At 53.5% G+C, this 121526-nt stretch overlaps 2 protein-coding genes across 4 annotated transcripts; both read left to right on the top strand.

Annotated features, from left to right (window-relative positions):
* Positions 1 to 49226: 49226 nt before the first annotated feature.
* Positions 49227 to 56182, top strand: ARSI (arylsulfatase family member I). The gene is made up of 2 exons (XM_079772661.1): positions 49227 to 49970; positions 53956 to 56182. Exons 1-2 carry the CDS (start codon positions 49660 to 49662, stop codon positions 55358 to 55360), a joined length of 1716 nt encoding a protein of 571 aa, XP_079628787.1. The 5' UTR covers positions 49227 to 49659; the 3' UTR covers positions 55361 to 56182.
* A 6606-nt stretch (positions 56183 to 62788) lies between these two features.
* Positions 62789 to 120881, top strand: CAMK2A (calcium/calmodulin dependent protein kinase II alpha; the record flags this gene model as incomplete). Of its 3 annotated transcripts, XM_079773093.1 has the most annotated exons (19): positions 62789 to 62850; positions 77101 to 77195; positions 84254 to 84313; positions 89521 to 89575; positions 90326 to 90391; positions 90487 to 90559; positions 93447 to 93549; positions 94814 to 94897; positions 95032 to 95126; positions 96164 to 96286; positions 96869 to 96952; positions 98441 to 98483; positions 100936 to 100976; positions 105734 to 105766; positions 106744 to 106792; positions 113803 to 113878; positions 116401 to 116495; positions 120299 to 120527; positions 120761 to 120881. In XM_079773093.1, 19 exons carry the CDS (start codon positions 62789 to 62791, stop codon positions 120762 to 120764), a joined length of 1470 nt encoding a protein of 489 aa, XP_079629219.1. The 3 variants fall into 3 exon arrangements, with proteins under 3 accessions (XP_079629219.1, XP_079629218.1, XP_079629220.1); XM_079773092.1 differs by lacking the exons at positions 105734 to 105766; positions 120761 to 120881 and having other exon boundaries at positions 120299 to 120531; XM_079773094.1 differs by lacking the exons at positions 62789 to 62850; positions 77101 to 77195; positions 84254 to 84313; ... (8 more) ...; positions 98441 to 98483; positions 105734 to 105766 and having other exon boundaries at positions 100625 to 100976.
* Positions 120882 to 121526: the final 645 nt, after the last annotated feature.

Below are 121526 nucleotides of genomic sequence, written 5' to 3'. Positions count from 1 at the left end.
AATAAGGCATGGCGGCTGCCCACAAAACTCACAGGGACGAGAGACACGGTAACCAAGCAACTATGATTCAATTCCTTATGTGCATTGTCGGGGACAGGCAGAGCCAGTGGGAGCAGGGATGCGGGGCACCCAAGGAGACATCTGAACTGAAGCTTAAAGATGGAGTAGGAAATTTTAGATGCAGAGGAAAGGCCTGGCATCCCAGGCAGAGGCACCACCTGAGTAAAGACAGGAAAAGCCATAGGCTGGTATAGGTTGGTAAACCCAAACATAGAACCCAGCCCGTGCTGCTGGGCTGTAGGGTCGGGGGTGGGGGTAGGAAGAGGGAACGCGAGAATGAAGAAGTAGACAGTGCCTACAGCACCCCCTCACCTACCAGCAGAGTTTGCCCTTCAAAAACAATAGGCAGTCTCTCACTGGTGTTATTCAGGAGGGTGGCCTGCGTTTGTGTTTTTAAAAGATTGCTATGACCCAAGTGTGGAGGATGGATTCGCAGAGAAAAAAGAACTAGAGGCTGTGGGGTTGTTGAGAGGAAGTTGAGAGGAAGTTGGCGGGGACAGGATGAGCTAGGCTGGGGACTATTTTAATGAGCTGTTTTATAACTTCACGGACCTGTTAAGAATCTGAAGACAGCACGAACCACCTCGTCTTCGCTCTAGAAAACGTTGAATGTGTACAGACACTTAACATTTCCCATCAAATATCAGGACATACAGTAGAGAAGCACATACTGAACCTCCTAGGAATGCACCAGGAAGAAACGGGGAGGGGAGGGACAGGACCATGTGACTGACTGAGTGCAGTGAAGGAAGAAGAGGGAAGAGACAAATCTGCATATAGCTAGTTAGCCAATGTTTACCCACTATTGAGGATGAAATGGTCTCTATCCCAATAGAGCTTACAGCCTAATGGGGGAGACACGCGCTAAACAAACAGTCATGCCAATTCGTTGTTAGAGAAAGTGCAGAAAGGAAAAGTCAGTGTTTTCTACCCTGGAGTCACACTGCGCCGGCTCAAATTCTGGCTTTGCCTCTTATTAAGGATGTGACCTTGGTAAGTTACATAACTTCTCTGTGCCTCAATTTCTTCACCCATAAAATAATTATACTAGTAATTTCTACCTCATAAGGTCATCATGAGGCGTACATGAGTTCTAAGTGGAAATGCTCAGAAGAGCTGCTAACGTAGTGCCGTGTGTATATCTATGTTAGCCATTACCGTGAAAACATTCAACAGGAAGGAGGGCTCTATCTTTCCTTGGGCATTAGGGACGGATTCTCCGAGGCAGTGGTGTTTGTGAGGAAAGCTTAACTATGTGCAGGGGAGGATGGGGGGAGAGTCCTGGGGGAAGAAGCTGTGCAAAGGGCCTGAGGCAGAAGATACAGCGGAGAGCAGAGGTAGTCAAGTCCTTTGTTAGCAGGGCCCCGAGGGAAAGCAGAGGGACTGGTGAGTAAAGAAGGTGGGTGGAGGATAGATTCCACATTAAGGATCTAATTTCCATCCTGCGAGTGATTGGAAGCCACTGACAGAATAGCCTGAGAGTGACAGGATGACATTGGAATGTTAACGTGACCTGTGTGGATGCCCAGTGGAGAATGGAGTAGGGCAGGAAGACAAGTTAGGGTTAGGAGTGCAGGCAGGCATCCAGAGAGAATGGAGGTGGTGCTGGCGTCAGTGGAGTTGGGGAGCTGTGGAAGCTTCCAGAGTTATTGGGTAGTAAAATCATCACAGAGATGTGTTGGAAAGGAAGGTAAGAATGGACTCGGAGGTCTCTGTGCAAACAGGCAGACAGTGACTTTCACCGAGACAGGGGAAACCAGAGAGCACTGGCATGGGGAAGGAGCGAGGAGGGTGGAGGGTGGGGAGAGGACATGAAAGTGAAAGCTCCACGTTAGACATGTTGAGATCGAGATGCAGATGTTGGGTAAGCACTTGAAAGCCCGGGTTTGACTCACATGGAGACGGGAAGTGGTCTGTGGAGAGATGATCATGGAGACTGTGGATGAGGGCAGGACTGCCCAGGGAGAGAGAGCAGGAAGAGAGAAGAGGAGTGGCCCAGGATGGAACTCCAAGGCACAGCCACAGCGTAGGGCCGCATAAAGACAGACGTGTCTGCACAGGATGAAGAGGGAGGAGAAAACCCAGGGGAGTGGCTGTAGGGAAGGAAGGCAAGGGAGAGTTTCAGGAAGGTGGGGAGAGTCCAAGGGGAATGCTCTGAGAGGTGGGACAGGACGAGAGTGGAACTACTGGTTTTGGTTTAATGACAGGCGGGGGGATTTGGGTGGCTTTAGGAAGAGTGCTACTTCTGTGGAATGATAGAGAAGGTCAGATGGCAGTGGTCACTGAGTGAAGGAGGGCTGAGGGAGGCTGTGGGTCCTTTGAGAGGTTTTTGTGTGAAGGGGAGGAGAGAGCTTCTGTGAGTCAGGGTCCATGTGTGTTGTGAGGTGAAAGAAACTTGAATGTGTTTAAAGGCTGATAGGAGATCAAAGGGAGAGAGATCAATGAGGGGTGCAGGAAACAGGGGAGACAATCAGCAAGGATGTTCACAAGCACATGTGAGGGGTGGGATCAGGCAAGTAGGTGGGGGTTGGTCTGGGAGAGGAGGAGGGATGGCTTCTCCAGAACCCAAAGAAGGAACAAAGAGAGGACGGGTGCAGATGTAGATGTAGGTTTGCAGTGGGATGTTAAGGGAGATTTCATCTCGAACTTCTATTTTTTCTGCCAAGTGGGAGGCAAGGTCTGCTGTGAGCGAGGAAGAGGTGGGGAGGAGTTGGAAGGAAGGAGGACAATGAGCATTCAGAGAGTTGAAGAGCAAATTTGCCTACAGAATCCCTAATTGCTGGATACTGTTGCCAACCTAGTTGAGGGCGGTGGTCATTCATTTACGTGTGTCCTGTCCTGTTCTGCTGGGTGATTTGCCTTCATAGTTCACCTACCTGGATATAGGCAGGGGGAAAGCGCTTGGTGGGATTTATCCAGGCCTAGGGCTTTGCCAGATTGGGGGGAGGGGAAGGGCACAGGGGTTTAAGTGTTGGCCAAAGAGATGCCCAGGCTCTGGGCCCTGGGATCTGGGCAGGGAGGACAGTGGAGACAGACAGGGACAGACAGGGTTAATTTTCAGGGAGACAGGAAGCCTTCGTGGGCTCGTCTGCTGTGAGGCTGGTAATCAGGAGCCTGAGCTGGGAGAGGGTTGGCAACTTGAATTGATGGTGATGCCCGGGTTACTGACTGGATGGCTAGATGGGCTACTCACTGAGATAGTGAACAGGTGATGAGCATACAAAACAGTGCATTAAATGAGAAGGTCAAAGATATTTTCACCCTTCCAAGAACCAATTTCACCTCCTTGGGGGCATTATCGCCCCAGGAGAATGCACACCTTAATAGAACGTAAATTCTCTAGAGGCTGCATCCCAATCAATAAGGATTGGCAAATGCAAGGGTGGCTACAGTCCGTCTCCCGCAGAGGAGAGGAAGGCAATGGAGAAGGGGCTGAGTCCTTGGCTGACCTTGGAAGAAATGGAGGACTGGTATTAAATTAAAAAAAAAAACCCAAACACAAAACAAAACCAACCAGGACTGTCTAATTCCTTCTGTCTGGCAACAGGTTGTTTGTTTTTGTTTTGTTCCTAATAAAATTCATTTGAGGCACTTAGGCCTTGTCCTCGGCTCCTGGGAGGCTGGCTCTTTTGTGGACAATTTCTTTATTTCCTTGATTTTCCAAATCATACCCTTCACTGAATTGCCTCAGGGCCCAAGCACAAAATTAAAACATTAAACTGGTAGAATATAACATGGCAACAATTAAGACAGCAGCAAACAAAACAGTGCATTAAAAAAAAAAAATTAGCTTCAGAGCATTTGCCTACCCGTTAGAAAAAGATGTCTTTGTTAGTCGTGGAAGCCAGAAGCTTCCAAACCACTCGACTGGGAGCGCCTCTCCGGCAAGCAGCGTGCCCTAGTCATCTTGAATTCTCCAGCAGGGCACAGTGAGGGCACTCAGAAATGAGTGAAGAAAGGACTGTCAGCAGAAAGGGAAGCTAAGCAGGTGGGGCATTATCCCCTTCCTTTCCCAGCAGGAGTGCCTCCTGCACCGAGGTGGGAGGTAGGAACCGTGATACGGGGAGGGTGCTGGGCCAGGAGTGAGGAAATTACCCTTTGGGGCCTGGCTCTGCTGCGTGACCTTGGCCATTCTCTTGGCCTCTCTGATCCTCAACATTTCTTTCGGTTGGAGAGGCTGGAAAAGGATCCTTCCAATATTGGAACTGTCAAGTGAGGGGCTCATCTGGGGAGGTTGCCCTCGACCCCAGGACCCAGAGATAGTCTCTTCATCCACTGTAACAACGGGTTCTCTCTAGACCAAGTCACTTGGGCCAGTAAGATTCCCATGGCCTCCTTTTCTCTCATGGGATGACAATTTCTCTCTTTCTCTTCCTTTAATCTCACTGGAGATTTTGAAGGCTTATAAAAGGTTGCCAAGTTATTACCGAAGTAACAAGTCAAACAATTCACCGGTGTACAGAGACAAAGTTAATCTTTCCTCTCATCCATTCCCAGCCCACCACCCATATTCCAGGCCTTCCCTCCACAACCAAGCTGGGGGAAAGGGAGGCCTGGAGCTGGTGTCAGATTCCTCCACATCCTGCCTCTGCAGGGACACACACACACCTCCTTCATAAGGCTTTAATCCTCCTTTTCTTTTTTTTTTTGACAAAAGGGGATCATACTAAACGCACAACTCTGCAACTAGCTTTTTCCACTTAATAACATATCAGAGCCATTTCTCCAGGCATTTGGATCCGAAATAGCCTTTTGAGTAACAGTGAGTGACAGCTCACATCTGTAGAGCGGGTACTCTGAGCCAGCGCTGTGCTGTGAGGTGTACGAGCACTAACCAGTTTAACCCTCAGAGCATCCTAGGAGGCTTGTAACTGGGTCCCAGCCCGGTTTATAGATGAGGAAACCGAAGCGCAGAGAGGCCAAGGCGCGGGCCATGCATCCCGTAAGTGGCAGGCAGGGTTTGGACATGCTCCAGCTGCCGAGTGCTCGGTCCCTGGGCAAGATGAATGACAGACAGAGGTGGGAGACAGCATGGCATAGATTACTCACTTCTAGTTTTCTGGCTGATACAATGGTGCTGCTCTAAATAAATCCTTAGAGCCCCGAGCTTTCATCATGGCAGGATAGAATCAAATGTAGGCCAAAGGGGATGCCGGTCTTACTTTAATAGCTAAAAGCCAGATCAACTATCAAAAGGATTGTAACAATTCACAGTCCCTGCAGCATAATTTCTTATTTATGTGGTTTTATCTCCCAGAGCTGGAAGGATCCTTGGAGAGCATCAAGCCCGGCTCTCTCCGCTTACTGATAAGAAGCAGGCCCAGAGGTAGGAATGGACGCGGCGAGGTCCCCAGTAGGGTGGGGGCAGAGACGGGCCCTGTCCCTCTTCACCTGGACCTTCTCCTTCATGCTGCCTCTGCCACTGCTCTCTTCTCTCCTGTCTGTTCTCCACGCCAACATTTCGGACCTCACGGGCCACCGGTGGTCCGCAGACCACCGGTTGGCGACCGCTGCTCCACACTGTACTTGGCATTGCATCACTGCCCTGCTTATCAAACCTCCCAGGGGTGAACCACTGGCCACGGGATCAAGTCACAGCTTCTTTTTTAAAATATATTTTATTGATTTTTTACAGAGAGGAAGGGAGAGGGATAGAGAGCCAGAAACATCGATGAGAGAGAAACATCGATCAGCTGCCTCCTGCACACCCCCTACTGGGGATGTGCCCGCAACCAAGGTACATGCCCTTGACCGGAATCGAACCTGGGACCTTTCAGTCCGCAGGCCGACGCTCTATCCACTGAGCCAAACTGGTTTTGGCAAGTCACAGCTTCTTAACAGGCATTCCAGCCCATCCAAGCCTGTTCCTCCTTCAAAGCCAAGTCCAAATGCCATCTCCTCAACGATGTCTTCTTCCCTGACTGTCCCGACTTCTCTCCTCAGGCAGGGTCATCACTGTTCCATAACGAGGCCCCTCTTCTGGCTGCTCTTTCTAGGAAGAGCCATATTGCAGAAGGACCTGCCAGGAGGGGGCAGTACACAACCAAAGAAAGGTCTCCCAAAGGTCAAGGTCACCAGGGTGCCTGCAGCCCCTCACAGGCCCGTAGGTGTGCACCCCTCCAGTGTGGCTGTCTGTGGGAATACGGGGTTCCACCTTGGCAAGCCCCCCTCCCTGTGCCTCCTTTGCATCACTGTAAAATCAGAGGGTTGGACCCGTTCAGTGTTTCTGGAAGTGTGGTGACGCACAAAGTAACATCAGGAGATAAATAGATGGACCCTAAAAATGGAAATCATTATGTGTTTATCTTAATGTGTATTAACAAAAAAAATAACTAGCACATGAAACCTGTTATTTCACAAATATTATTGCTTAGAATGAGGCGAAAGTAGGCATTCAAGTAAAAAAAGACAGTGAGTCAATATAAAAGAAAGTGCCAATTAAGGAACAGTACAAGTGGTAAGACGGTGGTGAATGGCTGTGATGGAGAAAACCTTGTCTGCCTTTGATTTCCCAGGATTCTGTGATTTGTGGTGACTCCTGCCCTTGCCAGGGGAGGAGCAGAGAGGAAGGGAGCCCTGGGCCTTGGGGCAAAGGGGCAGGCATTCAGCAGGCGGGCCTGTCCCTACCACCTGGCCCTCCTCCACCTGTGGAAGGGGGAGTGCTTGCCCCCTCCCCTCTTCCCCGGCTTCCCTGCAGTTACTAAGGAGTGGGAGGCTGAGAGGGGCTGCATTCTGGAAGCTCATCTGCTCCCTCTTTCTCACCCAGCACCCCGCTTGGCATAGACTATTCAGGGTGATGATTAACAAGGACTCAGGAAGGCACTGGGGGTGGGGGGAGAAAATAAGGCCGTGCGGACCGAGTTTTCTCACACACATGGATGTCCAACTTGGAATGACCGTCACATGGTGCCCAAACGTGGTCATGCATTGGAATCGCCTAGCGAGTCAATAGAAACACAATTCCAGGGCCCACCCCAGGCAATTCTAATTAAGGGGCCCCTGTGATTTATGTTTTTAACCCCCCCCCCCCCCCCACACACACACACCCTTGACTCTGATGCTTCTGGGCTTGGAATCACCACATGAGACCGTATATCCTCTCGGTGTACCTGTGGCGACACCGAGGCTCAGAGAGGTTGTGTCACTGACCCAGAGTCAGTCAGCCAATGACCCGATGTCTTGACTCCCAGCTCACTTCTCCCCACTGAGCATCCCTTGTTGAGCCTAGTCTGTGGTTAGCAGAGAACTCCACTGACAAATGGGTGGGGTTTCTTTGAACCTCCTTTGTCTCTGGGCTTGTCAAGGATTTCCCACAGGAGGGAACCTGCTGAGTGAGCAGCCAGCCATCTGCTGAGCAGCCAGAAAAGGTGGCCAGGGGGGGAGTAGATGGCCAGGGCGGGCGTGGCTGGGAGACGCAGCCTCCTCCCAGCCGTTGCCGGCCTGCACGTTAGCTTGCTGAGGGCAGGGGCCGATTCAGAATGTAGGCCACCAGTAGCTGTGTTTCCAAGCGGGATCCTTAGGCAAGAGAATTAGGAGGAAGGACTAGGAGGAAACTTCCAGATGGCATTTTCTAACAGTGATCAGTGACCTGGGACACAATTGACTTTGGAGCAGTTGCCTGGCTCCCTGCTGTTTTTAAATTGTAAAATACTTAACACATGAGAACTATGGGGACAGCCCTAGTCGGTTTGGCTCAGTGGATAGAGCGTCGGCCTGCAGACTGAAGGGTTCCTGGTTCGATTCCGGCCAAGGGCACATGCCTGGGTTGTGGGCTCGATCCCCAGTAGGGGGCGTGCAGGAGGCAGCGGATCAATGATTCCCTCTCATCATTGATGTTTCTATCTCTCTCTCCCTCTCCCTTCCTCTCTGAAATCAATGAAGAAATATATATATATATTTTTTTTTAAAAAAAAGAAAAATATGGGGACAAATACATACAGCTCCCATGCTCCCAGAACCTGGACTGTGAAACAAATAAATAGATGCTTGTTGGCCCACGCCCCTCCCTCCAGCCCAGAGCGTCAAATACCCCAATTCCTGAGGTTGGTGTGATTCATTCCTGTACATGTTTTCATATTTATGCTCCACATGTAAAACACATACTAAAGCAATGCTTTGCAGATTTTTAAAGCTTTTGTAAATGATCTAATATTGTACATAGCCTCCTATACAAGCAATTTGCTTGTTTTTGTTCAACAACTTTTTTGAAATTTATCTGTGTTGCTGGGCAGAGCTCTGCATATACAGTATGTTGCCACTATCCTAATTATTTCATTAAGTACTAGATGTACCACAATTTGTGAATCCACTTCCTGCGGATGGGCATTTGAGTTACTTCCAGTTTTCCACCATACAAATGACCCTGCCGTGAACATCCTGGCACGTGTCACCGTGTGTGCCTAGGGAGGGGGTCCCTGTGGCGGGGAATGGTTCACCTTGCCCACCATTGCCACCATCGCCCGACCGCACCTGAGGGGCTGGCCAGTTTCTGTAGTTTCCAATCGAGAGTCTCGCAGGCAATTGTCAGACTTTGGGATTCATGCCACTCTGATGGGGGCCACCAAGTGTCTCTCGTCTGAGTTTTTAATTTGTGTGTCCCTGATCAGTGGGGCTGAAACGTTTCTTCACTTGATTGGTCGTTTGGATTTCTTCTCCTGCTGCATTTCCTTGTTTTTGTTTTGTTTTTGGCGTGGTTCTTATCGATTCGTGGGAATTCTGATCCCGGGTCTGTCGCTACTGTCTTCTGCCAGTTGATGGCCTGTCTTTTCACCTTACTCACGGAGTCTTTTGAGGCACAAGGGTTTGACATTTTAGTGTGACCAACAGCGGCCTTCTTGTCCTCTATAGTCAGGTCTGCAGGAAGCTGAGGCCACTGTGCCGGCGTAGGACCCTTCGCAGGAGGCCCGTGGCAGGCAGAGTGAGAGGGGAGTGGGCTCTGAGCCCAGCCAGGATTGACAGGCGAGGTGAACTTGAGAGTAAGTTATTTCACTCTGGGCTCCAGCTTCCTCACTTACAAAATAGAGTCAAGCTCAGTCTCTAGCTCTCAGGGATGCTGGAAGGAGGGCGGCAATGGCAGAAGTCCCGCGACCCCAAGCGGGGGCGGGGGGGGGGGGGGGGCGGGGCGGGCAGGCAGACTCACTGAGAAAAGTCTCGGGAGAAGCTGTCACCTGAGATGTCCCCATCTTGCCGGGCCCAAAGGGATCAGCACGGTCTCTCAGATCTAACCATGTCTCAGAGTGGGTTGGGTCTCTGGAGGAACTGGGATGCGTGAAACCCAGCTCTATGACCCCCTCCCTTCCACCATGGCCCAGGGTCCTGAGCCAGTGTCTGGGGACTCCAGAGGCAGGGACACATGTGGAATGGCACTCCTGGTCTTGCAGGGAAGGGAGGGCATACAGCCTGGCCGTTGAAAGCTGCACCGTTCACCCGTGGCAGCAGGCTGGGGAGAGCATTTGACGGCTCCAAGGAAAATATTTGGGGAAAGAAAAGGACGCACGTGCCTGGTCACTTTCACTCATCTGTGGCCACATGCCCGCCCCCACACACAGGTCTCCTAAGGCCACAGCAGGGGGGCTACCCCTATTGCCCTCAAGCAATTCGTCCCAGGCACAGCACCCTGTTGGGGCATGGTGGGGTGGGGTGGGCAGCCTTTTGGACAAGGTCACAGAACCCATGATCAGCATGGCCAAAAGCTGCCTCCTTATTCACACCATTTACTGACCCCCAAACCCCTCTACCATCACGACCACAGAAGGGTCAGGCTGCTCAAGTGGCCCAAGCACTGGATGGCAGTCAGGGATACTGTTTACAATGGAAACTTATTTCTGGAGTAGGCGATTATATATTCAAGATGCAAATCATAGAGGTACAAAGAGGATACAGAGAAAAGTGAGCCCCCCATCTTCCCAGGAGGAGGCCATGTTATCGGAGAGTATGTACTTATATGTATGTATGGAACAGTGATCGTAGCATATTAGGCCAACTACGGTAAACCTTGCTTATTATTTTTGTAACCCCATCCTCTCTCTCCCAAATTTAGGACCTCGAATATAACAGGCAGAAGCAAATGTTGATGGATGGACAGATTAGCAAGTGGGGCGGTGGGTGAATGAATGATGTTCATCCAGGCTTAGGCTTTTCCCACTCTGTATTTCGAGACTCATCCCTGACCTCAGGAGGGTCCCTCTTCCGTTGGCATGTCGCTGCAGGTGGGCACATTCGGGCCTTCCTGACCCTGGCACAGAGCCATATGGGGGAACTAAGTGAACCAGGCAGCTGAACAACTTAATTGTCATTTCCACCAGCAGATGGTTACCAGGGAAACCCAAAGAATGTTAGAACTGGGAGGGGTTTTCAGGCAATGTGGAGGCAGCCTGACAGAATCTCAGATGGTGGGGGGGGGGGGGGTGGTGGTGGTGGTGTTGTTCTACAAGTTCTTTAAGACTTTAATTTTTTAAAAAAATATATTTTATTAATGTGTTTGTTTTTTACAGAGAGGAAGGGAGAGGGATAGAGAGTTAGAAACATCGATGAGAGAGAAACATCGATCAGCTGCCTCCTGCACACCCCCTCCTGGGGATGTGCCCACAACCAAGGTACACGCCGTTGACTGGAATCGAACCTGGGATCCTTCAGTCTGCAGGCTGACGCTCTATCCACTGAGCCAAACCGGTCAGGGCAAGACTTTAATTTTTTAACGTTCATTTCAATGATAATGTAAAGCTGTGTTTTGGGATCATCTGGATGTCTGCCTGATAGCACGGAGTAGCCATGTGACCACACCCGTGTTGGAGTGTGTATTTGTGATCCCATTGGCCCTGGGATAATCAATTCTCCACAGCCCCCTGAAATCACCAAGATTTTCATGTAGACCAAACTGGGAAGCTTCTTATATTTTGTGTCTGCAGGCCCCTAAGATCCCTGGATGCATTCTTAGGATCGGTGAGAATATTTTAAAGGCATCCGTATGTTATTCAAGTATGAGAAACCCCAGCGAGGACAAAAGGGTACCAGGTCAGGATTGGGAACCTGGATTTAGGTCTCATCCCTGCCTCTTACTGGCTTGGTCACCTGGACTCTTCTGTCTCTTTGGCTTTAATTTCCTCATCAATAAAATAAGGATCAAAGTGCCTTCCTCGCAGGATATTGTGAAGGCAACATGAGATAGTGACTGTGGAAGCGCTGTCCATAAGCGTGTTCCACCCTCTCATTTTGCAAGGTAGGGCAACGAGGCCTTGGAGAGGTGATACGGCTTTTCCACGTTGGTTATTGGCAGAGCTGGGCTGGAAGTCAAGCTCCGAACCCCACCTGGCACTTCCTCCACTGGCGGGGTCACCTAGGCCACGAGCAGGGGTGGTGTGATTCTAATTCCGGAAAGTGTAATAATAACATCTCAGGTGGGGCCTGTCACTGTTTGGGCAAACATACTACCTTTATTTTTATTTGTTAAAGAGATTAAATTAAGGAAACCAACCAAACAAACGAACACACTGAACTGCCCACAGCTATACCTCTCTTCCTGGAGCAAAAATAAATTCTTCCTCAGGCAAAAGGTCAGAGAGGAGGCATGTGGGGACAGGACACCCAACCAAGGGCTGCAGTGCTCGGCACTTTGACTTACCACTTTGCCTGGCCCCTGGGCTTCATTTCAGCAGCTGCTGCTCTGGGGGGACATGGTTTCAGGGTTGGGGTCACCGGCCCAGCTGTGAGCTCCAGAGAGCAGGGACCAAATGTGGTCCCTGCTGCTTGTCCTAAGCTCAGCTCAGGGTCTTGCACATAGCAGGTGCTCAATCAGCATTTAGAGAGAATGAAGAAATGAGTGACGAGAGTCATGTTGTTGTGTGTTTAAAGATTTGGAGGGGCCTCTCAGAGAAGATGTCTCACAAATCTGGGTTCAAAATCAGGAGACCAGAAAGCAAGGGACCTCAGGGCAGAAATGGCTTTCTGGCCAGGACTTCAGGGACCAGGCAGCAGATAAGCAGGGAGTGATGCCTGGTCCAGAGGCTGAGGTCAGACACAACCGCTGGATCGATGGCTTGTATCCAGTCTCTGGGCCAAGCATCTTTCATATGTCAGGCTCTGGGCTGGATGCTGGGGATCCTGAGTGGAGAAAGTCCCGTACCCCAGGAGCCTCCCGTCTGTGGTAATGAGCTCACAGTGGTGAAGAAGAGTTTGGTCTTTGGAGTCAGACAGACAGTGAGCTCAAACCCCAGCGGCACAATATGTGACCTTGGGTGAGCCGTTGACTTCTCTACCTCTCTGTTTCCTTTCCTGGAAAATGGGATGAAGAGTAATGACTGCCTCTCTGGCTGGCAAATCAGATGCAATACTAAGGCCTCCAGCGCCCGGCCCAGCGTGAGTGCTTAGGACCTGCCATCCAGCATGACCCTGCCTGGGCCTGGGCCCTGCTAGAAGACAGGCCCGCCTCCTCCATCTGCCCTGAGCCCTGAGTAGCTTCTCTGACCCAAGAGGATGGGCATCGCCCTTTCACACACATCCAGTTATTTATAGTTTATTTGTTATTGTGGTTGTTGGTGTGGTTGTTGTTTTCACGGAGAACATCGATGCTATGAATAAACTTGTACACTTCCCCCCAGTGCACGAGAGCAAGAGTTTCTCTAGGGTATACATAATAATGACAAACTGGAAAGGTAAGGACACTGAGCAATCAGAATGAATGCTACGGAGCTGGAGCTGGGTGCTCAAGGTATTCTGAAAGGCCCTGGATTTGGGGGAATGTTGGGAGGGTCCCCAGGGGAGCAGCGGGGGCAGCCAGAGCACAGGAGGTCACGTGACAAAGGGATAGTGGGGAGAAACCCAGAGTAGTAGCTATTTGCCAACTGTCGTGGAATTATTTCAAAATTTTAACCGTCAGTGTGGTCAAAATGGTAAGCACAGGTGTACATGTGCCCGGGAGTATATATTTCCAGGAGTGGAATAGCTAGGTGGTAGGGAAAGTGAATGATCAACTTTATAAAACAATGCCAGCTTGTTCTCCAAATCTCTTATCCCCATAGACATTCCCTCTAGCAGTAAGCATCCAATTGGTCCACATCCTTGTCAACACTTGGTAGGGCAGGTTCCTTATTTTTTGCCAGTCTAGTAGATAAAAAATGATATCTCATAATGGTCTTAATTTGCATTTCTCTGAATCCTAATGAGGATGAACATCTTTTCATGCTTATGGGCAGAGAGCTATTTGCTTAAGGGATGAGGCCCGACACTATAGAGAACATTGTACTACCCGCCTCAAACAACAGCCAGGTTGAGTGGTAAGGGAGCTAGGAGACCTGGGATCCAGCATCAGCTGGTCACACCCCCACTCTGTCACCTTAGGCAAGTCATCTGCCTTTTCTGCACCTCAGTTTGACCAGCAGTCAAGTTGGGGAGAGCCTTACTTGGCTTACAGGAGAGAAGCTAAGAGATCAAATGAGATCATGAAAGTAAATGTGCTCTGTGGACTGAAAAGACCTGTACCGGCAGGGATGAGTAGTCCCTCCTTGGAGACAATTGTTTTTTGTTTTTGTTTTTTCATACTACTTTATTTAGGGGGAGGTTCCATTTTTCACTCCTCAATAGATTTTATGTATTTCTCATATGCTTCTTTACGCATTAGTTCATCTAGTTCTGAAGAGTTACTCAGTGTCATCTTGATCAGCCAACCATCTTCATAAGATTTGTTCACAAGTCCTGGATTTTCTATGAGAGCTGTATTAATTTCAGGTACTTCTCCTGACGGAGGAGAATAGAGTTCACTATCAGCTTTCACACTTTCCAAAGCACCAAACTCATCTAGCTTGTTCATTTTTGTCCCAATTTCAGGCAGACTACAGTAAACAACATCTCCCAAAGCTTCCTGTGCAAAATTGCTGATTCCCACGGTTCCAATACCATTTTCTGTTGTTCTCCATTCATGTTTCTCAGTGAATTTACCCACCAACACCAGATTGGGGCCGGTGTGCAGGGTCCGGATGGCGCCTGTCCTCAGGGCCGAGGCCAGGAGGGCGGAGCGGGCGGCCCTTGCGGGGCTCAGGCTGCCTCGGAGAGCCATGTTCGCTGGAGTGGTTATGGTACAGCTCCAAGACCGCCCTGGCGAGTTGAGCAGAGTAGGGGCAGCCTTGGAGCTCTAAAATTTTTTTAAAAACATTGATTTTAGAGAGAGAGGAAGGGAGAAGGAGAGAATGATAGAAACATGGATGGGAGAGAAACATCAACATTGATTGGCTGCCTCCTGTACAACCCCTGCTGGGGATCAAGCCTGAAATCTGGGCGTTGGCCCTGACTGGGAATCAAACGGGTGACCTCTTAGTGCATGGGTCAACGCTCAACCACTGAGCAACACCAGCCAGGCTTGAAGACAATTTTAAAAGGTTTGAAGCCAGAGGGAACAAGAGCAGCCAGCCAACCTCCTGCATGCAGAGAGCACCAGCTCTAAGGCTTGAATGGAAGTCTCCTTCCTTCCTCCTACCCTTACCTCCTACCCTAACCTTAACTCCTGGCCTTAGGTACCCTGAGGGCTTTGGGAACCAAAACTCATGTCCAGGCTGTTCTAATGTGAAGCTGGCTGGCCCCCTCGGGCCTGGTCCTTCCCTGGGAAACCTGCCCTTTGGGGCTGCTGGGCCAGCAGGTGGCTATGGACTTAGCTGCTCAGGCCAAGACACAGAGATGTGGCCACGTGACAGTGCCTAACCCTTAGGCTCATGGCTCTTTCCTCTCTTCCTTCTGGGCTCACATTCCTCACCTGTTCGATAGGAAGGTTAGCCTAGATCAGTGGTCGGCAAACTGCGGCTCGCGAGCCGCGGTTTGCCGCTCTGTTGACTAATGAGTTTGCCAACCACTGGGATAAGGGCTTAATCACAAGGAACAACAACAGCCTGTAATTATTGGAATCGAGAGTCTAGGTCAGTGGTCGGCAAACTCATTAGTCAACAGAGCGGCAAACTGCGGCTCGAGCCGCAGTTTGCCGACCACTGGCCTAGATGAGCCTTTCTCAAAGCATGTGCTGTGGAGCATTAACCATCATGGATGGTGCTTATTGAGGGGAGGAAAGGTGCTGTGGTGAATGAAACGTTGAGTTCAATTATTTTTGCAGCTAACATTTGCTCCATGTGTCAGGCACTGGGCTAGGCTAGGCATTTTACAAGCATTATCTCACTGGCTTCTTACCACATGGGAAGAGGGCAGGCAAAGGGAGCCCCAGGCAGAGGGAATAAGATGTGCAAAGTCCAGGAGCAAAGGGAGCACATATAGAGTCACATACACATGGACTGAAGCGGGAGGGGCTAAGAAATGAGGCCAGGACATCACCAGAGGGCAGTCACCCAGGACCTTGACTTTGAGGCTTCTGCACTGGGACTGGGACAAAGGAGGGGTGAGAATGTTGAGGAAGTACAGGGGAACAGTGGGCTGTTGGCTAAAGCTGGGAACGTGGGAGGAGGAGTGAGGGACAGGGCAGAGGGGATGGTGACAATGAGCTTGGCTTTGGCCTCCCCAGTGTCTTGTCTAGCGCTGACCTTCTCAACTTCCCTGGAAGGAAGGAACATCTCCCTCCACCCCCAAATGTTTCAGGCAGGAAGGAGCAGGATCTGTTTTGTCAATGCAGCTTGCAATAAAGAGTCTCATTCAGGGAGGCAAACAGCTGCTTGACTATTAATAGGCAGGGCCTCAGCCACAGCCTGCTGGGAGGGCCTCGGCGTGCCGCTCTGGAAAGGTGACTCGGTTCCTCTGCCTGTCTGCATTTTGTACCCCGTGGTGGGACAATTGGCTGGGTGCTTATTTCTCAGAAGGTCAGTAGCCCCGAGCCTTCGTTGGGGCAGTTAGGAAAGTGTGTGGCATGGCCCTGGTGGATGCTGGCCCTCCCACTTCATGGGGACCCGGCCAGAGGGAGAGGGAGCCCAGAGCACCCCGAGCTGGCCAGAGGAGCACACCTCCGTGTGGATGGGAGATGTCTCTGGAGACAACAGTCTCCACAGCTGTTCTCATGGCAGAGAGGCACCCGCCCTTAAAGGGCTCACAGCGAGATCAGAAGCTGGTGCCTGGAAGGGAATGGGGGTTAGTCTAGAAACAGGACCGATGAAGAGAACTGGGGGACGGAGAGGGTGGAGGTTGAGCCTGGGGTAAGGGAGACCCCATGCATGGGGCATTTCCGGTCATGAGCCAGGCCAAGGCTGAGGGGAGCCTGGAAGTCCGGGCCACAGGCTCCTCCTGGCCACCACCGTCACGATGGATGATCTCATTTGCGGCCAGCCAGCTCGCCCATCTGAACCGGCCCGCGGAGAAGACGGCTGGGAGCGAGCTAATGGAAACCCGACGGGCGCCCTGGGCCACAGCGAGGCCAAGCCCTGCGTGCTGGAAGGCCCGTGGCGCCTGCCCAAGCGGGCGCGGGGCTCAAGGCTGGCTTTGTTCTCCGCCCTCTCAGGTGGCTGCTTCAGGTGGTGGCCACTTCAAAGAAGCCCCATTTACAGCAGGGCCTCGCCTCAAGTTTCCTAAGGGCCCTGTCCGGGCTAATGAGATCATTAAGAGGCTCCTTGTTAAATGGGTTTAAATAGAGTTTGCCTGTGCAGCCTCTGGCTGAGCCCTGCACCCTGGTACAGTTTCCTTTTTATAAAATGTTAACGTACGTGTGTTTGTATCTGTGTATGTACATGCGTGAGAGTGTAGGCTCTGGCCTCAGCCTGCCCAGACTGAATCCTGCCACCCCCGCCCCCGACTTTCTGGTAGTGTGACCTCGGGACAGTCACCTGCCACTCCTCAGCGGTCTGTGCAGTTGTCCTGCTGGATTATACTGCAGAACTCTCCCCAGGGACTGCCCGTCACCCTCAGGAGAGTGTCTACGCTCCTCAGGATGGTCAGCCTTCCGGGCCTGCCCTTGGCCTGCCCTTGGCCTCGTTCCTCACCAGGCCCATTTCCCACACTTGTCACTTTGACAATACAGACCAGCCCTCTCCATTCAGCCTTTACGCGTGCTGTTTATTCACCTTGGAGCGCTCTTTCCCCGCCTGCCCTTCCTTTCTTCAGGTCTCCACGGAAGTTCCTCTTCCTGGGAAGGCTCTGCCCGTCGCTCACGCCAGTTCCGTGTGTTCCCTCCTGACAGCACCCACCACATTGTACTGAAATGCTCTGCCCACTTGTTGGCTCCCTGAGCTAGACTGTGAGCTCCGTGAGGGCAGGGACTCACCCCGCTCCTCTGTGTCTCCAGGGCCCAGCACTGCACAGCACAGTTTGTTAATAAGCCTCGGTCCTTTACCTGCATTTGAAGGTTAAGGCTGCCTCCGGGTCTCTAGTCATTGGCTGTTCCTTGAAGCCGCCCTGCGTCTCCTCACTGGCCTTGACACAGAAGCCCGCTGCAGCGAAGTCTGGACCAGGAAGGAAGCACAGGGAGGCCCAGACCCAGGCACTGAAGCTGAGCCCACCTGGAAGCAAGCTGTCATTACACCCGGAGCTCCAGCCTCTTGGTTAGGCCTATCCTGGCTCACCGGGCCTTTGCCTGGGGATGGTATGCAGATTTGCCGTCTGTTCCAGCCAAGTCTTTGTGATTTCCCCCAGAACCCCATCATATTGGTGTCTACACTGATGGATGGGTGGGGGCCTGGTGGGCAGGAAGGTAGGGAGGCCGGGGGCGGCGCCCAGCTCCGAGTGGGAGGTCTAAGGCCATGTGGCTGGCAGCAGTGAGATGAGAATCACTGCAGAGGGGGAGCAGCACCTTTCAAGTCACAGTGGGGAGGAAAGGGCAGACCAATGGGCGGCGAGTCAGAGAACTGAAGTTGGGGGTGAGACAATCCAGAGAAGACCCAGGTCAGCTTCGAGGAGGGAGCGGAGGCCAGTCGCCAAGTGTGTGAACAGAGTGAACCCCTGTCTAACTTGTGCTGTTGGGGGGAGCTGGGTGGCTCCCAGGGGCCACTCAGACTAAATATGCATCTCCCCACTGAACCCGGAGCCCCTCAAGGAGAGGGACTGTACGCTTTTCACATCTGTGTCCCTGGATTACAGAATGAATCCCACATCCGTTTGTGCAGTCAGTGTTTAAGGGAAGCGTTCTCTCCCCTGGGCACTTGAAAGTGATGATACTCCTCCTCCTAATAAAAATAGGTATCATTTGTGGAGCTTTTACCATGTACCAGGCACTGTGCTAACACTCCCCTTCCATCATCCCTAGGATGTAGGCCCACGAGAGCAGAAGCAGGGCCTGCTCTGACTCAGCATTGCATCCCCAGGGCCTAGCAACAGCCTGACACAGAGAGGATGCAAATACGTATTTGTTGAATGGACCCATTACCCTGCTGAGATAAGAAGCGGTCTCAAAATAACCAAGTTATTTAACTAGTGGGATAGGGAAGCTAGGATTCGAACCCAGGTCTGTCTGACTCCCAAGGTCACAGGCTTGGCCATGCTCTGCTGTCATGGCCATCATCTCTGAGCTCCCTGTCCAAGTGTGGCCTGAGAACCAGTGTTGTCAGTGTCACCTGGGAGCTTGTTGGAAATCCAGAATCTCAGCTGCACCCCAAAACTATTGAATCGGCATCTGAGTTGTAACAAGATGCCCCAGTGGTTCAGATACAGTGCATTAAAATGTGAGAAGCTGCCCTGACCGGTTTGGCTCAGTGGATAGAGCGTCGGCCTGCGGACTGAAGGGTCCCAGGTATGATTCCGGTTAAGGGCAAGTACCTTGGTTGCGGGCACATCCCCAGTAGGAGGTGGGCAGGAGGCAGCTGATCGATGTTTGAGGTGTTTCTAACTCTCTATCCCTCTCCCTTCCTCTCTGTAAAAAAAAAAAAAAAAAAAAAAAAAAATCAATAAAATATATTTAAAAAATAAAAATTTATAATAAACTTAAAAAAATGTGAGAAGCTGGTTTTCCATGGCACACACTTCCTCCCCCACAGTCCACCCCCACAGCCACTCAGGGGGTCTATGCCCTTGGCTGACAATCAGCCTCAATCAAAATGCACTTGGCCTTTGGGTCCTTTGTCCTTTGCCATGAGACTGCTGGGTGTAATTGTAGTGCTGGCAGCTTTGGCTGTGACTTAAAATTATTGCCACCCTGAGACCAGAAGCATATTTTCACCTTTTAAATCTTGCATGTCCAGCAGGGTTCTAGCGCCGCAAGGAACATGGTCATGAGAACGGAGACCGTTATCTAACCGGTGGTCTTGCCGTTGAACAGGAGCATCTGGATGGGGCCTCATCCCAGCCGGGGCTCTTCTGTATCCAATCACGGAGGTTGTGGACTCTCGGCTCAGTCTGTTTATTATGTACAGACAATTTAATCCAATAATTATATTCATAAACAATTCCCTAATGATGGAAAAGGCTCTGCTTGTTTATGTCTTGAAGCTTATGAGTTTGGTCTTTCGAAATAGCTTAAAGAATTGCTTTGTCTAGCAGAAGGAACACAGAAGATGGCTCATGGTTTATTTCACCGAAGTTTCCCCATCCCCCTTCTCTCTCTGATAGAGGCTCCCCAGGTCCCTAGGCCATCGACCCCATGTGTCCCTGGCCTCTCCTAAGAACTGGTGCTCAAGAAGTCAAGTGAGGGGTTTGCTCCAGACCCACCTGACTTGTTTATGGGTTTATCTAAATCAACAGTTCTTTTTAAAAATAAATGTTTTTATTTTATTTTATTGATTTCAGAGAGGAAGGGAGAGGGAGAGAGAGATAGAAACATCATTGCTGAGAGAGAATCATTGATTGGCTGCCTCCTGCATGCTCCCAGTGGGATCGAGCCTGCAACCCTGGCATGTGCCCTGACTGGGAATCGAACCATGACCTCCTGGTTCATAGGTCGATGCTCAACCACTGGGCCATTCTGGCCAGGCTGAATCAACAGTTCTTAACCTGAGCTGTGTGCGATGAACTAGGAGGCCTGTGGTCACCAAGAAATTGTATGTGAAGTTTGGTTCATGTGTGCATTTTTACGGGGGAGAGTCAGTCATTTTCTCAGATTCTCAGTGGGGTCTGTGACCCCGAAAAGGTCACTGGTTTCTCCTGCCTCTGAACTTTCAAGACCCACATTTGTCTCTTATGTTTCAGTTACTAGGATTCTATCTTCTTTGCAAATCTGGACGCTCCATGCCAGTGCCATTCACGTCAGAGGTTCTGCATTCTGAAATACAAGACCCCTTTGCAAAGTGCAATAGCCTCCTCACTCCAACACACAGGAGAGGAGTTGTAATTTCATGTGTTAGTTTACAGTTAATGCTTGATGCACCCACAGCTTCCCAGACCCCTTAAAAACCCCGCCCCTCTCCAGGAATCTATAGCTCACAGGGTGAGACTGATCATGGATAATAAGAAATGAAAAGTCCTCAGATATTATCAAGTCCAACGCCCCCATTTTACAGACGAGGACACTACAGCCACTAAGAAGAGGAGGGGCTTGCCCGAGGTCATACACACAGTGTCTGTCCCAGCTGGGGCTAGGAACCAAGTGTGCTGACTGCGCGGATTCCATTGCCGACACCCACACCCTCTCTAGTTTTAGCCACACAGATGTTTTCAAGAAATATTTGTGAAATAAATGAATGAGTATTGGGCAGGGTAAGGATGCCTGTAGAGTTGAAGTTTTCTCTAGTTAGCTAAAATAAGTGGATAGTCTTGTTTCTCTCTCTCTCTGTCTCCCTCCCTTCCTTCCTCCCTTCTTTCCTCCCTCTCTCCCTCTCTCTCCCTCCCTCTCTTCCTCTCTCTCTCTCTCTCTCTCTCTCTCTCTCTCTCTCTCTCTCACACACACACACACACACACACACACACACACCTAGAATGGGCTGATGTAGCAGTTTGAGCCTGGAGGGAAAGATAGAGGGGGTTGAGGGGGATGAGGGGGTGAGGGGGGTGCGGGGGGTGAGGGGACTTCTTTCTCTGGAACTTAATGTTAAGAAGCCCTAACTTGCCTTTATTTAACTCCAACCTCAGTTTACATGGGTTAATTTAATCATTATTTATTGAGCAACTTTTATGTGTTGAGCACTGCGCTGAGGATGTGAGGGTCAGTAAGTCCGAGCATGGCCCTGTCTTCTGGTTGCCCACAGTCTATGAGGCGATGGCGACAAACCTTCGCAGGCCATACAGCCGATGGCTCCATCCTCCTGACTGCAGATCTGTCAGGTCTTCCCTGAGCCCAGGGAATCCAAGTGGCAGGATCACTTCCTTCCTGTGGTGGGCACCACTCTCTCTGCCATTCCCGGTGCCAGGACTGCAAGGAACTGGGGTCCTGCAGTTCAAGGCTTTGTTTCACGTGGAGAAACTGAGCTCCAGAGCAGCCATGCTGGGACTTACCCCAAGCAATCAGAGGATCGGGGGGCCCAACCAGGACCATCACGTGGATCTCAGAGGTTGGTCTTAAGGGCTGGGTCCAACAAGGGGAGGAGCAGAGGGCCCCTGGGGAGGAGGGAGCAGGGAGTAAGGCTGCCCTAGCTTTCCACAGATTGCTCTGGAGTCAGAGGAGCTGCCTTGGATGTGGGGCCAAGGTCAGTCCCTATCACGGAGAAGCTGTCACCTGGCCCAGGCCAGGGATCAACGCTGCCTTCAGGCACCAGAGGCCTGGCAGAAGGAAAAAAAGAAAAAAAGAATTGTTATCAAATTTACGAAGTCCTTCTATGTACCAAAACATGTATATGTGTTGACCCTGTCAACGAGAAAATTGCTGCTGGCCTTTCTCAAAGAATCGTGAGGATCAAATAATAATAATTATTGTTATAACAATAATAGCAGCAGCTATTTATTTGCATTTATTTGCGTGTGAACGTGTGCTGAAGACAGAGTTGTGAGCCAGCAAGCAGCCAGACGCGAGAGCCTGAGCCAGTGTATCCATCCCGGCTCTCCGGTGAGGAAGTGGCTCCATGGAGAAGGGACATGCCCAAGGTCCCTCCGCGGGCTGGCAGTGCGTGGATTAGGACTTGGTTCCTCCTGCCCACAGTCCAGGGCCTTTTCTGATGCCCCTTGGCTCTGTAGCCAGCCCCAAAGCGGGCGAGCACAGCCTCGAGCCTCCAGGGGTGTGCTGGGCCATGCAAGGCTCTTCCCACAGCCTCCACCCTCTCTGACTCTAGGGGTGCAGCACCCCCAGGCTGTGCATGCGCTCTCTGCCCCACAGGCCAAGGTAGCACCCTCAGGCCTGGATGTCACCGGACCTGCACTGATGCCAGTGCATCTCTGCCTGGCTGAGTCCCGCTGACAGCCCCGGGACCAGCGATGTCCCCAACGCTCCTGAGATGAACGTGGGCGATATCCAGGGACGGCACTGAATACGGAATCACTTAATGAGAAAGAGATGAAAAGTCCAGTTATATTTTCAGTCCTTCACATCATATCATTTTAATTTGCTGCTAGCGTGTCTTTAATACCATGCTAATCCTTGCTTGTGTGTGTGTATTAAAAAAAGATGTGTGTTTTGTTGTGTGTGTTTTTTTTAAAGCAGGCCTTGGGCTTGGAGCCTTTGGCAGGCAACAGTATCTAGTTAGAATTTAATAACATTGTTTTTATTGTATTTATTTTTACTTTTAGCTCCTATTTATGGCAGGTGAGACTGGTTTTCCATTTGCAGGAGTGATATAAAGTTTCCATTCTAAAGACATTTATTTAGGTTAAAAAGAGTCTATTTAAAGAAAAATACTAAATGAATAATAATAATACAGGTGGCAGGCAGACATAGCCTCGGTGGTTCAGCGACTCCTGAAATTTGGGAAACACTGATATATGCAGCCGTGGAACAAAAAAAGTCACGTATTCTCAGAATCAGACACCATTGCATTTTGGAAGCCCAGGATTCTAGAATCCCAGAACAGAATCTTAGCACCATCAATCCTAAAATGAATAATGTGACATGTGAGATGCTATGAAACATTGTCTCTCGGAAAATATTAGCATGTGGGGGGAAAGCCTGGGAGCCATCTGCGTGTTCAATCCCCTCATTTTGACGTGGGGAAACTGAGGCTCCAAGAGACTAAGGATAGAATGAAATAACATGTGAAAGAGCCTTGTGAAATGTAATGTGTTCTTCAAATATGAAGGGTATTTGTAAAAGGCCCCCCCCCCCACCCCCCAAAGTTACTGGGTTTTCTAGGAGAGAACTGGGACCAAAATCAGCTTTCTTGACCCCTGTCCCTGCAGCTGTTGCTTTCTTGGCGCCCCACCCCCACCCCACCCTCAGCTATGACGAGGCCCTTGAGGCTCCGCTGGCCCAGGCCCAGCCTCTGCCAGGAGTTGTGGGGACATCTGCGGAGGGAGGGGAGGCTGGAGGGTCCCACCTGCAAAACCAGCATGTTGCCAGAAGGCCTCCAAGGGAAACTCCATTTTAAGATTCTAACTCTCCGTTTTTCTCTGGGGCCTCAGCTTCTTGTTCCGTTCAATAGTCGGGGACCTAACCAATGCTCTTCCTGACCCCCAGGGCTGTCAGCATAGTTCCTGGGTCTTAGGGGTAAAGAGAGTCAGGCTCCATCCCTGGGGCATCTTGGAGACTCTCCGTGGGGACAAGACATTAGGCAAGACGAGGTCTCGAGAGCTGTTGAGGTGACGAAGGGAAAGGGACCCATCACCCTGTCGGGAAAGACCCCGACGCCCCAGCTTCACGTCTCCACGTACCTGGAATTGACGGGGTTGCCCCGGCCAGGGGCCCACTGCCCTGAAAGTTGGGGCTACAAGGTATGGCGCAGGCTGGACCATCTGGGAAGGTCAGTGATGCTGCTCTGACCTGGTACCTCTGGGTACCGTACCCAACTTTTAGAATGGCTACCTAGCCACTGGCACCAAGTGTGGCCCATCCAGGGCCCGGTCCTTCTTCACACAGCAGGGAGAAGGGGTCTCTGGCAGGGGCGGGGTGGGCCGCAGTCTCCTCCAACCACACAGCCAATGGCCCCTTTCTCCGGACGCCCAGACCTGAGGGAACTCCGTGGATGACCAGAGTTGCCCCTTCTCGTGGAAGGCACCTCATTCATCTGCCAGGCCCAAATTTTCACACCCACTTCTGAAGTGCGCTCTCTCTCCCGCTGCCCCAAGCACCGTTTCATGTGGCTCATGGGAGGGGAAATACCGTGGGCAGTTGCTCCTCTGTAGTTGGCCGGCTGGGGGGGCGGGGGGAGTAGCCCCCTCTTCCTGAGGTGGCCCGCAGTCCACCTCCCGGGTGCCCGGGGCCCTGGGTGTGCAGTCATGTGGGTTCCTGAGTACGTTCCCGGCGGCCCGGCGGCAGCCCCCACCAACACGGCTGACCCTTCCCGGCCCACCATGCTCCAGGCAGGCGCCGCAGGAGGAGGAAAAAAGGACCACTTCTCTCGCAGCCGGCCCTCCGAAGCATCTAAGCCATTCCCTCCACATTAATCATGGAAAAGACAGCATGCTCCGGCCTGGGAGGGAGAAAGCGGCTTATTGCATCCGTCTGGCTACGCGGGTCTCCACACAAAAGTTCAGTCCTGGCTAAGCTCTCGCTCTTGACAGCTGTCCCGCCGCCTCCCACCCATCTCAGCCTCTTCCACCCACACCCGCCACGGATAACAGGATTAAGTCAATTTCGCTTTTCTGAGAAAACGCTCGACAGCCTGTCCCGTCCGCCGTGCCGTGGAGGCCAGCTCACGGCTCCTTGGCACCCGCCCGCGGCCTCCCGTCCTCCCTGGCCATTACCCTGGGCTGGGACTGTTAAGTATTTCCTCATTAAAGCCCTGGCAGCTCGGCTCAGGTCTGCGAGCCAACAGCAATAGTTACAACGGCCCTGGAATGTTTGGACAGATTTCTGCAGTTACGAGTTTATGATGTTGAAAGGTTTTATAGACAGGGGACTGTGTTGGTGTTAAGGGAGTCCATGTCTCTGGGGGCCCCAAGTCTGCTGTCTTAAGATCCTAGCGGCAGGAAGAGGAGGGGAGGGGGCCAGAGGAACCAGGGCGGCCAACCCCGGAGCAAGAAGAAAGAGCCAGGCCGCCGAGGGATCTGCCGAGGGAGGGACGTGACAGGGGCACCCAGAGTCACTTTTGCCTCCAAAGGAGGCAACGCAAACTCCGCAGAAGGAGAGCATCGAAGCCTGAGCACCGTTGGCAGCCAAAGGAACCGCCGTCAGATCTTCGCTGTCTTCTGTTCCCAAATCCGCAAACCTCAGAGAGGCGTCCAGCGTGGGCTTCGAAGGGGAAGGGAGGACCTCCTCTCCAAACTGCATGCAGATTGCTGTGGGTCTGTGCTTTTTTGGGGGAGAGGATCCCTAAATTGCATCGTATTGAAAAGGCATCTGTGACCAGGACTACTGAGTTATACCTACCCTCTCATTGGGTTGTGAGACAAATTGAGGCCCATTCTAGTCATTCATTCGCTCACTCACCAAGTATTTTTCCAACTTAGAATTCCTAAGGGCAGGCCCCGCACACTTCTCACTATGCCACACTGCCTCTCCCCAGGCTGTCCGGCGTCACTCCCTCTCTGCTCTCTCGTGTGGAAAAGGAGGAAATGCAAGAAAGATCTTGGTGGGAGGGGTTGTCTCCTTGACCATTGCAGCAATTGAGATGTAGGTCATTCTACAGGAAAAGACCCTGCTGTAACCAGCACAGAGAGGGAAAGGAGTTTGCTCAAGGCCACACAGCATGGCAGTGAAGGAAGTAGACTTAGTATCCCTCCAGGGTCTCGCCACTGATTCACATGCTATGCTTTATCACACACACTCTGGCCCTGACAGTTAGCTATAGGCCAGGGCCAGGCCGGTGCCCCAAAGGGGGGTGGGTAGGGGTCTAGAGTCAGAGAGCATGACAGACAAAGAGGAACCAAGTGGAAGGGAAGAGAACCTCGGAGAATGGCCAGGAAACTCCACGATCCTTCCCTGTGGTACAGGTAAAACCACCAGAACACCACACAGCAAAGCATCGACTTCTCCTCTATTTTAAAGAAATGCATGCTCATGTTAAAATTAGTTATACATAACAGTAGAAAAAGTTCATCTATGATCTCACCCCCCAAACATAGCCATGGATGAGGAATCCGGTATGTTGTAGACTGTGGCTGTGCTTTTTCTGTTTAACTGAACTGCACCGTCTAAAAGGAAAGCGGCCGCACAGAAAGGTGAGGCGGCAGGGCAGGGTCGTGGGTGTGTGACCTGGGCAGGGGCACAGGGCCCTGAGCTTCGAGGGGCCCATGCTTGGTTGAATGCTCGGTGGTCACCGCTTTGAAATGCTTAATGATGCTTGAACCAGGGGTTCCAACATTGTCACTGTGCACGGGGCCTGCCAATCATGCGGCCAGTCATGGCCGGTGGTCCGGGTGAGCACTCAGCCCTGTGTCGGCTCCTGTGTGACCTTGCGCATGACTTCGACCTTGCGTGCCTCTGTCTCCTGGGGTGTCAGAGGGGATAACTGGAGTACCTTCCTTGCAGGGTTGTCCTGAGCAGTAACTGAGGTCGGCTTCTGGGGGAGCCTGTGGGCAAGCGGTGTCCTCAGGGCTGTGCGACTCTGCTCGGGTCCTGCCTTCTCCGTGGAGCGGTCCCTTGGCCCCGGGGTGTAGTGGTCCCTGCCCTTCCCAGTCTAGGCCGGTGCCCCCTCCTCCGAGAAGCTTTCCCCAGGATCTGCATCTGCAGAGACCTCCCCTGAACCTCCAGGGCACTGGGCGGTGTTTCTACTTCGGGTTGTGATAACAGTGTTCTGTCCGGCTCTTTCTTCCTCCTCAACTGTACGCTCAGACCTGGGGTTCCATAGGCCAGACATTCCCCAAAATTAAAACCTGGAAGACTGAGCGAGGATTGCCAACTCTTTTCTTTTGCCGAAGACATGTTTAAAAGATTCTTGTTTAATATAGCCACGGCCTCCTCAAAGAAAGGGCTTTGGACATCCAACAAAGCAGGAAGGACCTAGCCACCGAGCAAGAGGCAATCTTTTAAAGGGAATGAAGGGAACTTAGGACAAACTCCATTGTTCGTCCTCTCCCGTCGCTATTGATCTACGCAATCTTCCCCTTGGACCAGCATCTGGGCCCGTTCCTCATCAGACTCTGCCTCTTTCTGCCAAAGAGAACCTTGGCGCTGCTCCCTGCCCCAGCTATGATATTCAAGGGGTTATTTTTTTTTTCACCTTGAAAGAGCAGCAGGGTCCGTGGATTCCAAAAACTGTTATTAATCCTTAAAAAAAAATCCCATGTTCCAACCAAAATGTGGACATGCTTTGAAATGTTTGTAGTGCCTCCCTCTCCCTCTCAGCTTTCAAGAAGTGAGGACTTCAAAGGCCCTTCCCTTGCCGAAATAAACACTGGGGCTGGAGGTAGGAGAGAGAAACATGGGCGCATTGAGTGGAAAAGAAAATGGTATTTTTCTTCTAAAAGGCATCCGGACCCATCACCATGAACGTGGCCTCAGGTCTGGAGGACAAACGTTCAGGGGTTGAGGACAAGGGCTGGGGTGCTTGTGGGCTGTGACGACCAGTCCCTTTGTCCGTGTGTGTTCCAAGCGGGGCGACAGTTCTGTGCACAAGGGCTGTTCTCGACTGAGGATCGCTGTGTCAGTCAAGCTTAGGCGCTCCACTCCGGAGCCCACTGGCTCCAGACCCAGCACCGTCGCTGTGTAGCCGTGTGGATGGAACTGCTCCTTGCCTCCGCTGTGAGGTGTAGATTATGGTTTCACACAAGCCAGTTAATGCTTGCGTGCTGTGCACAGTGCCTGGGACGTGTCAGCACTGGATACGGGGCAGCCATGGGAATCATTATTGTTCACAAACGTGTCTAGAGGGCAGGGTGGCTGTCTCATTCCCTTCTCCGAGGTCTTGCCCAAGCTTGGAAAGTTCTATGGTCCTGGTTCCTAGCGTCCCTATCCCACTCTCTCAGGACAGGAAATGGCTGCACTTCCGGAAAAGGAGCTGGTGCTTGGCTCAGCCACCTGCTAGGGCCTGTGAAACAGACCTAGCGGGAGAGTCCTCGCTGAGGATGCAGGAAGAAGTACTTGTACGGGGCGTGGCCTCCTCCTCCTCATTATTATTACTATTATTATTACTAAGTGGAGCCTGCCTGAAAATGGCCTCCTGGGTGTCCTCCAATATCGCCTGTGGGCAGCAAGGTGCTGACTCCGGGAGAGACATAGGGTTGCACCCAAGCCACCGGGGAAGGCAAAGGATAAGTAAGGAGAGAAAAGCGTGGAGGGAGTCAGGCAGATGATGCCCCGGAGGTGAGCCTGGAGGTAAAGAGCCTGGTCTGGAATCTGCAGCAGGACCGAGGCCAGGGAGGGCGTCCAGAGCCGGGCCCAGTGTGAGTGCTCGGTGGGGTGGGGGAGTGTCAGGCAGCTGGAAGGCCAGGCAAGGCAGGGGCAGCTCAGAGAGCCAGGAGCTGGCCACCTCTGTGTGCAGAGACTAAAGAGAGGAGCCTGGGTTGGCTGGAGGGGGCAGCTCGGGAGAAAGGGTTCTCAGGGAAACAGGCAGAGGAGGCGCAGGTGGGCACAGCGGAGCCCTGCCCCTGGACTGCCCTGCTCCATGCCGGGGAGCCAGCCCAGGTCCACCAGCCTCCCTCCCCAGCCCCTGACGGACCACTGCCTCTGAGAAGCCTTCCTCTAACTCCTCCCCATCCCCAGCCTGGCCCCAGTCCCATTGTCACACGGGGCCTGTTCTCCGTCGTGGCATGGACGGCAAGCCTGGTTTATTGTACGAGTTAAGTGTTAACTTGTCTCTTCTTCAGAAGATATAAGAGCCAGGAGGTCAGGGCATCAGGTTCACCTCCATCTCCCTCGGGCTCAGCTCTGTGCTGTTGAGCAGAGCCAGCGGACAATAAATATTGATCAAATAGACAAATACAAGCTAAAAAGACATAGCTTAGCAACAGCAATGGTGAGAAGGAAAAGGATTTTAGGCTAAATTCATGAATGTAGGTAACATTTCCTCCCTCCCTTCCTTCCTTCCTTCCTTCCTTCCTTCCTTCCTTCCTTCCTTCCTTCCTCCTCCCTCCCTTCCTTCCCTCTCTCACTTCCTTCCATAATATATCAAGCACCTACTATGTGCCCAGTGCTATGTTAGACCCTGGGGTACCATGTTGAACAAGAGAGACAAGGTCCCTGATATTACGGGGCTTATAATTTGGTGGGGGAGCAGGGAGGAAGTAGGCTGACATCAGGTAATGATGATTGTTTTAGGGAAGAACAGTGTCCGGGCTGCATCTGCATGTGGTTCTAGGTGGGGCGGGAGGGGAAGGCCCTGCTGAATGCTGAAGGCCTGAGTGGAGTGGGGAGTGCACCACATGGACACGGGGGAGCGGTGCTCCTGGTGGAGGGCACAGCAGATGTTAAGGCCAGGTGGTGAGGGGGCATGTTCCAGACGGGGGCTGTTGGTTGAACTAGAGAAACGCAGCCTGGGAGGGCTTTGCTTCGCACCAGCTTCTTCTGCGATGAAGGAGGAAAGAGACCCAAGGAGGGGAAGGAATTGCCCAAGCATGTTGGTGGCAGAGCAGGAAGCAGAACCAGGAGTCCTGGCCTTTGTCTGAACTCCTGCCCACTGTGCCTGCCCTCTGCCCATCCTGTCTGAAGCCCGAGTGCCCTAAAGGACACGGCAGGCTGGAACCACACAGCAGGAAGGCTGGTGGGCCTCTCAGATGTTGCCTAGCCTAACGCCCCCTTGTGCAGATGAGAAGTGTAGGGACCAGAGACAGAGGGGCCATTCCGCCAGCCACACAGCCATCCTAACCAGCAGGGTTTTACAGGAAACCAGGTCCTTCCTCCTTGAAGCCTGGCAGGGCACGGAGTAGGGAACGGAATCAAAGGCTGCTGGGTGAATGCATGCATGCAGGCCACCGGCTGAGGGGATACGGTGGCCACAATGCACTGCCTGTCCACATGCTGTGTGTGCGACTTCCCGATGGTGTTGATCAAATCAAGATCAACAAATACCTATTCATGTCCACCATGTGTCAGGCTCCGTGCTTACTGAACTGCCTTGCCATGACCATACAGAATGGCCACCACTCTTCCCACTTTACAGAGAAGAAAACTAATCCTTGGAGAGCCAAGTAAATGAACTAAAGACACAGAGAGAAAGGATGGACTCACAGAGAGGACCCTGGGGGTGGTCAGGGTGGGGCACCGAGGGCCCAGCCTCCAGTGTATCTAATTAGGGGTGCGTAGAAAACCTAGCCCTGCAGTAATGCCCAGCTCCTGTGTCAGAGGCACGAGAGAACGAGGCCCGAGAGCAAGCCTCCTCGTCTGTGTTTGGGATTTCGGGCTGCGAAGCGCCTTCACATCCCGTGCCTTGTGTGGGTCTCACAAGAACCTGGCTGCGGGTGGGAGTGCTTTACCTCATCTTACCATGAAGAAGAATAAGGCATAGAAAAAGGGGAGTGCCCAAGATCGCGCTGGGAGCTGAAGGCAGAGCCCAGATGTCCCGGTGCCCAGGCCAGGCCTTCCTGATTCCCTTCTCCTGCCCTGTGCCCCTGGCCCTGTGGGGAAAGCCAGAGGTCAAGGGCCATGTCTCCTGACTCCTGGTGTTTTGGGTTGACTCCTGTCCCCCCAAAAGGTATGTTGAAGTCCTAAGCCCGGTACCTGGAACTGTGACCTTATTTGGAAATAGAGTCTTGCAGATGGAATCAAGTTAAAATGAGGTCAGCCCGGAGAGAGGTGGGGAGCTAATCCAATAAGACTGCCAGCCTTATAAGAAGAGAAGACACACACGGAGAATGCCATGTGAAGACACGGACACACACACAGAGAACACCTTGGAGGCAGGTAGTGGAGTGATGCGCCTGCAAGCCAAGGACCTACGGCCACCACCAGAAGCCAGGAAGAGTCAAGGAAGGATTCTCCCAGGGCCTGAGACGGAGCAGGGCCCTAGGGACACCTTGATTGTGGATATCAAGTCTCCAGAACTGTGACAGAATGAACTTCTATTGCTTTAACCCGCACAGTTATGGTACTTTGTTATGGAAGTCCCGGCAAACTAATATACGTGGTATCCAATCTTTCCGCTTATACCCAAAGTAAGCCTCAGGAATAAGGGGGAGGGTCCCAGACCTTCCATGCACAGGCCAGAGGCAAGGCCAAGGCAGAATTCCAAGGAGCAGGGATAATACCGATAGTTGAATGCTTATAAAGCACACGGTTCTATGTGCTTCCCAGACATTGACACACTGAATCCTCACAACAGCTCTGTGAGTCGTAGAGTCTGATTGCTACATCGATTTCAGTGCTGCACTTCATAGTCCGGCTGCTCTCCCAGTTATAGAAGAGGAAACTGATTCTCGGAGGGGTGAAGTGACCAGCCGAGGACCACACGGCTGGGAAGAGCAGAGCCCGGGTCCAAACACAGGCCGCTGCCTCTCCACCACGGCACTGGTCTTTCCTGCCTGAGATAAATGCTTAAGCAAAGCCCCAGGACGGGGCACCGTGGGGAAATAGGTTTCTAAGGTCATGAACTCAGGGAAGGCGACACGGTAAAGCATTCTACAGGAACATGAAGGCCTGGGCTTGGCCAGTGTCTGCGCAGCCCAGGAATTAAGGCTGTGGGCTCTGAAAAGGGGGCTGCGTCTCCAGCACGATTCTGGACGACACGCTGTACCAGTCAGAATAGCCAGGTTATGCTACGGTAAATAAGCAAACTGGAAGTCGTGATGGCGTTGACATCAAGGCTTATTTCTTGCTCGCGTTACATATTCGCTGTGGCTCTGCCGCAGCCTCTCTCTCTTCTGCACTGTCATCGCTCTAGAACCCAGGCTACGAGGAAGCCACTCTCTGGAAAAGAGTGTGGAGGGCCTCACACCAGCCACGAAAGGCCCCAGGCCGTGACAGTGGACAGTTCAGACCCAGAACCGGTGCTGTGGCCCCACCCAACCACAGAGGGGCCAGGTGGTGTCATGCTTCCTCCGGCCGGGAGGCAGACAACCACAGACGCGTGGTGGACAGCACTAATGAGGACCGCCGAGCTAAGCCGCACTGCAGGACAGGGAAGCCCACAGTGCAAAACTGAGCTCCCTTTCAATCTCATCTTAGCGCCCATATTCTTTCGAGGAGAAAGCCTCAGTTCAGTAGCACGGACACCTCTCCACACACGGTAATCTCTCTTGCGGATCCGTTGAGAACACCTCGCAGGCTCAGGTCTTTGAACAGCAACAGCATTTAGTGAGACTTTAGTTCGAATTTACTAACATTATTTGTTTTTTGTTGCATTATGATTTTACCTTTGTTCAACATGGGCTTTTTATTAATAGTAGCAATAAGACGTTACCTTTCAGAAGAGAATTAATTTAAGTAAATAAAACACATTAATAATAAAAACAATAACAACAATAACTCAGAGTGAACTTTAGAGTCCAAAGTCCTGGGTTCAGATACAAATTCCTCCATTTAGTCGTTAGTTCCTTGACCATGGGCATGGCCTCAGTTTCCCCATCTGTAAAATGGTGGTAATATGAGTAACCACATCACAGGGTTGTTGGGGAGTGTTGGTCGAGCTCCTACCACGCTGCCATAACATGTTCTCAATGCTGGCAATGATCCCTGTCTAGCTGGGGGTCCCTTCCCCTAAATGACCTCAGTTTCCCTGTCTCTGAAGTGGGTTCAGGGATGATCTATGGCAGGCTGTCATCTCTACTTAGGACAGTCAAGCTGCAGGTCCTTGAATGCCAGTGTGACTGAATGTGGTAGGCAGGGAGAGGACCCCAGTGAGTCTGGCAGCCCCCTGCCCCCCCTGCTTGGTCCCTCCCTGCAGATGTTGAGCTGGGCCTCTGGCTGCCCTTTCCCCTGTGTTTTCTCTGCTTGGTAAAGGCCTTCACCATTGCCCTGGCTGGTTTGGCTCAGTGGATAGAGCATCGGCCTGCGGACTGAAGGGTCCCAGGTTCGATTCGGGCCAAGGGCACATGCCTAGGTTGCGGGCACATCCCCAGTGGAGGTGTGCAGGAGGCAGCTGGTCGATGTTTCTCTCTCATCGATGTTTCTAACTCTCTATCCCTCTCCCTTCCTCTCTGTAAAAAAAATCAATAAAATATATTTAAAAAAAAAAAAAAAAAAGGCCTTCACCATCCACAGCAGAAATCGGGTGACCTCCAGCCCCCCGAAAGCCTCACCCTTGGGGCCTGGGTGAGAAAAGGCTCCTTGTGTCTGGGATAGGGGTGGGCTCTGCATTCCTCAGGTCCAACCATTTGGGCAGGTTTGCTCCCGGAATGCCGCTGGAGGGCCCGGGCCCCTGCCAGAAATAGCGGTGGGGTGGCTTTGCTGTGGTCTCCCCGCTCCAGGGAGGTGCTCACCTCCAGGGGCCCGGCTGGTGTTGGGAGAGCTGAGGGTCACAGCAGTCTGGACAGGACACAGGCTGCCCCCTTGGGAAAATGGTTAAGCTCTTCCCAGCTTAGTTCTGATTCAGGCATTCGGGGTGTGTGTGGTGGGGGTGGTGTTGCCCTGGAACCCCAGCCTACAGGGGCATGGGATTGCATTTAGAGAGAAATGAACATGTTTTAACAGGGCATTCCCAGTCTTCATCCTGCATCGCTTCCCTTCTCCCTGTAGTCACCGTGTTCATGGCAGCCCCACCTATCCCCTTGCCGTTCCCTCCGCAGCAGACCTTCTCCTGGCTCTGTACCTGACCGTGCTCTGGCCCTGGGGGAGGATGCCTCCTGCCTCTTAGAAGGCTGGCTTCTTCTCATGCTTCAGCCCTCACCTCTCAGTAGAAAACATCAGCCCCTTAGAGAGGCCACCCCTGGCCACTCCATCTAAGTCGCCTCCTCCATCACCCTGAACATATCTGTAATTTTCTTGCTTGTTATCCATTTGCCTTTTCCTGGTCTCACTTTTCTCCACTAGAATCTAAGTCCCATGACGCAGAAACCATGACTGTCAACATCTGTGTTTTCTCTGCTCAGCTGAGGTCTTAACCATGGACATCAGCAATTGGGTGACCTCCAGTCCCTGGAGAGCCCCGCCCCAGCTCTGAGCCCACCTGGTAGACACTCAATAAATACTGGTTCCATGAATGCATGAGTGAATGGTGAATGAGTAAAAGGAGGATGCCCGAAGAGACCTGGATAATACCTACTATTATCGTAGGAATAGCTACCAATTCCTAAGAGTTTTCTCTTCACCGGGCAAGTGCATTACATTATCTCATTTACACAGACACAGGTTTTCCCATTTATAGAAGCCCAGAGAGGTCAAGTCATTTGCCAAGGTCACATGCGAGTAACAGACAAAGCTGGGACTCCAACCCCAACCCGGGTTTGTCTTGTGGCAAAGCCTGTGCTCTTCACATCCCCCTGCACCCAAAGGTGGGGAGTGACTTGCCCAAAGAGGGGTGGCGGGAGTGTCACAGAACTTTCTCACTGCCTCCCCCACTCTCTCCCAGCCCAGACAGTTGCTAATGCCTTCTGCCTCGGGCTCCTTCCCAGAAAGCACGCAGGGCCAGCGTGCAACTTCCCCGCAGCACAGACGCAGCTGGGGTTTCTCTGAGTCATCTGAATCCCGAGGCCCCCCCAGGTCAGCTCCCAGGCTCACTGAGGTACCGGAGGGCCTTGTGGCCACGCTGTGGTGCTCTCAGCCCCAAAGAACGCTGCTGACTCACAGCAGGCAGGCGGGTGAGCTGTGACTCAGGGGTGGTGGAGGCACGGCCCGTGGGAGAGGCAGAGAGGGTCTCGAGGTGGAATGCAGGCCAGCCCCGGCTCGTGGCCTGACACCTGTGAGGACCCTCTCCACACATGCTATTGTTAACCTCTAGCTCAGTGAACTGAGACAGCCCTTCCCTCCAGGGGCCCCATTTCCCTGCCTGTGCACTAAGCAGAGGCAGAGAGTGGAAGTGGATGAGAACCAGCTGATGCAGGTCCTCGAGGGCCAATGTGAAGACTCTGGACAGGACTTCGTGGAGGCCAAAGCCCTGGACTGGGAGGTGTGTGTCCTGGGTTCAAGTCTCACCCTTAACACCAACTCACTGTGTGACCTCGGTAAAATTACCTCCCCTCTCTGGTCCCCAGTTCTCTCCTCTATCAAAGGCCAGCTACTAGTGGGCAGAGTGGACTATCGCTGACTTGACTTTTGTCCACACTGTTCCCTCTGCTGAGAACCCCCTGGCCACCATCTCTGCCTCCTAATCTGTGAAAGGCCTGTTCAAATGCCACTTCATTAAAGGAGCCTCTTGGAACCTTCCATTCAAAGTTCATCTCACACTGCCCTAGTCGGTTTGGCTCAGCGGACAGAGCGTTGGCCTGTGGACTGAAGGGTCCCGGGCTCAATTCCGGTCAAGGGCACATGCCTGGATTTCGGGTTCGATTCCCAGTAGGGGGCATGCAGGAGGCAGCCCATCAATAATTCTCATCATTGATGTTTCTATTTCTCTCTCCCTCTCCCTTTTTCTCTGAAATCAATAAAAATATATTAAAAAACAAACAAAAAAACAAAACCAAGTTCATCTCACACAGATATTAAAATGACAGCATGAATCTACATTTGATGACATAAAAAATGTCCGAAATATATTAAGCAGGAAAAAAAAATCGAGAGAGGATAAGATGCATTTTTATCCATAGATGTGTGTCTATAATTGGAAATGCATAGAAGAAAAAAAAAAGGCCTAGTAGGATATATATAAAAATGTTAACTACAGTCTCTAAGTCATGAAAATTATGGTGATACTGATTTTTTCTTAATATTTTTTGAGGTTTTTTAAACTGCATGCAATAAGCATGTTGCCTTTATAAAGAGAAAAATTAGAGCTTCTTTCCAATGAGAAGCTTCATTTCCACTTCTCCCATATTTGTATGGCCTATGGCCATCACCCTCTGTGGCATACACTGGTTTTCCCAGTATGGTTGGGTGCTTGGCCCACTACAGGCTATCAATTCCATTTGTGAATGGAATTGAGGGGGCTGCCTTATCCTTCTTGTGGGCATGTCTGTTCTCTAGTGAAACGGAGAGCCCCCTGCAGAGAGACAGCACCCTACAGGCTATGCTAACATAGGGAAAAAGGACGGAGGGAATGAGAGTTAAGGGGCCTGAGTGTTGGTTCTGGCTGTGGCCCTAATTCTTGTGTGTGTTTATGTAAGTCCCTTCCTCTCTCTAGGCCTCATTGTCCTCACCTCTAAAGTGAAGGGTTTGGGCTCTACAGTTGTCCAATATGGTAGCCGCTAGCTCTTCAAAGGAGCTAATGCTATTTAGAAACTGGATTCATTTAAATCGAAATAGTCATACTTAACCAGGGGCCACCAAATGGATGGTGTAGTTCTAAATTTCCTTTGGGCTCTGATGTTTGATGGTTCTTTTGTTTATTAAACTAGAATTTCATTTTCTCCAAAGAGCACCCTGTCTCCTACCTCTTCAGGAAATGTAACTCCCCTGACTGCAACCAGGTGACTCAAATGGGAGGTGCCATCTCTTAGCAGATCCTACCCTAGTGCCTGTTGATTGGCCAGGGCGGGCACCTGACCCAAGCAAGGCCAATCAGAGTTCTTCTCTGGGACTTCTAAATTTATTGTGGTGAAATTCACATGACCTAAAAGTAACCTTTTAAAAGCAAATGAGTAATTCAAGTCAATGTTGTACAACCACCACCTCTATGTAGTTCTAAATCTTTTCATCGCCTCCAAAGGAAATCTCATACCAATTAAGCAGTTGCGCCCGGTATCTAACTTTCCAGTTTCCTTAGCAACTACCAATCTGCATTCTGTCTCTATGGATTTACCTATTCTAGACATTTCACATTGATGGAATCATGTAATATATGAGCTTTTGTGTCTGGCTTCTTTTTTTTAAAATATATGTTTTTATTTATTTCACAGAGAGGAAGGAAGAGGGAGAGATAGAAACATCAATGATGAGAGAGGATCATCGATCAGCTGCCTCCTACACATCCCCAACTGGGGATCAAGGCCACAACTGGGGCATGTGCCTCAACTTGGAATCAACCATGACCTTCTGGTTCATGGGTCGATGCTCAACCATTGAACCACACCATTCAGGCTGGCTTCTTTCACTTAGCATACTAGTTTTAAGGTTCCTCCACATTGTAGCATGTGTCAGTAGTTATTCTTTTGTATGGAGGATGAATATTCCATTGTATGTATTTTCTACAATTAGTTTATCCATTTATCTGTTGAAGAACTTTAGGGCTGATTCTACCTTTGAGCTATTGTAAATAGTGTTGCTGTGAACATTCATGCACAGATATATGTTTGAGTCCCTGTTTTCAATTCTTTTGGGTGCATAGCAAGGAGTGGAATTGCTGGGTCATATGGTAATTCTATGTTTAACTACTTGTTTTCCACGGTGACTGCACCATTTTATATGCTTATCAGCAATGTATGAGCTCTCTGGGACTTTGTAACTTAGACCCAAAAAAGAGTATCTCTGAATCTCTTCCTGGTGACTCTGGGTGATACTTGTCTGGAAGAATGCAAATGACACCCAAAGAGGGAAAAGGTGAAAAATGGGAGGAGTTCAAGTCATCCCTGAAGCTCTGCTCTAGCTCCTCTTCTTCCTTGTGGTTACACAAGTCAGAAAACTCCCCCTCCTTGCCTAAGCTGGCAAGTTGGGTTTCTGTCCCCCCAAGAGTTCTGGGTTCAGAATCTTGATGGCTCAGGTTGTGTCTGAGGTGCTCTAGGCAGAACCCTCTACATTATGAGCCACCGAATCCATACCTGAATCCTGCAGATGAACCACTCTTTAGTTCCCAGATTCTTAGCTAAGACGCCCAGACATATCCCTGAGAAAGACTGGACCCTGGCTGGTCATCTGATAAGAGAATCAGTCAAAGAGGCTGTTGGTGAGGGCAGGTGGGAAGTAGATCGCAGAAGAGAAGAGGGCAGGGGTTCCCCTGAGGACACTGGAGCGGGGAAATTGGAAGGGAGGCTGGAGGCCAGGCCGGCGGGAGGAGGGAAAGGTGGAAAGAAAAACCCAGCAGAATTGCCAATGTTTAGATGGCCTTTCCAGGGTAATTGAGAAAGCTCGTTCAGGCCAAACATGAAGGCAATGTTCCTTCAGATTCTGGAAGGAAAAAGAAACTCCGATTTTGTTTTCTGGGTGGGGGAAAGGAATGGAAACTGATGGGGATGGGGAGTTTTGGACATAACCATTCTGATCCCTTAATTCTCGAGGATCTCCAATCTGGGATCTGGACCCTTCAGAGCAGAGCCCAGCCAGTTGTTTTTCTAAATAGGATCTGGGGAACACACTCAGGCACCGGACGAGGGCCCTAGGGGTGGAGGTAGGGAGGTCCTAGTTGTGGACAATGAAAGAAAGTTCTGGATGGCAGGAGCAGTGTAGTATTTGAAGGATGAGGGCAGGCCACAGGTGTCACCTTAGGCATACTCTTGGTAGGAAAATGATTTTGTAATCATTTTCTATAGAGAAAGTGGAAAGATAAGCCACTCTTCCCTCTTACACAGTTCACTGAATTTTTCTTAATTTCTGATAGTCCGAATGCGTAAGTTCACACATGGATGCGCTCACTGTTCGTGGTCCTGTTCTTAGTTTGTGGCCTAAAGACACTGTGGGGGAGCACGGGACTTGGTTGGAAAGTCCCAAATTCCAAAAGGTTGGAACTTTGGAACGTTGTTCCTTGACCTTTCCAAACAAGTCTGTGTATGTGCGGACCCTTGGGTGTTTACTAGAATCTTTATGCTTCATCTTTATGTTTCCTTGCTTAAACTGCTGATGCCTGTGTCCTCCCAAGAATGCTTACCTTATTGATTGTATATAAAAGTTAAATTTTAGCTCAAACTGCTGTTACAATAAAAGCCTGAAGAGACAGGTGAACGAGGCTCACTGGTTCATATATAGCCAGGCAGTCCCTTAGCCCTCTCTTTCACAGCAGTTGTGTGTCAGAGTAATCATTCATCAGTCGCTCAGGGTCTGCTGGTCAGCCCCTGCAGACACAGGTCTTCTGAAAAATTCTACTTCACGTGTGTATTTGTTTTCTAGGGCTGCCATAACCAAGTGCCACAGGCTGGGTGGCTTAAACGGCAGGAATGTATTGCCGTCCATTTCTGGAGGCCAGAAGTCTGAGATCGGCAGGGCTGGCTCCTTCTGGGGGGTGTGGGGGAGACTCTGTCCCAGGCCTCTCTCCCAGCTTCTGGTGTTTTGCTGACTATCTTGGGTGTTCCCTGGCTTATAGCTGTGTCACCCTGATCTCTGCCTTCGTCTTTACAAGGAGTTTTCCCCATGTATGTGTGTAGCTGTGTCCAAACTTCCCCTTTTTATAAGGACACCAGTCACATTGGAGTAGAGCCCTCCCTAATGACCTCACTTTAACCTGATTACCTCTGTAAAGACCCTATTTCCAAAGAAGGTCCCATTTTGAGGTAGTGGTGGGGTAGGGCTTCACATATCTCTTTGGAGGAATACGATTCAACTCATTAACAACGTGATACCCATCAAAAAGCGGGGGAAAGTTTACAGTGCATTTATAATTGTATCCATTGTATTACCGAGACTATTCCTGACAGGAAATAACTTCCATCTAGTCTAAGCATCTCTGAGCAGCAAGTCCTCTGCTTACAATTGTGGAGGGCTCATAATTGGAAGAATTTTCCACAGCCTAGCTGCCGGCTCCTTAGATTTCCAACACACACAGTCCTGTTGCCAGGTACCGGAGGGCACGTTCACATCACCACGAAGCTCTGAGCCTGCACCTTTGTGTCATTATGCCAGGTGAGTCAGCTCAGCGGACAGCAAGATGCTTCCATACCAAGACAGCCGACCTAACTATGCATGGAACCCTGACAGCCACCAAATGCAAACTAAATGTATCCTGAATTCAACTTCCCCTTAGCCCCAAAATGCCTCTGCTATTCCAAAGCCAGCTGACACGAGGAAAATATGACAGTGAGAAAGAAGGTCAGAGTGGGAAGAGTCAGTGATCTCAACTGCTTTTAATTAAAATGACTCGTGCAAATTTCACAGAAGCGCGTGACCATGTGAACATACTGTTGGGGCCTCTCCTGGGATTGAGAGAGGGGCCCGTGCCAGGGAGAGGACCTGAAGCTTAAGCTGTACTAGTTTCATGGTCAGTCTGCCTTGGGATGGTGCCCGACACTAATTCATCTCCTACATATCAGATGCTGTGCTAGATATGGATGAGGCAGAGACAGACATGCAAGCCGAGTGCAAATCCAACTTCTAGACATCACAGCCTCCCCGAGGGGCTCGCCCCGGAGAGCCTGTGCTTTCCCAGGGGCGAGTCACTGGATAAAGGAGAAGAACTAGCCTCAGCGAGGCTGCAAAGCGGGGCCTTTCCCTTTGAGAAATGTAGTGAAAGCTCCTGCGAGAAGAAGCCTCCTCCCGGGATACTCTCGAGGCTGCAGAGCCTTTAACAATCAGAATTCCAGCCCCAAAGGAAGGGTGATCCATGAAGCCAGGAGCATGGGAGTCAAATCCCTGAACTCAGACGTTGGAACCATGCTGCTCCCAGGAACCTTCCCTTGCCCGGAGTCCTGGACCTGGAGGACTAGAGCCTCAGCCTTCAGGTCCAACCTCTGACCTTGGCCTAGAACCTTCCTGCTTTGACCTGGGATGAGCAGATACTCATGAATGTCTCAAGCCTTCTTCCCTGCCAGTGACCAACCAGTCCCAGCTGCCGGCCTCAACTCCTGCCCAGCCTCAGTGAAGACCGTGGCAATGGAAGGACATTCCCCTGTCTGAGCCTCAGTCTCTTCATGTCAAGGGGAATGACAATGGACTGTCAACTCCAGAAGGGCCAGACAAGTTTGTCTTTCCCACCCCCCTAGTCTCAGCCCAGGTGAGTGAAAGTCACATAGTAGGTGCTCAAGAAGTGTTTGCTGAGTGAATGACTGGAACAAAGAGATCCTTGACTTCTGTATGGAGGAGACAGCATACTTGTAATAGTTGGTACTTGCTTAATTGCAAGTGTTAGACACCAATGCAAATTGGCAAGAGAAGGAGACTATTATCAGTTCATATCACTAAAGTCCAGGGGTAGTTCTAGCTCTAGGATTCATGTGTTCAACTAATATTATGAAACTGTCTCCACCTTTGTGCTTTGCTTTTCCTCTCTGTTAGAGTGAGCCCCAGGCAGGTCCAGGCTTAGAATGCAGCAGAAAAGAGGCAATTTTGCTCTCAAAAATTCTAACGAAATCTCAGAATTGAGTCTCATTGGACAGATTTGGGTCACTTGCCCATCCCCGAATGAATCATGGTGTCCGGGGACACGTGATGCTCGAATATCCAAGCCTGCTCCTGGCAGACCCACCACAGCATTCGACTCAAGTCTGAACACTTCGGCAAACCTTTGGGTCCCCGAGCTTCATCTCTTCATATGTCATCGATGATGATGACACTAACAAAAGCTCTGCCCTTCTTCACATCCTAGAGCTTTTGTGAGGTCCAAACGAGGCCATGACTCATAATAATAGCTAACATTTGTCGAGGCATCACTAGGCATCTGGCCCTGAGCTAAGCAAACTCTTTACACGTTTATTTTTATATTTACAACAATCCATTACTGATGAGAAGCAGGTTATGAGCGGTTACAAGGCTTGTACACTGTCACACAGCTAACAAGGGTGGAGCTGGGGTTTAAAGCAGTGCCCTCAAGCATGAAGCTATATATAAACTGTAAATAATTTTACAAGCATAAGGGATTATTAGTAATGGCCTGTACTGTTCATAATAGTTATTTAAAAAAAAAAAAACTCTGAACGGGAAATTCAAATAAATGTTTGTTTAGCACCTACTATGGGCTGATCACTCACCAGGGGCTCAGAAGGAGACACATAAATAACTGTGAAACAGGCAGGCTGTGATCTAATAGAGCCATAAACACTCCCCAAGGGAGTGTGGGGAGCAAGAGATTGACTCCACGAGGGGAGGGGGAGGGGGAGGGGGGTCTGGAAAAGGTCTCTTAGAAGAGGTGGGATTTGAGCTGAGCTTTAAAGATGAAAGGAATTCCACAAAGGGAGGAAAGAGAAAATCAACTTTATAAGGAACCTGGAAGGATCTAAAGACCCCAGAGTAGAGTTCCTGGATAAGAGTTAAGCACTTCTATGCAAAACAACTTTCACACCAGCAAGAGCTTCAAAAAGTGGTCGACTAAGTGGAGCACAGCAGTTACCATGGGAACAGAAGCACGCCTCAGTCCCTGTCATTAGTGAGTCTCCCTGGCTTCAAGCTGTCTAGTCAAGGCCAGGAACAGTGGGGAAGGGGGTGGAGGGTTGTGCTATATCCCTTACAAAAAAAGCCCAGCAGGATTGCTGCTCTGGGAGGCTGACTCTTGTTTCGCAGGGAGGCTGAACTGACAGGTGACCTCTGGGTCTGAGAAGATAGACAGCTAGGGGAAGCCTCTGCCTTGCAGGGCTCTGGGACATACAGAAGCTACGAGAAGGAAGCACTGGGGGGCTCAGGGAGGGAATGTGAAGGGCAGGGAACAGGCCTGAGAGCAGGCTTGCAAGGTGGCTCCATTCCAACTTGGGTCTCGAGGGGTGGAGCAATGCAAAAGTCACTGGATGGCCCTGACCGGTTTGGCTCAGTGGATAGAGCATCAGCCTGTGGACTCAAGGGTCCCAGGTTCGATTCCGGTCAAGGGCATGTACCTTGGTTGCGGGCTCATCCCCAGTCGGGGGTGTGCAAGAGGCAGCTGATTGATGTTTCTCTCTCATCGATGTTTCTAACTCTCCCTCTCCCTTCCTCTCTGTAAAAAATCAATTAAAAAATATATAAAAGTCACTGGATGTCAGAGAGGAAGGGAGCCTCCCAAACCATGTATCTGTGTCGTTTTTAGGCCCACTCAGACCTCCCGGGGCCCCTGGGGACTTCCAGGCTATTCCAATGCACTGGGAACAGAGTTAGTATCTAACCACTCAAGTGCCGAGGGGAAGCTGTAAGTGAAGAGCCCCTGACAGGCTGGCTGTGTCTAACAGGAGAATGAAAGGTTGGGTATTAGATTTCAGACCTGGGTTCAAATCCATCTCGGACACTTTCTAGCTGTGTGACTTTGGGCGAATTACTTACCCTTTCTTGGCTTCTTGGTTTCTCCATCTGTAAGATTCAGGTAGGGATAATAATTTTACCCACGCCACTGGATGGTGTGAGAATTAAGCAGAGTCCTGCATGGTGCCTAACACGTAGTGGATGTTCAACCAATACAAGCTATTATATTCTTATTATTACTTTCAAATTTCAATTCGGTATTGATTCAGGGTTTTGTGCCTAGGCAGGGTCTTTTTATAGCTGTGCTACTAGACAGTTTCTCCAAAAACAGTAGAAGACATTAACAACAGTAATAGTAGTGATGGGACCATTTATCTTCCATATAGCCAGTGGCTATCTATATCATAAAAGGCCTGTGGTCGTGACGCCATTATGGCGTCACTACCAAACAAGCAGAGGCTCTCACAGTGGGTGGGGCGGGGTGCCCACAGTGCCCATGGAGCATGTAAGGCGTCGCAGGGTGGCGGACATGGCCCTGGTGGCAGGCTAGGCCTAGGGGACCCTACACATGCACGATTTAATCGTGCGCTGGGCCTCTAGTTATAAAGAAGGAAGTTAAAGTTCTATCTCTGAATGCCAAGCCAAGATGCTTGAGCTTGCTACTGCAGGCAGTTAGTAGCCACCGGAGATTTTGGAGGAGAGGATTGACTTGATGAGGGGAATACAGACTTTTGTTTCCGAGGAAGCTATATATTTGCAGGAACAGACTCCGAGGGCAATGACAATAGAATCTAAATATAGAACAATAACAATAGTGATCATTTCTTGAGAGCCTATTATGCACCAGGCACTGAGCTAGAAGCTTTACATGCCTTGTCTGTTGTAATCCTCACAACAACCTCATGAGGCAGGTACTGTTATTATTCCCATTTTACAGAGAGGGTACTGAGAGGCTAACTCAGGTAGCTAAGTCACACAGCTAGCAAACGGCGGAGCTGGGCTGGAACACAGGCAGTCTGGCTCCCGGCGTCTCACATTTGACCAGGACACTCTTTTGCCTTCTCTGAATCTGGAAGGAACCACTTTTGCCTTCTCTGAATCTGGAAGGAGGGGGTGCTGGTGGGCAGCCTGTCATTCTCACTTTTAGGAGCCCCTCCATTTACCTTGATCTCAGCACCCCCACTCCATGTGTGTGTGTTCGTGAGTGCATGTGTGTATGAGAGAGAGAGAAATGTCAGCCGACCAGCAAGGAAGGAAGCCTCTAGACATTAAAGTGGGCAGAGCCCCGGATGGATGGGCTGGAGGCAGATCTGGGTCCCATTAGGCTAATTCCTTCCAAGGCTGGCAGAGCCACGGCGGGAACTTCTGAGAAGACGGAGAACAAGTCCTTTCAGACGGCCTCCCTTTGAGCTGGCCTCGAGATGGGGCGTGGGGCCGGGGTCGGGTGGGTGGAGGGTGGGGAGTGTGCGGAGAGGCGAGGCCGCAGTCAGGCTGGGCAAACAGATTGGGCAGCGGCTGTGAGCACAGAGCACCCATTGTGTACTCAGAGCTCTGCTTTCAATAATCTACTTGGAAGAATGTTTCATTGAGCGCCAGAGAAAGGAGCCATTGAAATGCTCCGGCCGGGGCCCCGTGAAGGGTTAAAGGCAAGGGGCTGCGGGTGCCTGGGCTCTTGCCACTCCTGGCTCCGATGTCTGATATGGGGATTTTGACACCAAGGGACACTCAATGAGACCACAGAGAGGACCAGGAGCAAGGGTCAGGGGGCATGTGTGTCTCTCCCGGAAATGTTAACGGGGGTGCCCCAGCATCAAAGAAAACACTTTTCCTCTAAGAACCATTTTTCCCAAGTAATATCCAGGAAGAACTGGGCCTCAGATGCCCTGCAGCTTGCCCACTGGGAGAACAGCTCATCTGGGCAGGCATGTCTCCACCTGGCCTTCCTACATGGACCCTTAATGGGGGCCTTTGCAATACATTCTCCATAATGCAGCCAGCATGGCTTTCTTAAACACCCCCAACCTTCCCATGAATCATAAATAATTCTAATTAATGATGCCTTCGTCGAGAGCATGGGAGCTAAAGTGAGGACCAGCGGTCACTAGACTACGTGTCCTAGGGAACCTGTGGAATTTCCCCTGTGGAGGTCTTTTTCAGAGAGAGAAGCTGCTCGTTAGGAGGATATGGCCTAACTGTCGGGAAGGGCACCGGAGCTGGAATTCTGTGCGCTACTCAGTTACTTCTTACCCAAGGGCCACTCGCCCTTTCCAGATACAGAGGCTTTGGGGCTTGAAGTGCAGGGAACATCGTGCTGGCATCTGAGGGCTGCAAAGAGGAGGCAGGAGGTGGACGAGCCAGGCCTGCCACTGGGGAGGAGCATGCTGCTGGGTTTCTGAGCCTGACCTCTAGCATCCTCGTCACCATGGAACCCACTGCAGACGTGGCTGCCTCCTAAGCCTGCATCTTCAGGGAGGATGCTCTAGAACGGAAGCTGAGCTTATACCATGAGTTTGTCATAGTAACCACTTTTGGATGGAAAACTTAAAGAAATAGCCCATGCCCTCCCCGTCTTCCTTAGAGAGAGAGGATCCTGAACTAAATTTAAACTCTGGAGGGCAGCCCATCATTCACTTCTGTGCTGGGGCGTGATTTGGGGATGCCCTTGGGTCTGTTCAGGTAGATAGGGCTCTTTTCTCCTGTATAAATGCCCCCCAACTCCCAGCCTTTTGACATTCGTCAGTCTGATTTTTATGTTTATTCTTTTGTTTCTCCCTAATGTTTCACTTTGAAACTGTATTAGTATAAAACCGACGGATTCCTCAAGCCCCCCTTATATATATTTTTTTCTGAGCTGCTTCCAATATTCTTGGGCTAGGAAATGAAATCATAGGCCTCATAAGAACTGTGCACAAAGTCAGAGTCTATGGGCGTGGAGTGGAGGAAGCCTGAGGAGCTCTCCTCTGAGTGAAGGGACTGAGCTCTGACATTTTTGACTGCTCAGAGGCCTTCTATGTCTTCTTTCAGGTCCTTGATTTGGCCCAGCCTAAGACAAATGGACCTCCAGAGGGTGGCAGCATGCACAATCTGGACATAAGGTCTTTGCCAAGGTCAGTGAAGTCAGAAGGAAATAATATCTGCACTGAAATAATTTCAGTTTAAAGGTGGTCCAACATACCTACACACACACACACACACACACACACACACAAAACTACACACACACACACACACACACACACACACACACACACACACACACATACATGCCATGCCTAGCAATGAAAGACGAAGCCACAAAACAGACGCACCCAGTTTTTCACTTTTATATCTCTGTGCCCTAAAAAGCTTTCTGAGGATAAATAATTAGAATCCTAACATTTTCAAGTTGGAAAGAACTTTTAAAGTCCTTGAGTTTTGCTCCCCTTTTTAGTTCGGGAATCTTTCCTGTTACTTCCTGGACAGATGGGCACTTTATCCCCTTCTTGCATAATACCAGTAAGGAGGAGCTCAGTGCTTTTTGGAGCCTGATTTCATCAATGGAAATTTCTGTCAGGAAGTAACCACACTGCAGCCCTCCCACATCTGGGCTGCATTTCGTGTGCAGATGTGAGGCTTCTCCCAGAGTTTTAACACAGCTGTCCTTTGGGGGCTATGGGGTGAGCGCTCACCCAAGTGAAGGGATGGGCAGATCTTACCTGCATGGGGTAGATATTCCTGCTGTTGATCATCTTGGAAGCTGGTAGGCCCCGAGATAGAAACTGCAAAGGCTAGCTTCTGTTTCTCTGAGACTTACTTCTTGGGCCTGTCACCGATACACCTTGGAGTTGTTGAGAGTCTACCTACGTGGAAGTAGGGCTGGTGGTCATTGACCCAGAAAAGGAGGCAGGCAGGCATCCTGTAGAGGACACAAAGGGAAGATGAGTGAGTCACACCTTGAAAGAGATATGACCTGAATTCACATTACTCTTTGCAGTTATTTCCCCCTTGTCAACTCTGAGCCTTTGAAAATGTCTGGTTTAAACGTCCCAGCCTGGTCCCATTGTGTAATGGCACTAAAAGAAGAACTGAGGTTCAGTATTTATCCCTCTAGAACATTAGAGGGGGAATGGTGTCCTCGGAGGCTACTGTGGGTTTGGGTGATTACTGAGGGGCTCTTAAAAGAAATGTGACTCTTAGGGAACAAGAGTTAGGCCCAAGAGCTCCTCCCACTCTTCTCCACACGGTGATTCATCCATCACTGTCATCCTTTTATTAAGCAAGCTGCCAGATTACTTACAAAAGTAATTCCCTAAATTGGCCTGAAATCTGTTTTCCAGTTCCTTTCACTCACAAGACTTAGGTTTTTTTCTCTCAGAATCCCGGAGGACAACCATGAAAAACACTCACATTCACTGAGTGCTTACTAGGTGCCGGCCACTTTACTGAGCACTGTACTGTATCTCATTAATATTATCATCCCATTTTACAGATGGAGAAACTGAGGCTGATGGAAGTAAAACAATTTGCCCAAGGCCTGACCCGAATTAAGCGGCAAAATGTGAACTCGCGCAGTCTGATGTCAGAGGCCACGGTCACGAACTCTCAGAAATTCTGCTTGTCCTGCCTTGTCTTGTCCTTGTGACAGCCTCATAGAGATCTGTAGCCTGTGAGCCTCCTAGACCGCTTTTCTTTTAGGCTGAGTCCTCACCCCCGCCCCCTTGCCATTTATCCTTGCGCCATTTCTCCAGTTCCTCCTGACCAAGGTCTGGGACAATGCAAAGAATGCAAAACCCAAGTCCATCTGACCCCCCTGTGACTTGCCCCACTTTGACCTCCAGGATTGCCTCTGCCAAAGCCCCGTTTTAGCAGCCTTCTCCTCACAGGCTGCATTTTTCCTGTCTGTCCTCAACATTTCTTGTGCCAGAACAGGCGCAGTTTTCCCTTTTGATACATCTGGTCACCCTAAATATGGGCCTTGGAGCAAACAGGAGCAGCGGCCCCACGCAGCCCTCATTTCCAAATGCAGATCGACCACGTTGGAGGAATGCTGTCTTTCCCCACACACCGTGGTTTTAAGGAAGTGGGAGGGATCCCGACAGAACTCTGTCAGGGGGAAGGCGCTAGAAGAGAAGACACACACCTGGACAGTCTTTGTTTCCCAAAGTTCACAAAACACTGGCTCTTTGAGAGGCTCTGTGAAAAAGGGGGTCCTCGGTCACATGAAATTGAGAAATACAGCTTCACCAACCTCCCTCCTGGAGATTAGCATATTAAACATTTGAAGTCCTGGTAGTAAAGAAACCTAACTGGTTTTGTTTAATTCAGTCCTCTCATTTAAAAATGTAGTCGAGTAAAAATTTGGACAATAAAAAAGTTGCAATCGGGCACCCAATGGCCTAAAGTAGTCCTCAGATAGGTTTGATTTGGCCTGCGTGGTGTTTAAATTTTGCTTTAAATTAGGTGCTAGCACGTAACACCTGGAATATTTCTCATAATAGACTACATTTGGGTTTTCTTAAAAAAAAAAAAAAATCAGAAGACCCAGACGCTCTGATGCACATTCTTCCACTGCCTTCCTTGGCAATACAGTGGGCCCCCTGCTCTCCATGCAGTGGAGATTTTCTTGGGTGGGAGTTGGCATGGATGACCCTTGAGGCCCGTTCATCCATTCATTCATGCATGTTACATATACTGATGGAGCGTCTAGATCCTGTGGGTACAAGATGTATACCACAACCCCTGCCCTCCGGATTCTAGCGCCGGCATTCTAAGATTCCAGTTGTGAGTTGCAGAGTGAGGAGGGGGAGGGGTTGAGGAGAGGGAAGCTGGCAAGGCCAGAACCTAGTTTCCTGATTTCCAGCCCCTGGTGCTTGCCAAAGTCATCTCCTGTTTTCCACTGCTCTCTCTGCTGCCACTCAAGCAGCCACGGTGAGCCCCAGGGAAGAAGCCACTAACTTGTTTGTGACTTAGAAGTTCCCACCCATCGCAAGGCCTCAGTTTCTCTCACTGTAGATGACCCGGTTGGAACAGAAAATTAGGCGCGTCCTTCTAGGGCTGGCATTCAGAGATGCTAAGACTCCATAATCGAGCAATGTCAGACCGGGCCATTCCGGAGCGGTTCCATCGAATTCCAAGAAGCCCCCTCCCTCCTTTCCCCAGCCCCGGGGCCAGGGCGGGCGCTGAAGCTAGAGGGCCGCGCGGGCCGGGCTTCCCGCCCGGGGGCGGAGCCGCCTCCCAGCGTCCGCCCCTCCACCTGGGGCTCCGCCGGCAGATGTTACAACTTTTTCTCATTCTCTCTGGCGGTGTCAACCCCAGACCCGCCCTACCCGTGCCTCCCTCCCCTTCCCCGCTGGGGTCCTGCCCACCTTCCTGCGGGGAGGCCAACAGTTCTCAAGACTCCGGGCGGGGCGAGAGGCCGGGCCTGGGGCTGGAGGGTCGGGGGGAGGAGAAAGGGAAAGCAGAGGCGAGAGAAATTAGGAGGCGGGAGAAATAGAGGGCTAGAAGGAGAGGAGAGTCCGAGGATGGTGGAGAGCACATTTTGGAAGTCACCACGCCGCGTCTCAGGCTGGCCTGGCTGAGCTGGGGGAGAGGGAACGAGGGCGGCACAGGGCGGGCGAGAGGACGGCAGGAGACAGCTGGGCGCGGGTCTGACCTCCCCAGGCTGCCCGGCTGCGGCCGCGCAGGTCCGGCCTCGCCGTCCGGTCTCCAGTTCCAGACCATTCGCTGGGCCGCCCCCGGGGGCGCTAAGGGCTCTCTCAACGTCCGGGCCGGCGGGCGTGCGGTCCGTGCGCCCTGGGCGCGCTTGGCGGTGAGGCCTGGGGAGCCCTGCGCGCCGGGACGCACGGGCCGGCCTGGCGATGCACGCCCTTACCGGCTTCTCGCTGGTCAGCCTGCTCAGCTTCGGCTACCTGTCCTGGGACTGGGCCAAGCCGAGTCTGGTGGCTGACGGCCCCACTGAGGCTAGCGAGCAGCCCTCCGTCGCTCCACCCCAGCCTCCCCACATTATCTTCATCCTTACCGACGACCAGGGCTACCACGACGTGGGCTACCATGGCTCAGATATTGAAACCCCTACACTGGACCGTCTGGCCGCCGAGGGTGTCAAGTTGGAGAACTATTATATCCAGCCCATCTGCACGCCTTCGCGGAGCCAACTTCTCACGGGCAGGTAGGCATGGCCCAGGCCGCTGGCCATCCAAGTCCCAAATAAACCCAGTCGTAGATTTCCCCAGCATTTACAATCGGCCCTCTGGGACCCGAGAAACCAGGACTCCTGGCCAATTCTGTCTCCAACTAGCTGTGTGATCATTAGTAAATCCTTTGCCTTCTCTGAGCCTCAGTTTCCCTGCCTGTACACTGAGGGGGTTGACTCATCTTTGAGGTCTTCTCCCTCTGGTGTTCTAGGACACTCACACTCCACACCATGTGAAGGGGACACTTAGGTATGAATGGCGCTTCTGTTTACATACCCTGAGGCCTTGAACAAATTACTTAATATCTCGAAGCCTCAGTTTTCTTGTCCATAAAATGGGGTGAAGAACAGTTTTTATCTTGAGAAACAGTGGTAAGGATGGAATGAATTTCGTGTAACCTGCTTGGCTGTCAGTGCATGGCAGCCTCTGTGTCACTGGAGGGATTCGAACCCCCAAACTGATGACTATACTGGGAAGAAACCAAAGATTTGATAGATGGAGGTGAAAGACACACACAATGCCAGGACCTAAGTAGCCTTAGGCTAGTGACTTCATTTCTCAGAGCATCTGTTTTTTCATATGCAAAAGCCTCCCACATTGGCTGGGGGTCCCAAGGAGACGTGCTGCTTTCTCCTAAGGAGTTGTCCACAGGCAAGGTAGCAGGACTACAGGATTAAGAGCAGGGGAACAGGACGTGGGGGTGTGGAAAGCAAACTTTGGCCACTTAAGAGAAAATCCTTTGGCAAGGCTGAAGCTAATCCTCCTGGATGGGGTCCAAGGCCTGCTTTCTCCCAAGTTCCCACCCAAAAGCCACTAGCGTGAACTCGGGAACCAGAGCAGTAATCTCCCTGATTCCTGGATGGGGGAAATTGAGGCGTTGGAGTCAGGCAAGACCCGACTCATTCATGCCCATACGGACTTCGGGGTCTGTATGAGAGGGGGCTGAGAGGCCAGGTACTTGACAGGGGTCCTGGAGCTGGGTCCAATAGCTGCCTTTTTTTCCTGGCACTCAGCATTTCCACCCAAAAACAGAGAGAGAGAGAACCGGAGGAAGAGGAAGAGGGGCCAGTGTACCAGCATGTGGTGTGCGTGGCAGTGGTGGTGAAGACCGAATGGTGACTAACCTCCAGGAGAGGGAGGAGGAATCTGTGTTCTCGGGAGTTGTGCACAAGTTAGCATTTCTGTCCCAAGAGGTGACGTTTGGTGTAAGCAGGGGAATGAGCAGCCAGCAGGGCAGCGTTCCAGCCCCCTGATCGGTGAAGTTAGCTGAGCGTGGCTGGGCAGCGACCCCGCCCCTTGCAGCTGGCTCCATCTCACTGATGCTGACGACTCTCATTAGTGTTTGTTAATAAGTCCAGTCGTGTTTGGTGAAGCTGGGGAGAGCCAAGGTTTCTCATGTTACTCACTTGCACACGGGCTTCAGGGACTCTGAGCCGGCCCACCCACTTTATACAACAGTGCTCCATGGTGCTCAGCCCCCAGAAAGAGAGGCTTGGCCTCTAATCCACTCTCATCGTTCATTAGCTCCACCGAGGTCTGCAGAGGCTGCATCACCGGGAAATTCTGAGCATGAGTTGCATACACTGGGTTCAAAGCTCAGCTCCACTGCCAGCTGTCTGGGCCTCTGGCTGCACTTTTGGGAGCTTCAGTTTTATTATTTGTAGAATGAAGGTCTAACACCCTGAGTGGTCATAATAGTCTTTCCTGTAGGATTTTTTTGAGGATTAAGTGAAATAATGTATGTGGTATATAGTATTAAAAATGGCAGTAGGCCTGGCTGGTGTGGCTTGGTGGGTTGGAGCGCCATCCCATAAACAGAAAGGTCACAGGTTTGATCCCCAGTTGGGGTGCGTACTGGAGGCAGCTGATCGGTGTTTCTCTCTCACATCAATGTTTCTCTCTCTTTCTCTCCCTCTTCCTTTCTCTTTAAAATAAAAAATAAAAAAATGGCAGTAGTAGCTAATGATAGCTAATAATAACAGCTATAAGACAAGGAAACCAAAACAGACCCCTCCCCACACCCCCCCTCAGGTACCTAGGTTAAAGGTGTCCGTTATTCAGGTCTTGACTTAGTTTGGATACCCCAGGGAAGTGGGGAGAGGTGTGGGCTTCTAATACTCCTGTGAAGTTCCAGGCTTCTTATTTACTCTGGACTTTTAAGACTTGAGTAAAGGCAAGACCCCATAAGCAGATCACATGAGGGCCTTTACCACATAAGGGGGAATGGGATTTGAATGAATGAATGAGCAATGAGGAATGCAGGCTAACCATTTGCTTTTGCCTCAGGGTGTTAGCCTCTGTAAGTGACCCAGATCCAGGGGCCACATGAATTTACAGGCAGGCACAGAAGAACTAGTCTCATAGAGTTTGGGAACTGAAATGTTTTTATTTATTTATTTTTTAAAAAAATATATATTTTATTGATTTTTTTACAGAGAGGAAGGGAGAGGGATAGAGAGTTAGAAACGTCGATGAGAGAGAAACATCGATCAGCTGCCTCCTGCACATCCCCCACTGGGGACGTGCGCGCAACCAATGTACATGCCCTTGACCGGAATCGAACCTGGGACCCTTCAGTCCGCAGACCGACGCTCTATCCACTGAGCCAAACCGGTTTTGGCGCTATTTATTGATTTTTTAAAATTGATTTTAAAAGAGGGAGGAAGGGAGAGAGAGGGAATGAGGCATGGGTTTGTTGTTCCACTGATTTATCCATTCATTGTTTGATTCTTGTATGTGCCTGACCTTGGGAGGAAACCCACGACCTTGGCATATCAGGATGATGCTCTAACCAACTGAGCTACCTGGCCAGGGCTAGAAAGATTTGTAAAGATCTCCCAGGTCAACCAACTCACTCCTGCACATGAGCAAACAGAGCAGGGAAGTGGCAGCCTAGTTTGCTGGCAAAGGGTCTGTGCTTGGACTCTGTATTTATGTTAAGTCCTGGCTCTGCCCCTGACCAATGAACGACCTTGGGAAGGCCCTTCCCCTATTCTAGATCTTAGTTCCTTTTAAAGACAAGGTGAATAAGCTAGAAGATGACTTAGGTACCTTCTGACTCTAAATCCTGTGAGTATCATTCTGTTATTCCATAAGTAATTGAGTGTTTTTTTAAATACCACCTGAGTGCTAGGAATACAAAGCTGAGTATGTACACGGAGTAGAATCTTGGGCTCTCTGGGCCTGAGAGCATGTACACTGAGTAGAATCTCATGGCCAAGTGTGACAATGATCATGGGTACTAAATGCTGAGGGAACTCAGAAGCAAAATTGACTCATTTTTTGAAAAATTTGTGAGAGACTTTACAGTGGGAGACTTTTGGCTGGGCTTTGAAGAGTGAGTAGGAGTTTGCCCAAGAGAGCAGGACTTCTCTAGGCCCCATAGCAAGTTAGTGGCTTAGAACTTAGGGACTCAGAAGTCTCTAAAGACTGCCAGGGATACAAATCCCAACTCCAGTTACTAATTGTATGAATCACTGGGTAAGTGATTTATTTTACTGAGCCTCAGTTTCCTTATTTGGGAAATGGGAAAATAATATGTACCTCCTAAGTTGCTGTTAGGATTTTGTGAGATAATTCATATAGGGGTTTAGTTCAATACTGAGTACATAGTGAGTACTTGTGTTAGCTATTATTATTTTGTTGTTAAGATGAACCTGGGTTTGACGCTTAACTCCCCAGCTCCCTAGCTGTGTTATCTTGGGTGAGTGGCTTAACTATTCTGAGCTTCAATCTCCTCAAATGGTAATAATATCTGCTTCAGTTGATTTTGATGATTCAAAGAGATAATGCATTTGAAGTGCTCAGCACATTTGATAATACCTGCTGGTTACTATTACTATGTATGCTTGTAACGCTGGGACCAGGGCCCACTTCAGGGTGAGTACTGGGGGTTGGGTGGCCAGGGCAGTGGTTTGTAGCTCACTTTGTGCCTTCTGTGCCCTCTGCTCTTTTCACCAGGTACCAGATCCACACGGGACTTCAGCACTCCATCATCCGCCCTCGGCAGCCCAACTGCCTGCCCTTGGACCAGGTGACACTGCCCCAGAAGCTGCAGGAGGCAGGTTACTCTACCCACATGGTGGGCAAGTGGCACCTGGGCTTCTACCGGAAGGAGTGCCTGCCCACCCGCCGGGGCTTTGACACCTTCCTGGGCTCGCTCACGGGCAATGTGGACTACTATACCTATGACAACTGCGATGGCCCTGGGGTGTGTGGCTTTGACCTGCACGAGGGCGAGAGTGTGGCCTGGGGGCTCAGCGGCCAGTATTCCACCATGCTCTATGCCCAGCGTGTCAGCCACATCCTAGCCAGCCACAGCCCCCGGCAGCCCCTCTTCCTCTACGTGGCCTTCCAGGCAGTACACACGCCCCTGCAGTCCCCTCGTGAGTACCTGTACCGCTACCGCACCATGGGCAACGTGGCCCGGCGGAAATATGCAGCCATGGTGACCTGCATGGACGAGGCCGTGCGCAATATCACCTGGGCCCTTAAGCGCTATGGTTTCTACAACAACAGTGTCATCATCTTCTCCAGTGACAACGGCGGCCAGACCTTCTCGGGGGGCAGCAACTGGCCGCTGCGAGGACGTAAGGGCACTTACTGGGAAGGTGGTGTGCGGGGCCTGGGCTTCGTCCATAGCCCTCTGCTCAGGCGGAAGCGACGGACCAGCCGGGCACTGGTGCACATCACTGACTGGTACCCGACCCTGGTGGGTCTGGCAGGTGGCACTGTCTCTGCGGCCGATGGGCTAGATGGCTATGACGTGTGGCCGGCCATCAGCGAGGGCCGGGCCTCGCCACGCACGGAGATCCTGCACAACATTGACCCGCTCTACAACCACGCCCGGCACGGCTCCCTTGAGGGCGGCTTCGGCATCTGGAACACTGCTGTGCAGGCTGCCATCCGTGTGGGCGAGTGGAAGCTGCTGACGGGAGACCCGGGCTATGGCGACTGGATCCCACCGCAGACACTGGCCGCCTTCCCAGGCAGCTGGTGGAACCTGGAGCGGATGGCCAGTGCCCGCCAGGCTGTGTGGCTCTTCAACATCAGTGCTGACCCCTACGAACGGGAGGACCTCGCTGGCCAGCGGCCAGACGTGGTCCGCGCCCTGCTGGCCCGCCTGGTGGACTATAACCGCACAGCCATCCCTGTGCGCTACCCGGCTGAGAATCCCCGGGCCCATCCTGACTTTAATGGGGGTGCTTGGGGGCCTTGGGCCAGTGATGAGGAAGAAGAGGAGGAGGAGGAGGAAGCCAGGTCTCGAAGCCTCTCCCGGGGGCGCCGCAAGAAAAAATGCAAGATTTGCAAGCTGCGATCCTTTTTCCGGAAACTCAACACCAGGCTGATGTCCCACCGGATCTGATGTGGGGGGGAGGGGGGGAGGACCTCTGTCCTCCTAAATGTCTTCCTCCACTCAAGCCTGGTCCTGCTCCTTAACCAGGGAGGGGCCTGAGGTCACAGCCCCATCTGCAGGGAAATGTAGGGCATACAGCCGCTCCGTTGAAGGGTGGGGAGTTTGGCTTGGGCGTAGGGGTAGAATAAACTAGACGGGCTGCCCGAGTCCCAGTCCTGCCTCTCCATTGACTTACTCTGTGACCTCGGGTGACCTGCACAAGCTCTCCGGGCCTCACTTTCCTCATCTGTGAAACGAGCTCTGATGATGTTGTGGCTCTGTGGTGTGGACCTGGTGCCGGTGCCACGGTGCAGTTCCTGGGACCTCACCACCTCCCAGCTCATTTAAGGTCTCATCCTCGAACCCTGCCCTCTGCGGTACTGCTTGGGCGAGGGGCCACATGAAGGCAAGTCCAGGCCTGGATCCCAGCCAAGGCATGGCAATCTGGCCATTCTCCAAAGAGATCCCTGAGTGCTGGGTGCAAGTGCAGGGGTCCAGGGAGGTGACCCTCCTGATTCTTCACATGGCCTGGGGCCGGACTGTTGGGTGGGGGGGTGGCTGTGGTAGAGAGTTCTCCTTCCTGTCCCCAGCACCCAGAGGAATTGGCCCGGCTATTAGCTGCTGCAGGACCAACAGTCAGGACATCTGGGTTCTGCTTTGACCTTGGGCCCAGTCCTTTCGATTTCCCCACTTGCAAATGGGATGCTATCTCTGGCTCTGCCTACCTCACAGGGCTGTGGAGGACTGGCCCGGCTAGTGGTTGTGGAGGAGCCCGTGAACTTGATTAAAATGCAGTCACACAGAAGCAAGGGCTGTAGTGCTGTTTGTAAGCACAGGTGGGTGTGTGCACGTGCATCCAGGTGTGAGCTCCAAGTGAATGGGAGAGGAGGTGGGCAGCTGGCCTGGAGGTGGAACGTGTGGGTTCTGGTCACATCCAGGCACAAATCCACTGTGTAACCTCAGGTAAATCCCAGACCCTCTCTGGGCCTCAGTGCCCCCTGTGTATAGTAGATGATCTAAGCGCCCTTCCTACCTGGCCTTTCTGGGTTCCCCTGTGTGTGTGTGTGTGTGTGTGTGTGTGTGTGTGTGTGTGTGTGTGTTGGGGGACAGGCTGAGTGGTGGGAGGAGGGACATGGGGGTTTCAGAGCCTCCTTGCTGCACAGCGTGCCTCATCCGCACACTGCGTTCTGCAGATCTCCCTTCAGGTTCCAGTCGGCACAGCGTGTGTAGGCGAAAGCCCTGCTGTGAATTTTGAAAATAGTTATTTTTGTCACTGGCAAAGGAGGCCTGTTAGGACTCGTCAGCTTGCGGATGGGGTGGGGTGCGGTGGGTGCGGTGCAGTGGAGGGGGTTTGGGTTTTAAGAGCTGCATCCCCACTGCAGAGGTGGCTCAACCCAGGAGTGAAGGTCTGTCCTGGGGCTGCAGGGCGGAGGTGACCACTCATGTCCTGGGTTCCTTACTCCCAACCCTGGCCCCCCAACTGAAACCTTTCCCTTTTCCCAGGGTGTTGGTGCCAGGGCCATGGTGGACAGGGACCAGGAGTGGCTGAGGCCTCTGATTCCAGCCAGCCCCAGCTTCTGCCTGCTCAGGAGGGAGACTTGGAAGAAGTTTCCCATTGGGATGGTGTCCCAGGCCCAGTGTACCCCAGGGAGGCGTTGTCCACAGTCTGCCCATTACCCAGGATACCCCTGCTCTGTTGGAGGCGTGTCCCAGCTGTGTGGGCTGGGCCCTTCCAGAGTGACGTGGAGCTGGCTCCCCTGTGGCTCTAGGCTTGTGCCAGTTGAGTGATAGGCTTGCCCATGCCTGCTGAGTTGGCTCTGCCTGAAGTTGCCAGCCTCAATCTCCAGCCCTGCTTCTCTGCACAAGTGCAGAGCCATAAAAAGTCCTTTCTGCTCTTTCCTACACACCAAGGCCCACCCTTTGGCCAACGTGGCCCCACACAGGGAGCCCAGGTGGGGTTGGGTTGGGGGCTGGCTCCATTCCTGATTCCTGAGAAGGTGGCTCGGTCTAATCTCCAGCTCAGCTGGGAGCTCACCTGGCTGAGTCCTACCTAACTCAGAGCCCAGCAACAGCCCAGAAGCCCCCCTCAAGCTTCAGCCTGCCATCTGATCCACAGCCCAGCAGCCCCCAAGCCTGACTAACAGGGGTGTGGCAGCTGGCCCTGACCTGAGATTGAGGGAGGGTGTGAGATGAGACGTGACCAGGACTTAGGACATTGTGACAAGAGGCTCAGCCTGCTTGCGGTGGCTTCTGCTCTGCCCAGCCATCAGCATGCTCCCTCTGCCCCCTGTCTTGCCTCTCATGCCCCTGCATTCCCTCCAGCCAGGGCACCTTGGTCTGGACTCTGTGTCAAGCCTCTGACTGGTATCAGCAGGCAGATGCTTGCACCACGGGAGGTATGGGCGGCAGGCAGACCAGAGGCAGCTCTGACCTCTTGGGTCATTGATCTGGGGGAGTGGAGTCCAGGGATGCCAGACAAGCCCCGTTTCCCCCTTGGCTGAACCAGATGGCAGCAGGTCTGCCAGCCTGATGGGTTTGAGCCAGGGGCGGCCCTATCTGAGCTGGGGCCCGCTTATAGAATCCTGAACAGCGACGGCCTGTCTCCTAGAAGCCAGGAGAGATCCCCAGACCCAGCTGGAGGGGCTTGAGCCCCACCCTGGACCTTGGCACCATTTCCTCCTCTCCTCAGTGCCTATTGGCTATCTTGGGACCTGGGCAAGCAGCCCTGCAGTGTCAGAAAGGGGAAAGGCAGAGCAGGGTAAGAGAAGGAGCTGGGAGTCAGGGGTTCAGATTGTGGCCCTGGCTCTGCCCCTGACTTGTGTGACTGCGGGAGGGCAGCTTCCTTTCTCTGTGCCTCGGCCATCGATCTGTAGGGGGCATGGGCTCCCTCAGGGCCCTTCCAACCCTAGTGGAGGCCAAAGAGCTCAGGGCAGGGTGCTGAAGTCACACAAACCCTGGATGGGTAAATCACGTCTCATCTCTGCAAAACGGACCATGACTGTACCTGTCTCATGGACATTCATTGCGAGGTACAAATAGTGCAATATGTCAAGTGCTTAGCACAGGGCCTGGCTCTAAAGTGGAAAAACTGTTTTTCATATCCTTGGAGTCTGTGAAGGAACATCTTGTCCCCATATTGCTCAGGAGGAAGTGAAGGCCTCAATGGGGAAGAGATGTGCCACGAGTACCCACAGCCAACAGGAGGACTTGAACTTGGGTCATCTAACTGCAGGTCGTGCTGTGCAGACATTGGCCCAGCAGCTGTTGTCCTCTGTCCCGTGGCTCCCTGCTCCCTCTCCCCTGCAGGGATGCCTCCTGTGGGGAACATCTCAGAGGACAGTGCTGCTCCCTGACCCCCCCACTTCTCTCCCTTCCGAGCCAAGCCTGGCATTACTACAGTGAATTCACCACATCACCCTCTGCCTCGACCCTCTGCAGGAGCACTTCTCTCTTGGCCCACTTTCCACCGATTCTGCCCCTTACGCTCACTGCCCTTAGTGGGACAGGCCTCGTGGGGACCCTTTGGCTGGCACGTTTCCCGTGGTGCCTGTCCAGGCCCTGCAGGACCCCGAGGCACTTGGGCATGTGCACATGAGCACCCGAGAGGGCTGTGGAAGGTGGACTTAGAGTCAGCTGCCACGGTGCTACTGGGACTCTAATCTCCCCCACCCCCCATCCTTACCATGGCCCAGGAACTTGGCCCCGATCCCCAGTTGTCCCTCCCCATATACAAGGGGTACAGCCTGTATTCATGTTCACATTCCCTATCCTAGCATGTCAGAGCTGTGCTCAGAGCCCTGGAGGGCTCCTATCGCTGGCCATCAGCCCGCAGCATGCAGTCCTGCTCTTGTGTACCGCACACATGTTGCGGATGGGGGCACACGTGCCGGCTCGCATGCCTGCCTTGGCCCTGGGGAGTGGAGAGTCTGGTAGGAACAGTCTCCCCTGATGCAATCATCAACTCATTCTCTCAGCGCCACGGAGGCAGGGCCGGCTCCTTGCTCCCCGCAACCACTGGGCACAGCTGGCAGCCTTTCTGGCACTTGGGAGGCAGTGAATTAGCGGTGCATCTTTAGCAGGGTGGCAGTTACACTCTGGATGGGGGTGATCGTCCAAGGCAGTGTCCACACACCTGTGCTAGGTTCTCAAAGGTTCAGAGGTGTGTGTGTGTGTGTGTGTGTGTATGTGTGAAAGAGTTGCCAAGGAGACCTTTTTAGCTTCTTCCCCTTCTTCTCCCCCACCTCCTCTCCAGCCATCTCTCTACCATCAGGATCCTGCAGTCTGGGTCCTGCCCATCCCCCAGGATCCTGTGCCCTGGGTACGGCCAGCGCTGGGACGGAGAGAAGAGTGATGGAGACTGACAGAAGGAAAGGAAGGTAGCGACAAGAAGGGAGGTGAAGAGGAATGGGAGGGGAGATAGGAAGCACTGAGGAAGAAGGGCTGTAGGGAGGGAAGGAAGAAAATGGGGGAAAGGCAAGAAGGAAAAAAGGAGAGCTGAAAAGAGAAATGGAAGTGGAAGAACAGGTGGGTATGGTGATAGTGGTGATGGGCTGGAGTGGGCTGGATTGGCCCTGCCCCCTGAAGCCATCTCCATGGTCCCTGCAGAGTCAGGGTGAAAGCTGGTCATCTATGCCTTCCTCCCTCATGTCCTCTGAGTCACTGCTAGCTCTTCCTGGCTCTTCATGGGACCTTCCCCATGGGCTCTGCTCTCTTCTGACATGCTCCATTTCCTGGGGGAAGGCAGGAGGAGGCACAGGGTGGTCAGGCCAAGCCATCACCTCCTTTGTTCAGAACATTAGATTCCCATGAATATAGCCTCAGGCCTGTGAGCCCTCTCCCTCTAGCTCCAGTCCTTCATTCTACAGGAACTGCTGCAAACCAGGCCTGGGCAAGGCGATGTTCAAATCATGAGCTCTACTCCAGTGGGGCCTCAGAGAATGACACCCCAAAGTGCTGGGACTCGAAGATGGTGGGGCTTCCATAGTGCAGAGAGAGCAGTGCGTAGGGAAGTCTTTGGAGTCCCTCAGTAATAACAATTCCTATCTATTGAGTACGTACAGTGTCAGCCACTGGGCTCATCTCATTTCAGCCACAGAATAGCCCTGGAGGGAGGGAACATTTTTAACTCTGCAGACAAAGAAACTGAGGCACAGAGAAGTTAGGATACCTGTCCAAAACCACACAGCCTGTAGGGCGTGGAGTTGCTCTAACCACTGCACACTTTCCTCTCCGGGACAATAACTGGGGTGTCCTCCGTGGTCGCTAAGGGCTGTTCCAGCATTTTCCTGTGTGGAAGCGATCCCTCCTGGGAACCAGTTCCAAGGTTGGGCAGGGAGAGGTGCGGCCCTTCCCCCACGCTCCCATTTATATATCTAGCCTCTCGAGGGTGTTCCGTGCAGGCCTGCTGCCCACCGGCTGTGAGCCCAGAGCACAGGCTTCTCTTCTTTGCCTCTGAATTGCAACGTTGGCGGCAGAAGCGGGAAGCATATTGTGCACAGAAACAAAACTGAGTGGTTTTTCCTTTTTCTGAAGGTGGTAATGGTACAATTAGTGGCTAAGCCATCACCCCTCCTCCCTTACTTGCTTCTCCTCCTTCCCCTCTGCCTCCCTCCTATTTCTCTCCTGGGAAGAAGTGGTTGCATCATCCCCACCCTGGACTTCCAGGAATAGGGGTAGAATTTGGGAGATGGGGTACCTGATGTCTCCAGGGACCCCTGGACCTAGGGATGTGAGTTGGGGACCTGCTGGGGTTGGGGATTACCAACAAGCAGACACCATGTCCAGCAAATGAGGTGACCAGTAAGGCAATTTAGAGGTTCTCAGGGGGTGGGCTAGAAACCCAGAGGGTTTGGATCCCATTATCCAACCTGTGTCCATTACAGGCACATGCTGGCATGAGACCTCAGCCTGGTGGGCTGTAAAATGGGCTTGAATGGAGGGAGAGGGTGCGAAGGGTCTGAGATTCTAAGTTCAAGCTGGAGTGATACAGGTGGTCATGGTCCTGCTTTAGACCTTCCCTTTTCTCTTCTAGAAACTAACAAGAGGCCTCCGCAGCCATGAGCCCGCCCCATCTTCACAGCCTTCCTCTGAGAGCAGCTTTGTTCTGTTTTGCAGAAAAGGGGCTGAAGGCTCAGAGGGGAGCATTGACTTTCCAAGGGTCACACAGCCAACAAATGTCAGCGCTCAAAGGGATCTCAGATCCTTAGACTCCAGTCTTCTTCCTCCTTAACCCTCCAGGCCTTGGGGTGAGATTTTCGGGCCACAGATATGGCTCCTGCCCTGAAGAGTTGCAGTTGGCAGGGAAAGTACCCACAGGACTTGGTAATGAGGGCTTCAGGGCAGGTCTGTGGCCGCTTCTCTCCATGCCAGGCCGTGCTCCCCTCCCCACTGCCTCCTCCACCTCTTTCACCTTGACTTGAAGCGCCAGCAGAAACTGGGACACGAGCCCCAGGAGACCAGCTCTCCATGGTCCTCCGGGGCATGGGCCGGGGGAGAGGTTATGGAAGAGCCTCAGGAGGGACCAACTGTTACAGCTGTGAAAGGGGGACTTCTTCCCCAAGCTAGAGCACCAGTGTGATGGGCAAAGTGGCAAAGAGCAGAGATAAGAAAAAAGGGCAGAAAAAAAAATACAGAGGGGAGCAGACAGTTATAGAGACTACAGTGAGAGAGAGAGAGAGAGAGAGAGAGAGAGAGAGAGAGAGAGAGATCCCAATGAATTAGCCATCATTTCCCTATAAACCTTAGAACCCCGCTGTTGCCAGGACAACGGGGCAATACCTGTCTCTCCAGAGGAGCTGAAGTTGCCAGGGTAACTGCATCCTGTCTTTCCTGGGGACCATCCTGGAATGTGGCACCCACCATTACCATGGCAACTGCCTTTTTGCCCCATTTAATCCCATCTGAGGGCCCCACAGTTGGAGGTGGGGGAGGTGGGAAGAGAGCAGATCACTTGTGGATGAAGTTTGTTCTCCTCCCCCTCCTGCAGTCCTCCCCCTCCCCCGGCCCCCCCATCGGCTCCTCCCCGCCCCAGCACCTACGGGGTGCTTTGTCCACCTGCCCCCAGCCCACACATGCCTGCAGTATTGTGTACAGGTCAGGCCAGGGCGTCCTGGAGCAGGTTTCGCAGTGGAAGGCAGGCAGGTGTTGGGGAGGCAGTTACCGGGGCAACGGGAACAGGGCGTTTCCGAGTTGGTTGCCATGGGGACCTGGATGCTGACGAAGGCTCGCGAGGCTGTGAGCAGCCACAGTGCCCTGCTCAGAAGCTGGGGGCTCCTCAGTTAAGCCGGTTCTCACTCGGCAGCACGGGCAGGCGAGTGGCTCCTGGTTCCGGGAGCAGAACAGCAGTGCCCCAGCCCTGGTCCTCCAGCCCCGAGCCTCGCCTGCCCGCACGGCACCAGGATGGCCACCATCACCTGCACCCGCTTCACGGAAGAGTACCAGCTCTTCGAGGAATTGGGAAAGTGAGTTACACCTTAGAGAGTCCTGGAGGGCCCAGGGGCGCTGTGCCTTGGGCGGGGGTGTGCACCCGCGGTGTTTCCGGTGCTCACAGAGGGAGGGGAGGCTGTATGTGTTCGGGGGCACTTGCATGTGCAGAGTGTCCAGAACTGGCACGGGCATGTTTGTGGGTACACAGATGTGCCAAAGCCAGCTGGGCGAGTGTGTGTATAGAGGTGAAGGGTTGATGATGCAGGCCAGTGAGTGCACACACATGTACGCGCACACACACATCCCATGACCTGGGCGCCCACGGATTCTTAGAAACTCGGGGTTAAAAAGGGATTTTCCTGTCAGCTGAGTCCAAGGCTGGAATTCCCTGTGAGTTTCTCTTGAGGTGGCCAACTGGCATCCATTTGGGTACCTCTGGTGACAGAGTTCAGCACCTGCCGGGTAGTCCTTCCTGACTTTAGACAGCTTCCACGACTGCAGAACAGCCAACTTCTCCCTGGAAGCACATCCTTCCCCCACTCTCCCCTCCCAGCTCCGTCAGGAGCAAGGGCATCGGCACAGCAGGGGTTAATAACTGAGCCAAGGGTGAGGCTCTCTGGGTGTTGGGAGGAGGGGAAGGGCAGCCAGGCAAGTTGGGAGGGGGCACTGCAGCTGCAGGGGCTAGTGGTGTGAGGGGCACCAGTGCTGGTCCTCGGCAAAGTTGTCCAGCCCCAGAGCTCATTTTCTGCCTCTGATGACTGGTGTGGAGAGAAGGGTAGGAAGATGGGGGACAGAAGAGCCCCTTGGGGTAGCTCTAAGGTTATGGAGTGTTAGGGAAGCATTCCTGGATGCCCCCAGTAGAATTTGTGGAAGATGCAGGAATAGATCCAGGGTAAGGGTACAGTTTGGAGACAGTTTTTCCTTTGGGCAGAACAACTCCAGTGCCCTGGGTGTAGCGGCAGGAGTGCAGGGAGAGGGGCTCTGTGAGCATGGCTGGGCTGCTGTGAGGTCTGGGAGTGCACACACAAGTGTTCATTTGGATGTGTGTCGTATAAGGACCGACTCTGGCATACACTCTGTGCACCGAAAGGGTGTGCGAGTGTTCAAGTGTGTGCACCAGGAGGAGGGGCTGGTGTGTGAAGCCTGAAAATGCAAGTGTGCCCTGCAAGTGTGGATGTGTGCAAGTGGCACAGGGAGTGAAGGTGTGAGTGTGCGTCACATGTATGGCAAGTCAGCTGTGAGCACATCAGCAGGCAAATGTGTGTGAGGTCTGGGCATGTGCAAACATATGTTTGTGTAAGGATGCACATCTGAGACGTAGGCACAGTGGTGTCCCTATGAGGTCTGGACATGCATTTCCATGTGAGGACCTGGGAACACGCACACAGGAAGGTTTATGTGTGTGCGTGTGCGGCCTGAGCCCACAGGCTAGGGTGGGAGTGTGGGTGTTTTGAGCTCTTGCTGGTGTCTGCATATGTGTAGGAGGTGGGCCTGTGGCTGTGCACAAGTAGGCTGCCTGCGCACACACATTTGCACACTGGGCAAGCCTGACACCTACAGGCACACGCCAGTTCCTTCGTACAGACACCCCTGTGCAGACGTGTGCTCACGCTTGTCTGCAGACTACCTGTCGTTCTGAGTGTGTTTTTGTGCTGGGGGAGGCAGCAGGAACAAAATGTTTAGGGCTGCCCTGGAGGACTGAGGCTGTCTGCCAAACTTGCGCGGGGACCCCCTTCTCAGCTGGTTTCCAGTGCCCACTGGAAGCCGGGATTCCCTGGTTAGCTGGGAGCTGCCTTTCAGGGGGCGCTGGGAAGACTGCGTCGCAGAGTGCAGTGAAATGGAGTTAAAATGTGACTCAGGTGCTCAAAATGACAGTAAAAGTGATGTTTTGCCCCACGGGGAGATGGAGACCATGAAGCCTGGGTGCTGTGGGGGCGACTTGGCAGAGAGCCTTCTCAGCCCCGCTGCCTGCCAGGGTGCTTGGAGGGGCCGGGGCCATGGCAGCACTTCAGGGGAAGGGAGCCCTGGTGTGTCCATGGCAGGAGCGCTGAGGGTGGCAGGCGTGGCCAGGCCTTGTCTAATCAATTTCAGACCTCTTCCTTCCAGAATCATCGGTGCTCTTAACCTTTTCTAGGTCACATATTCCTCCAGGAATCTGACGAAAGGCTAAGTCCACATTCCTCAGGAAAATGCGCAAAACTAAGATATGTTGCATGCAATGTCAGGAGCTTGCAGGACATCAGGAAGGCTGTGGCTGGGCCTCATGTTAAGGATGCTTGTATTAGAAAAAAGGGGACGAGGACCCACACCTCTGATGCCTGGCTTAAAAAGGCCAGGGTACCACGGGGAGGGGGGGGTCTTCTGCTCTGCATGACAGCTTCAGCCCAAGAGGCCAGGAGGGGACGTGTCCAGCACAGGGTACAGGCTCTGGACCTCACCACCCACAGCTCAGTGACGCTGGGCAGGCTGTGGCACTTCTTCTCCCCCCACCCCCACCTATAATCTGGAGATAAAAAAGGGCTGTGAGGATGAGACGAGATGGTGCGTGTGAAGACGTAGTGACGAGCCGGGCACACAGTGGGCCTTCCAGACAGCGTTGCTTCTGGGGACTGGAGCACCAAGGATGCGTGCAGGGCCCATCCTTCAGTTTGGTGACTCAAGGTCCCCGCCAGCCGGGACACTGCAGTCACGACCCAAAGCTGAGCCCCTGTTCCAGGAGCCCACTTCCGATGCCTGGCAGGGTGACTGGCAGAGACAGCTGGGAGGGCCCTACAAGGGGACCTGGGAGCCTTTAGACCTCCTTCGGCAGGGCCCTGGGCTGCCCAGCTGGAGAGGAGGGCACGTGCCTCTTGAGGGCTTCCTGGTGTCCTGCCCGATGCGGTCTGGCTCGTGACTGCAGGCCTTCCTTCGAGGAGCTCAGGGGTAGGGCTGGCTGTGGATGGAACAGAAGCTGCCCCTCTCCAGCTGGGGGTGTGGGCTGGAGTCAGTGCCCTGGGCAGGGGCTTCTCAGGGCCTCTCGATGCCACTGGAGGCAGGTCCCACTGCAGCGTGTGAGTCAGATAAACCAGGAATTGATTCCAGGTCGCTGAGAGGGGTGAGGTGGGGCTGTCTCTTGGACCCAGAGCCTCACTCACTCTCCCCTCCCTTGACCCCAATCCTCCTCCCTCCCAGGGAATGAGGGAAATGAAAGCCGGACCTTAGGAGCACAGAAGCTTGTTGGGAGGCGGGCTGCAGCGATGCCAGCTCAGGGTCAGGGGAAGGGGTTAGTTTCCAGGAGGTGGGGCAGGGGGATGCCTCCTCCAGCCTCTGACATTCTCTGGGCTTTGGATCCCACTGCCAGGGGAGGTGAGGGAGGCCAAGAATTGCCCTGCAGCCTGTGTAATCAGCAGGCAGTACAGAAAGAGCCTCTGAAGGAGACAGTGCTTGAGAGAAGGAGAGGGAGGGAGACTGGAGAGCGGGTGCAACCCACTCTTTTCTCTCTAGACACAGAGATCTGAAATTGTCTCACGGGCGTGTTGGGGTGGGGGAGGGCTTCCGAGGGCCAGCAAGGTTGGCAGAGGGAGGGCAGAGAGCTGGCTCTGGAACCGCTGCCCCCTCTGCTTTGTATTGTGAGCCGGACGTGGGCTGGGCTGATCAGGGGTCCACACTGGGGCCCAGAGGCAGCTCCCTGCACTTGGGTGTCCAGGGTCCTGGGTTCCCCTCTGGGGACCCACACTCTGATGTCTGCACAATGTGTTTAGCTCTCTGGTCCTTCCCGAGCTGTCAGGAGGATCGATGACGTAACACCGGAGAGAGAGGGCACCTGGGCATGGATGCGCCACCCAAAGATGGGCGTGTGCTTTTATTTTGCTCCTAATAACCTATTACACTCACAGCACTTGGGGGCCGGTGAGGCTGTTCTCCACCGATGAGCTCATCTGGGCGGGAGGCAGGGGGCTTACTGATCCATCTCACGGATGAGCAGACTGACGCTTGAGCAGGTGGGATGACTGGCTCGGGGGACTGGGGACAGGGCTTAGACTTGCATGTAGGTCTCCAGCACCTGCATTCGGGGGAAGGTCGATGAGAGGGTCCCCTCCTGGTGCTGTGTCTGGGGAACACTACTAGGAAGAGGGGTGGTGGCCTGGTGGGTGAGGGGACTCTGAGCTGTGGCTTGTTTTCCAATCAGGATTCTGCCTCTCATTTACTGGGCCATCCTGGATGGATCCCTTGTCCTCGGTGTCCCTCAACTTTGCCACCTGTATAATGGGATCGGAATAACTTTGCAGATGCTAAAACGCCCCCATTAGAGTTGCTGTCCTCTTTCGGCTCCCTCTGTGGGAGGCGCACACGGGCAATTTCAGACTCCCAGAACCTCGGGACTGGAAGGACCATGGCACAGATGGTGAAGTCAATACCCACAGAGAAATGGTTTGCCCAAGGCCACAGGGCGAGGCCGTGGCAAAGCCAGGGGAGGGGGTCCGATGATGTGCAGGGGCCAGAGGCCAAGAATGGAAAGTTGGGGCGCAGCTCCTCAGGAGGGGGTGGCAGGGACAGGGGAGGGTACAGCCTTTCCTCCCCCGCTGCAAGCCATCAGAGCGGCAGGCACGCACATGTTCTGGTGCATGCGGCAGCCCTCCGCCCCCACGCAACCGCCCCCACACAGGCTGAGACACACTGACACTCTGCCGAGCCGCCCGCCTGCCCGCCTCCCTGCACAGGCACACAGTGACACTGCTGCCAGCACCCCTGCAGGCTGGGGCCCTGGCTCTCTCAGCGGGCGAGGGCAGAGCCCCGGGATGCAACACCAGCATCCTTTCGCTAGTGCGCGCGCACACATGCACATACACACACATGCGTACATATGCATGAGGGCACACACACACTGGCTCCAACTGGGCTTTAAGTACGAGTTTACCTCCCAGTGCAGAGAGAGCAAGATGATACTTGGCCGGGCTTCTGGGCTCTCTCTCTCTTTTTCTCATCTCTATCTCTATATCTCTATCTCCCCTTCCCTCTCTCCCTTTCTCTGTGTCTCTCTGGTCTCTGTCTCTTCTATCTCTTTTTCTTTCTCTCCCCAGCCCTGTCTTTGTGTGGGTCTCTTGGCCACAGTTCACCCTCTCCTGTGTGCGTGTTGCCCATGTCACGTTCTCCTCGGAGCTTCTCTGTGGCACGGTAGGAAACCCCCTATCCCAGGCCAGCCTGGGGCAGCCCCCTGAGCATGTCGAAACCGGCTGAAGCACAGCCCAGGCTCTCTGGGTGCTGGTGGGGCGTGGCTGCCCCCCAAGACGTCAGGTGGGGCTGTAAGGCCAGTGGGATTTTCTGTACTGGAGAAGGTTGAAGGCCTTGGTGTCTTGGGGATCGCGTAAAAGGCGGAGCGTCTATGACTCTGGCATCTATTCAACAAGTGCTTCCTGAGCCCATACTCTGTTCCCAGCAGGCGCCACATGCAAGACTTGCGATTTAATGGGAAGCTGACATGAATTAAATCACCCCAGAAATTATTTAAATGCAACCGGACAAGGACTATGAGTGCAAACATGGAGCTATGAGCTACAGAGACCCCAAGTAGTTGGGGTAAGGAAGGTATCAGGGAAGGCTCCCTTGAGGAGGTGACATTGGGAAGCTGGAGGCTGAATAAGAGTTAATCAGAGGGCAGAGGTGGAAGAGTGTTCCTCAGAGTGGGAACAGCACAGGCAAAGGCTCTGAGGTGTGTATTTTGATGGAACATGTCAGTCCTGGGGAAATGGAGGGCCTCACTCGTCTTAGACCTGCTCAGCCTGCCCCCAACTTTTGGATTCCTGGAGCCTAAGAAGGAATATTAAAAACCTGCTGATTGTCTAGAAGACAGGACCAGGCAGGGTGTCGGAGGTCTGGAAGCCACGTCAAGTGAGAGAGGGCTAAGGGGCTGGGGGACTTTAGCAGGAAGAAGGGACCCCTGAGGTGGGGGGTGTCCTCTCCCCTCATCTCTGCAGGGATGTCCTGGGGCCCTGGGGCAGAGAGCAGACTGCTCTGTGTGGCCCCGGGAGGCAGAGCGGGACCCAATGTGTAGAGTAACGGGGAGGTGGATTTCACCTCAATGAAATGAAGAACCTTCTAACGGTCAGAACTGCTCCTCTGTCCCCTACATGGACATGCCCTCTGGAGACAGTGGGCACTCACAGCCCTGTCCCACCCCTGCGCCTCTGTGCCCCTCCTGCCCACATCCCGGCCCTCGCCCGGTGAGATGCTTTGCTGCGTGTGTGAAGTGGGAGATGGTTTAGGGGCCAGAATATCCCCGGTCCCACTCAGAATAGTGGAGTGAGGCGTGCGCCCTGACGTACAGATGGAAAACTGAGGCCCAGAGAGGGCCAGAGACTTGCCTGAGGTCACAAAGCCAGTGACACAGGGGACTTGGGCACATTATTCGCCTCTTTCCAGTCCGGTGTTTGGCCCTTGGAGCGCCGCTCTCTGAACCCCTGGGAGCCTTTGGGGTGTGCAGGCGGACGGAGCCAGCCAGAAGGCCCTCTGAGGCTGGGGAGGAGCAGCCCCTCAGCACCCCCTGCTCTGCCTGCTCTGGTCCTGTCTCCAAGTCCCGTGAATATTTCTTTCAGTTCCCTTTTTGTAACCCATTCAAGAAAACCCAGGCACAGCCCAAACAAGGAACTTCTGTTGGTTCAATGTTCCCTGCAGCAAACAGAATCTTCCGGTCCCCAGGCCTTCTGTGTCCCCCACAAGACTTCTGCTGGGTTGGCGTGGGGCAGGCCCGGGGGTGCGGGACCGCTCCAACACACAATGTCCCTGCGGCATCTTCTGGAGCCTGAGAGTGGGCGGCTGCAGCCGGGCCGGGAGGAGGGACGCGGTTTCTGTAATAGGGCCTAGGATTTCCTGGCTGTAAAATGCTGTCATTTGTGGAGTTCTGGGCAGAGCTGCTGTGGCGAGCTGGGGAGAAGGGAGAGAAAACCAAGCAGAGGGGGTCCTGAGCCCCCAACCCCTATCTCCTCTGCTCTGTTGGCCATTCGGGGACTTGCATAGCTCGGTTTTGTTTGTTCGTTATCAAGAAAGGGTACTGTTGCTTAAAAAGAAATAAAGAAAAAGAGAGAGAGGGGGAACTTAAAAGTGATCAACAGGTGATTTCACAGATGAGTAAACTGAGGCCCACAAAGGTGAAGGGATCTGCTTAAAGTACATAGAGGTTGATGCTGTGGGAACAGGGCAATCCTTTTGTTTCCGAGCAAATCTGACACCAGTTTTTTAACTGTTTTGGGGCATCTAGGAGCCCTCACAGACTCTCCTATGAGCCACGGCCACTCTCCCCAGAAAAACGCACCTCCCTGGGACTCACACAGAATGTTGTCTATTACTTCCCACAGGTCCCCCTGCTCTAAAGCCTACCTGTGGACCCCCAAGTGAGGGGCCCCTCTGATCTGAGAGTATGGGTATTGGAAAGAGCACTGGAAGAGGAAGCAGGAATACTGGGTCCAAGGTCTTGGCCTCAGTTTCTCCATCTATGGAATGGGGAGATGGTAGACCTCTGTGGTAAGATATTACAAGGCACCCAAGCTTCGGATGCAGCCACCTGTGGCCCACACTGGCCCCTTGTGGAGCTGCCCCCACGGCCTACCCCAGCTCTGTCCCTGTCCGCAGACATTCCAACCCTGTCTGCTCTGGGTTCCACGGGCCCAGGCCTTGCTCTGTGCTGAGTGATCAGATCCGCTGACCTGGGCCGTGCGTTACTGGCCACCAAGAGGTTTTGGATGCGAATCCTCCCACAGATAGCAGGTCTGTCTGCATTTGACCAGGCACTGCTGAAACCACCCTCCTCTCGGAGAGGTGGAATGCTTAGGTGTCTTCACTGACGGTGGGGAGGCCTTTGGGGAGAAGACTGGACTTTGGTTGTGGGTGCCTGTCACCAACATCCAGACAAGATGGAGTAGCTAGGAATCTGGGGCTAGAATTCTGGAGAGAGGGGGGCTAGCTAGAAGCAACTTTCCATCTTGAATGATGGCCAATGGCTTCCACCATTTTTTTGGGGGGGAGGGAAGGGGGACTTACCGAACCCTTTGTGAAACTGACGAAAAAGATGCATCCTCTGCTCAGAACAATGCACAGACACAGAATAATGTTATTAAAATTGCACGTGTGTTCACGAATGCCCAGAGCCTCCCCAGAGATCCCAGCTAATGGCCTGGGAAGATGGGATGAAGGGGAAATGGTAAGAGAATGATGGAGAGAGAACGGGGAACAGCGGTGCTGGGAGGAAGAGGACAAAGTGAACACAATGCCAGCGAGGGGGTGGGGGTGCCAGGGAGATGCCGTCACCCAGAAACCAAAACTAGAGGGGGGCTCGAATCTGGGTGGTGAGTGGGGCCAAATGCCACCTGATATGGGCAGGCAAGGCCGATCAGCAGCAGTGGGGCCGAGGCTGGGGGGGGGGGGGGCACTGGGTGGGCGGGCCTGGCACAGCTTTTCTCCCAGGGAGCCCGGGGGTGGGAGCCAGATTGTGGTGGGTTCACGGAGTGTGGGAGGTGGGAAGAGGAGGCGGCGGATGTCGGACACTTGTTCTGGAAGTTTGGCAGCAAGGAAGGGAGGAAGGAAGTGGCCCAGTCGAGAGAAAGGTTCTTAGTTTTAAATTTATTTGTTTTTAAATATTGGGGGCAGGGTGGCTGTTTATTTTTCCAGAATGAGGGAGACCTGAGTGTGTTGGAGGAAGCAGCCAGTGAAGTGAAGACCCTAAAGGCTGTCAGGACCCCTGGCAACCAGACCTCCAAGGAGTACAGAGTGGAGTGGGGGCGGGGGGGGGGGGGTTGTGACTGTGCGGTCTCCACAGGCCCATTAACAGTGTCCCTGTCTGCTGAGACCCGCAGGCTCTGAGTACTCGGGGGAAGGTTGGGGGGTTCCTCTAGAGGGTGTTGGCAGTGACAGTCATGGGTAGCAGGCATCTCTCCCCATCCCTACGGAGTAGAGGCTCCCACAAATGGCTCAGAAGGAAGTAGGATTGGGGCTCCTCGTCTCCATCTTTCAAATAGGGAAACTGAGGCCCAGAAGGATAAGCGAGCTGGTAACCGAGCTGGGTGAGGACCCAGGTCTTCCCACTCCCCATGAAATGCTCCCGGTGCTGCACCTAACTGCCATGTCAGCATTTTAGGGTGTTTCAGGCCAGAGAGGGTGATGAACCCCTGTGGGCTGGCAGCCAGCAATTCCCAGGACACACGCCTGCCAGGCAGCCAGAGAGCAATTTCCCCGTGTGATTCCTGCTTTTCACAGCCCATTAGCACGTTCCCACATTCTCAGCCATGCTGGACCCACTCTTACCGTGCGCCCTCTCCATCTGTCAGTTGGAGAGGTTGGACAGCCTGGCATGGCCTCCTTCCCGCTCACATTCATGCCCGCACACCCCCCGGGGCAGGCTGCTGTGTTTGGGGGAGCAGCCCCTCCTCACCACGGCCCCCTCCCCCTCTCCTAGCTTGCTTCTTCCCTGAGCTTGGCAAACAAGGTCCATTTTGTTTCTGATGATGCCAGCTGTTCGCATCACCTCGTAGGTAATGATGCCTATAAAAGGCGTTGTTCCCCGAGCATTGACTGTACTCCGGGGACGGTGCTAACCCATCGCATACCTTATTATCATCGAGTCACTGGAGAGAGCTGCACGGGGTGGGCACTGCTCTTACCGGATTTCACAGGGCACAGAGGGGCTCCCCAAGGTTAAGGCACCTGCTAGTAAGCGGCTGAACCACGATTTGAACGCCGCTTGCTCTGGTTCTGAGGAACCTGTCATCCACATAGAACTTCACTACCCAGCGCGGGATCACTCGCCACATACAGTTATTTCAGTGAGAGAGAATGAAACGTTCAGCCCTGCAGTCCTACTAGCCACATGGCGAGGGCCACAGCCACAGGAAGCTAGCGACGGCCCGTTGGACAACGCAGACTCACTCCATCGTCACACACAGCAAGTTCTGCGGGGCGGCGCTGGTGTAGAATATTAAAGACGGAAAGGCCTCTGCTAGTTAGCCTCCTCCAGACCCCACCCCGTGCTGCAGATGAAGAAACTGAGGCCCATTGATGCCACCCCCTGCCCGAGACCTCCCAGCACGACTGAGGCCTGAGATTCTGACCCCCAGTGTCTCTCTGTCTCACACTCACCCCTCCCTGCCCACATTCTGTGACCCTCCTGATAACGCGGGTACACACTTCAAACCCCAGGGTGACGCATCTGTGCTTGGTCCCACCCAGAGCCACAGGGCATCACGGACACCAGGGCGCTGACAGGGCTGCCGACACACACCTGTGAGCAGACACGTTCCCTTGACCCCTGTGCAACCAGGACGCTTTCCCAGGCACTCCCAGGACCCTCCCATGACACCCTGCTCCCACACAGAGCCCTCACAGGCAGGCCTCATCCCTTCCTCTTGGGAGCCCTGGTCACTTCCTCCGCCCTGCCCTCCCCACCTGGGCCTCCTCCCCTCTCCCGCTCTGTCCTGTTTCCAAGCTCCTGCCTACCCGCTTGCTGGCCACCTGCTCAGCTCAGGGCCGGGGGAGGAGTGGGCTGGCTCTTCTGTTTGCCAAGGCAGCTGCCTGTGGCCATCGCTCACGCTGGACCAGAATGCAGAAACATGCCCTTCTGCAGCAGCAGATAACAGAGGAGGGAGTTAGGGCAGCAGGCTCGCTGAACCCGCTCTCATGTTTCCTACAGATTTCCCCCTGCCCCTCCTCCCCCTGATCCCAGCACCTGGACAGGCAGGGAGGAGCCTTCCCACTCTGGACACAGGTCCGAGGCTGCCCAGGTAGAAAGAGGGGCTCAGGTCCTTCTTCGCCCCGTTTGCAGCTTTCTGTGCCTGGCACTGTGCCCAGAGTTTTGTATTTGTCTCCCTTAATCTCCCCAACATAGCCAGGAGGCACATGCTGTTATTGTCCCCATTTTATAGGAGGAGACAGAGAGGTGCGGCACCAAGTTCAATATCACACAGTCAGGTGGGGGTGAGTCATGAGCAGACCACAGGGCTTTGTGAGCCCAGAGCCCCTGCTCTTGAGTCACGTTCTCTTGCCGTCGGTGAAGTTGGAAGAGCATATGCAGGTGACCTGGGTTCTCTCCACAGCTTTACTAGGAATATGCCTGCTCCCTGAGGCCTTAGTTTCCCGATCTGTTAAATGGGAGACCAGAATTCCAACGGAGGGTCCAGAAGGAGGTTAGCAATGGACGTGCATTGAAGGGAGGATGCCTCCCGGGTGTGTGAGGCTCGGGTGCTCTGGATCAGTAGCGCTGCCCTGGTTTTGATAAACTCTGAGCATCTGCTGAAAGCCATGCACCTTTGCCCCAGAAAAACAAAAAAGATGCACAGGCTGTCCCTTGGGGGTACAGGACCCTCACAGCAGCCCCATCCACGGCCTGGACCCTTAGTCAGAACCTGGGGTTTACTCCAAAGCTGTGTTCTGAGGAGGAAGTCGAGCCCTTCTCCTGTTTTATAGGCGGTACTCTCGGACCTCAGCTCCTGGAACAGAGCCAGGTTCATGGGGCCTCCGTGCTCAGAGCCCCATGTGACACCCATCAATGCTGATTTCTAGGACAGGGCGGGCATCAGGCAGGACTTCCCCAGAAGGTGGGCAAGACAGTGCCAAGCTGGCTGGGACAACATGTTGGATTCAAATAGATTTCCCTGGGCCCCACTCAGAGGTCTGAACAGGGCCTTAGAATACACATTTTTAAAACACCCCCAAGGGCTTCTGAAGCAGCCCGTTGGAGAACCACTGGTTTAAGGTCTTTACCTAGAATGGGGCTTTATTTCTCTGGTGGGGAAACTCTCTCCCTCCCTCCCATAGGAATGGAACTCCAGCTCGGACCACGCAGGGCCTGGATGCTGGTGAGCAGCACTGGACCCGGCCCTGCACTCGGGAGCTTAGAGCCTCCTCCTTCGCGGCCCTGTCTCTGCCTGGAGATCTCGGAACCTTTCCCGGAAGTGGCCACTTGCCCCAGTCTCTCTCCTGGGGCCTTTGAAAATGGTGGCTGAGCAGGGGACCGAGCAGGGACCTGAAGGTCTATGGGTCCATCCCCTGCCTGGGGAGCAGGGGTACCTTTGAGAGGCACGTTGGGCCCTATGTTCCTCAGATGCCTGTTCCTGTTCCTGACGCCCCTGACTGAAAATCCTCTCCCTAGCTCATTCCAGTCCGTCTCACTGTTGCTCAAATCTACCTCCTGTTCCTGCAAATGACATCTATGGGTAGCAGCCACTGGGTACCTGGGCACGGGGGAGGGGGGGGGGTAGAAAAGCTACTTCGGGCCCTGGCCCTCGGGAGCTCACTGTCAGCTGGGGAAGACCACCTGACCAGCAGCCACACACCTGAGCTAGAGTGGGGGGGTCTCGGCGTCTGGGAGAGCAAACCAGAGGCTCCGTCACGGGAGGCTTCCCAGGGAGGGTGATGGGGTCCTGCTGCTTTACTCTGGGTGCAGGACGGGCAGGGGCTGCACACCCCGGGGAGGGCCTGTTGCTGTGCGAGACTCTCCATCTGCCCGTGAGTTCTGGCTTTCTCCAGCTTCCTCCCAGGTCATGTGTCCTAGTCTCCAGCTTCCTCCCAGCTCTTTCTTCTCATCTTTCTCCACAGTGTCCCACCACTCCCTGCAGGCTCCCTCATGCTGCCCCGACACAAAGCCAGGGACACGATGCCCAGGGTCTGTGCAGAGAGGGCATCTGTGCCGGCCTGCTGGCTTCCTCGGTGCCTGCCAGCGTCCTTCTCTGTCCACACCAGCCTTATCTTGGTGGCTGGGATCTGCTCATATGCTTAGGAGGAGACCAACATTTGGAGGATACGATGGAGTGCGCCCACGGCTGGAGCCTGGATGTGCAGGCCAGGAAGCGGCAGGCTCAGTGGTGGGGGAAAAGCCAAAAACCTGGGAATGCAAATAGCTGAGTTCTTGGTGCGGCCCTGCCTGGAACTCGCTGTGTGACCTCGTGCAATCTACACTGAGCTACACGGAAGCTGAAGTCCTGCGTCCCACTCCATACTTGACGCATCAGAATTTGCATTTTAGCAAGACACCGGGTCCTTTGTATGAACCTTAAAAACGGGGAAGCCTGCCCCACAGACTTGCTTCTTGCCATTAGTTAGCCTGGGTCCAGGGTGGTAATGTTGGCAACCATGGCCAGTTCCAGCCCCCCGGCCGCCGCCTCTGTGATAGGAAGGGGTTGGACCAGATGACCTTTGTGGTGGAGGTGTCAGCTCTGGCCTCAAACCAGTTTTGTTTGGCCAGAGACTATGTTTATACTTAAAAAGAATAAGGTGCCAGTATTTAAAAACTGAGACATTTCACAAAAACACTTCAAATTCTCTTCTAACCACCAATACTTAGACGATAAAATCCCAGGAACCTCCTAAAACATAAAAAGATGCCCAGCCTTACTCTTACTATGAGAATTACAAATCAGATCTACTTGGAGTTGCCATTTGTTACCAGTCTCGCGAACCAAGATAAGAAAGTTTGATAGCATACCACGTGGGCAAGAGTGGAGGAAAATGGGCCATAAGTTGGTACAATCTCTAAGACGGAAAATCTCTCATTATCTATCAAAATTATCAAACAACACCTACTCTTTGACCAAACAACACAGGTTTTAGAAATTTATCCACAAACACTTGCAGACATGGGAAACGTAATGATAACACACACATGGAAGGTTAGTGGTTGCAGCGGTGTTTGTAATAGCTACAGGTTGGAGCTAACCTAATGGCCCATTAACAGAGATTGGCTAGGTACATTGCAGCCATATGATTAAATACAGTATCGTGAGGAGCTCTTGGTGTAATGGAAGGAGGCTCACCTAAATATCTAATGAAAACTAGAGGATGCAGAACAGCTTGCAAGATCCAGTAGCATTTGCATGGGGGAGAGTGTTTGCAAAGATGCTCTGGTAAGACTGGCCGTCTCTGGGGAGGGGACCTTGGAGACTGGGTCCATGGGTGAGAGGGAGTCTTTTCACTATCTATGCTTTTGTATTTTTTTGAGCTTTTGTATTTTTTTGAACCATGTCAATGTGTTACCTATTCAAAGGACAAAAAACTAAACACTTTCCGGGACCTAGATTCTGTGATTCTAACACTACGTGATTCTAATGTTTTATAATTTGGTGAGCCTAACTTGCTAGGCCTCTAGAGGGCTCATCATCCATGGTTCTCCTGGGTCTCTGTCCCTGCTATGTCCCTGGGCGGCCACAGCATTCCCTCTGAGCTCCAGCAGCCCCGAAGGAGGGCTCCCTACCCACCACGGCGAAGCTGCATCAACACCAGCATCTCCTGGGCCTTCCCTCACCCCTTTGACTTCTCTGTCCTCCTAGGGGAGCCTTCTCGGTGGTGCGCAGGTGTGTGAAGGTGCTGGCTGGCCAGGAGTATGCTGCCAAGATCATCAACACCAAGAAACTCTCAGCCAGAGGTAGGTGGGGGATCCATGCCTTCCCACCTTTGGGGGTCTCCTTCCCTTCACCCCTCCCTCTACCCCTTGGCTTAGAACCAGGACCGGAGCCTGTCCCCAGGGGCGATGCTGCAGGCAGGGGTGAGAGCTCTTCTTGTGGGTGTTATGAAAACAGACCCCTCCCTCCATTTCCCATCCTGACGGGATCTAGGCCGTAGGTCACAGCCTTTCTGATAGGCCAAGCTCTCTGCCTGGACATCCAGGTGAAGGCTAGGATGCCAAGTGGGACTTCCTTTCCCTTCTTTTCTGCCTCTCGCCCCCATTCTCACCTCCGGACCTCTGCACCTGCTGTTTCCTCTGCCCGGATGCCCTTACGTGGCTCCTTACAAGGCTGGCTTCAGGTCACATACTTTGAGAGACTTCCTTGACCCCCAAATCTGAGGGCGTCTCCCCCATTTGATATCTCTCGTTACTGTTTACTTTCCTGTGGCTTCCCCCAACCTGGACTTAATCCATTTACTGGCTTGGTTCCTTGTTTAACATTCATCTTTCCTCCTGACTTTAAGTTCTAAGAGGGTAAGGAGGCGTCTCATTCCCTGTGACATGCTCAGTACCTAGGACAGCGCCCTGTACAGCCTAGGTGCTCAGCTAGTGTCCATCAAACTCCAGGTGCTCGGGGTCAACCACACCAGTCTGATCTCTGGTCCCTGATGCCCCCTGGGACAGTGGCTTCCAAACCTGTCCTCACCATGGAATCTCCTGGAGAGTTTCAAACACTCCTGACCCCTGGGCTCCACTCCCAGGGGTCGTGATTTAATTAGCTTGGGATATGTGACCTGGGAAAGATCCACAGGTAATTCTAATTTGAAAGTGATCCTAGACCAGCAGCATCATCGTCACTAGGAGATTGTTAAACATGCAAATTCTTGACTCCAGACTTAAGCAATCAGAGTCTGCATTTTAACAGCACATCCGGGCAATTCACGTGGACGGTAAAACTTGGGGAGCCTGCCTAGAAGTCTTGCTTCTTCACTGTAGCAGTAATGACTCGGGCAGTAATGGTGGTGGCCACGGTCAGGGTGTTGGGCGTTGGTGAGGGTTACCTTCAAAGATTCAATCCCTGGTCTGAACAGTGTCTAAGCTACCTTGGGAGGATCACCGGGTGGTGGAGGGAATTCTGGCGGGTGGCATGGTGCAGGTGTGGGCTGTGCAGCCCAGGGCTTGTGTGGTGTGGGAGACACCGTGTGCAGGGCTGGCATAGTCCAGGTGTTTGCCTGGCGCAGGTGGCAGCTGTGTCTGGGCTAGGGCCCAGCAGGTGTGGGGATCACGGAGGCTGGATCAGGATGTTCACGCTGTCCCCCGCAGGCCTTCCAGCAGGCCCCGTGTTAGACCTGGTGTTGCTGCTTTTCATCTCTCTGACTCAGTGTGGTTGGGCGCCCAGCACTTTCTCCTAGTTACCAAGCTCCCCTATAGGCCAACCAGTGTCCTGCAGGGAGAAGAGGCTGGGGTTGGGGTGGGCGGCATTCTTTGAAAGCCCAGGGCCCCAGTGGCACGTGGCCAGCATGAAAGCCCATGTGTAAGGAAGGGAGAGACCTGTCCTGCGAAAGGTCTGGAACCAGAGCCAAGGGGCGGGGCCAGGACAGGCAGGAGGGCCAGCCAGAACGCTGCCTCCTGTCCAGATGGTGGAACTGGCCTTGCCGTTGCTGTGTGACTAGTGGCAGCCTGGTGCCCTCTGTGTTTCGTGTCTCGGACAATCGAGGGAGATGTCCCAATCCCTGAAAAATAGTAGGGGCAGGACCAGAGTTACGTCTTGGGGTGATGGGTTGATGTTGCCTCGAAACAAGGGAGGAACAGGAACCAAGGTCCTTCCTGGATGCTGGGGGTCTTGAGTGGGTTCAACACACACACACGCGCACACACACACACACACACACACACACACACACACACGAATGGGGGAGAATGGAGAGAAATTGCCTCTTTTTTAGAAGGTGACTAAGCATTCCTGGGCAGTGTGTGCAATGGGCTGTGCCAGGCAGTAACTGCCATGCCCCCTCTTTTGATTTCTTGACCCTTTGACCTCCTGGGAGGAAGGTGGGCCAGGCCTGGGTGAGCATGGAGGGTGGGAGTGGGGATGTTCTTGGAGGAACCTTTCCAAAGGAGCCTGCCAGCTGCCAATGCTTTCTCCCCAGCGAGAGGAGAGCTGGGCTCCTTTTTAGCCGGTTTCTTTGTTTGCTACTCAAGGTGCCTGGGGCGGGCAAAGGGTTGAGGCTGAATATTTGCGAAGCTTCTCCTGCTGGCACTTCCAAGTGCCTTTGGCAGCTCCCGGTGGGGGGCTGTGCCCACCTGGGGTGTCTGTCCAACCGCCAGGGAGCTATGGCTTCCCCTTCACCGGGGCAGCCTCTTCTATCCAGCGGTTCCGAAACTTGTTGTATGTATTTTTAAACCAGGCTTTTCAATAAAATGCTCATAGGATAGACAATTCCAAGAAACCAGATAGACATGAAATGAGAAGTAAAAGTGTTGCCTGTCCGGATCCCTGCCAAATGCCCCGGGAGCCTTTATAAAACTGCAGCTGCCCTGGGCGGTTCCACCCCGGACTTGGATTCAGTAGGTGAGGCCCGGGCTCCGCGTTGACAAAACCCTGTCAGCGAGTGTCTGCTCGGTGAAGTCCCTGCCAGGGCTCTGTGTGCTTTCCAGCCCCAGCTCCCCAGGCACACCCAGAAAGAGTTCTTTACCGTGCTGGGCGCGTGGGCCCGGCTGGTGCAGCCAGAGGTGACTGGCCTGGGTACCGCGACCTCCATAGGCCTCACTGTCCACCCTGGCACTGAGGGGCCACTTCTCGGCTCCCTGGTGACCAGCCTCAGGACACGGCGTGGGAAGCAGGGCCTGCGCTCATTCAGCTGCCCCAGAGCTGCAGGCCCACGTGAGGGAGCATCTCTCCTGTCCTCCTCCTCTTCCTCAGGATTATTTATCCAACCTCCCAGGAGTGGGACCCCTGCTGAGGCCGTGGAGGGTGGGGCATTTCCTGTCCCAGACTCGGAGGCCTATTTTCTCTCCTGGTGCCCGCGCCTCTGGTCCCAATCCCACCACCCATCTGCCTCTGGAGCCCATCTACCCCTGGAGCCCACCTCGGCAGGAACCTGCCCCTCTGCAGGCAGAGAGCCCTGGAGCTGCCTGATTGTACCCCCTCTACTCCCCCCACCTCTGCTCTGTCCCACCGCACCTTGCTGGCCCCCGTAATCTACCCACAGAGTATCCACCCACCCCTGCCTGCTGAGCTCTGAGCAGGGCTGGTCCCCACAACCCCAACATCTGGGGGCCTGCCCCCAAGGAGGGAGGGGGAACGTTCACAAGGCATGTTGTGGGCACTGGGGGGCGGCCCTTCCAGGGCTGTAGACTTGCTTCCCGCAGACCTCTCACCATCGTGGGGCTCTACTGAGCTGGATGGGTTGGATTAGCAACGAATTAATTATTAGAATGGGAGGCAAGATGGTGTAGTCTTTGTGAACATGGATTGAGGTCCGAGCTCGGCCCATTCTTAGCTATGGGATCTTTGGCCAGCTGGGCTCTAAGGCCTGGGAACATGGTAGTGACTGGTGGACAGCCCCGTGCTCTCATGGCACCTGTTTTCAGGAAGGGGGACCGGAAAGAGCATTCAACACAGACAAGCTGGGCAATCTCAGGAAGCGATGAGTGTTGTGAAGAAGATAAGACAAGGTAATGGGGAAGTGATGGGGCAGAAAAAAAGAAGGCCGCAGCCACGAGAAGGCCCAGGATAAGAGCATTCCAGGCAGAGGGCACAGCAAGTGCAAAGGCCCCGAGGTGGGAAGGGTTTGGTGTGTTTGAGGCTCAAAAGGAGACCAAGGTGGCTGGAACGTCAAGGCCAAGATGAGGCAGGGTCTTGTTGGCTGTAGTGAGGAGTTTGGATTGTATTATAAGGACATTAGGAAGCTGTCGGGGAGTTTGAAGCCTGGGGATGACAGGATCTATTTTATATTTTAACTAGAGGCTCGGTGCACGAATTTGTGCACAGGTGGGGTCCGGCTGGCCTGCCCTGATTGAGGCCGTTTGGGGCCGAGCTGGTGGGGGGAGGGGCCACAGGAGGTTGGCCGGCTGGGCCCAGCCCTGATGGGGCCAGTTGGCCGGCCACAGTGGGCATCATAGCAACCAGTTATTCCGGTTGTTCTGGTTGTTCCGGTCATTCCAGTCTTCTGGTCATTCCAGTTGCTTGGCTTTAATATATATGGATAAGAGCTCCTTGGCTGCTGAGGACTTTTGACAGATTAGGAATAGGGGTGTGTGTCCAGGAGTGGATTCTCAGAGCTCTGAGTTCTAATAAGGCTGGACCATCTAGCTGAGTGAGTTTGATAAAGTGACTGCTTCTTTATCACTGTGCCTCAGTTTCCCCATCTACACAACAGAATGAGGCCTCAGAGGTCAAGAGAAATACAATCCCTACATTTCTTTTATTTATTTATTTATTTATTTATTTATTTATTTATTTATTTTTATTGATTTTTTTTACAGAGAGGAAGGGAGAGAGATAGAGAGCTAGAAACATCGATGAGAGAGAAACATCGACCAGCTGCCTCCTGCACCCCCCCCCCCACTGGGGACGTGCCTGCAACCAATGTACATGCCCCTGACCGGAATCGAACCTGGGACCTTTCAGTCCGCAGGCCGACGCTCTATCCACTGAGCCAAACCGGTTTCGGCATCCCTACATTTCTTAAGGTTTCCTGCATAGTATTAGAAAATGAGAACATTTTCAAACAGAGTTATAAAAATTATTGTGTAACATGTATGTTTCTATTCAAGTTAATGCTTTTAGCAAGTTGCAATGCAGTGTAACTGTACTACACACAAGATGATTACAAGATTTATAAAAACAATGAGTCCCTAGCATTTCCAGCACTGAGGTCTGGTAACCAGGCACAAGTTAGCTGCATGACCAACAGTTTCTTCTTTCAATCCTGGGTATAATTCTGTTCCTGGCTAAGCTCACATGGAAGAAACACCAGAATTCTGAATTTGCCCCTCCCCCGCCCTCTGGTAGGCCCAACTTTGACCTGCCTGATTTCTGGTTCTGCTGGAGATGGAGGGTTGAAGGGACAGTGTATGGAGCAGGGGTTGGGCCCAGCCTTTCTCAGTAGATGGGGATTCCCCTCCTTTGCCTTGGAATTGCCCTTCCCCCACCCTAAAGGGTAAAGAAGGAGGCTGGGAGGGAAGGGGAGTTAGGGGGATGCCCCTGGGTCCACCTCCCCTCCTTAGCCTGCAGCTGGTCGTTAGCTGGGGAGTTGAGCTTACACTCTATGAAAACTTGATTGGATTTAATTGCTTTGCTGATGGAAAAGCCACATTTCAGTATTGATCTTGGCTTCTGCAGCCCTTGGAGGATGGCCAGTGATTGTTCTCATGGAGGGGGTGGGGAAAGGGGAGCTGGCTGCCAGGGGCAAGGGCTAGGACTCCATCCTCATCACCCTCCCTGGTGCTTACCTCCTCTGAAGAGGCCCTTGGGAGACCAGGGTTCTAGTCCTAGCTCCACCTCTGAGTGTCTTTGTGAGAACCCTCCCGTGAGGCTCGATTTTCCCCTTTGAGAATGGGGGGGCAGGCAGAGGTGGTGGAGATTTGTCAGGGCGTGGAGGACAGTACAGCACAGGGCTTTAAAGCTCACTCCTGGAGACCGGCTGCCTGGGTACAACACATGGCTCCACTGCTCACGACGGGTGTGACTTTGGACAGGTACTTAACCTCTCTGAACCTCTGTTTTTTCCTCTTAAAAGGCAGAATAGTAATTACACCTCCCTCAAAGGGTTGTAGTGAGGGCTTGAAATGCATATAAAGCTCTCTGCACAGTGCCTAGCACTTGGTAAATATTCTATGTTTGTACATGGCTCCCATTTTATTGGTGTTGTTTTTTTTAATTAAGGCATTAACGACCGAATGGTGCGTAAAGCACCAGGAAGGGAATTAGAAAATACATTTCCAGTCCCAGTTCTGCCACTGATGAGGCCTCGGCTTCTCAGGCTACAGTTTTCTCATCTGTAAAGTGGGGGCAGTGATGCCCAGGGCCAGGGTGTTGGGAGGACTGAATGGGGTATGACTTGCCCAGCAGCCTCAGGTGGCAGATCCTGAACCAGGCCTCTCTCCCAGGTGAGTGGGGAGATGCAGGGGGTTTGGACAAAAGTCCTGGAAGGCAGGTGTGAGAGCTCTGGCTCAGCCACATACAAGTTCTACCCTGCATTTTTTGGGGGGGCTCTCTGTGTCCTCTGCACAGGAGGTGTCTTCTGCAAATTAATACAGCTCTTCCGCAGAGAATACCCACTCCTTCAGAGAGGTTCACTCATTTAATCATTTGTTTTCTCATTCAGTTATTTTTTGAGCACCTACTATGTGCCAGGCATTTGGGTAGATGCCAGGGGTACAACAGACCAAGTCCCCGTACTCAAGGGTAGAGATATCAACAGGACAGAGTGAGATGTGCTATCCAGGGGCCCTGAGAGCACAGAGCAGGGGCCCACCAGCCTGGCAATCAGGGCAGGCTGCCTGGAGAGGGCGACATTAAGAATGGGTAGGAGTGAGTGATGGCCAGAGAAGGACCAGTGGGAGGTTGAGGGGGAGTATTCCAAGCTGAGAGAACCGGTGTGTGAGGACCCCAAAGGGAGAGGACTGAGCAGGGTGTGCCCAGAGAAGTGAATTTCAGCGGTTCCTCTGGCGGGAGTGTAGTGTGAGGGGCAGCGCTGGAGGAGGGGCAGCAGGAGCCTGGCCTGGCTTCATGGAGTTTGGGTCTCATACAGGGAGGGGCTCAAGGATGCTCTTCCTTTGAGAGCCCTGGAGCCAGAGGCCCACAGAGGGGAAGGGACTTCTGCGTCATTGCAACCCGGCCTCTCCGTCTTCTGCTGCCTCTCCGTCTTCTGCTGCCTCTCACTGCCCTGAGAACCCAGAGCTCTGCCTGAAAGGGCCAGGGGCTGCCCTGGGAGATGGTTATCCTAAGAGGCTGTAGGAGGGAGACATGGAGTGGGTGGAGGTTACGCCTCACCTGGGACTCACCTGGGATCTATCTATTCCTGTTTCAGACCATCAGAAGCTGGAGCGTGAAGCCCGCATTTGCCGCCTGCTGAAGCACCCCAACATCGGTAAGTTCTTGGGGAACAAGTGAGGGGTGCAGGGTGAGGCTTGGCCCTGCTCCCCTGCCCATCCTGGTGTTTTTTTGCTGATGGGGTGGGGAGGCAGCTGCTCTCTTTTCTGGGGATGGTGGTAAGAGAGATGGGAAAAGGGGGTGTCTTTGATGGTTTCCACATTCCTCAGAGACCAGCTTGGTTGGGTGGGGGGGAGGTGAAGAAGGGGCCCTTCCTCGCAGCCCACGCTGCCGGCAGCCTCCTTCAGAAAAGCTGTTTCAGGAAAACTCCCGGAGCCTTTCATCTCTCTCGAGAGACAAAAATAGGCCAAGCTTGGCCTGGGCCAGTGCAGCCCACTTCCCTAACTCACCCCCATGCTGAGTCAGCCGGGCACGGTGGTCCTGCCCACCTGCCCAGCCCTGTGGCTGGCCTGCCCCTTCAAGGCAAGCAGCAAGGTGGCCCCTGCCCAGGGATAGAATGCATGCAGGCTGTGTGGAGGGGCGGGGCCCAGGGCAGGCCCGACTCCCCTCCCCACCCCTGCACCCGCTGAGCGGCTGTTTCCCTGCCCATCCGAGTTCTGAGTCCTGAGGGAAAGAAGTACAGATTCTAGGTATAGTTCTGCAGGAAATGGCTGTGTGACCTTGGGTAGGAGCACTCCCCTCTCTGAGCCACTTTCTCCCATCTTCACAAGGAGAGTGCTATCGGAACCACCTGAGCATCGTGTTGACAAGTAGATTCTGGTTCGGCAGATCTGGGTCTGGGTGGGGCCCAAGATTTAGCATTTCTAACATGTGCTGAGGCAGTGCCAAGGCTGCTGGTTCACAGACCACACTCTGAGGAGCAAGGCCTAGGTGCCCCCTAAGGAATATTCCAACTCTGACAGCCACCACACCTTCTCCCTCCAGGGAAGCATTTCTCGGTGCCCAGGGCCCCAAGGGTTAACTCTTCTGCTGGAGAGAAGCATCTCCATCTGCTATTTATACCCAGAAAGCACCTCCCCTTCCCTGGGCCTGGGAAGGGGAGCAGGGCCGCACAAACAGCAGCAGCAGCAGCGGAGGCTCCAGCGCCAGAACCAAAGAAGGGGCAGCTGGCGGCTGGTGGGGAGGCACTCTGACTGGACTCTGGTCCCTGATCTGCTCCTGGCCTCACTGGGTGGCGCCCTCCGTGCTCCAACGCCCCAACGGTATCACGGAGGAGGTTGTGAGTGATGTCTGACTACAAAATCCCACAGTTCCTATAAAGGAGGTGTGCGTGCGTGTGTGAGTGTGTGCGCACGCGCGTATGTGTTTTGCTACTTCCTTGCAGCCGCCTCAGGTCAATGCTGCCTCCTCCGATTTGCACCCCCATCTCCCTCTCATTCCCAGCTATAATGGGGAGCAGTACGTATGGGCTCTGGGGCTGACAGACTGTAGCTCTCTGTATCATCACCACCTGCTGATGGGGCAGACCCCAGAAGGCCACCCCAAGGAGCAGGGGACAACCTGAGGGTTCAGCAGGTCATTTGGGATGCCAGGCACTGTGTTGAGTACCTTGCCAGCACCCTTGCTGTTAGGAGAAGAGGCTCAGAGAGGTTACGGAATTCACCGGAAGTTACACAGCTTGTAAGAGGTGTCGCTGGGAGGGGAACCCAGCAAGTCCGACTCCAGAGCCCGTTCTCATTCTATTCAGCTTCCCACGTGGACCGCAGGGGTATGCTGTCAGGGACGGCATGGGGATCAGGGGAAAAGTACTTCCCTCCAACTTCTAAGAGAAAAATGATAACTGTTAGAACTATGACAGGAATGTCAGAGATTCGTGAGTTCAGCTACATACATGAAAACTAGGTTACAGAATTTTTGTTCTATGACAACGTTTTAAAAATTCAGAAAAGTGACAGCATAATTCAGTGGGCACAGACAGGCCGATCTCTGCCCCGGGGGTGGGACTGTCATGTAGCCTGTGGTCCTTGGATTCCGCTTTCCCCCTGGGCGCTGGGCTGAGTTTGTCGTCAGGGAGGCCTCTACCGATGGGCGGGGAGGTTGTGTGTGTGAGAACAGCAGTGAGAGAAGAGGCCCTGTCTGCTGGGCTCGGAGCGGTGTCGGCCACCCCCCAGGGATGGAAACTGACGCCAGTGTTCTGTGCCTTGGATGGAGGCTGGAGTCCTGCCCGTGTCGCTCGCCTGGCTGCTCAGAGGGGCAGCCTTTGACAATCAGCACAAAGGCACCGTCTGAGCTGAAGTCAGCTCTTCAGAAACAACACCCCCATCCGGTTCTGTCCATTCCCCTGAACCCCGAGGACGCTCTCTCAAGGGGCTGGGGCTCCTAGTGAGAGGGTGGACCTGGAACCCCAGTCCCTTTGGAGCGCCCCGCAAATGGCTGCTGGGGCAGACCCCAGAAGGCCTTTCTGAGATGGTTCCGGCTGCAACTTGGCTTCTTAGAGCTTCTCACGCTCAGGAAAGGGAAGTCAAAACCTCTCACACCCGCTGGAGCAGAGGGGATAGGAAGGAGTCTGTCGCCGAGAGTCTACCTGGAGGAAGATGGGAGAGAAAAGGGTCTTTTTTTGGTTGTTAATCCTCACCTGAGGATATTTTTTTCCATTGATTTTTTTAGAGAGAGTGGAGAGGAGTGGGGGAGGAAGAAAGGGGGAGAGAGAGAAAAAGAGAAACATTGATGTGAGAAAGGCACATCAATTGGTTTCCTCGTGCCCTGACAGGGCCAGGGATGGAACCCGCAACTTAGGTACATGCCCTTGACTGGGAATCAAACCTGAAACCCTTTGGTGTGCGAGCTGATGCTCTAATCACTGAGCGCACTGGCCAGGGTGAAAAGGGTCTTTTCCCACACTTGGCCTTGATACACTAACAATGCAAGCTTATTGTCCATAAATGAGAAGACAAATAATTTTTAAAGTATCTCCTATAACCTCAGCATCGAGAGCTGACACTGTATGATCATGCTTCCATTTGATAACTAATGCCTGTGCCTCTCAAGGACACCTCTACATCTCTTCTTGCATCAGGTTTCCTTGAAGCAGAGCCCCAGGCAAGGATTTAGGTACTTGTACTCCCAGCAGAGACCTGTAAGGGATGGGGATGGGGGTGCAGGAAGGAGAAGGGGAAGGAATGGCCTGAGGTCAAGTCTAATCCCAGATGGGGGGTGCAGTGGGGAGGCCTCTGGAGCATAAGTTCCATCTTGGAGTTGTCCCTCCTTAAGGCAAGGAGACTGGACCTTTGCAGCGACCTTGCCTCCTCACGTTCCTCAGTCATTGGCTGGAAGCTGCAGGTCACCTGCTGGGCAAGGTGGCTCCATCCGCAGCGGGCAGCTCTCCAGAAAGGAAAGGCAGCTGTGCGCTGTGAGCAGGCCGCCTTCCCAGCAGCGGCAGGTGGCTGCCCCGTCTTCCCGAGGGGGGCCGGGCAGAGCCCCCGTGCAGGGCTGCTACAGTCTGCACGCAAAACATGCAGAATGCTTAGTTCAAAACACACCTACCTTTTAAAAATGAAGCCTGCGTTTGCTTTGACATGCATTCAAAAATCAAAACCAGTGAATGGATGGAGGAAGGGATATAAATGTAGTTAGGCAAGTATAAGGAAGCATTAATGGTAGAACCCAGGCGGTGGGCACATGGGTGTCCACTTGACTATACATTTAAAATTTTTATAACAAAATGTTGATTAAAAAATCAAAACAGGATTATATTATATGTCCTTGGAGGCAACCTGCTTCTTAGCTTTGCTTTAAAATAGATTTAAAACATCTTTCAGGCATTATTTATAAATATATATCATCACTTAAGAATGAAACACTTTTAAAATTTAAGCCTGTGTCCCTTTCCTCCTCCTCCATCTCTGGTCCCCAGCTCCCCTTTCCCCGGAGTAGGCACCCCGTCCGGGGTATTTGATACCTGTTTCTCTAAGCTTTATGTGCAGATACGAGAGCCATAAAGAATTTAGGGGAGTCGGTATTGAGTCAGAAATCCATGCACATGGCAAAAATTCCAATGGCATTAGGCTTCACCGTGAACAGTAAGTCTCACCTCTCCATGACCCCCGTTCCTCCAATTCCCCCCCCCCCCAAGGCACCCCAGTGCCCACATCTCCATCTCCTCCGGGGAGACTTACGACACACAAGCTTAAATGCATCCTTGGAAAAAGGACAACGCACACTGCTTTGCATTTTGCCTTTCACCAAACAACATAATTGAGAGCTGATTCCGAACGAGTGAATAGATAACCGCCGCGTGATCTTCACAGCTGTGTAATTTCCCAACGTGCGATACATCGTAATCCTCCGGGCCCGCACCCGCTCTGTGCGCATTTCCAGGTTGTGGCGCAGGGGAGGGTGTGAACCTGTCCGGGGAGAACCTGCGCTTGGCTGGCAGGGTGCAGGCCCCTGAGTCAGCCCCAGGCCTTGGGGCCCCTTGTTTCAGAAGCTCGGGGGTTAATTTCGGGAGCTCTGGGCTCCTGGGAGCCTGGCTCTGTTCTTGGTAAATGAGGAATGAAGGGAGGACAGTTTTTCAGCATGCCAGAACTCGGGGACTGCTGTCACTCCCGCCTCCACATACTCTATTCTCTGCTCAGACCTGGAAGCAGATCGGGGATATTCGCTTGGCCAGGGCCAGCACCGAGTGAGCACCAACTGTGTGCTTCCAAGAGTCTCATTCTCATCGTCCAGGCAAGGAACGAGAGGCTCAGAAAGGTGTAGCAACTTGCCCAAAGGCACACAGCTAGCAAATGGCAGAGATTTGAGCTAAAGGATCATTCCATGATGCTTGTTTGCTCAGAAAGGAAATGGAGAGGTAGAGCGGGGAGGAAACCAAACTTTGACCCAAAAAAGGGGTCTGGCCCAGCCAGTGTGGCTCAGCAGTTGAGTGTTGACCTATGAACCAGGAGGTCACGATTCGATTCCCAGTCAGGGTACATGCAGGGTGTGGGCTTGATCCCCCATTTGGGGTGTGCAGGAGGCAGCCAATCAATGATTCTCTTTCATCATTGATGTTTCTATCTCCCTCTCTCTTTCTCTCTGAAATCAATAAAAATATATTATTAAAAAAAGGGGGGGGGTCTGTTGTCTTTAAGCCCAGGCCCTCTTGGCAGTGCGTGAAGTGAGTGGGCCCCTGCTCACCTGCATTTGTCAGAGCACCTGGCACCTCACTGCGCTCAGTGACTGAGAAACTGCAGTGCTGCTGCCAGAGGGACGAGGGAGGGCAGTGTGCCCTCCTGTAACTGGCTGCCTTGGCTCCTCCCACAGTGCGGCTCCACGACAGCATCTCCGAGGAGGGGCACCATTACCTGATCTTCGACCTGTGAGTCTGGGCCCACCCTGGGATGTACAGGGCACATCAGGGCGGCCCGAGCAGGGAGGGCCTCTCTGGGTCCCAAATGGCCCCAGACTGGGCTGTACTCCCTCTTCTGATAGAGTTTCCTAGAAGTGATTGCAAGTGGGTGATCCTGAAACACCAGCACATTAGCTTTGTCTCTATCTGTGGCTTCCGGTGATATAAAGCTTCCTTTTGGAATAATGTTAAAGTTTTGAATGCCAGTCGCTTGAGTGAAAAACCATAATTAAATGAGAGGCCTGGTGGTTCCCGGGCTGGCAGAGGCTCTGTGATGACACTGGTCTCATCCGTGAAAAACCCAACAGCGCTTGAGGTGTTGGTAATGGGGGAGACTAGGCGTGTGGCAGGCACAGCGGTGTGTGGGAAATCTCTGTGCCTTCCTCTCAGCTTTGCTGCGAACCTAAGTCAACGCTAAAAATAAAGTCTATTAAACAACAAAACCAAGGCCCGGCCCTTGGGCTTCTAGGAACCTAATGAATCCTAGTGACGTGTTCTGAGGGTCCCACCCTAGCTCCCACCTGGGCTTGGTCGGGGAAGAGCCAGGGCTGGAGGGAGGGAAGTTAGTGGAAGGGTGGGCTGGAAGCCCGGAAGGGAGTCCCTCCCTTTGGGGCTGAGGTTCTGAGGTGCCCAGGCCCCGCCCTTAGCTCCCTGGAGACTCTTCCAGCAGAGGCGGCACCTGGGGCCTCTGTGGGAGAGTGACTGTGCCTGTGTCCCCAGGGTCACCGGCGGGGAGCTGTTTGAGGACATCGTGGCCCGGGAGTACTACAGTGAGGCCGATGCCAGGTGAGTTCCCCAGGTGGCCTGGCAGGGCATCTCGCCTGCCAGCTTCCCAGGGGAGGCCCGTCTTCCCAGGGTGACGCCTGCCTTTCTCTCCCCAGTCACTGTATCCAGCAGATCCTGGAGGCCGTGCTGCACTGCCACCAGATGGGGGTGGTGCACCGGGACCTGAAGGTGAGCCGCCAGCCCGAGGGTGCAGCTCCTCCGCCCCCGGTCCTTCCCTCCACCTGCAGAGCCACCCGTGGTGTCAGATCCCCTTTAATTTCCCCTTGTTGGGCTGGAGGGAGAATATTCCCCTCACTGTTCAGATAAGGAAACTGGGCTTAGGGAGGGGGAGCATCTGGGCTCGGGACCCAGGCCGTCCGACCCGCAGCCCCACGTGCTTTGTGCCAAGCAGGTGAGACACGGATAGAATGCCAAGCCTGGCTATGGTCTGGTCCAAATCCCAGCTGGGCCACTTTCTAGCTTCACAGTGTCAGCTTCTTAATAGTGGGTGTTGCCATAGCAACCTCTGCACAGGTTGGCGAGAATGTCAAAGGAGACAGCACAGTGCCTGGTACATAGATGCGGTCGGTTACTCTTGTTTCCAGGTCTCTGGCGGCTGGGGGCAGGGGGAGAATGAAAAAAGGTCCTGGGGCCCTTGGGTCCTCTCTCCCCGCCTGAAGAAGGAGATGGGCAGGACAAGCAGATGCGGAGTCCAGGGGTGGCATCAGCGCACGGTCTGGCTGGGTCAGCACAGACTTCACAGCGCTCCTCTGGGCCTCGTGGCCTCAGCGGCTGGTAGCTCATAACATCACTCCTTTTTTGCAGAGCAGGAAACTAGGCCTAAAGCATCCCAGGGATTTGCCTGAGAACATGCGGTTCAGTCGTGTCTGAGCTAAGACGGGGGGAACCCTGGCCTCAGATCCCAGGCCCTAGGTGGTCTGAGGCCCAAAACCACTCAATCCAGCTCCTGCTTCTGCAGTAGCCCCTTGTAGGCGACCCTCTGGGTACCCATCAAACTTCTGCTTTTTGGTCTTCAGTGACCACACATTCACTTCTTACAGGGTAGCCCCTGTACCGTTGGGAAATGCTCCTTCATTCTTCCCTGCTATGGGGGTTTCCCCAGTTCTACCCTTTGGGGCCACACAGATCAAGCCTCCAGCTCAGAGCAGCCCTGGAGGCACTTGGGTGGCTGTGTGGTAGCTCCTGAGTTATCCACAGGCTGTTCCCCATTCCCACTCAGGATAGGACTTCCAGGCCCTTCCTTCTCACCCAGGGCACCCTCCTGGGGCACCCTCTAGTCAGGCCTGGTTCCTCTTTGGGCTGAAATGCTCTGAGCAGAACCCCTGCCCACCTCTGACTGCCATGAGTAGTCCATGGCTCCTCATCTGAACGCAGGTGAGCTCCCTACGGCTCAGTCTAGACTCATAGGCAGGAAGGTCTCTGGCCAGACTGCAGGGTGGCTCTCCCCGAAGGCCTGTTCCCATTATAGCTACGGCCCCTGCACGGGAGGAGGGGGGAGGAGAGGCAGCACAAATTTAGGCCGCTCTGGATGGAATAATTAGTGGCACATTCATCAAATCAGGGCAGGACGGCTACTGAGACCCAGGACACGTTGGGAACACAGTCCCCAGAGGACAAAAGGGGCCGTAATGAGCTGTATTTGTTTGTGGCCCATCTAGCTTTGGGCAGTGAAAGGTCAGATGTGGGACCCTCTTGGAAATCCAAGTGGGGAAGTGGTCAGAGGGAGCCAGCTGTCCCCAGAGACTTGGAGCCCCAGCCCCTCCCCATGCAGAAAATGAGTACGGATGCTTATCAGGCACTTGCTGTTGCCACTGTGAAGTACTTTACATGAATGATTGAAATTAATTCATCTGCCACCCAATGACAGGCACTATCCCCATGTTCTGGGAGGTAACTAAAGCTTAGAGAGGTGAAATAATTTATCCAAATCCCACAGCTGGGGTCAGAAGCTAGGGCTATCTAACTGGGAAATCCACACTCTTAACTCCTCTCCATCCTAACTAGGGCAATTTCCTGTCTTCTAGACCCAGCAGGAGACAGCAGCCTCAACACCCCAGAGGCCAGGAGGCATGTCTGAGGCCCCCATGACCTCCGTTCCCCATCCCTGTCTCTCAGCTTAGAGTGGCTAAGAGCATGGCTTGGGAGCCAGACTGTGCCATGATTCTGGATCTGTCTCTTATCAGCTCTGTGATCTTTGTCAAGTCACGTTACCTCTCCGAGCCTCAGTTTCCTCCTCTTTCTACATATGACAAATGCTTACTAAGTGCCTGATATGTGCGGGCCTCTGTCTTGGTGCTGGCGATGCAGTGGTGGACAAGACAGATAATTCACATACTACAGGGCGACAGATCATGTACAAGCACATAGACAGATGGGGGAAACATTACAAATCACAATGAGATCTATGAAGGTAACAACAAGAAGCTAAGCTAGGAGATACCTGGGGGCTCTTCATAGAGTAGGCATGGAGGGCTTCTTGGAAGGGGTGACATGAGGGTGAGAGCCAGATGAAGAGAAGAGGCCAGCACTGTGAAGCTCATAAGGAGAACAAATTAGGCAGGGGGAACAGGAAGTGCAAAGGCCCTGAGGTGAGAACTAGCATGACTGTTTCAGGGGCTATAAGAATGGGGATAATTATGCCTACCCCAAAGAGTTGTTGAGATGATAAATGAGGTTATGTGTACAAAGCCCTTAACCTAGTGGCTGGCACATTGTAGGAACACAGTAGATGTTGCTTCTTTTTTCTTTTTGTGGTGATGCCTGTCCCCTCACCTCAGCCCCAGATCCAGACCCTGAGGGGAGGGGAGAGGAGGGGATGGCTGGTGGAGGAAGGTTCTTTCTGTTGCAGAAGACCTGCAGTGGAGTAGTCCTCTCTCTGGGGACTAAACTCAGGGTCCTGGGGTTGGAGCTGGAGGTGGGGGCAGCGTGCCTCTGGATTATCCAGCTGCTCCACCTGTAAGCCTAGGTAGGCCCCTGGAGATGAGGCTCTGGACCTGCTCACTGTCCTCTGGCCCTTTCCTCCCCACCTTTCCCTCTTCTCTCTGGACCTGGGAAGCCGGAGAATCTGCTGCTGGCCTCCAAGCTCAAGGGCGCTGCGGTGAAACTGGCAGACTTTGGCCTGGCCATAGAGGTGGAGGGGGAGCAGCAGGCATGGTTTGGTGAGTGGGGGCAGGGGGTGTTGGGGGTCAGCCTTGTGTTGATATGTTGGCCTCTAGGAACCTCCGCCTGAACAGGGGCAGGTTGGAGAAGGTGTTGGACCAGCCAGGGCTCAGGTAGCAGAGTGAGAGTTCCCTCCCCACGCAGCCTCTGGGTCAGTGGGTAGGGCTGGGCGCAGGGACATGGTTATCAATCAAACAGAACATAGCTTCTTCACATGCACATAGACCTACACTGTTGGCTGGAGGCTTCTATGGGTTTCCCCCACATCCTGAGTGCTGGAGATTATTATCCCGACGTTACAGATGAGGAACAGAGGCTAAGAAACCTGGAAAAGGTCAAAGGTGATTAAAAGGGGCAGAGCAAGGTTTTAAGCTCAGATGATCCAGCATGCTCTGAGATTTGGGCATAATTGAGTCTTTCCCGCTATCTGGGGACACGTTTTAGTGGGCAATATTGACCAGTGATTAAGAGCCAGAGCTCTGGGTTCCAGTTCCGCCTCTGCTACATATGGGGTGTGTGATTGGGCCTCATTGCACCTCTCCCAGCCTGTTTTCTCGTCTGTAAAATGGGGACAATAATAGAATGTTCCCCAGGGTTGTGTGAGGGTTAAATGTGATCAGGCATAGAAAGTGCTCAGCCCTGCTTAGCACACATACTCAATAAATAGGAACCATTCTTATGATCACTGTTGAAGTCCTTGGGGTGTCCATTATTTCAATTGATCCTCCCAACAATGCTGGAAGGTATTTAAAATAGGAATCCCTAAGCCCTCATTTGACAGATGAGGAAAATGAAGCCTAAAAAGAGACCTCCCCAAGGGATTTGAGGGTAAAGCCAGCGTGAGGGACAGCCTCCTGCCATCCCAGGACCAGCTCCTCAAAGGGGTAGACGTGGGCCAGGGTTCATTCAGCTCAGCGTGGGGCTGGCTGGCAAGGACATTTTGTCTTGAGTGCCCCCAGGAATTGATTGGTAGTGGCTGCTGGGGGCGTTGCTAGAAGTTCATGGAGCTGAGTTGGGACCCCATGGGAAGGGCACTGGGGTTGATCAAAGACTTCTGCCGTAGGCTCTGGAGTGGGGGTGGTGCCCAGTGTACTTTGTACTTGTCCCCCCTGGTCTAGAGGCATTGTTGGCCCCATCTGAGGGCAGGAGGTGCTTTTGCCATCTCCAGGGCAACTCTCATCCCTCCTCCAGCAGGACCTTGCTTTGGTTTACTTATGTGCCACCCTCGGTGTGTGTCTGCCTGTCTGTGTGTCTGGGGAGCAGGGTTTGCCGGGACGCCTGGATACCTCTCTCCAGAAGTGCTGCGGAAGGACCCGTACGGGAAGCCCGTGGACCTGTGGGCCTGCGGTGAGTCCTTCCAAAGGCCCCTCTATCCCCCTGGCCACCGGCACCTCTGGTGCCCTCTCTCCTCTTTCCCATCACTCCCCTCCCCATTGCTTCTCCTCACAAGGGGCTGAAGTTCCTCCTGGCGCTCTCCCCAGGAGTCATCCTGTACATCCTGCTCGTGGGCTACCCCCCGTTCTGGGATGAGGACCAGCACCGCCTGTACCAGCAGATCAAAGCCGGCGCCTATGATGTGAGTCTCACTCTTCTCTCCAGCCTCCCTGCCATCCCCTGAGCTCCTTCCAGAGAAAGCCAATGGCCAGTGAGGTCAGGACCCGAGGATGCCCCCCTCTTGTCCTCCCAGTCCATGTAGGTCTCCTTGCCACTCTCTAGTTGTGGGCCAGAGGGTGAATGTCAGGCAGAGTCGAGGGCTGACTGAGGCCAGGCGATGAGCTGCCTGTGTCTAATGACCGGGGGCCTCTAAGGGATGGGGTCTAGCCCATGGGGCTTCAGAAGGCAGAAGCAGCAGCAAAGTGAGGCAAGAGGTTGGGGCGGGGGGGAGTGGGAGCCGGGGCAGGTCCTAGAGCCAAGTTCTCTTTCTCTCTCTAGATAGAGATTTAGATAGGTAGATAGATATATAGATCTATATACACACAAATAATAATAGCTGACACTTATATAGCACTCTTCTAATGCTTTCTATATGTTATTATAGTTAGTCCTCACACCAATCTATGGCATAGGCACTGTTATTGTCTTCGTTTTACAGGTGAGGCACTGAGAGGTTCAATAACTGCTCAGCTCATATAGCTAAGAAATGGTAGAGCTGGGATTTGAACTCAGGCGGTCCGGCTCTAGTGTCTAAGCTTCTAACTACAAACTATACTGCTTTTTTACATGGCTGGTTTCTATCAAGCTATGTGCCATGTGTTTTATACCATACTTAACCCTCACAGCACCTCTAGGTCACATGACTCGCCCAAGGTCACTCAGCCCAGGCAGCAGACTTGAACCCAGCCTTGTGATCCTGAAGTCTGGGCTCTCACCACAGGCCTGCTGCTTTCCAGATAAGGCACATCCTCAGAACAGCAGAGGAAGGCCCCCTTTTCGCATGCCCCTCGTTCTGATTTTTCCTGGGTCAGGGCACCCTGCCCCAACTCCTCCTGGTTATGGATGCCCAAGTGGATGGTCAGTAGGACCCCTGCCTGCTCCCCTGCCAGTCAGGGGCTGGGGGATCGCAGGGGTGGCCTGGGGTAGGCTGGGCAAACCTGGCCCCTCTGCCCCTTTCAGTTCCCATCACCAGAATGGGACACCGTCACCCCAGAAGCCAAGGATCTCATCAATAAGATGTTGACCATCAACCCGTCCAAACGCATCACGGCGGCCGAGGCCCTCAAGCACCCCTGGATCTCGGTGAGCCTTCCTCAGCAAGACCCTTCCCAGGACACCCCCCCCCCCCCGCCCCCGAGACCTCAGGGTTAAGGCCTTCACGGAGTCCTGTCCCTGTCCCTGGGGTGAGGGGGTTTATCCAAGAGACACTGACCCTGCTGTGGTTCCCAGGGGAAAGTGCAAATGGGAGGTTGGCATCAGGACGGGGGTGTATTGGCATTGAATGTCTAGTGCACCAAATGCTAAGTACCTGAAATGTTTACAACATCCCCTAGAACAGTGGTCGGCAAACTGCGGCTCGCGAGCCACATGCGGCTCTTTGGCCCCTTGAGTGTGGCTCTTCCACAAAATACCACGGCCTGGGCGAGTCTATTTTGAAGAAGTGGCATTAGAAGAAGTTTAAGTTTAAAAATTTTGGCCCTCAAAAGAAATTTTAATCGTTGTACTGTTGATATTTGGCTCTGTTGACTAGTGAGTTTGCCGACCACTGCCCTAGAACAAAGAGTTATTCCCCCAAGATGCCAACCACAACCATAAGACGCCCTGCTGAGGGGCCCTTGGGTAGGTCTGCCTTCTACTCACAGACCTCTTCCCTACTCCCTCCAGCACCGGTCCACCGTGGCCTCCTGCATGCACAGACAGGAGACCGTGGACTGCCTGAAGAAGTTCAACGCCAGGAGAAAACTGAAGGTAACAGGTCCTCACCCTCCATGCCCCCAGACATGGGAGTAGCGTGGCCTGGGTCTCCACAGTGTCCAGGAGACCACTCACTGTTCTTTCCTTCACTGAGTCAACAAACGTTTATTGAACACCTGCTGTCTGGGCAGGGCGGTGAGCAGTGGACACAGACACGTAACCAGGACATGATGGGGCCGTGGTGAGTGCTGTGATTCCACGCCCCCAGACTGTGGGTGTACACAGCAGGGCCATGAGCCAGGTCTAGAAGGACCAGGGAAGGATCCAGGAGGCTGCCCTGGGCAAGTAGCATACAAGCTGAGGCCCCAAAGGAGAAGCAGGCATTCGCAGGGTAGCGTCAGAGTGGGCAGATGCTTCGGACAGAGAGAAAAGCCTGTGGAAAAAGGGATCAAGAAGCGAGCTTGATCCCTTAGGGGGACTGCAGTGTTTCAGCAGAGGTTTCAGAAGTGACATGTGACTAGGCAGGAGGCCATGATGGGGGTGAGGCCCCAGCTGCCAAACACGGGTGAGGAATGGCCCGGAGACTTGGGTAGGGGCCGTGACCCCAAGGAAATTACATGGAGACCCAGGTGGGCCCTGAGCTGCGGCCTCTCAGCAGGTCCTGTGTGTTCTCGGGGCCATGACAACTCCTGGCCTAGACCTTGCCAGGGACCCCATGAGCAGGTAGGAAGAGCGACTGTGGGGTCCCCATCTGGTCAGAAGAGAGAAGCCATCAGCATGCTGAGTGACAGATACTGAGGCCCCGGCTCATTGGGAACCTTCTCACCAACTGCTCCCAAGCTTGGCACGGCGGCTCAGGATGGGGACCTGGGCCAAGGGCGGCGGCCAGCATGATGCCGGGAAAACGGAGTATCATCCCCAGCCCCTAGTGGGAGCTTCACAGAAGAAGTCTCAAAGTGTCAGAATCAGGGGAAACACCCTGGGCTGCCGGACTCAGAGAGTGTCCAAATCAGAGAGCGTCAGACTAGAAGAGCCACTGCTCCCCAGCCCCCTTGTTGACAGAAAGGGCTTTTCTGCATTAACCTTCCAGGGTCTCAAGCCCAGGGATGTGCTAGTACCTGAGTGAGGTGCTGAGTGCCCCGGGCGGAGGGTAGACACGGGAGGGGCCCTGGGATGCAGGGTCTACTGTCCTTGCCCAGGCAGGACACCTCCTTGGCCTTTAGCAGCCCCCGGACAGGTGTCCCCGGGCCCATCCACCAGCTCTGGCCAGGCCGGTGGAACCTATTAATATCTGCGTCTAGAATGGCCCTGTCCCTGGAGCGGTGCCAGCTAAGGTTGAGTTCACCCTGATTTCTCCAGTGAGGCGGGGGTTGGTCCCTGGGCTGTGGCATGGGGGACTAATGAGGGGCAGAGGCTTTGGCTTTGTGTATGAGTGGAGCACCTGTCTCTCCTTCCCCACTCATCACCCATTTCTCTGTCTCTCCTCTCCCCACTCAACTCCGGCTTCTCTCCCCACCACACCCTCTCCTCTCACCTGTGCAGGGAGCCATCCTCACCACGATGCTGGCCACCAGGAACTTCTCTGGTAGGTGGTAGGACCTCAAAGCCCCAAACACATCCTGCAGGAGGTGGGGACATTGCCATGTCGGATACCTGGGTACCCTCCGGCCCGGGGGTCTGGGAGAGCGGGGGCTGCAGAGGACCCCGTGACTGGGGGCTTTGCTCACGTGAGGCACACCTGCACCCAGAAGTGGAGAAGGGTCAGAGGTTGGCAAGCTACGGGCCCACGAGGAAGGGAAGGGTCCGAGGTTCAGTCTGTGTCCCCTGCCTCACAGGAGTGCTGGGGTTCTCAGCCTGGGCCAGCCAGAGGGAAGGCCTCTCAAATGTGGGTCCAGGTCCAGGCGGGACTGAGCAGTATTCCTGTTCCCCGTGGTTACAGAGCCCAGTGGGGGCCATCGCCATCCCTGCTTTCTAAAGGAGGAAGCTGAAGCTCGGGGCGGGGGGGGGGGGGGGGCGGGGGAGGAGACGTGGTAGGCCCAAGTGGCATCGCTAGGGGGAGGCAGAGCCTGTGATCAGCGCAGGTTTGACCAACCTCAGTGCAAGTGCCCTTAGCCAGGGCAGGAGCCTTCGGCCTTGGCCAGAGCCAGGCTGGTCAGGGCAGGGAGTGCCCAATGACCTGTGGCATGTGGCCCCCGAAGAGAGAAGGGGAAGGGATTAGTGTCAGGGTTTAACAAGAGGCTCCCCCTGGCACACTGGAGAGTGCCAGGACCAGCGCTGCCAGAGGCTTCTCTCCGGGGAGCCCGGAGGCTGAGTGGGCAGCTGAGCTGATATGGCAAAGCTCACCCGAGGGGCCCTCTGCCTGGGGCTGGAGCCAGCCTGAGACAGTGGCTGTGGTCACGTGGCTGGCCCCGCAGCAAGGGGCCGACTTTGGGCGGCGACAGCCCAGGCCTCGTGAGAGGGTCCCCCTGCCCCTTTAACGAGCTGCGAGAATGAGACCCAGCGTGGGAAAACCTTGGAACTTCAGATCTGAGCTTTCGCCGCTGCCTGAACTGCCTTCCCAGTCTCTCCCCAGACAAGGATCCTGCAACTCCTCAAACTGAAACATGAGCCACCCAGACAGAGTCTTTTTTTAACAACTGAAGTGCCCCTAGAGAACTCTAATCCAGAACTAAAAGATGGTGCCCCTGGGGTTACTTCCAATCTCTAGATGTGCTGGGGGGGGGGGGGGGCGCAGTGGTGTTTAAAAAAAATTTTAGAAAGTGTTTCCAGCACTTAAACATCAGGAGATTTCATGGAAAAGCCCAGATCTCTGTCTTCTCTTGAAAATAGAATATGTGGCCTCACAGATCCCCCCAGTCTTGCGATAGTGGCTGGAGCTGAGAGGGCCCCCTGGAGGCTGGAGGGGCAAGCACTCCGGCCCGCTCAGCCTGGTTCAGCCCACAAGGCCTGTGGGGGAGGGACAGCCATTCCTTTTGGCTTTGGATCCAGAGGTACCCACTTGCTTACAAGAGGGGAACTTTGGACGAGAGCCAGGTAGGGGTCATTGGAAATGTGAGGGTGATTGGAAGGCTGGACAAACCAGGAGCCCCATCCTTCAAAGCCTCTGGGGCTGCCACATCTTGTACGCCCCTTGTCGCCAGCTCACTCTGCAGGCCACCAGGGGAAGTGCAAGGGGCACCATTTATTGAGCATCTACTGCACAGAGGCCAAGCGCTGTGCCAAGTAAGCACTTTATAGACACCCCATCCCGTTTAACGCAAAGCATTTGCTTGAGGTCTGAGCAGCCGGATGTCAGGCTGGGCAAGGCTGGGCACGCGTGCCACTTCCTGGCTGATGCCCTCCCTCTCCACGGGCTCTGGCCGGGAGGTGAGGGGTAGGGAAAGGGGGATGACAGAAGTGGAGCCTCCCTGAGATCTGTTGCTCTGCTTTTCCTGGCTACCGGGGGCAGAGCCAACCCCAGCCTGGAGCTCTGGAGTTTGAGGGTGGGGAGGCCTCCGCCAGGATGGGTGCTCTGGCAGGGTTGGGCCCCACAAGGGGGCATCTGCTTCTTGTCACTGGCAAAACACGGCTCGCAGCTGTCCAGCGTGAGTAGGCAGGGCTGACACATGACCTCTGCAGCAGCATGGGGCTAAAATTAGAGCAGGCCGGGTTGGGGAGGGCGCATCCTGCCCCGGCCGGGCAGCCGGGCCTCCGGGTTGGCCACACCAGCACGGGTGGTGACCGGGATCCAGAGGGAATCCCCGGGCTCAAACAGTAACTCACAGTCCTGGGACGCACTGGATACCTTCCTCAACCTCAACCCATGGGGCTGGGGGGTCACACTTGCGATCGCTGAGAACTGTGGGAGCCCGGGCCCACCTAGTGGGCCACTGGCAGTCCCAGGCTCCAGAGGAGGGAGGAGAAGCAGGAGGAGGTCTCCCCAGATCGCTGAGCCGGCTCCCTGCCCTCCGGCTGCCCGTGGATGCTGCTCTTCCTTGCACTCTGGGCCCTGGTGCCCTGCCTGGTGTTGGTAACCCTCTACTTTCTCTCCTCCGTAGGAGGGAAGAGTGGAGGAAACAAGAAGAATGATGGTGTGAAGGTAAGCCCCCTGGGAGCCACCAGGGCCTGCTCTGGCAGCGTTTCCTTCAAGAAGGCCCGGCTTTCAGGCCTGGCGAAGACCCAGGCCTTGCTGGTGGTGTTCTGGGCAGATGGGGTCTCTCCGGCAGCCGGGCCATCCCCAGACCCAGAGACCTGGGCTTCGGGGCCCACCTCTCAGCAGGATCAGGGGAGGAAGCTGGGGAGGAAGCGGGGGAGGGGGAGGGTTGAAAGCTGGTGGGAGACTCAGATGGCCTGGGGTTGGCGTGGGCACAAGGAAAGGGGCGGTCAGAAGGAGGTTTCTGGGGTTCTCTGGGGCGGGAGGACTGGTAAGCAGAGGGTACAAGGAAGGGATAGAGGAGTAACTTCCCTTTTCCCGAGTGTGGGCTGGCAGGAATGGATCCCTGGCCCAATACACCCCAAGTCCAAGAGGATGGACAGCAATTCCTCTCCACTTTGGGGTGCAGAGGTGCTCTCTCCCCGTGAAGACCTGCTTGTTCAATGCTAAGCATCCCCGCCTCCCCCAACCTAGGCCTGCCCTCTGTCCTCCTTCCCAGTCCTGAAGCCCGAGCTACTTCCACACACACACACACACCCCTGACCCCGCTCCCCTCCTCTCTCTTCTCCCTCTGCTCTCTGGGGCCTGGTCCCACTCTCTGCAGCCCCCTTCTCCCTGCCACTGGCTCGCCTTGTGGGTTCTCCTTTCCCGAGACCCTGCCTTTCTCTGGGCTCAGAGCCCTGCCTGGCCAGGGCCCCAGGGCTGGGCTGCGCCCAGGACACTGGAAAGTGTGGGACGTTGTCCAAACACAGCCACCAGGTGGGCTGGTGGCTCCGTGGCTTCATTTGCAGTGGCATTTACAGTCTCAGGTCGCGGGCTTTGGTCTGTCACGGTTACATGGGAGGGATCTGGGCTGGCTCTCGGAGGCCAGGGTTCGGGCCTCCCCTCTGCTCTTAGCCCTCTGCAGGCTTGAGTTTTCCTGTAGGTACAATGGGCAGGTGGAAGGGTGTGGACTCCATGATTTCTAGGGTTTCAGCTTTAAAAACATACCAGCAAACAAACCCGACAAAACCCTGTCTAATCACTCTCCCTCTTGTCTTGGGTGCTTGAGGAATACCTAAGTATTTGGTTATCAGCTGAAGTCTGTGGTTTTCAAACTGAAGTCCTTGGAGCCCAAAGGTTCTGGGGAAGCACCTCCAGCAGCAGATGGGGTGGGGTGAGATTAGAAGCGGCAAGCAGAGAAGGTTCTGGGCTTCCCATGCCCACTTCAGCCAGAACGGCTCCGTGTCACAGCCAGCACCGTGGTTAAGAGAGCCTGGGCGGGCTTAGCAGCCACAGACCTTGGCTAGTTATTTGAATCCCCTGAGCCTGTGTTTCCTCGTTCAAGCAAAGAGGGTCAAGGGGTGTCCACCTGGCAGGGCTGTTTATGAGGATGAGCCAAGATCACGTGTGTCGAGGGCTTAGCATGGTGCAGGGTGTGCGACACATGTTCATGAGGTGCCTGCCGGTGTTATTATCTTTTCTCTTTTATATATTGGACTTCTGGGTTAAGATTTGTCTTGAAAACAAAGTTTGCTCAAGAGAGTATTTGGGAATCCACAGATCTAAAGCCGACACAATTTCTAAAGTTGACATGCACGCATCCCGAGTCCTGCAGTGGAGCTCAGAATTGAGTTTTGGCTCACCTGCTGTTTGGCTCGCCATTTGAAAGGGTAATGGTGGGGGGGGGATGTACAATGTGGGATGGCCGGTTTGGAGGCGCTGGAGCTCTCTCTGGCCCTGGTTGGTAGACACTGGGGCACGGGGTTCCCTGGGGAAAATTGTATTTGGGAGATATGGGGCAGAGGCCACAGGTGCTGGTGTGCTGTGGCCCAGGTCAGTGGAGGAGGAGGCGGCAGAGGGAGGGCTGTCCCGGTCTGCTTGGCTTGTGGTGTGGCCCTGGCAAAGGCTAACTCAGAGCCACTGCTGTGAGGTCAAGGCCTCCCTCAGGCAGGGTCTTGGGACAAAGCTCTGGTCTGGCTCTTCTCCGGCAAGGCCAGGAGGTGGAGCCTGAGGGCAAGGCCAGGGCGTAGTGGGGCTCTCGCTCACTAGTCACAGTGGGCGCAGCTGAGGAAAGTGCCCCTCCTTTCGGCAGCTACGACAGAGACTTCTCAGGGCGGCCTGGGTGGATGAACAGAAGCTCCAAGGCTATTACTGGCCCGACTGTCTCTCTGTAGTGCAGCCTCCTTCCCCTCCTGGGGGTTGGCTGAGGGGGAAGTCCAGCTGGAAGACAAGTCACCCGGGGCCTCGCCCAGGATTCAGGGCCCCCTGCCTGCCATCTGTCACTCCGGGGTCCAGTCATGTTTTCACCGTGAGTGAAACTGGCTCTAGTCAAGAAGCCAAGGGTTTGAATCTGGCCCCCGCCGTCCCTCCCTTGGGGACCAGGGTCATCGCTTCTGTCATCTGTGCAGAGGAAGAATGGCAGTGGCTGGCAAGCCTGGTAGAGTCATCCTGTGCTTCTTTAACTGACACACGTTCAGCCAAAGTGAGGAAATACAGATTCTTCCTACAACACTGTTCTAGAGACAAACCACCGATTCCATCCGGGGCTTTGCTGAGGAAGCAGGGATTGGTCCTGCCACTGGAGGACAGCGGGCCAGTTGGAGTTAGAGATATGGGACAGTACTGCACTGTAAGGGCTTTTAATGGCTTTTGAGGCTAATTTTGAACATACTTCTCATTTCCATCATCCTTGCTAACCTTAGAACCATGCTTTTTTCCAGGTGGTTCTAAGAGATGTGACTCTACTTTTGGTGAAAGACTCTTGTAAATTAAATGCTAACATGCCGGTCAGTGTGGGATTATTGTTAGTATCATCATTTGTGACTCAGGGAAATTGAGTCTTCCTATTATCAAGAAGCGATGCCCGCGCCCCCCCCCCCCCACCCGCAACCACCCCAAGGTCTCCACTGCTATAAGAAGGGGCCGCCTGCTCCCACTCTCAGTCCCACTCACTGCCCCTGTTGGTGTCCCATCCGTGCCGTTGTGACTTCTCTCTCCCATGTCCCATCCTGTCACTGTACGTCCGAATCTGATGCAGTCTCTGCTCTGTGTTCCCTCTTCGTGTCCTGCCTGGAACCTCCTGGCCCCCCGGGCCAGTCCTCAGGTTTCTGCTGTCAGCCAAGCTGAGCGGGCCTGTCCCCTCCTACAAACACTGTGCCTGGCTTGGCTCCATCCAGGAGTGAGGCTGACTCTAGGAGAAGAGGAGAGGAGATGAGAGGAGAGGAGAGGAGAGGAGAGGAGAGGAGAGGAGAGGAGAGGAGAGGAGAGGAGAGGAGAGAGGAGGGGAGGAGAAGAGAGGAGAGGAGAGGAGAGGAGAGGAGAGGAGAGGAGAGGAGAGGAGAGGAGAGGAGAGGAGAGGAGAGGAGAGGAGAGGAGAGGGCTGTCTGAAGGCTGCTGGCTTTGGAAGTCACACTGTCCGGCCCAGCGGGAGCAGGTGCAGGGGCTGTGCCCGGTGAGCCACCCCTGCCATGTCTGCAGAGGCCCTGGAGAGAGAGCACAGGATCTCAGCCCAGAATTAGACCTGAAGACCCTCAGAATATTGTGCTTCTCCCTGGTGGACCCACCCTAAGGGCATCTCCAATCCCTCCTCTGCTCCCCCTCCCACCCCCCTGCAGTGCAGCAAGGAGAGCAGCCTCCTGGCCGCAGATGTGAATGGTTTGGGAAGGATAAACCTTTGAAGAGCGGCCAGGCTGTGGGTGCCTGAGGCCTGGACAGAGGAGAGAGCAGCACTCAGGGGTTCTGGCCTCTGCTCTGCTAGCGGCAGCTGAGAGACCTCGGGCAGATCACTGCCCATCTTTGGGCCCCAGTTTCTCATCTGTGCAATTCAAGTGTCAGTCTTGAGCTGCAACCCTCTTTATGAGTCTTTAAGACTCTTGGCTTAGAGCTGAGAGAAGAAGAAGATAATCCACCTCTGTCCTTTCTCTTTCCTTCCCTTGGTTCCGAAGCCAGTAATACAGGGAAAGCTACAAACGCCCCCAAAGCTAGAGCAGGCTGAATGGCAGGGCCCGACGGCTCAGATTCTGGGCTCTGCTGTATGTCTGGCTGTGCCTTGGGTTCTCTCTCAGCATAAAGGAGTTGGCTAGGCCGGGCACTGGGAAGCTGTGAACGCAAGTGGAAGTTCAAAGGCCATTTAGAGGACTGGTTCCCGCACTTGGCCCTGCTCTGGAACCTCCTGGAGATACTGTTTTAAACGGAGATCCCTAGACCCCACCCTAGACTGAGTTCCCAGACTCCTCGAAGGGGCCTGGTTATTTGTGACTAGGACACTTAGGGTCCTTTCAGCCGGGATGCATGGGAGTCTAGGAGGAGAGATTGGGCCTCACCCCAGACCCGAGCACCCCTTTGTCCTTCAAGAGCTTTGGATTCTGGAGGCCTTAGGCAACTGGCATCCGAGACCCAGGGTTGACTTCCCCCAGCAGAGCTTGGCGTAGAGGGAGCCCTGGTCCAGGGGAGGCTTGACCTGGAGCTTGGTGATTAGTCTGTAGACCCAGCAGCTGTGCATGAGGCCCCAGAACTTCAGGCCAAGAGAGGACTGGTCCCACCAGGTCAGCTGTTGCTGGTGGCCCTGACTCCTCGCCCCCATGCCCTGCCGGCACAGGCCCACAGAGGATGATCCTGAGGCCCATCCTCCTTCCGAACCTCCCCTGTCGTCCATTCCTCTGCTCTCTGCCGTTTTCACGCTGTGTCTTTTCCTGTCCCATCTCTTCTCCTTGTTTTTCCAGAAAAGAAAGTCCAGTTCCAGCGTTCAGTTAATGGTGAGTGTCTGCCGTCTCCCAAACGCCGGTAAATGCTGGGCCTCGACCCCTCGCTCCTGCCTCCCTCCTGCAGGCTGCACGGGGAACCCGGGGCGGGGAGAGGGTGCTCAGGGCGTGCTTGGTACGTGTGCCTCGTGTGACAATATGTGTGTTGCGTGTGCGTGTTGTTGGCGTGTTTCTGTTGACACCTCCAACTCCATGGCCCAGACCAGCAGCCTGACAGTAGACCTGAGAACTCTGTTGGGTATGAAGGTTGATTTGAACCCCATCCCACATCCAGCCCTTGGCTTCTCGCTTCTCCCCACCCTCTGCTCTGGAACTCATCTCAGGGCTTGGTTTGTGCCAGTTGTGCCGAAGGGTGGAGGGGCTTGGTTTGGCCAATGTAGTGGGCGCCGTAGAGGCCCTTCTTGAGCAAGGCTGTACAGGGCCCGCCGGTGGCAGAGGAGCCACCAGCCCTGCCTCTGTCTAAACGTTCCAGGGGTGGCGTGGTGGCCCATGTCCCTCTTCTTCTGATTCCAATGCTATCTCCCTCAGGTGTGTGGTTTTTCTCTCCCCGAAAAGCCCAGCTCTCTCACACTGGGCCTCCCGCTCTCTCTCTCTCTTCCTCTCCTGCCAATGTGTGTATTCCTTCCCCATTCTGTGGCCACCATGTGCCTCCCTGCCCCTCTACACTCCCTCTATGATCCCTCAAGCAGAAAGGGCCCAGGATCCCCTCCCAGCCCTTCCAGAAAGGCCAGGGTTCTCCTTGCATCCATCCCTCCATCCACGCCCCCACCACCAGCCACCTGCTTAGCTGGGCCCTTCCCCTCCGTAGGTTCAGAAGTCTGACAGGTTTTCAGGGGAGCATCCGGATGGCAGAGCCAATGAGGCTTACAGAAACCGGGCCGCAGCGTCAGGCAGCTGGGGCAGCCCCCCACTGGCCGCGCCCCCTCCTGCTGGCCAGGCCGGCCTCAATGCCTCCCTGTTCTCTCTGGCAGGAATCTTCGGAGAGCACCAACACCACCATTGAGGATGAAGACACCAAAGGTAGGGGGGGGCCTTGCCTTTGGCGTCTGGGCCCCAAGGCCTCCTCAGGCCCCCTTCACTGACAGCCCCTGGTTTGAAAGGGCCCCAGTGCCAACCTTGTGTCCTGCTGCTCTGCACAGAACCTCACTTTGGTTCCTTCCAGACCGAGTACACTGTCCCCGGCGTGGGATACTCAGCCCACTCGTGGTACATAGCTGGACTTCTATTGTGGAGGTTATGCATGAACTTTCGTATGTGTTAGGAAAAATTAATGTAACACATTCATGTCATAAATGTATCACAGTGGTATGCATTTTCCTTTTGAAATAAGCATTTTTGAATTTTTTTTAAGTGTGCTGATTTTTAAAACATGAAATAATAATTGTAAGGAAAGGGAAAACAAAAATGCAGGATGTTCAGTTGTATGGGAAGCATGGGAAACCCTGCCTAGGAGCAACCTGGAATGCAGGAGCGACTAGCAGTCCTCAACCTCAGAGGGAGCAAGCCGCACATACTTGTGATCGGATAGTGAGAGAGGAAGTAATGAGGACCGTAATAGAAATAATGGCTGTGCTGTGGGCTAACCTGGAAGTGCTTTATGTTGACCTGAACTTCATCACAACCCTCTGGGGAGATTGCAATTAACCCCATGCATCCCACAGCCCCGGAAACAGAGGAGTCGAGTCAAGTGTCCCCAGGCCCTATAGCTCACAAGGGTGGAGTCAGGATTTGAATCCAGGCAGTGTGACTCCAGGGCCTGGCTCGTAACCACCACGCTGGGGGCCTTGGTGTGTGGAAAGCATGCGTCTTCAGGCAAGGGGACACCAAATTGTTGGATGCGTTGGTGACATTCTGTGCTCTGTCTGCACCCAGCCCTCCTCATCCCCCTGGGACAGGGACATCAGAGAGCTCAGGGTTCCCACACTTGGGCACGTGTCAGAGACGCCTGGGAGCCTCTGAAATCTAGGAAGACACCGTTGACCCGGAGAGATCGCAGCTGGACCAGTTTAGACATTTTTCAGTAGTTTAGATAATTTTCCCCTAAAAGAACATAATGATGGGGGAAAGAGCATTTTATTATGCAATAAGTATTTTTGCACAATTGCAATTCAGGTTTTAAGACAGCTTTGATACAATAAATGCCATGACTACCTCTTGCCTCTGCCAGGATACCCTGGAAGATCAGCCGCACCTGTGTATGGCCCTCTCTGATCAGTCCCAGTTGTGGGAGCGCAGGTTGGGGGACTCACTAATGCCATAGCCTGGCACTAGAGCAAATCCGTTTTCCATGATGGCACTAGTGCCAACCTTTAAAAATACATGGTCTTGAAGAAGAATCCCTTGTTAGGGTCAAATCAGCATTCTAAGTCCCTCAAGTATAATTCTCCACCCACCCCTGGCCCTGCCCCTGTGGATTCCGATTCTATGGTTTTGCGTTGGGCTGAGACATGGTGTTTCTGTGACCGGCCCCATAGTTGAGGCTCACTGTCCTGATGGTAAGATTGGGATTTTGAGGAGACTCGCTGTGGCCTCATAATTCTGGTCTCAGAGCAGTTGGGGACCATGGAGGCGAGCTAGCTCTGTGCTTCTTCACTGGGGTCCATTTGCTGGTTGACCTTGGACAACTTACTCAACCTCTCTGAGCCTCAGTTTCCTTAACAATAAAGAGTTGATGATAATAGTTCCAACCTCAGAGGATGGCTGTAAAGATGAAATGAGAGGCTGCATATAAAGTGCTTACACGGTGTTTGGCACATGGAAATTGTTTAATAAATCTTACATTTTTTTTGAAGCTAGAGCTTGTGGTTGACAGGAAGCCACATGCCATTTTTGGAACATCCATTTTACTGAAAGATTATTTTAAGACAAATATTTATATATTAAACAGACAGAGAAATATTTGGAAGAGAATGCAAAATTTGTGTGTGCTATAAATGTAAAATATGAGCTGCCAAAGACATTTTCCACCTGGGGGAATGGCTCTGGGTTGCATCCCCGAGGCCCCACATTTACAGTCATCATTCTCTGCTTTAGAACAACACCATGGGAACATTTGTGAAGCCTTGAATTTTATTTAGTTCATCTAGTCCCCCCTTTGTTTACCCTTCTTTTTTACTTCTTAAAAAATGTTATTGATTTTAGAGAGGGAGGAAGGGGGAGAGAAAAAAACATCAATGTGAGAGAGAGATGTTGATTGGTTGCCTCCCTGACAGAGGATCGAACCTGCAACGTAGGTATGTGCCCTGACCAGGAATCGAACCCGTGACCTTCCAGTGCACCCGGCAGTGCTCCATCCAACTGAGCAACACCAGCCAGGGCTAGGCCCCTTTACAGGAGGAAGTCTGAGCTCAAGGAGGAGGAAGGGCACATCGGGTTATTAATGGCAGAACGGGGAGCCGTTCCCTGCCTCATTCCCCCACATGCAGAAGGCCACGATGGGAGAGACACCGGCTCAGCCAGGAGCGTCTCCCGTGTTTGGCAGGAAAGAGGAGCCCTGTGCCTCCCACAGCTTCTCCAGGCCTCAGAGAAACTTTCCAGAGAACCATTTTCTGGTGTTGATCTGCTAAGTCTTCTTCCTAAGTGAGAATAGCAGCTGGTGGGGTGGATTCTGACCTACCATTAAAATTAATTAGAAATGTCATCCTCCAGGGAACATTTTCCCATGAGCAAAGGGAGGGACATTAATATTTCAGAGCACCTCGGGCCTTATGCACAGGCCTCTCCCCCTCCAAATTTCACTGGGCTCCGCCAGGCGTTCTCCCCACTCCCCTACCTCCTCCTGGTCAGCTCCATGAAATATTAATTTCCTCCACAGCCCCAAGAGCTGCCTCAGAATCTCAGCAGAGACATTCTGGGAAATATCAGCCAGGAATGCTGATCCCATCGCAGCCTGGGCATGCTGTGTGACCTTGAGGGAGTGCCTTAACCTCTCTGGGGCCTCAGCTTTTCCATCTGTGTGTGTGTGTGGGGGGGGGGCACTCCTGGACTGTCTGGGTGAATACCTGGCAGGTGGAAGTGCACAGCTTGCTCCTGAGCAGCTGCTGAATGAACCCCTCACACAGCAATGGGATTGCTGAGGGCATGCGAGGGGCCCAGAACCAGAGTGAATTTATCCAGATTTAAGGAACACTAGACTCCCAGATATTTTTTTTTTGTCCCAGAGAATGAAGCTAGGGAGATTCCTGCCCATTAGGCACCGACTGTTGGCACAATTGGTGTCCTGAGTGGCTGGAGGCAAAACCAAGTTAGGTGCTATCTCAGGCTACATTAATAGAGGTAGAGTGTCCAAAATGGGGAGGGGATAGGGAATGCTACTCCAGACTTGATATTGTGTAAAATCCAAGCCACACCTGGGATTATATGCTTACACTCAGTGAGGACTTCGAAGAGTAGATGGCCCGCTTGAGTCAGATCCTGCAAACCACATCCTGGAGGCCTTCAGCCCTGAGGAGAGAAGACTGGCAGGGGGAAAGGCATAAATCCAGGGAGCAGACAACTCAGTGCAGGGCCCTGGAAGGCAGAAAGGAACCAGAACTATAGCTAGGGGCTTCAGGGCGACAGATTTCAACTTGGAAGAAGAAGGAGGCTGGCACCCATGGTGAGAGCTGTCCCATAGGCAGCGGGCTGCCCAGTGGGCTGCAAGCCCCCAAATGAGTCCAAGACGAAAGCTTCACATATGAGGCTGCTGGGAGGCAGGCTGAGGTTAGAGGCTATCCTCAGGAGGAACTTCCAATTCAGAGACGTGCACACGATAATAACCACAGGCCCGGCTGCTGTGGCTCGGTAGTTGAGCATCGACCGATGAACCGGGAGGTCACAGTTCAATTCCCGGTCAGGGCACATTCCTGGGTTGTGGGCTCGATCCCCAGTGGGGGGCGTGGAGGAGGCAGACAATCAATGATTCTCTCTCATCATTGATGTCCCAATCTCTCTCCCTCTCCCTTCTTCTCTGAAATCAATAAAAATATATTTATTTTTTTTAAAAGATAGTAACCACAGCTCTCATGTAGGGAGTGCCAGGTTCTGCTCTAAGTGCTTTACATATTGCATCATTATTGACATAAAGAAGTTGATATAAAGGGCTGGGAACAGTACTTGGTTCCTAGTGAGGACCACATATGTATCAGCTATTTCTTTTGATATATTCTTCACTCACATAATCCTTAGAACAACCCTATGAGGTAAGTGCTATTGGTAGCTCCATGATACATATGGGGAAACTGAGGCACGGGGAAGTCCCTTGCTCAAGGTCCCAGAGCCAGGATCCAAACGCAGGGAGTCTGGCTATAAAAATCATGGCTTTAACCACTTTGCTAGCCTCTCTGAGATGGCATGAGAAGCAGCGCACAGGGGACAGGGCATTAAGCACAGGCTCATGGGATGTTAAGCTGGAAGCATTCTTAAAATCCAGATGGAGAAGGCAAGGAAGGTGGCACTGGCCCCATGCCTGCCGTGAGCACATGGACTTGCTCTGGGTCATCACCTTGGTTCTGCGTGGGAGAGGCTGGGATGAGCTGTCTCCTGGCAGCGGTGTCTTTTTTCCATCCTCAGTCTCCAGCATCTATGCAGGAGGGCAGAGTTGACCAGGAGGCCAGACTCTTGGGCTCCCAGGGACAGGCCACTAAGGCGACTTGGACAATTCCAGGAAACAGGGCAAAAACAGCAGCCCTGGTTTGCTGCCATCCACTCATTCATTCATTCTTGCTGCCTCTGCCCCAACCCCAGGCAAGGCCCCAGAGTGATCTGGCAGAGCTCATGGTCTCAGATGGACTCATCCCCAGCCCTGGTGATTATTCAAAAATAATTTGTTGTTCACGGTGGTAACGGACATTGAAGATGAACATTGCTATATCTGCTGAGCACCCACCATGTGTCAAGAGCTGTGCTGGGGATGAGTTGTGGGGGAGAGTGTGATGGGCTTTGGAGCTGCAAATGCTGGGCAGTTGGTCCACGGTGCAGACAATTTAACTTCTCTCACCTCCAGACTGCTTACCTGTGATGTGGAAGTGATAGCCACGTGAAGTTGTGCTGTGAGCTTTCAAGATCCTGCAGGTTGAGCACACAGCACAAGGCCTGGTGCGCTCATTTACTTAATAATGAGTTCCCCTGGGGGCAGGCCTGTTCTAGGCTCCTGGGAATCTAGCAGCCAAGGGCAGCCACAGCCCAGCCTCCATGGAACTTGTATTCGAGTTGGGGGATAGACGGCATACAGGCTCCGAGTGTCAGGAAACATGGTGGGGTGCCGGGGCCCTGTGGAAAGGTCCTGGGCTGGGAGCCAGACTCTGCACCTTGTCTGCTCCATGTCCCTGGGCAAGTCACAACCCCTCCTGGGCCTCCGTTTCCCCAGTAGTGTGATAAGAAGGCTGAGTCCCAGTCTCCAGGGGTTCCTCCAGCCTGGCTGTTCTGTGACTCTGTGTCCTCTGGGTCTGAGGTGAGCTCCGGTGTGAGATGGGGTGGGGTGACTTGGGCAGTGATGAGGAAAAGGGCAGGGACGGCCTCAGCCAGCATGGTCTCTCTCTCTCTCCCACATTCCAAACTGAGAAATGGGCTGCGTGTCCATCTACCTCACCCGAAGCTGCTCCACAAGCCAATGAACTGACCGGATTTGGAGCTGAGCTTGAACCTGGGGGAGGAAGGGAGGAGAGGAGGGGAGAAGGAGGGCGTACCCTCGGGAAACCATGTGAAGCTTCTGGTAGAACTGTCCTGCTGGGACCAGGAGACCTGGCCTCAGAGTCCTTCATTACTGAGGCTTAGTGTCCTCAGGTGTAGCTGAGGGAAACTGGCCCCGCCCAGCTCCCAGGGTGTCTGTGAGGCGCAGATGTGGCAATCATGTGGGAGGATGCAGGAAATGGTACCTACACCGTGTACCGACTGTGTGCCAGGCTTTGGTTCGAGTGCTTCGTGCTCATCTCCTCATCCCAGCTTCATGCCAAGGAGGGGAGCACTACCATCTCATCAGGACCCGCCTTGTGGCCCACAGTCGCACACCTTGTAAGGGCCTTGGTTGGAATTTATTTATTTTCTTTTTTTAAAGAGTACAGCCTAGAATGAAAGGTCCTTCTACATATAATTGCTCCCAAGCTTTTTTTTTTTTTTTTCCTTTATCAATTTTTGGAGAGAGAGGAAGGGAGAAGGAGAGAGAGCGAAACATCGATTGGCGGCCTCCCTCACACACCCGACCGGGGATCGAGCCCAGAACCCGTGCATGTGCCCTGACAGGGAATCGAACAGGCAACCTTTCAGTGCACGGGACAATGCCCAATCAACTGACCCACACTGGCCAGGGCCTGGGTTGGAATTTAGATGAAGCCTGTCTGGTACTGAAGCCTGGGTTCTTTCCACGATACTTTGGCACTGGATGAATGAGAGGTGATGTTGTCCCCATTTTACAGATGGGAAAACTGGAGCTCAGAAATCACACATATAAGAAAAGTGACGTCTAACCCTCTACCAGAAAGACAGCAGCTGTTTGTATTGTTTCGGTCGTGGCAGGGGAGGCCAGGTCTCAGCCACTGGGACTCATTATGCCTAGAAATTTCTGGAAAGCTCAGAGCCTGATTCCTACAGGCACCCAAATGGAGCATAAAGCTCCCCATACCTAAGGGGTGAATAAGCCCTGAGACCTTTGTTAGCGGCCCCCGTTTGGGCATGGCTGCTAGGGACAACCACGACAGTTGACCTCGTTTTGATAGGAAATTGTATTTGAAGTCAAAACAGGCCTAGGGCGGGAATGCCCTCCATGGCTGCTTTTAGGAGGCAAAGGCTGCCAGCTAAGACACTGGCTCTGTCCTTTGTAGCTGAGGGAACTTTCATACCATTCTCACCTTTCTGGGCCTCAGTTTCTTCCTCTGTGAAATGGGAGTAATGATACCTACCTGTCATGGCTACTGTGAGGATAACTGAGACAACGTATATGAGGCCCTCAGGTCCCAGGACAGGGTCTGGCACATGACGAGGACTCAGGAAATGGTAGTTGGTGCTTCGTTGCTGTCACGATTGCTACTATTTCTGTGTCCCCTCCTGCCTTACAGTGCGGAAACAGGAAATTATAAAAGTGACAGAGCAGCTGATTGAAGCCATAAGCAATGGAGATTTTGAGTCCTACACGTGAGTCGGCTGGGCCCATCCTGCATGTCCTGCCTGGATTGTTGTTCGGGGGGCTGATGGCTAACTTTGGGGTCCTCGTCTTTGACCCTCAGTCACTCACTCTGCATGTGCTGTGAATCAGAATGAACTCGAGTTCCCGTTTTGCGTTCAGACTTTATGCTTTTATTAAGCTTTCTGTTCAAAATGCTTCTCTATACCTTAGTCCTGCTCCTCCTGCTCCTCATTCTCGTTCCCCAGGACTCTTTTGCTTCCCTGAGGAAAGGGGGTGATCTCCATCGCAGCACGGGCCTCCTCAGGAAATGAGCTGGGAAGGAGGAGAGGGAGGCAGGTCCCTCCTTAGTCTTGCCTTGTGGGCCTGGGTCTTCACCCTGGACCTTCTCAGACCTCTGACCTCAGCTGGGCAGGAGTGGTCAGGAATCCACAGGGTGTGTACCTCCAGTGAGCAAGGGTGAGCAAAAGAACCTCAAAATGGAACCTAAAATTCTCTAGGGAATAAGGCAGTGTGCAAAAATAACATAAGAGGAAACAGGTGGTATAAGATGTTCTCTGCACACCTGGGCCAGCCCTCCGAGGTGCAGCTGTGTGCAAAGGCTGAGCTGGAGCGCCCCCTGGCGGTCACCCAGACACCCTTCCTGGTCTGGCCCAGAAGCAGGCCCTGAGCCTGTCTTCAGCTGCTCCAGGGAGAGCCGGGATTCCAGGCTGAGGCCTCAGTCTCTTGGCTAGGATTGTTAAGGTCTGGGCCCGGAGACCCCCACATATGCTTTCAGTGGACAGAAACTGCCAACTGAGGCAGAATAACCCTTGCCTGCTGGGTTCAGGTGAGGGGAGACCAACCTGGCTAGGTTTGCTCCTTGGGCAGCCTGTTCCTGGTTTCCACTGTGCCCAGGAGCTGAAGTAGGTTTCCCACGGCCTGGCAGTCACTGTGGGAGGGTTTCCACAGCGACGGGTGGCAAAGCCCCAGAAGTCTATTGGTTATCTCTGGAGGAACAGGACCTTGGAAGGTGCCGGTGTTAGACTGAGGCCACAGGTACATGTGTGTGCATGCACTTGTCCATGCATGCAGGTTTGCGATTGTGTGCACAGGGGTGTGTGCACTGGGTGTTGCATAAAAGCATGGAAATGCGCGGTTAAATCGGTTTTGCAGCGGCCCTAGAAAGGGTTCAGTCCGCCATGGGAGAGCCAGAGAGTGGCGCTGGTAGGACACAGCCAGGAAAGGGGGGAAAGAGAGGTGGCGCCTGTGGACCCCAAGTCTCTCAGTGCCATTTCTGGGGACTCCCCCACTCTGTGATGTCACTTTCTCTGGCATCTGTAGGGTACTCTAGGTTTTGACCCCTTGCCATGCCCTCTGGGGGCCATGGGGCCCTGAGTCTGGCCCTGTGTACCCCTGGATAAGTCCCTTCATGTCAGGAGCCTTGGTTTCTCTACATGTACAGTGAGGTTGAAGCAGATGGTCTCCTTCAGAGGCAGGGATGCCCAGAGACCTCCTGGAGAGGGGCTTCCCCAGTGGTGCTCAGTCTCCCCGATGTTTACAGCTCAGACTCCCATGTGGTCTGAGCACAGCCCCCGGCCCCTAGTTAATCCACCTGGAGAATTTGAGGTTCTGAGTGGAAAAGCCAGTTGCCTGGAGTCACAGCAACAGAACAGTCAGGGCATCACAGGGACAGAGCGCCCTGCACTTGCCAGAAAATGCTGGGCCTGACACCCTCCTCCAGTGGTCTTCCGTTCCTCCCCAGATCGGGACCTCTGCCTTTCCTGGGATGCTTTCTGTCCCTGGCTTCATTGTCACTGTCACAGGAGTCCATGTTGTGCCACAGAGACCTGGGGGTGGGGGAGTCCATTTTCCTTTCCCCCCACCCGGCTATCAGGGTCTCTCGGAAGACTGAGACCCGGAAGGGAGCATTGCCCTGAAAATACACAGCGAGGGCCTCCCTGGCCACGCCCCGGCCGCCCTCCTCCCAGGCATTGCTTTGTGGAATGCTGTTTTCCTCATCTCATGGTGAGGGCTGCTGTTCACATTAGGGCATCTTTGTTTAAAGTAGCAAAACACACCCTCTCCAGGGACAGACCTTCTTGGTGAGCGCAAGTCACTTTAATGTGAGTGAAAAGGCCCCCTCCCCAGGAACCCAGGATGAATGAGGAACTCCCCACCCTGTGGATCTGCTGCCTGGGCAGGAATGGGGTGCGATTTGGAGAGTAGCCTCCAGGCTGGACTGTGCAGGGCACAGCTCTGCACGCATTCCTGGTGCTCTTGCTTGGAGAGGTTAAGCCGCCTGCTGGTAAAATGGCAGAGCCACGACCTGAACCCAGGCCTCCCAGTTCTAAATGGCACCAGCCAGTCAGCGATGCCCCACACTACACAGTTCGCAAGCCCCTTCCCCACCCATCAGCCTCATTGATCTTGTGAGGTGGGTGCAATTACTCCAATTTTACAGGCTCACCCTCTGTGGGTCCAGGCCCCTGGATGAGAGGGTGGCTCTGCGAGGCCGCCCCAGCCCCTCTTTCCTCTGACTTCCTCCCCCCAGGAAGATGTGTGACCCCGGGATGACAGCCTTCGAACCCGAGGCCCTGGGGAACCTGGTCGAGGGCCTGGACTTCCATCGATTCTATTTTGAAAACCGTGAGCAATTCCTTCTGTCTGGGGTGCCTGTTGTCTGCTCTCGTTCCGTGTCCTGCCGGATGGCACAGCAGGGTGACGGGCAGGGCCCCCGGGGCGGCTCAGGAGCCAGCGAAGAGGAAGATCCCGTGTGGACAGGGGTTGGTACCACCTTGGTTCCCTCTCCTAACCCTGGTCCGCCCGACTGCCAGCTGCCCCTCCTGTGGCTGAGGATGGGGACCTGGGATAAGCGTGACAAGCCCTCCCAGCCCCCTCCTGCCCGTGACCCTTCCCGTGAGGGCACACATCCAATTTATAGTCATCTTGACACCTGGGACCACCCCAGCTGCCCAGCTGGTCACAAGCTGGCTTGTGGGTTGTTATGCAAGTGCCCCCTCTGGGTGGACAGCGTGGGGAAGAGGAGAGGCCCCGAGCTCACACTGCTGTGCCCTGCCTGTTTGTCTAGGTCTCTGTCCGCATGTCTGTCCTCTCTGGGCCTCTCCTCTGCAGGAGAGACCCCGCCGCTTGGCAACCAGGGGCTGTCGGGGCTGAGGCTGGGCCTGACCGAGGGTGCTTTCTGCCTGTGTCCCTGTCTCACCTTGGCCAGGGGTCAGACAGGGAAGAACCACAGCGCATGCAGGTTAGGATCACGCAGCTCGGGACTCGGAGGAAGGCCTTGGGAGGTGACAAGTCCACGGTCTTCCAAGGGAAGGCATGTTCCACTGAGGCTTCACCAGATGATTTCCGGGGCACGTGGGCACCGCCCAAAACTACAGTGGTTCTCACAGTGAGAAAGTCGGTCCCTTTCTAAATTCTCCTTCAATACATCCGGCTCCATCAAGCGGAAAGGCCCAGTTGGGTGCTAGTCTGTCTTGAACACCCCGTAACACTTTCTAATTTCCCTCTTCAACAGAGAGAGTGGTCTCCGGCTCAGATCTCTTGCAGGCAGGCGTGCGGAGCTAGGATTACGTAACTTCATTTCATTAAAATTGTGTTCTGTGATACTGGTTGTCACTGATGATTGCGCTAGAAAGTTTTCTTTTAAAATGTCAAATAATAAAGTGAATCGGTTTAAGGAGATATTTTAATGAAGTGTAGGTGGCAGTTGTAGGTTAAAATGAAGGAGGTATTTAAGTGGCTGACGTAGGATCTAGTCCAATTCTTCATCACACAGAGGGGGGGAAACTGAGGCTCAGAGAGGGGAAGTGACTTGTCCAAAGGAACCCAGAAAGTCAGTGGCAGACCCCAGTCCTGACTCACTGCAGCGCCCTGCCCTTCCCTTCCTTTCCCTTCCCTTCCCTCCCCTCCCCTCCCCTCCCCTCCCCTCCCCTCCCCTTCCCTTCCCTTCCCTTCCCTTCCCTTCCCTTCCCTTCCCTTCCCTTCCTTTCCTTTCCCTTCCACGTGCTGCCCCTCTCCTCTGTGCACCAGCGGCCATCAGCTGGACACTGCTACCTGCACCCAATCTGACCGAGTCTTATAGGGTACAGGGGCTCAAGAGCACCCCAAAAAGCTGTGAAGAAGAACATTGCATTTTTCCTTGATCAGTCAAACTCTGATTCTTTAAGGCTAGCAATGGCAGTTTAATTTTCATGTGAAGAGAGGTGGCTGGACTCCCCCCTCTCCCCCATCGGTCCCCATCACCCTAGAGCTGCCAGGCTCACTGAGGCCATCTCTCTACTGGTTTGTCCTCTGGGGGTGCTGGTTCCCCATGGTGTACTCCAGCCTTCACAGAGCAGAGACTAGGCTGAGCTGACTAAGGGATTGGGGATGGCCAAAGGGAAAAGAACACAGAGAGAAGCTCGTGCTAGCCCTTGGCCTGCGTCATCGTCCCAGCCCCCTAAACTCTAAGCTTGACCATCTGGTCACATCACAGGACCCCTGAGAGCAAGACCCAGAGTATCTGCCTGCTTCTGGCCCAGTCCTACCCTACTCCCTGCCTTTTCCTGCTGGAGGACCGGCGGCTTTCTCCCATGCTATCCACCACGGCGGATGTTGAAAGCCTCCAGTCTATTCAAGAGATACCACATCAGGGTGGTTGCTGCTTCGAAAAGGCCCCTCAGGACCCCCACCCTCGTCAACAACAGCAAGGCCCAGTGCCCTCAGCAATGCGAAGCTCTGTCTGTCCCTCTGGGATTGTTCTGGATTGCTCTAATTCAGTCCCACAGAGACACTGACTTCTTTCAGGTTCTACTGCTTTTCTTTCAAAAGCTGGCCCAGCTTAGAACAAGCCAGGTTGCTTCTCTGGACCTCAGTTTCCAGATCTGCTAAATGGATGCATTAAACTAGACCATCTTGACTGCCTTCAGCCCTGGATGCTGTCAAGGATGCTTATGGAGGCTTCCTTGCCGTTGGAGGAGGGCCACTGGTGACCTCTGACCTCTGAGGTCACTTCCAAGCCTACAACACAAAAGCTGTACATTCTCTCTACAAGCCCAGAATTGTAAAACTGCATTAGTCTACAGACCTAAGACTCAGTGATTTTGAGTCCTTTATCCAAAGCCTGGGTAGAGTGTGATTATAATATTAGGGGTGTGATTATAATATTAGGGGAGGCTTTCTATAGTCACGGGGGAACAAAAAGACATTTTAGATTTTTCAGGAAATCAGTGACTCACAAACCTGGCTGGGCATTAGAATCAGAGAGGGTGGGGAAGGGGACAGGGGCTTCTTAATACTACAGATTCTTGAACTGGTATCTCCAAGGGTGGACGTGTGCTTTCTGTGGGGTTTGGACCTACCTTTGGTCTATACTAAGGAAAAGCAAAAGGGTTACTCCTGTGACCCTGTCCAGTCCCTCCCTGGCTCACCATCATCTTTCTGTGCTTTGTTTTCTATCTTGCTGGGAAAAATAAGAATTCCTAGAATCAAAATAAGTAGTAGTAATAATAATAATACTAATAATGGCTAATATTTTCCATAGAGAAAGATGTTTCAGATCTTTCAAAAGACGCGTCTGTCAGGTCTATGATTATAAGAGCTATGCATTTCTCTCTAACTCTGCAAAGCTCCGTGACCTTACCAGATGAACCGCAAATACCATCCTTACAATCCCAAGAGTCTAAGGTTCTACAATCTTAATATTCCCCAAGTTTCCTTCATTCTACATGTTGAGAACAGTGGTGCCCAACGTGGGGCCCACAAGCCATATCTGGACTGCACATGTGTTTTATGTGGCCTGCATGATGTTTTAAACTTGAATTAGATGCCAATATTTAAAAATGAGACATTTCCACATAAAAATCCAGATTTCCTGATTCTCTTGAGAAGTCAGAAAGCATGGCACTAGCAGGTCCCAGTTACTCAGATAGCAAACACTAGGGGAGCTGTGTACAGGGCGCCCCCTGTGGATGGAATGTGGTCAGCTATTCAACAGTGTCCACCACTCCCTATTGTCTCCCTCACCCAGAGGCAAGTGGCCAGTTGTCATTTAGCATTTTGCACCCAGCTCAGCCCCTCATGTATGTACTTGCCTGGCCTCTGTAGGCATCTGGGTTCAAGACTCTGGTCTCAACTGATTTGATTCTATAATCATCTAAGTTCTGTTTTTCTGTGTCTGAGACACTATGATTCTAAAATTCCATTTCCCTGTGCTTGAAGACGTCGGGGTGTCTGAGATCCATCATCCCTAAGCTGGGATGTGACCTAGTCATCTAGGATTCTGCCTTGACACCCGGGTGGCTGAGCCCTGTCACGGAGACTGCTCCTCGGGAAATGAGGCAGGCAGAGGGGCTCCCCTGGGAATGTGCTGGGAGTTGGGGGAGTGAAGGACATGAGGCAGGAAGTCCCTCAGTTGCATCTGCTCTGCTCACTCCCGTCCCCGCCTGCAGTGTGGTCCCGGAACAGCAAGCCTGTGCACACGACCATTTTGAACCCCCACATCCATCTGATGGGCGACGAGTCAGCCTGCATCGCCTATATCCGTATCACTCAGTACCTGGACGCCGGCGGCATCCCCCGCACGGCCCAGTCGGAGGAGACCCGCGTCTGGCACCGCCGGGATGGCAAATGGCAGATCGTCCACTTCCACAGATCTGGGGCGCCCTCTGTCCTGCCCCAGTAAGAGCCCCTCCTTCCTGCCTTGTCATTAGGACCATCTAAAGGGAGGCCATGGGGTGGGGGCGGGTGGACCATGGGAGGAGACCAGGCCTGCAGGTCCCAGGGGAAGAGCTGGGCAGGTCCCTTAGGTGGTAGCTACCTCCATCTAAGGAGGTAGGCCAGGGTGGGTGCCCTAGGAAACTGGGGCACCTCGGATGCACCTGCATGACCCATGGCATTATTGTGTCTTACAGTTGAAGGACCAGGCGGGGGCGCTGTACTGCAGAGAGCTACTCGTGTCCGTCCGTCCGTGGAATGTCGCTGCTGGTTCTCCCACCTTGGATTTTGCTGGAATTCCCCCACTCACATTCTCCCATCACCACCATCACTGTCACTTTCATACCTGCATCAAGAAAACCTACCCACAAAGCCTTCACGTCTTCAGAGCAAATGGCCACATCTCCCTGCCACCCACCAGTCTCAGTCTCTGTCCCCAGCCAGGGCGGAGCTTCCTCAGGCCTGGGTGCCCTGGGTGCTGGCCCTGAGGACCCCCCGCCTGGCTGCCATTGGCCTGACTTGCCTTGGCTGCAGAATGCCCAGCTGTGCGTGCACCCAGGGGCTGGGGAGAAGAAGAGGTGGAGTCAGGAGATCCCTGATCTCTCCTCTTCCAGGATTCCTCTGGGGAAGGCAGATGAACCTGCAACCCCTGACCCCACCTCCCCCGTGGGAGAGAGTGAGAGAAGAGCAGATGCCAGGAGCCTCCTGCCTCAGACTGCCTCCCTACCTCTTCTCCCGTCCCGTCCTGGCCTCTAGGCCCCCGCCTGACACTTCTCCCTCAGTGTGGGGAGCGCGATCCTCTCAGGGTGCCCCCACTCTCCTCCTCCTTCCTTCTCTGATGTTTACCTCCATCGCTAACCACCCATTCCACCCTCCATTGGCCCGGGGAATTCCAGCTTCATCATAGCTGAGGGAGAAAACCTGATTGCTTTTGGGGGGGCAAAAGAAAGCAACGTCTAGGTT

Source organism: Cnephaeus nilssonii (assembly GCF_951640355.1).
Source record: "Cnephaeus nilssonii genome assembly, chromosome: 5".
Lineage (NCBI taxonomy): Eukaryota > Metazoa > Chordata > Mammalia > Chiroptera > Vespertilionidae > Cnephaeus > Cnephaeus nilssonii.
Note: the sequence above shows the minus strand (reverse complement) of the source record. Positions and strands in the feature narration are given on the sequence as shown.

Coding starts and splice junctions, on each gene's coding strand:
- ARSI (XM_079772661.1), top strand. CDS start 49,660: ATGCACGCCCTTACCGGCTTCTCGCTGGTCAGCCTGCTCAGCTTCGGC. Junction 49,971..53,955: donor AGCCAACTTCTCACGGGCAG/GTAGGCATGGCC, acceptor TCTTTTCACCAG/GTACCAGATCCACACGGGAC.